A 144,179-nucleotide genomic window follows, 5' to 3' on the forward strand; every position below is an offset into this window, starting at 1 on the left:
TTTGGAGAATCAATTCCCGGAATGTGTTACGTGCTCCGCCTCGAAAACGCTAACGAGATTTTTCTCTGCAAGGAGGACGACGTAAAGTTTGCCGAGGTTACGGTGTGGCACACGAGGGACACCTATTTTACGGTTGCCGTCTGGAAGCGCAGCGAGCGTGAGGAGAGATAGAAAGCGAGGAGAGGGAAGGCCGGGAGGTCAACCAGGCGAGCGCCCGGTTTGCTCAGTTCAGAATTCACTTTGGAGATTGAGTTTAATGGGCTGCTGTCGGGTTCTCAGTGTGCGCTACGCGACTGGTGCGTCAATGTGCGACGTCAGGGCCACGGGCGCTCCTTAGACGGTCCAAGTGAAGGTTTTTGCTTTTGCAAGCGCGGTAACTTCGCGCTCGAGCATTTTCATTTTAAGTTCGCTATAGGCTGGGATCTTCTTAAAAAGGGTGGCTTTGTGATAGACGGAAATATGACGTTTGACATCCACCTAAAGTACTTGGATGCCGAGTACTCAAGCACCTAATCTTGTCAGCACCGCATGTGCTTCGTAGCGCTATATTCCTCACTTTTTTCTCTTGCTTCGCGTGTTTGGGATCCCACCTGTGCCAAGAGTTTTTGCCGACTTCCCGCTAATAAAGAAACCATGCGCAATGTTGTGCTTTATTCTTCTCATTATTGCCAAACGACAGAAAATTTGATGTCTCTAAAGCTTGTTTGACGATTATCCGCTTTGTTGCGTCGTTGTTTACCTTCAGAGGAGCTGCCGCCTGCATATTTTAACCCCGGGACCAACCACCCCCCGCACACTTACCAACGACTTAAAGGGCTCCTGAACCACTCGTAACGTTCTGAACGCACATCCAATAAAAAACGTGTGTCGTGCACGGAACATCGGGACGATTATCGTCGATGAACATCGCTACGCTGCGTGCCGCACAAGAGCCACAACCTTGAAAGGCAATCCCTCCCTCCCTCCCTCCTCCTCCTCCTCCTCCGCCTCCGGCCTGTTCCGACGCCTTCTTCGCACGCCGTGACGACAGACGCGCCATGCGGGTGACGTCGTCACGGTAAACGCTGTCGATTGGTCGAATGGTATGGCACGAGGGCGCGAACGTGACGAGAGCTTGCGGTGTGTGTTCCGGGACAGTGGGCGGACTGGCCAGTTGTGCTGCCCACATCGTTTCGTGAAGCTTGCCTTGGAGCCGGCTCAACCATCCCCCGTTGTGGATATGTGCCTTGGTAGATAAATCGTGTCATAACAATGGACACGCGCACGGGCTCGTTGACCTATCGCCCCTTTTTATGGGTGCGTGCCATAGAATGGAACTCGCAATCGTCAACAGCACGCGGCGGGCATCTCGAAAGCAGTCGGCGATGGCAAGATATGCACCACAAGCTCCTTGGCCGATTTCCCTCTTGTGTGTATGTGTGGACAGACAAAGAACGCTCGCACTCATCCGTGGAACGTCATGCACTTTATCTTTAGAAGCGGACCAATTAAATATGACTGATTTCTCAGTCAAAGGAGCGTACAGTTCAGAGTGAAACAATTGCATTTTAGAACATAGCTCTTCAGGAGCCCGTTCCTGGGTTGAGCATCGGCGTCGTTTCTTGTCTTTCTTCTAAAAAGGGGCGCGTACCCACGACGCGGGATTGGCCAAGAAGCAGTGGTTTAGAGTATGTCTAGGATTAAAACAAGAGCTACATTTACAAAGCTGATCGTGGATTAAAGAAATACAACTTAGCAATTAGAAAAATATTGTTAGGAATTTAAGATAAATTGATTTAACATCAGAATGTGAAATAATAGGAATAAGGGATAATTTTAGAAATTCAGCAAGGCACTCTTTTTTTGCCTTTCAAGTAAAATTGTAAACTGCGAGAAATGCATCCCTGTTGTTCGATCCCAGTGAAGTCGCCCCAATAGAAAGAATGGTTGTCGAGGTTAGTGAAAGTTGTCGGAATGAAACTTGTAAGTTTTATTCCACTTAAAAATCCGCGGCCCGAGAGAAAGAAAAAAGCTCAGTAGATTCATGTGCAATGCAAAAGGGACATTGAACGGACACAGCGAGACCAGACCTGTGGAAGTAAAAATTTAGAGGTGGTATACGACATCACAATTTTGTAAAGGAAACTTGAGATTTCTTTGAGGGACACTTATTATTATTCCACGGGAAACAAAGATGGTGGAATTCAGAAGACAATGTTAGAATGAATCTTGCGGACTTTTGCGACGTAGAGAAATTTATGTACCTAGTTGCGTTTACGCAATCTGATACGTCGGCAAAGCAGATCGAGGGATGCTCGTGCCAGCGAATCAGCCATTTCGTTCAAGTGCAACCCTCAATAACCCAGCAGGCAAGCAAGTATACTTGCCGCAAGTTCGGACGAACCATCGAGCAAAACACACCGAGCATCCCTCAGCGTAACCGCAGGAACGCACTCGTGCCACTATTGGCTCGTTCGTCGTCGCCTGCTTCGTGCACAGCTGGCTCCGATGCCGCTCATTATGCCAGCGTTCCCATGCTGCCCCTGCCTCCGCGTAGACGCTGACGGCACAGGCCCACTGTCAGTCGGTGCGGTGATTTCGGTATCAAATTCCTTGCCTCAGTATATCGCATACATATCCCTCTGAAACTATTTGCCTCAATGTATCACGAAATGAGAACACGAACACAGCGGCGCTGAAATTTCAGGTTAGGGAGTATCGCTATCAACGTTGACTTTTCTATTCACGCATTTTGCACTGCGAGATGACTTGAAACAAGACAAAAGCGTAAAATGCATAGGCAATTTTCATTCGAAACTGCATTTAGCACATATGAAATGAACACGGCAACCAGAATGTTCCAACAAGCACTAAATTTTCTGACGGTTTTCTGGTCTCCTGAAGAAGTAGCTATATGACAACCAGTAACTCCCCCTACAATTCGCTCAAACTGTCTTCCGACGGCTCTGACAACTGTCGGTGGTACAAGCTTTGACAGAAAGGCGTTACTTACATCTCAATCAATGACATAGTTAACGGCACATGTAATGTGATCGAAGAATCAGGTTGGCGCACGAATTCAGCATCACTGCTCTTAAAGTTCAGTAGATATGCGATCGTGCTTGTTTATCTGTTTTAGTCTTGGAAATATGTGTGCACCAACTGAATTGTGAGTAATAAGTGTAGCCAAACTCAAGCACGTAAATAGAATCATTTTATAAAGATACTTTACAGACCCATAGAGTTATTGCGTATAAGGGGAGAGTACGCTCATAGATAATATATTCAGGAATTAGGATAAATATGTGAATACATATACCAAAGAACAGGGTAACAAATGCGCTGATATACTGTAATATAGTATTACAATATCTACAAGGAATGAGCCAAAGACTTTTGAACGCGACGCCTAATTAAAAAAATATGTCACAGAGTAAAATATAAAGAATGCACTCACAGGGCGAGCAGAGCATTCTTAGGCTATTACAACAGTATTTATTGCGTATTTGCGCATTAATAACGGGAAAGGCAATGAGAAGAATGGTATGTAATACCTTAGCTCATATAAAGTTGTTTAAAATGCGTTGTTTGAAGAAGCCCAAAATTTTCTTGGTCACTCTCACCAGCTAGGTGTTTGGAAGGTTGTTCCAAAGGCGAATGGCTCTTGTAAGAGCAGCGGAGAAGCTAAATAATTAGTCTTACCGCAGATGCGCATGAAATAGAACCGATTGTACAATGGTTGTGACCTTTAATAAGGAGGTTCAAGATGCAAAGCTGATGGCGCTGTGTTATAGACGTATTTATGAAATAATGATAGCAGGCCTATATGACGACGATCATGCAAGGGCTGTAGTGAGAGGCCGAGTTTATTTTGTGCTATGCTTTGAGTAAAGTCATAATAACGTGAAATAAAACGCGCAGCCCTATTGTGAACAGGTGAGAGTTTTTCGATCAAATATTTCTGATGGGGAGACCAGACGGACGCAGCGTATTCAAGCATAGGTTGAACAAATGTTGGGTAAGCTAGTTTACGAATATCCTTACTTGAATCATTTAATTGCGGCGTAGGTACTCTAATTATCTCGAAGAATCGGCGCATAGGTATGCAATGTGCGTTGACCACGAAATAGTCGAAGTTAGGTTAACACCAAGATACGTATATTGAGTATCATGTAAAATAGTGATGTTATTTGTGCGATGTAAACTTAGTGTTAGTATGCTTGCGCCTAAAATAGACAATTTTACTTTTATAAACATTTAGCTTCATAAGCGAACTGTTACGCCAGAGAGAAAAAAATTCTAGGTCTCTTTGGAGGATTGTATGATCATAGGCACCCTTGATGGAACCATAAAGAATGCAGTCATCCGCAAAAATGCGCACGTGTGAGGAAATGTTATTCGGTAAGACATCAGTGTATATTAGAAATAGTAACAGCCCAAGAACGCTGCCTTGTTGTAAACCTGAAGTAACGTGTGAAAGAGGAGAGGGAAAATTTCATCGGCAGCACAATCACTAGGGACCGTCATGAAGGATTTACCTAGTGACACTGCTTTTATGTCATTTCCGGCTTGATTAGAAACTTAGTGCGCGCGCAACACTGTTATACTCATGCAAAACTAGTACTTGATGAGAAAATTTGTGAATGACTTGTGTTTGCCTTGCGTCATTGGAAGGTCTCAAAAGACTTTGGAGAGCCAGAAAACTTGTGATCGAACGCCACAGCTGCCCTTATGATGCCTCTATCTAAAAAAAAAATCGTGTTGGCTTTCATTGTTAACGCGATTAGCGTTCTTTGCTCACATCGGCCGTTTTGAGCATGCCGTTGTCATACCATCACCTTGAGCCGTCGTGTTCGTTTCGGCATCGTCACTGAAGCTTTGCGATTCCACTCAAAGTGCCGTCGTTGTCACGCCGTGGCCGTCACACACTCATCGTAACCCCGTTGCCTCCATACGATTGTCGTGTCATTCGCTTGAATGCGTCGTCGTCATACGATCTTCGTCATGCATTCGTTGTCGTACCTTCGTTGTCGTGCCATCGTGGTTGTCCTATCGTCATCGTTCTAGAACAGTAATGCCGTCGTCGTCGTGCCATTGTCGTCATCGTGTCGTCGTCGCGCGTTCGTTTTGCAATCGCTATCAATTTATATTCGAAATCTCATCGTCCTCATGCCAGCGTCTTCGTAGCGCCTTTGTTATTTCAGCAACAGCGTACTTTCTTCTTCATTGTATCGTAATGGGGATGTCATTCAGTCGTGAATATGGTACCCTTGTCACGCCAACGCCATCACTACATGCATGACAGCGACTGAACAGTCGATGTCATGTACACGTTGTCAAACCGTCGTCGTCATAACGTTGTAGTCGTGCCATCATCGTTCCAACTTCGGCATCCACTTATCGTCATTCCGTCATCCGCGTGCAGTTATCATCCTATTGTCCTATCCCCTCCATGTCAGCTGTCCCCGTCGTCAAACCAACACCATCATACGCCAGTCGTCACGTCATTGTGGTCATGCCAACGTCGTCACACCACATATGTCCCTCCATCGACGTCGTCCCTTCTTCCTCATTACACCCTCGTCACTGCGTCGTCGTCATGTTCATGTGCGACCCTGGCAAGCAAGTGGCACAGCAAAGTTGACCGATACCACAGATAGTATACGTCACACGTATCCGAAGCAATGGAAGTCTAATCGCACTACCGTCCGCAGTCATCCTGGGATGCGTTCTGCCGTAAATGTTTCTGACTAGGCTTCAAGATGGTTCCGTGGTGCTCCTTCCTAGTCTTCTTTTATTCTTCTCTCCGTGTTTGGTGCTCGTGCCCAGTGCAATTGACAGCTAAAAATGGATGTCAGCATTGTAACTGCAGTAACTGCGCATCTTCACTTGTGGCACGTAGTGTCATTGCCGAAACTATACTGTCCACTCTGTGGAACTGAGACGGACTTACGAAATTCTCAGATATTAGCGCAATGTCCCGAAAACTCAAAAATCGGAACATTGAGCCAGACCGTCTGCGGTAATATCGCGAATCGTCATTAAGGAGTGAGGTTACTTAAAGGGAAGTCTTCTTTGTGCGCAGTGTTAGCAGCGTCCCCTTTCCTTAACGAATTCGCAACGTGTGGCACCGGGCGCGTTGGTAATTGATGTGCACACCCTGCCAGACCATCACACTGCAAAGTGCCTGAAAGAACCGAGCTCTAGCCTCAGATGTCAAAAACTGACGCGCACCCTGCACGCGCTTTTTCACAAACACATAAATGCGAAATTCGATAATCCTTTAAGATCCAACTAAAACATTCCATCTGTAAGCGATAGGCTTCTAGGTCAGCAAAGATCGCGCGTCATCGATGTTTCTTTCAAGAAGTTGTGATTCACAGGAAGTACATATCTTTCTTGTTTGTTTAAGGCTGTTGCTCCCACCCACTATTGAGTCCAGGGTTCACCCTGGACACAATAGTGGGCAAACATTGCACAGTGTGGTATGCGCAGTAACGAAAGAAAAAAATGGATCTATTTATCTGTCCTTACGTAAAACGACGCGCACGAGACCACCGATTAGGAACGCAAGCTAGATCAGAAAGCCCGCCCGCTCACGCGCGAGCGCTGGATTCGTGCCGGAAGACATCGCCATGCCTTTTACTGGACAACGGCGGGTCCACCGTTTCCGCGACCACGCCGTCGCTGGCGTCAACTGGCGACCGACGCGGTTCGTCGACGAGGTTCCGGATTCGCGTGTGTGCGGCCTCTGCCGCATGATCCCGAAATGGGCGGTGCTGCTGCCGTGCTGGCACATTCTGTGCCAGTCCTGCCAGGAAGCCTGTTCCCAAGGGAACACTGGGCAGTGTCCCTTCGACCAAGAACCATTCCAGGAGGCGGAATGCTTTGGTACCGACTTTCCTGCCAGGAAAGCTAACAGCCTGAAGGTGAGGAAGTAAAAAAAGATCGTGTAAGACCCACGCACTGTGGGAACCGATGTTATGCGAAGTATTTTGCAGCTACTTGGCTGTCTAGCATTGTTTTGGGTTGCGCAAAGCGATGGCAGGTGTACCAACGTGTTTGTGTAAATTTAGTATTTGTGTGTGGGTTGCGGGCGAACGTTTGTGTGACTATGAAGCAGTGCGACGGCGAGCATCTTGAAGATTGTAGTATTTCAAGAGTATGGTCTCTACGTCAGCCTTTCGACGCGAGCTCACGACATGGCGCTTGTTGGATTCTACGTGGTGTAGTGCAAGAGCGCAAGTTAAACGCAGATTGTGACGTCATCCTCGACTACATGTCATACAGCCATACGTAGCTCTCATTATGTCACGTGGCGTACGTTAAACCGACGAAGGCGTTTTTGTACTTTGGTTCGGCTAACTTGGTTAACACGGTTAACTTGGGCGATCATGGAGTCGCTAGAGTGTCACACAGTTCGTACGTAGCCTAAGCTGTTAGGAAGAAAATACTGGGGCAAGTGGGCCGGTCGCGAACAACAGTCTGAAAACGATGCCTCAAAGCGTGAGCTGCCACACAGAAAGCAGACCAGAAAGTTGCTCCCGCGTCGACTGTCACAGAAGCTTAGCCGGGCCCACAGCCACTAAACCAAAGTAGGCGTTTTTGGAGCGATAGCGGTAGGCGTTCCATCGTGGAAGACAAGTGTGCGTGCGTGCGTGTCACTAGGCCACGCGCGCGCGCTGTGGCCTAGTGATGAAAGCACCCGCGGCTGCTATGTTTGACGACAGGAGTTAGATTCCACCATCGGTCCCATATTTTATTTTTAATTAAGGGAGGCTAAAAAAGAACTTCTCTAGCTGCCTACTTATTCTCCATCAAGTGTGAACAATAGGGCGGGAAATGCATAGCAAAGAAATAATAATAATCAAACGATTTGTGTTGTTGTTTTGCGAAAATCTACATTCGCATTAGTTGCAGCAGTGCATTCTACACGCATACTACTAAATATGTGGCCGTCTTTCTATGTTGCAAATCTTTGCTGTGAATTGCGGACATTTCATTTTTTATGCTATCCATCTGAAGTAGCACGCTAGACATGCCACCAAGTATACCTCAGTAGGATCCATTAAATCTCTCTTTCTCTCTGTTATTTTTCGGTTTTTGTGAGGCGCTTATTTGATAAACATGCCCCAGTAGTAATTTGCTCGGGAAATAAATGCCATAGTGGTGGCATTGCTGTACATAGTTACCAAAATCTCAGTGGAATGTGACCAGCTGTCTTAGTCGTATTCACCAATTTCTCCGGGTAGTAAAATGCGACTCACCGTGGCGTACGACCCACGGTTACAAAGTTAATAGTGGATTATGTGCGAAGCCCTTACTAGCTTTCGGTTAGCAAACGACGAGACCTTTTTTTTTTCGGACCCTAGCGTCATGCCGTTGAAGTGGTCGCGGGTTCGTATCTCACTTTCGGCGCAGCATTAGGATAAGATTCCAATTCAAAATATGATTGTTTGTAGTTGTCGTTTTTTTAATTGTGGCCCTTGTACAAAACAGGTCGCGTAGTTTACTAAGCAAAAGGTAGTGCAGTCTTGTCTCAAAGTGCTCTACAACTTTAGTAACGGTGCCGAGAGTAAGATTTAGATATACCTAAGAAATGTGATGAAAACTGGCACAGCGAATAATAGCTTACAAAAGTCCTAGTAACCATAGGGCGAAATCTAACTGGAACTGACATTTCCCAGGGACAAAAAGAAACTCCAGTAATAGAGACTATTCAGTAAGTGTGCCATTCTCATGGTCAAAAATACGTAGGATGCTTCAATGAAAACAGTCGACCAGGCGAAAAAAGAAAAACGAGATCCGCATATACACGTTGTTTAGTCATATTAATATCATGTGTCAATTAACGGGCCAGAAGAATAAGCTTTCCAATGGACTCAATTTTCTTTTTTTCTTTTTTGCTAGCCTCACCATATAAAGGGACATAAAACAAACCCAGATGAAGAATTGGGGAATCTGATTGTTATGTTTAATTTCGATGTGAAAGTAATCAGGCTAAGGAAATGGAAGTGGGTGAGGAGTTAACTTGCCCCAAATGTTAGCCGAAGCCACATCCTCCGCATTAGGCGTGTGGTAGTTTACCTGGATGGATGGATGGATGGATGGATATTATGAGCGTCCCCTTTGGAACGGGGCAGTGGGTTGCGCCACCAAGCTCTTGCTACTATACTGCCTAATATCCAACCTAGGTTAAACAATGAAAAAAAGGAAAAAAAACTCTGAACTACCACGCCAATATTTTCTGATCCCCTGTTGCGAACTGTGCTTTTGTACGTCTCCGTCTTTTGTCGTTTCCCTACTTTTCTTCCACCAATCCTCCAGTCGCCTCTTACTAATGTCTACTGCGGACATCTTTGCTTTACTACAGCTCCCTCTGAACATAAGGACTTCAAGGAGGCCAGTGGTGCCTAAACCGACCGCTGGGTAGACGCCTTCACATTCTAATAAAACATGCTCCGTAGTTTCCCTAGCTTTACCGCAGCAAGCACATGCTTCTTCTTCCTTCTTATATCTCGCTTTATAGGTGCGTGTTCTAAGGCATCCCGATCTCGCTTCGAAAAGTAATGAGCTTCCCTTTGAGTTATCATAAATGGTTTCTTTCCTGATTTCGTTTTTTGCTCTTAAGTATTACTCATGGCACGTTTCTTTTCCATTGCCGCCACCCGTGAGATTAATTCAGCCTCTCCGACTTTCCTCTTGACCTTCTTTGTTGCTGTGTTGTCCACCCTACAGGCCGCATGCTTGCTGGTAAGCTTCCTAGTTCTTTTCCTCCACTGTGAATCAATGTTTTCCTATACAGATACCTGAACACTCTGCCAGCCCATTTACTTTCTTCCATATTCCTCAGCCGTTCTTCATACTCAATTTTACTGCGAGCTTCTCTCACTTCAAAACTAGTCCAGCCCATATCATCCTGCACAGCTTCATTTGTAGTCTTCCCGTGGGCGCCCAATGCGAGGCGACCCACTGACCTTTGGTTCCCGTCGATTCCTGATTGTACCCATGATTTATAGCAAACAACCGCATTTCCAAAAGTAAGTCCTGAAACCATTACACCTTTCCACATGCCTCGGAGGACCTCGTAACTATTGCATCCACATAGCGCTCTGTGCTTCATTATGGCTGCATTTCTCTTCCCCTTTATTGTTATGGTCTTTTCCTGTGTTTCCATATATCCATTGCCTTCGTTTATCCATATACCAAGGTATTTATATTCTGTTGCCCGAGGTATTTCTTGGCCCTGTATCTTTACTGTCTGTTCACTGTTTTTATTGAATACCATAACACCTGATTTTCTAGCACTAAATTTCAAATCTAAATTGTTGCCTTCCTGTCCAGAGATATTAGCCAGACGTTGCAAATCACTTTGCTTGTTAGCTAGCAACACAATGTCGTCCGCATAAAATAAACCTGGGAGTTGCTGCTCTATTACTGTACCCGCCTGTTTGTACGAGAGATTAAACCCGATATTACTTCCCTTTAGCGCTTTCTCGATCCTCACCATGTGCATCATAAACAGCAGCGGGGATAAAGGGCACCCCTGCCTCAGTCCCTTGTTGATATGAACTTTCTCCTAGCTCCTCATCCCTTCCCATTCAACGCAAACGGTATTTTCTAGGTAAATCTCTCTCAAAAGCTGTAGCTTACCTATTAAGCCACTGCAGCGCCATCTTTCGGGCCACTTCGCTGAGTATTAGTGCGTGTGTGTACACGACTAGCCACCAGAGTGTTAGCCACCGCCTCTCAAGGCGAAGGCGGCAGACTTGGATCACCCTCTTAATCGCAGAGTACGTGAGCTTTCGAGCGCGAAGTTGGACAATAAGCCCCTGCAGTCTACCTTTCACTCCAAGACTGCCAAATTGCGAGTGACTCGCAACAATCACTCAGCACTGGCGCACTGTTTAGTCATGAAGCTCGGTGTACCACACCAAAAAAGTTCGATCCCCTAGACAACGTAACCAACATCCCAAGTGCTAACATTGCTCCTCGATCTGATCGCTTGTCAGTCATGAGGCAAGTGGTACTCGATGAAATTGACCGACGGGATGCGTCATCTCTACGATGTCACTTGCAACACGTTATATTTACTTCTGCCTACTAAGATTAAGTAGATCTACTAATTAAATTGTACGTTATTTTGTCCTTCTTTTTGATATCCAGATTTACTGCTGGAACGACGTGCACGGCTGCGAGTTCGTGGGCACCGTGGAACGGGTCCTTCGGCACTACGAGCACGAGTGCACTTTCCACACCGTCGAATGTTTGCGGTGTGGCGAGGGAGTCCTGCACAAAGATCTGCCAACGCACTACGCAGCCGGATGCAGTGCCGGTGCGTCTTCAGCAGCCCCAGAGAAGTCGTTCTCGGAGTCTACGGCGCTGGCACTTCACGGCGTGAACAGCGCACTGGAGGATCTGAAGTCGTTGTTGGCGGACCCGAGCCGGGACCAGCTTCTGTCAGCAATCCAGATCCAGATGAATGAGCTCATGGAATACGCCAGGAGTCAGGAGACCAGGTGCGCTGAGATAAGTCGCCAGCTCGGAACACCCGAGCAGAACGTAAAAGAAGACATGGTTCCAGTTGCGACCGCCAATTCCTCGACCGTGTCCCACCGGCTGCCTTCTGGGCGACATCTGGCGGAGGAGGCCAGCAAGTCGTCGTCGCTGTCGTTGCTCTCGGAGGCGGCGCTGATACTTCGGAAGTTGGAACACTTCGCCAACCTGTCATTCGAAGCTCCGAAAGATTTGCGGGAAACTTTCCAACAGGGTGGTCGCCACGGCATCATTGTTCGCTACGAGCCTTACGACGTTAGCGTTCAGAATTTAACCAGCACAGTGTTGTCAACGCGGAGCTTCAGTGAACAGTATCAGAGCGTGATTCATACCTTGACCCTCGAAAACTGTGACCCGGTTTTTCTTTGCAAAACGGGCCTGGGCACGTTCGCTCAAGTTACGGTGCTGCACATGAGGGACACGTACTTTACAGTTGCCGCCTCCGTGGAATATATTGATAGAACTCCTTATATGATTGTGAAAATTGAGTTTCACGGGCTGCTGTCTGCCTCTCGGTGTTTGCCACCTGCATGGCGTGTGGAAGTAGCAAGTGAGGACGGATGTGATGTAACTTCATTGTCTTCCTTTGACACGCCTTGTAAATGTATTATCGATAAGGACTCGTTGCTACATTTTCACCGCGGATTTAAGATATCATGTGATTACTTGAAGAAACAGCGCTTCAGCAAAGCCGGTGTAATGTTGCTTAGTATAGAGCTCTTCCATGAAGAAAGCGAGCAGTCGGGACCTTCCAGCGCCTAATATTCATCACTACTAATCCAGTATCGCACGACTATATCCTCCTCTCAGTTTACCATATCCGTGTGATGTCGGCATAGCAAAGTTTCGGTGGGTGTTCTGCAATCCTAAATTAGTGCATGCATGCGCGAAATATGTGTTATACTATAATGTATTAGCAATACGCAATTATCAATTGTCTATTGGCAATTATTAGCAATTAGGTACTATACTGCATCCAAATTAGATTATGGAAGCTGCAATAATGAATAGTGATGATTATCAGTGCGTGAGGCCAGAAATAATTTAAAAGAAATAATAAATATACTTTAAATAAATTTGCTTGAGGTCAGCTGGTGACAAGCGCTTAGTAAAGCACACGTGTTAGTGCGATGAAGTGATTACTTACGTTATCTTTTTGTCTTTTCAGTTTGTTTGTTTTTGTCTGTGCTTCTGTATCTATTCAGGACACCTGGCAATAAACGTTAATTGGAAGTTAGCGCCTGTCCAGTCCCTGTGCCTTCTTTTGTAGATTCTGCGCCAAGACAGTATTATTTATGAGTTAACTAGCCCGAACCAACGCTTTACTCTAAATTGTGCAGCGTAATTTCTTGTTCCACATTTTGGGTGTTTATTACGCCAAGCATTTATAGCGTTTCCGCATTTATGAGCATCTTACATGAAGACGTTAGCGTATGCTCAATGTATTTTTTTATTGTTTGTTCATTCAGCTCTTACACAAGACGCTCCCTGCGGTTTACAAAGTTGTTGCTTCAGCATTGACACTTTCGTATCTATTAAGGCCCGTGTGGCTGCTAAAAAGATTGATTGTAAGACGAGGTCGGTGTTCGACAGAAATCAAATTTATTGGACGCCACAAGGATGGGGAGTCGGTGCTGCTGTGTTGTGCGTTGGTATGGAACCGTAATTCCCCAGACCGAGTGCTCACGTTCGAAGTCTTGGTGGCACCGCTTATGACTTTCAACCCTATTTTAGGTAAGCGCTTTTTCTCCGCTGGCAATGAGCGGTGTATTAACATCGCGCGATGAGCAGCTCCGTGTGTTAGATAAGTAGTGTTGGAGAATGACGAAATAATTGGTTTCGTTCCTTCTGGATTGAGGTGATGCGCTTGAGTACAGTTGCTGTTAATGACGAACCTGTTTCCATGCTCCAGAGCAAATGCTCTGTTATTTTCCGGACCATGTTGGTCCGAAGCTCCAAAAAATGCCTCGAGCAACGGCTGACCTTCGTATCAGCGTTGTTGTGAGCGCGACGAAGCGATGAATGTGCGCACGGTTGTTTAGAGCATCTCTGCTTCGTAAAGCCTACAATCGAACTTGGCGTGTTTCGCCCTTGTCCTGCGTTAAATCTATGGTGTATTGTTTATTTTTATTTCATCGCTTTCAGTGATTGCGTTTACCTCTCAATAATTAAGCAGTATATTGTTCCGTTTCGTGAAAAGATTGCTGGCCTATCGCTTCACCCACGCTAATTCAAGCTTTGTAATGCTTTACATCTTTCTTCATCATCGTCCCCCATCATGCGCCTTTTTCTTGCCTCCTTCTTTCCCTCTTGCCCTACCCCCAACGTTGCTGGCCGACCTCTCGTAGCTCTCGTAGCGACCAAGTAGCTGGCCGACCTCTCACCATTCCGAATCATTAGGCCTTTCTCTCTCTCTTGTGATAACTGCAGAAGAAAATATGAGGTGTGCTGATTATTTTTGCACGCCTACTTGTTTCTAGACGTTGCACAGAAAACAATGTACACAGAGTGCATTCGCGTTTCTACGCTGTCAGAATGAAATTTTTTGTTAATGCGAAAGCAATATATGCCCCGTGAAGCGGGAAAACCGGCATCCGGCTTTAACGTACGATAGTACCAAAACCCACTTGACCAAGTGATGAGGTCACGTTTCCGGTGCTGCACATGCCGGAAACGCTTTGCGATATCCCATGGTGAACAGCCCCGGCACACTCCCAAAATTGACTCGGCCCACACCCAAAATTTGGGTGGCCCACCTCCAAAAACTGGTTTTGCCCAATTCAGAAATTGAGTTTAGGCACGTGCAAAAGCAACCTCGCCCACTCGCAAAGTTGACTTGGCCCACCCTCAAAATTTGTGTGGCCCAGCCTCAAAATTGAATTGGGCCAATTCGAGCACATGACCAAAGAAACAAAAGTTTCGCGCGTCATAGTATGTACCCAGAATCGCTCCCCCTTGACAAGTGCAGAGCGTGCTGCAGGGAGACGGCCACATTCGATCACATGCTATGGAATTGCTCCAAACATCCAAGCGGAGCTAACTCAGGACGTATACCCCCGCAGCTCGAGGAAGCAACGCGGAGCGACGACCAATAAAAACAGCTCCAGGCCGTCCAGCAGGTCATCGAGGCGCTGGCTAGGCAGGAGCCTGGCGAGCCGGCAACGGCGAGCGGGGATCCTGGCAGAGCACCCGCCACGATGACGACGTAGGCCACGTACGAAGCGCGCCTGCGCGCTTTACTGCAGGCTCAATAATCGTTTTCCCAATCCAATCCAATTCGCGCGTCAGTGTCGTACTGCTTTCGCCTTCAGTGCAAGTAAAGAGGCTCAAATACCTCTGTAATTTTTTCGACGATCAAACTCGCAGCCTTAAGCTCGTCGGACGAATAGCCGTTGGTAAGCCTGCAGAGCTACACGTTAAGTAACCACAGAAAAAGTCAAATGTAGCAGCAAGAGAAGAAGTCTTCAGAACGTCAAAGAAAACTTCAGGTATATAGGCATATATCTGGGAATTAATTGGCAGCATTGCGTGGTTGTGGCGTATGCTATGATAATCATGCTGAACAAACGACTCGCACTCAATCGAAGCCTGCACTAACCCTGACAGCTTGCCACGTTCAGGCTGTTGTCTAGTTATGCATTGAGCGGAGCAACTTCCTTCAAAATAATTTTAGAACTCCAGGCGTCATGGCCAGTGGTCACGAAATCACGTGTCAGTTTTAAACTTTCGCGCGGTGCTAATAAATCGCGGGAAACAATAATTGCGTAGGACGTAGGGTCCTGACAACAGGAATAGGATAATTTCGGACGCCACAACTTTCCCATGGGACTTGACACAGTTATTTCATGGGTTAAAGATCTTGTTGACATAAACGTCTAGCTGATGCTATTCGATGACGTTGGGATCTTGTGCACGCTGGCGTGGAGTCACGTGGTATTTTTTCATATTTCGCGGACTGCGCCTCTCTTCAGTAGAGAAAACAACACACACGATGTGTTAATTGCTGGGCACACCTCATTTCAGTGTCTCCTACGATTATCTACGCACATGCCAACAGACAGCTTGACAAGTAGAACAACTGAAACTTAGCTAATTACGTTCGAATGATAATTTTATGTCGGAGACTAAAAACAAAATTGCTGGAAGCTTCTCGGGAAGACTCTAAACAGCATGCACCTTTTCTTATCGCGTTAGATATCGCACATTCTTTAAACCCTGGTGAATGATAGCGGAGTCGCCGGGAAATGTGGAGACATCTCGGAGTATTTGATAACTTATATTGCAGTAAACAGTTTTATTTCTCCATTCTGTCCGGCGAAAGCTAACAGTTAAGAATTCTGATTAACCGGCAAATTGTTTTTCAAGGCTGATATCCCATGCTCTCTACAATGTTCTCCCAATAAATGTACTGCGATGGTGCTAAATTGTATTTTATCCCTCACTTAAGGTATTTCGAGTACTTCAGTTGATATTTGAGTTTGTATTTTGCGCAACTTGAGCACCGCTCGCATGTTAAAATAATTACTCACTGAACGATACTGATAATGCTACTAATAATTAAGATAACTGAGGGCACCTATGCACTTGTGAGTTCTGAATGCGAAAGCGTTAATGCCCAATGGAACGTCGCTGAGCAATCCTTCGCGTTATGGACACCTCGCAAGCAAGCGAGCGCATTGAGACGCTTGGCGCGTTTCGATTTGGCCTCACCGAGGCGCTTCCGCTTCCGCGCACGAGGAACGGACAGATAAAACAAGGCTTCCGAGAGGGATTGTGACGTGGCGTCGCGGCGATGCCCTCTCCACTCAAGCAACGCCTCGCGCGCTACTGCGGCAGCAGATGTTACCCTTTCGCCCGCTGAGCTCGGTAGAGGCGCGTTCGTGACGTGGCGTCACAACGAATGAGAATTTAGGGGCCGCTACACGCACGTCTGAGGCTTCGAAGCGGCGTCAAGGGTTACAGCGTCGTTTCTACTTTGAGGAGGAGCTCTGATTTGTGTAGGAACATAAGGTTTGCCGCTTCGAAGTACGTCTTCGGCGCTCAGCTAGTGGCGTGGTCGTTGGCGACGGGAGGAGTGCACGTGCCAAGTGGACCCACTCTGCGTGTGCGCCGCGCAGCCATGACCGAGAACATTGGTATATAAGCTGCAATTGAATGTTTAAGCGCATTTGCAGTAACAACATGTAATTATTAAGTAGTCTGCGGCTGTTAAAGCGCCATATAACTGCAATGAAGCTGGCTCCCCACCAAGAGGAGCCCTGCTCCAGTCGGAAGTTGCAGCGGGGCCTTTGCGGTGAAAACAGCCTGCCTGTGAGCTGACCATTCCGCTGGTAGGTCGAGAGGCTCTGTGGGCCGTAGTTTGAAGACTCATGCTCTAGCCTATACAGATTTCTTTGTTGAAAATTTACATGCCAAAACCGCGATCTCAGTAAGATGCAAGCGGTTTAATGGGGGAACTGCGAGTTAATTTTGACTTACCGACGTTCTTTCGCGTGCACCTAAATCTAAGTACCGGAGCGTTTTTACATTTAACCGACCCCGACGAAATGCTGCCACCGCTGCTAAGTTGCAATCCGCAAGCTTGGTTGGCGCAATCAAACAGCCACTAAGCTACCCCGGTGGTTCGCTGCAGCAAACAGAACTCATCGATTGCAAGTATACGACATACATAACACAAAAAACAACGAAACCGAACAAGTTACGCCGGAAAAGTACATTGCTACAGTAAAGCGTGCAAAAATGTCTTTGTTCCTCGGCTGCGCACTTAGTTGACGAACTGTGTAGGTACAATGGCTAGAAGGGGAGGTGGGAACACCGCGGCGGGCGTCGCCGAGTTTGGCAGCAATTCGTTACGACGAGAGGAGGCGCTAGCGCCGCTCTTGAGACGCCTGTTTTCGGGTGTCACCGAAGTGGCTGGCCGTTTTTTTTTTTCTGAACGTCGAACCACCTGTTTTCCATGTATCCTCCATCGTGTCAGTTTGTTTAAAAGAACTACTTCGATGCACCCTCAAGGCCGATGCGATAATGGATAAACCTTTAAAACGCTGAGCACATTGCGTTGGACCTGACCGTAAGCTCGTGTAAGCCGTTGTTCAGGTCTATTAAATCGTTGCTTAGAAAAAAAAGTAATCCTATCGTGCGGGAGCTGCCAGAGGCCTACTTTAACAGTCCTAGTGGTGATGTGCGTACCAATTTAATCTTTCTTAGAGCGCATTTAGTAGACATCATGATGCACATGCCTGCCAATCGGGATACTTTTGCTTTTCGACTTGCGTTATTCAATTAACTTGTTCGGATTATATTATTTAGTTAGTTGTTATTTACTAATGTCTTCATTAATCTATTATTCAACAGGCTATGTTTCCCGAGGAATGATCAGCAAGATCAAATGCTTCGAACGTTCTAGAGCCCTCATTTCGCCGCCTGTTTCGGAAACGCCTGCGGATGTCTGCTCAACCAAGGAAGGAGAGATGGGAGCACTGCTCTACAAACCTCGTGAACTGCGGACGTTTATCGCAACCATGGGGTGCTCGCTTACGTACAACTTCTGCTTCAGCAAGACACCAAATATAGCATATTGGTCGTGATGCCTGCGTTGACACGAAATCGAATCACTCCAATTGGTTGCGCAAGGCACTTGACCGATATCAATGACAGCCACAAGCTTAGTGAAACTAAAAAGGCTGCATTTTCTCTTAAAAGCAGACAACGAGGCAAGAGAAGGCAAGCGCCAGTAAACGCACTTTTTGAAGGTTCCTCACGTCACTTGAATATTCCTGCGCATATGTGTTCTTTTGATTCCGATTTGCGCCTGCTTGTTGCGTGCCGTTCATTATACGCTAAAATAAACATAAATTATTTTATTTCTCTGCGCAATGTTTGTGTCAATGTGCCTCTAGAGGTAGCAACTCAGTATACCTTCTCGCCAACCACCGAACCTTGATAAAATGAACGGCGCCGTGCTGAATAAAAAAAATGAGACGCATCGTTAAAAGATATATGTGCTCTAAAACAGTTTAAAGAATGTAGCAGTCTATTGTAAGAGTGAGCGCTCACTCTACAGATCAGGCAATGCCAGCTGTCTCAGATCGAAACGCCTGGCATCCCGGCGGCAGCATTCTAGTCACCTTTCTTGTAGAGTTAATTTATCACCCGCATCTGGTCGTTAAGCCTTGCTTCTTACTGTTACTTGAAAGCGTTGAACTAACACCATAAGAAGAACGGCGACATGGAATATGTGTACGGTATCAGCCATGGCGCCAAATCGCGATCTATTCTTGACGCGCTTGACCGTTGCACGCGCGACAGTAGGGCAATCTAAGTGCAGTCGAACGCATCTATAACGAAGCGCTTGCAGCCTCCGAAATCATTCGTTTTACAGATCACTCCTTTGCAAAGGTCCAGCACAGCACGCCTCGCAATAGAACCATTACATAATTGTTCGTTCGACATTCAGATTATTTCGTTGTACAGATATTCGTTGTAGAGGCGCTAGACTACAGCGACAGCAGCGCCGCCACCGCTGCTGGCATGCCGTGCTGTTACACCCTGAGGCCGCCATTGCTTCCACCTTCCTTTCTAGCCATCGCAATTGCCTATCGTTGCCATGGTAGCGGAACTATAGCAGCGCCGAAGTTCCCTCTAGTAATTCGAGTAGGAAACCATGTGGTTTAGGGAAGGCAGAAGGGTGTACGTCTGCTCTCAGGTTCCCCCAGGTCTTTGCAAACATGGTAGCACGGCTGGTCACCAGTGGCCCATTGAATTAGCATTTCGCCATGGTGAACTGATTTTATTTCCTTTATTTTATTTTCCGTGAAGTTTTCCGTTGGCTTTAGAGTAAAGCCGCAAGCAGGAGTGGGCAGTGGGGCAACATCTCTCTGTAAAGACAAGATAATCCACTTTAATATTACACGCAAAGGCCGTACATGGCAAGAACACTCCAAACGCACCATTCGGAAAATAATTGCAAACTTCAATGCTCAAACAAAATTGTTACAAACATATTTACAATCATACGTTGCAAACATATTCGAACAAACAAACATTTTTGAAGACGCACTAACCCCTATGAAAAAGGAGAGAAGCGCTAACATCGTAACAGAAAGAAAAGACCCAGTGGTAAAGAAGATGACAAAATTTTCAGTCGCGATTCAAATGAAGGCATAGTTGCTGCTGCTACCCCATCGCCCGGTAAACGAATCTACTGGCGCACGTACAGTTCGCTGGGAGAGAAAAAAAACCTTGTATGCGTAGTCCTACAAAACAATTCTTTGTTTCTTGGAACCAGTCATTCCAAAAGCACGACAACACACGTCAACAGAAAGAGAGAGAGAGAGAGTAAAACTTTATTCAATGTAAATAAAATAAGGCACGATGGTTGGAGCCCCTATTCCAGGGCCCCACTGGCACGAGCGGCTCGCTGGGCTTGGTCCAGAAGAGCCAACTGGCTCTCCCGACCCTCGTCCGCAAGCCATGCCTCCCACTGCCTATTCCTCATTAGTGGATGTTGGTGTAATATGGGACTGTCTATGTGCGGGGGCCTCCTGGGGCACTCCCATGTGATGTGTTTTAGTGTGTGTGTGTCTGTGCACCACGGGCACTCGTCAGTGAACCTCGTGGGGTGTATTCTGTGTAGGTGGTGCAGGTTGGGGTATGTATTCGTCTGAATACGACGCCAGTCCCTCTCCTGTTCGCTGTTTAAATCGGAGTGAGGATGTCCAAAACGTCTCCGCTCCTGCCTTTGCTGTAGGAGGATGTCACGAGAATTCGGTGGAAGGACGTCGCTAGGCCATGCCGTTGCTCGGACGTTCAAACCTCGAGCAATACGGTCTGCCCTAGCGTTTCCTGCCAGTCGCTCGTGTGCCGGACACCAGACGATAGTGTGGTGCCCCTCTAGTTGAGTGCCTAAAATTTTGATTACTGATTTGGGTGCCGTTCCTTGTAAAAACAGGCGGCAAGCCGCTTGTGAGTCGGATAATATGACAGCCGAATTGGTTTGGCGCTCGGCGTCCTGAATGGCCAAGGCAATGGCTGCAGCCTCTGCCACGCATGCCGAGGCGGTTTTGAAGGATGCCGTTGTTACGTTGTTGTTGCATGTAGAGACTATGGTGAAAGTGTCTGAGCTGGCTCGACTGGCATCCGTATAATACACCCCCGGTCCCATGCCGAAACGTTTGTGAAGGGTCTTTGCCCTTGCTCTGCGTCGTCCGGGATGGTACTTGGGATGCATGTTTTTGGGAATTGGGGCCACCGCGATGTGCGATCGAACATTGCGGTCTATCTGTGCCGTTTCCTCTCCGCAATACTGGGGTCTCAGGGGAAAGCCTAACCTCGCCAATACTTCCCTGCCCTGAGTTGAAGAACAAAGTCGTTCTTTCTGGGAATATAACGTCGCGACTGCGTACTCGTCAAAAGTATTGTGCAGGCCCAGTCCCTCGAATCTCTCTGTGCTAGTGCATTCGGGAAGACCAAGGGCGGCTTTGAAGGCTTTTCTTATTATTGCGTTTGCCTGTTTAATCTCTTGGTTTGTCAAGGCCTGATACGGAAGGGCGTATGTGAGTCGGCTAATTACGAATGCGTGAACCAGACTGATGGTCTCTCCCTCAGTTAGGCCGTCTCTGCTTCTTGCCACTCTCCTTATCATTCTGGCCACGTTTCCTGTGACCGCCTTTAGTTTTTGTAGGGTGTGAGATGTTCCAGCATTCTGCTGTATCCACATCCCCAATATTCTGAGTGTCTCCACTTCACGAATTGGCGCCCCGTCGAGAGTCAGAGTGAGCGGCACCCAGTCCTTCTTTCTTGCGTACTTCGCACGCACCCGAATGAATTCCGATTTTTCAGGTGCGCATGCCATGTCCGCCGCCCTCGCGTATTCCACGACTGCGTCTATGGCCTTTTGAAGGGTTTCTTGCTTGTCCCCGTAGGACCCCTGGTGAGCCCAGAACGTGATATCATCGGCATATATCGCACAACCGAGGTTCGGGTGTTTATCTAGCTCCAGGGCTAGCTTTCTCATCCCTACATTGAATAGCAGTGGAGAGAGTATAGCTCCCTGAGGGGTACCTCTGTCGGGACAGTTGAAGGTGTCGGACCTCGTGGAGCCTAATCCGATTGTGGCCGTGCGGTGGCTGAGGAACGAGCGCACGTAGTTATAAATTCGCGTTCCGCAGTTCACCGCTTCCAGTCCCTCCAGAATAGCGTGGTGGGAGATGCTGTCGAAGGCCTTTTTAAACGGAACTTTTGAAATTAAGAATACCTAATGCCTGGGAAGAATTGGTGGAGGCTTACAGGACGAGCCAAACAGAAAGACGAAAATCTACCACTGCACGCAGTGAGCATTCGCCAAAAAAAAAATTTCGTTGCCAGAGTATTCAACGTCACACGCTGCCTTGCTCCCGGACAAAAGATCCAGATACTCGTTGGCGGTTTTCAAATTCAAATTCAAATTTTATTTTGCCACCATGGTACAGATGATCCAAAATATCGCCAATATCATGCAATCTGCTCTTTTGTTTTTATTTCTTTTTGCCCACAAGAAACGAGCCTGCGTTCTATCTTTATCTTATTTTACTGTCATGCGTTTCCACACATAACGTGCGTTTCTTGTTGACGATGTTGACACGTGAAATCAGCCGCTCCATGCCGCGTAGCAAAGGCGCACAGGGGGGAAAAACAGGGAATAAGGGCACGTGGTCAAGTCCGAAGAGCCTATGCCTTCTGTCCTCTCTCCAACGCCCAACGACGCGCTTGCGATAACCCGGTAACGATAAGCTTAGTGCAAAAAAAAAAAAATGAGGTAGCTCCGTTCTTTTGCAGAACGCAGGAGTGGTGCCTGAGGACACCGCCATGCCTGGTCTGAAGCGAGAACGGGTGCATCGTTTCCGCGACCACGTCGTCGCGGGCGTCAACTGGCGACCGACGCGGTTCGTCGACGAGGTGCCGAATTCGCGTGTTTGCGGCCTCTGCCGCATGATACCGAAACGGACGGTGTTGTTGCCGTGCTCGCACGTTCTTTGCCAGTCCTGCCACGCAGCCAGCTCGGTAGCTGGCGCCGGACTGTGTCCGCTGGATCAAGAGCCGTTCGAGGAATCGGAGTGCCACGGTGCCGATTTCCCTGCCAGGAATGCTAACGCATTGCAAGTAAGTACACAATTATTTATCATTTCTGTAACCAAATAATTGTTTTATAAAGCGCCCGTAAACTACAACAACAATAATAAACATTTTCGTTCGCTTTCTTTCAGTAACTTTACTTTGCATTAGTCGCAGCGCCATATATCTCCAAGCCTAATGCTAAAGTGAATACACTGTAATTGCAGAACAATAAGATATCCAGCATGAATAACTATGATTGCGTTGGTATCCTTCTATAACTGCGCATTGATTAATTTCGCGAAGAGAAAGGCACACTAACATTTCCTAATTTGGCGCCGCGCCCAGAGCACAGGCAGTTTAAGTGTGACGTCCTAAATTTTCACTCTTATGCGCTGCCTGGGCCATTTTTGTTTTTTAAGGAGAACGTTCGCAAAATTGAACAGGTGAAATTCTTTTTCTCCCCGTGCAATTCAGCTCTTTTGTTAGTAAACTGTCAACTACGCCTAAACAGACTGCCAAGTTAATGACGTCACGCAAAGCTGTTGAGAAATTAAAGAGGGTGTCGTAACCCTACTTTTGGCCGCCCATGTTGTGGTTTTACAGGGCACCTGTGGAAGGCAGCTGCGTCGATATTCATATTTCAGAAGGGTACTTTATTTGATGCGCCTTCGGTTAATATTGCTCGTTAGTTTCTCTTTATTATTTAGATAGTAGTTGACACCGCTTGTTGATGCCAGAATCGACCCCTTGCTATGAAATCTCACCTCTACGCTGATTAAATCGGACGGAATATGGAAGTGTGATCTAAGCGCCGTTCGGAGAGGACGTATATCTTTTCGAATGTGCGCTATCGAAAGGCAAAAGACTTTTATTCTATCTTGGGTTGTATCTCCAGCATGCGTGCTGACGAAAATAATGTCTTAACATCTAGAAACTGAATATAGTTGTCATTGGCCAGTTCAAGAGGAAATTCAAATTTCGAAATTCGAAACTGATAAAGAGGAGCACACCCAACGCTTACCTTTATGGTGCTTTGCAAAAGTCACGTGTTCACCAAATTGAGCGTAGTGCGTCTAGTCAAGTAGACAGATTGAAACATTCCGGATGTCTAATGTCTGTCATTTCATCTGTCTCTGAAACATTGCTTCAAATATTAAAACGGGGACGGAAGTGCCCCACCAAAGGTGGTGAGAAAAGACATCTGCATGTAATTCCATACTTCCATAAAGTTGCACACAATTTAAAAACGTCGCAAATCGACACAATGTCAATCTAGTGTCTTGATCGTCTTGTAGATTGTCAGCAGTGTGACCTTCAAAACAAAAAGCACCAGAAACGCATACAACGTCATACTAATCACCGGACCAATTACACTGAATGTACTTCAGATGGTGCATATCAGATACCCTTAGATTGTGGACGTGCTTATATAGGACAAACTGGCCAGTGCTTCAATGACAGGGCTAGACGACACAATAATGACAGTAGAAAAGGATACGGTAGTCACTTAGCTGAACGCTGCAAGAAGTGTGCATGCAGAAGCATGTTTGGTAACACAACTTTTTTGAGGAAAGAAAACACAAAAACACAACATGAAACAGTTGAAGCATACATTATAAGGAAAGCAAGTGACAAGTACGTCAGCCATTCGTCTTTGGTTTTGCAAAAAGAAAGTGACGTTTCTTTCGAGGTATCTATGCACATGAACTGATTGACCATACAATCGTGTGTATGATTTGATTCACTTATACAATCTTTTGTGTGTATGATGATGAGTGCATGATGTACGTGGTGAGCAGTGCATAAATAGATGATCGTTTGAAATAAACGCCACTTGGAAGTATAGCGCCAGTCCTGTGGTATACGTTGCTTTCTCCTTCATCTTAGACGCGCTTTTATGAAAATTGTCAAGGCTCTTCTTGAAAGAGAGAAGTTGAAATCCTACTACGGACAATTTCCGATAATCTGCGGAGCATATCTTCCCGTGCCGTCACGTAACTTTTCGTTGTCCTACGATGCCGAGACGTCTACGAATCCGAGTCTAGCCTACGCTTTCTTTCTATCTGCCTACGAGCAAGAAATACGTTGTTTTGCCAAAATATTTCAATTTGTTTTCTTTTTTTGTCCTACCTAGGTTTGCTGCTGGAACGAAGCACACGGGTGCGAGTTCGTGGGCACCGTGGAAGGTGTACTCAGGCACTACGAGAAGGAATGCACGTTCCACGTCGTGGAGTGCTTGCGTTGCGGCGAGGGCGTCGCGCACAAGAACCTGCCATCGCACTACGTGAGCGGTTGCAGTGCCAGTGACTCTGCAGCGCTGACACTGCAAGACGCGACCAGCGCCCTGGAATATCTGCAAGCTGCTTTGAGGGACCAGGGCCAGCTGCTGGCTGCAATTCAAAGTCAGGCGAATGAGGTTGCCGAGCAGTTCAGAAGTCAGGAAGCCGGGTTCGCTGAGCTCGCGCGCGAGCTCAGAGCATCTGAGCACAACTTAAAGGAAGAGGTGGCCCAAATCCCGGCCGCAATATCTTTGGCGGTGTCGCACCAGCCACCTTCTCGGCAAAATCCTGCGCGGGAAACAAGCCCGTCGTCCCAGGAGCCGTTGTGCTTGGAGAACACGCTCATACTTCGAAAGCTGGAACGCTTGGCCAGCTTGGCAGTAAGCGCTCTGGGGCGTTTGCGTCAAGACGCCCCGCCGGATTCTCGCCAACCTGCAGTCGCTGCTCACTGTGTCCCTTTCTTCGGTCGTGAGGAAAGCCTTCGTCATTTAAACAATGCTCTGCGAACGGCCTGTATGCTCGGCGGAGAACATCCCGAGGGCAGGTACCTGCTGACCCTCGAAAACGCCGACGAAATTTTCCAGTGCCAAGAACAGGAGAGGCAATTTGCTCGCGTGACTGTGCCACACACGGGAGACGCTTATGTTAATCTAGCTGTCGGTACGGCTGTCGTTGAAGCATCTACGTGTCTCGCGGTGGAGATTCAGTTCAACTGCATGCCGGAGGGCTCTCGGCCGTCGTTACATCGATGGTACGTGTCGGCGTTGCACCCCGAAAATGTCCAGGCTCTCTACATGCATTCATCTGACAAGCATTGTACTTGTGTTCGCGATCGGGACACAACGAACCATTTTCACCGCTTGTTCCGGGTAAGCCTCTCTTCCTTGAAACGCCGTGGTTACCTTCGAGACGGAATGATGACGTTCGAGGTCCACTTATCTGGTTCGACGGACAGTGAAAGTACTCGTGCATCTGACGCTGATGAGAACTGAACGTGCTTCACAGCGCAATTTTATTGTGGCTGCTTCCTGCGTTCCTGCGATGACAGCTTAGCGATGTTTGGGTAACCGTTATTCTTAAGCTCAAAAAATAAGGTGTATGCGAAATTTCTAGTTTCGTACATTTCTTTTTGCCTTCTACTTAAATTTTTGGTGGTATCCTTGGAACTGTTAAGCCGGTGTTTCGACCTCATTGTTGGTTTATGTATGTGCTTTTTGCGCTGAAACAAGGAGCCTCACAGGTATTTTTAACTGTTTAGACATCCTTGTGAAGACTTTCCTATCTGTCAACACTGTTTATTTGCAATATCTGTCTAGACGGCGCCATCAGAATCCGATAAAATTATCGGATTCTGGCCATTTGGCCACGTGGTGCCATTGCGCCACGTGGCAATGGCCTAGAGCTAAAATTAAGATGCGCGGCTATCAGAAGTATTCAGGCCGACACTAATCACATTCTCTACTGGAAGTCAGTTTTCTAGCTGGTAACCGTGGTATGTAGCAACGCTATTATCGAACTCGGAATGAGCACACAATGTTGCCACATGAGACGTCTCTTCTGTCAGATAATTGCCGTTGAGGGGTGAAGCCCTGAACCCGAAATCACTCATTTCGAACATTCCTGTACAGGATACCCCGTAGACCCGAAGGAAGTTGTTGACGACGAACCTGCGTCCAGGCTTTCAAGCGAATGTACTTTCGTGATTGCCCTGTAATGCCTGACTACGGGGGGTATTTTTCCTGTTGCCCTTGAGTTGAAAGGGGGCTGGAATTAAATGCGTACCTGAAACACTTGTGCCGCAGTTGTGAGCGCCATGAAGCGATGGCAGCAATGAACGTGCTCATGAACGCCTCACCGTTTGGGGAAACCTTTATTTAAAATTTGGCGTCTGTCACTTTGTCCTGACTCGAACTTCAGGTGTGCTGTTCTATCACTTGAAACAGTTGAGGGTAACAATACGGTAAGAACGAGCCCCGCTCTTTCATTTTGCATGTGTTTGAAGGGTTTTGTTGCCGTAGGCGTAATAAGAGGAGTTAATAAAGAGTTACCTCTGAGATGCAGTTTGGCTACAACGCACACATGTCGTAAAGCTTTGTGTGTACAACTCGAACGCCTGGTTTCCTCAACCAGGCAGTAAAATTAGTGCGTGAGGGTTTTTTCTTTGCTCAGCTATTGAAATGCAGCTTTCGTTATTGAGAATCAAACCAAAGATGTTGAACTCATCAAACGAACGGATCTTCGTTTGCCTGTGTCACCTAGAAGGTCAATGAACGCAAGAAACGTCAGTTCCGCCTGAAGGAAGAAATATAAAAGTGACAGCGAGGTTCAACGTAGGTCTGAAGCTCTTCTGACGGTGCTCAGCAGTGCGCAAGGTGACATGGTGGCAAACAGTGACCGGAAAGGCCCCGTCTACTACGGAGCAAAAGCAGCCGTGGCTGCTGCCAGGAAGAGAGAAAGAGCGCGAAAAAAAAATTGACATTCACTTAAATAACCTTGCGTGATTTGAATGCGAAAGCATTACGGGATGTCCCGGGACCTGCCGTCATGCATGAGCGTCTCGGAATAAATTTAACTTCCAATTATCACGTGACCATGATACGTGACGTCATACATGTAACGCTTCCTTCATAGCTCTACCTCAATCCACCTCGCTTTCATTTGTACCATCCTTAATCCACCTTAGTACACCGTGCTTTAATTTGCAACAACCGTAATCCACCTTAAGCACAAATGATAGGCAGTGGCCACACCTGTCGACTCCGATACATTGCCATTTTTCGCAGAAAGCCTCTTCACCGTTAAGGCTGTCAGCGGCAAACACCCTGACAGCACATCAAAAATTGCCGTCCCTTATAGCATACTCGTGGCTCAGTTTGCATCAAAGGTCACTCTATCTCGGCAGAACTGCAACACAAGACCACTGTATTCGATCCATGTACGTCGCTTAAGGCTTTTTGCGCATTTGGTGCGCCTGCAGGGTCGATCATTCGTTAGCGACGTGTCTGAGGTCGCCGATGTCACTGCGTGCAAGTATGCGTGCCAAGTAGTGACATTACGTGTGTGCGGTACCACGCACGTATCCAGTCTTATCGTAAATATCCGTATTGATACAAGTACTGCCCTAAGTAACAATTTGCATACACAAAATCTGGCTTATACTTAGCTTTTTTTTAGTTTCTCGTTGTTTTTTTTTGCTTTGTAGCACACACATTCTCACGTTATCTTCTTTCACAGCTGCAGTGTCCACTCATGGAAACATGCTTTGTTTACGACGTATGATGCGGTCACCGGTTATAAGGACTCGGTATTCGCCGGTGGTCACCAAAATGATCAGAGCGAAAAGTATCTAATTACCCTACTGCAGTAATATAATTACTAAAATAATTAGTTCGAGGGACCGCCGAACGAAGTGTCCGTGTTCCGACACGTCGCATAGGACAAGCTGACATCAATACCGGGCCGTTCCCGCTCCTCACAGTGGCGGACAGCTCATTACGTAGTTGCGGGTTGGGGGAAATTATTTCTCGATTTGACAATTGGCGAGCATACCAACGTGAGATGGAAAGCTCGCCACACAGACTCACGATCAAACGCAAGCCACTGTAGATAACTGCCACGGTCCCTCGCATTACAAACGAGGCAAGATCCCAGCACACTTGCTGTCCTGATTGATATTCCTACGCGCAGTCGTCGCGTGTCGCAAAATTGCCGGTCCGGTCGACAGTGATTTGCTGTAATAATAATTTGCTGTGGCCACTATAGGTGATGAAAGAAAAAATTTAACGCCCTTCCACCTCTGTGAAGAGGGGTTGAAGAAGCATCGCTTCATAAATTGTTTGCGTTGACGTTATTGTGGCCGCCATCTTCGCCTACTACAGAAAAGCGGCGACAACACGAAATGTGACAGCGTGGCAGATGCGTCGTTCTGATTGATTCTGAATGGTTGCAGCGTGCTACTGTGAAGTAATCCGCTCGCACACAGACAAAGGAAGGAGGAAGACGACACTGGAAGAACCGCGGACAAGGAACCGCGCTTACATTACACAACTACTGACTACATAAGTGCTGATATCAGCACGCATCAGACTGCTCACGCTTCTCCATGTACCACTTTCGTCCTTCCTTTGTGTGCGAGCGTAATATTTCACAGTAGCCTGCTGCAGTCATTCAACAGCCAACTAGCCCCGATGGTGACACTTGTTTTGCCAACCGACAAACCAAAAAACTCCAGCCAGACGTGCGCGTTGGAACGTGTTAGCAAGCGCCGCGCTGCACGCAGTGGCGCTGCGCCCGAAGGAGGAAGAGTACACGCCACACACGTGACACGATGTGCGAGTCGCCACACGTCGGCACGCCTTTTGTCACGGCGACGCAGAGTTGCCAACTCGCCATGTTCTAGGTATAGCCCAGCAGCAACCTTAAGCAATGTTGTAGAAGACAATAAAACACAATAATTTTCAATCGAATTAAGCTTGTGTCGCCTCACGAGTGGGGTTGTAATGGTTACGCAATAACACAGTTGCTGCCAGAGCGGAGCAGGTGTGAGAAAGGGCGGTTTGACGAGTTGACAGCTGCACCGGCACCGGATCGTGACTCATTATCCCGGTTTCCGCAACCGATCGGGGCCGTTTCGATTCCGCCGGGGAGGCAAAGGGCAGGAAAGGGTTTCGCGTGTGCTGCCCCGGCTTCGTTTCTATTCAATTCATTCTTGCGAAACGGATAGGACGGCCACATATTGTGCGTTCCCCAGAGGAACTGGCAGCGTTCGACGAGCGGCGGCGAGAACTCGCCCGTGAAAGGCCTCGCCGTCAGGCCACCGATTTAGTGCCGCCCGAGCACAGGCAATCCGACGGCAACGAGAAGACCATCCCGAGCAGAGGGAGCGGGAGGCCGAAGCAATCCGGCACCGTTACCTGTGGGTTACTTCACCGTGACGAAGGTCAGGTGCACGCAAGACAAGCTTAGCTTACCCCAATTTTCCGGTATTGGAAAGGTTCCTAATTTTTATAACACGGAGTTCGTTTTCTTCTATTATTTAGATTGTATTCGGGCACTCGTAGTGGTTCAGCAAGCTTCATTCGGGAAGTCGAGCTGGCTCCCCTTGTTCACGTGGGGAGCACCATGCGGTCTGACGAGGCAGGCAGCTTCCGGCGCAGGCGCAACAACCTAGCAGTGCTATTGGTCTCGACGCAATCACGCGGCAACGCGTGACGCCGCTTCTGCGCCTCACGGCGAACGCGTCCAGACGCGCCGAGGCGCCTGCGGACGCTTTCCGACACGTGATTCTGCTTGGGCCTTAACCGAGACAGTGAAAAATGGCCTCTGTGAAAAAAAACATAATGTAGGTGTGGTGATATATATATATATATATATATATATATATATATATATATATATATATATATATATATATATATATATATATATATATATTCTCCCCTTACGTCATAGCGCCCGTAAGTGGTGAGAAGCTGCCTGCGTGACATCGCGCGAAAACTATCTATCTGCCCTTGATGTTACGCCAGCCCCGGCATATCAAACTGAAAAAAAAAAGCTTCAGGCTCGATCCCCAGCTACTCCGCTATTGTCTCGAGGTAAGGATCAGTACCGGAAGACGGCAGTATGTCGTTTCGCGAAGGAAGACGTGTTCGCCGTTTTCGCGTCCACGTCGTCGCCGTAGCCAGCTGGCGACCGTCGTCCCTGTTTGTCGACGACGTGCCGATAATACGCGTGTGCGGCCTCTGCGGCATGATTCCGAAGTGTGCCGTGGTGTGGCGTTGCTCGCACATTCTGTGCCGATTATGCCACAAAGCCAACACTCCAGATGGCAGTAGGTTGTGTCCTATCGACCAAGAGCCATTGGAATAAACTGAATGCGCAGGTGTGGAGTTTCCCCCGAGGGAAGCGAACACTAACAAGGTGAGAGAGAGAGAGAGAGAGAGAGAGAAGGGAAGACGGAAAGGCAGGGAGGTTAACTAGACTGAGTCCAGTTTGCTACCCTACACGTGGGGAGGGGAATGGGGAGTGAAAGAGGAAGAGAGAGAACTTAAGTGTAGGACGTCTATAGTCGGGCACACAAGTCTGTTGCCCTCAGGTAGCGAAAAAGCGCTCGAACGGCTTTCTGCGCCAATGAACTGTGAGGCCAGGCTCCCAAGATCTTCGCTTCCGTAAATGGCCTGTCATCCAGTCTATTTAAGGCACACTGCAGAGTCTCACGTTGATTATCGAAGCGAGAACAGTGGCACAGAAGGTGACTGATGGTCTCTTCACACTTGCACTTAGCGCACATTGGTTAATCCGCCATTCCAATACGGTAGCTGTAGGAGTTGGTGAATGCTACTCCTACCCACAGCCGACACAGCAGTGTTGCGTCACGTCGTGGAAGGTTCGCTGGTAATGTAAGTTTCAGTGATGGGTCGAGGCTGTGTAAACGACACTTTGAGTTCTGTGGTGTATGCCAGCAACCTAACGTGATTGCACGAGCGAGACTGCGAAGCTCTCTTGCAGCGTCGACTCTGGATAAAGGTATAAGGAGTGTCGGTGAGCCAGCCTGGGCACGTCGGGCAGCGTCATCGGCGAGGTGATTACCAACGATGCCACAGTGTCCCGGCAGCCACTGAAATATGAAATATGAAAGGTGAGCAAAAGCAAACAGTTTCCGTCGTCCTTTCTAAACGTCCGTCATTCGCGTTAGTAGAACCTGCGCCTATCAGCAAGCGTAAATGTGGCTGTTTCCCTGTTGCCGATGTGCGACGTACTATTGCAACCGGGTTCAGTATTCCTGCTCAGAAGGTAACGGGTTTTGCTAGGTGATTTGAAGCATCATTCCGCAGCCGTACATCTCAACTGCACGTTGGTTTACCTGGCCTTGAATACCTATTGGATCGAAACGTTCCGTTTCTATCCAATTTGAAAGTCTGTTCGGAATGTTAGGAACGCTGTTGCTTCGAGCCTGCTTACCTGTTTTCAAAATTCTGGGGTGGCTGCGCCGCACAGATTGACAGTGCTTGAACCGAGCAGTGGTGTGCGTGTGCGTGTGTGTGTGGATTTCTAATGAAGGCGCGCAGCTCTTTTGACGTAGCTGGTGTTTTGCACTGACTATGCCGGCTCTCAGCGCTGGTCGGCTGACCAGACCCGCAGCTTTCAATGTCCCGAAAGCAATTGTGTGACCGCGTATGGCGAGTCACTTGGAAAGCAGGAGCAACAAAGGTAGGTCAGAAATTCTAGCCTCCGCTTAGTCGTTCATCCAACGCCTGTCGCTCTATAGTTACAGCCTCACTTTAAAAAAAAGTTGTCGTCGCTGTGTATTTATTGCGGCCTCATAGAAAACTGTTGCTATGTAAACAATGTTTGAGGGAAGAGTGATTTTGCGAGTTTTAATTAGTGTGATGTCACAACATATGTTACAAAGCTACATCTGAATGATAGTCTCATGAGTCATCGCAAAGTAGGGCTAGAGATGCAAAGCCATCGTACGGCCGTCACTAAGTAAGTTCGTATTTCCGGCCAATTCATTGCATATGTGTCATTGATGACCGGAGTGAGTAGTTGCATTAAAGTCAAACACTCAATTAGAATCCTCCTCAAAATCCATCACGGCTTACTGACGGAGAAATGGGCACACCAACGCGAGCACCGGCTTTGAACGGCAACACTACTTAAAAAACTTGTTACAAATCGATGATGACTCATCATGCGCTTGCAATGTGAAAAAAAGAAATTAAGCAGACTCGACTCCCGCTGAGATTTGCGCAATGCGAGGCGTGCTTGGTGTGGCAGAGAATGCTTTGTTATGAATCGTCTGCAAGTGCTCCAACACTAATCGATCAATGTTTTTGCGAGCTATTGCAAACTGATGAGCAGGGGCACGGCGTGGTGGTGTTCATTCTTTTTTTTTTCCTTCTTTAATGCGCTAAATGTACGCAGCGGAGTTGTTGTTGTCGTCGCTCGCTGGCCATGGCTACCCCCTTTTCGCTTGATTGATACTGTAGGATAAAAAAATAAAGTATAAGTACACCTCTGCAGTATTCTCTGCGAGTTTTTTTGTACGTCGCGCCGGGGTGGCGTGTTCACGAAATCTGGCGTTTCGATGCTAATCACGATGTCGCCGGCTCGAGGCCCGTCATGCCGTTGTCGTCATTCTAGACCCGTAATTTCCTTCGTCACGACATTGTGGTCATGGCGTGCTCATCCTACCATGGACATCTTTCCAGCATCGGGATCACGTTGTCGTCACGACATTCAGACAGATCGAACAAGTCTACCCCACCCTCGGTGCTGTGGGGCTGGCACTATACACGACTCGACGGTCGCTCGGCCCGACCGGCTAGCATTTGCATTTCACGTAAACGCTCATATAGCGCGTACGTGAGCTCCATGGGCAGAACTAAACCCGAAAAGCGGACTCAGCCTGTCTTTCTTTTTTTTGCCGGGTTCATGTAAATTAACTGCACGCTTTATCCTTGACGTCTAATGTACTTTCGAACGTTAAAGGATCAGGCATTCCACGCCCCATCGCAAACCTTTAGAGAGCTGTAGTTGGGGTACCACGGTATACGTGATGAATGAACGATGGCTCTGGAGTGTCTGTGCTCGTTGCTAAGCCATCCGACGCGATTATCAGGTTTTGACAAAGCAGCAGGCGGCGATAAGGAAGCAATATTTGGCGCGGCGCAAAGTTTAAGGGAGGCAATTAGCGGGTTTGCGGCACGCGATAAAGGGACAATGTCCATTGTGTCTGGCTTTGCAGCAGCGTCAGCCGATGTGCCACCAGACCACCTAGAAGCAACAGTGTCGCTGGAATAATCAGTTGCGCTCTCGCACGAGCGCCTGATCGGCGCCTGAAGACACCGCCATGCCGGATCCCCAACGCAGACGGGTGCACCGTTTTCGGGACCACGTCGTCGCGGGCGTCAACTGGCGACCGACGCGCTTTGTCGACGAGGTGCCCGGCTCACGCGTGTGCAGCCTCTGTTGCATGATTCCAAAGCGGACCGTGGTGTTGCCGTGCTCGCACATTCTCTGCCAATCCTGCCACGCAGCCTCTTGCCATGGTATAGGTGGGCTGTGTCCCATAGATAAAGAGCCATTCGAGCAAGCGGAATGCCACGGTGTCGACTTTCCTCCAAGGAAAGCTGGCGGCTTGAAGGTGAGCATAAAAATAAGGGTTTCGATTTCGCCCTGGAAGGAAATGCTTCACTGGCATTAGTTGCGTGACCGCACGCCTGGTGCAGGAAGCGCCAGTTTCGCTGTGCCACAACTATAATTTACTCATTTAATTTAAATTCTTGTTCGGTGCCTTATTAAAGTCAAACTTCAGAGCAACAGGAAATCGGCATGTAGACAGGAAAACATAGCGCAACGTTTAGTGCCCTTCCACTCTGTGAAGAAGGATGACCAGTTAAGCTGTGAAGCTGTGAATGTGTGCCTCTTAATGTCAAACGGCACCCCCGCCGTTGATCGGCCCAGCATTGCACTATCTTCAGGATCGGCCCACGTATGGTGAGTGATTAACGGCTGCATCACCCCCTCCGCCAGTCGGCCCGGCATATCACTATCTTTGGGATCGGCCCACGTATGAATAATTGTTTGTCAATGACCACGGAGACGAGACCCGCCAGAACCTAGCCATAATCAGGTTCGCTGTAGAAGTATTGACTCACACCCAAGGGACGCACCATGACGAGTGGTATTCGCAAACTGTTTATCAATAGAAACACCGCCGATTGATCATCTCGTTCGAGCACAGGCATCACGCCACTTCATCATATGAAAGTGCGACGCGATATCAGCAAGTACAACCGCGCGGGTCAAATAAGCATTGAAAAACTCAAGCTCAGCCTTATGCATCGTAGCGGACGTCTCGCTTATACAGATAATGGAATGTTTGCTAATAGTAAAAAGATTCCAAAGTCAACCGAGCGGTGTTGCTTGTAGACCTGCCTAAAATCCTGGCCTCACTAATCCATGCCTTGCATACGCGCTCCGCAATATGGGCGACGAAATGGGCACTCTTGTCGTCTTCCTACGTTTTGGAGCATGAGTAAGTCGCTTACAGACATTTTAGCCTGGTCGATATAATCTTTCCCACACGTTATTGGAATAGATGAGCATTTAACGAAAGAGCATGCATTCATGCTTCTTTTGGCAACGTCGCTTGCTCTGATCGCAAATCCGAGGGCAGAGCTTGGACAGGATTCAGGCGCCAAGAGCACCACAATATAATGTCTGTCCATGACGTTCTTGAGTTTGTGTGAGATATTCTACATATAAGGCGTAACCTTCACATATATGAAGGTGTATGGCTTTGAGATTTCATAGGAAGAAGTGACGTGACGCATATGCATTCAAACAAGCTGATTAATCGGTGGCGCGCTTTACGTAATAAACAATTGACACTAGCGTTCCTCTTCACCTGTTCCCTGTGTCCAACCGGAATTTTTTTGCGCTAAGTTTTCCAGTCAACATGATAGACCAACTGACCCAACATTCAGTTCTTCTAAATCCTTTTCCTGACACCTGTGCTAGTCACGCTGGAGAATCTCGCAAGCCAACCTCTTTTTTTGCTCCTTTATTATGAAATTTTATTTGAACTAGTGACGTCAGGCCTAACATACAGCCAACAGATGAGCTGAGGCGCTTTGTAGGAGCCCAAACTAATAATAATATAAATTTATTGGAGTAATCGCAACAACTGGACAGGCCACCGTAACTCAGAAAACCGTGCACACAAGAAACGTTGTTCTGTCCATCCGCATTGTAACTGAGCATCACTTGTTTTGGATCACCCGACACACAGACGCGCACACACATTCGCATGGCCGACCCCGTAGCAGACGCCGCGGTCGTCTGCACTCTGCACGGAGCGGTGGACGAGCAGGACATCGAGGCACCCTAGCAGCCGCCGGAGTAGAATGCCCCTCCTCCGTCTCCTTAGCCCCCTGCCTCGCGCGCCACAAGAGAGGTCACGCATCCGTACCGCGTTCCTCGTGAGATTCCTCGCGCACGTGAGATTTAGCTGCGTTCCCCAACTCACACGCTTTCAATCATACGAACCTTCACGGCGATGCCAACGCCGACGGCGGAAATGCGCCTGGAGTATCCATTTAATTGCTCTCGCTATAAAAATAAGCCTTAAGTGGATAAACGATATAACAATCATTAGCAGCCGCAGAAAAAGAAATTTTATTCTTGCGCAGAATACTAAAAATACGGGCCCTCTCAATTTGTGGAGTTTCCAGCGGTTACTAATTTACCTATCCCCAGTTTTACAGTATGCCACCTTGCCGTGTAACGTGCGTGAGCCGGAATTAGCGAGCTACTTGGAGAAGGCACAACTGGGAACAATGTGGTATCCTAGCATCTTTGGCTCGGTAGCTGGCCCATTCTGTGCACCAACCTGACCCACTGGTGGCTCAGGTTGACTTCTCTCGTTTAGGAGGCATAGGTCGCTGCATAAATTCCGCAGAAGTCAGTGCATGATAAAATTACATTCATTAATGATTTCTAGCAGAGCGTCGAGAATCGCTAAGCTATATATGTCGTTCTTACTTATCAAACACTACTTTCAAATTAACAGTGCTTCTCACTTCGTTCGCCAGGATAGCAAAAAACATGCCAGGAAACAATAATTGACGTCTAATGCGGTTTTGGGCTCACATAGTCACTTATGGTAATTCCCTCCCCTTGAGAACTACAAAAAAGTAGAACGCCTTGCCATCGTTAGCTATGCGGAGCAATACGGCTGATTCGTGTCAAGAACAGCATGAATGGCATATTGCAAAATATAACTTGTAAATATGATATCAAATGAACATCTGAGTAAGGCAAACACACCTTCTATTTTAATATTCGTTTCTTATAGGCACCGTTACAGCAATTATTTCGTTGTACTGCGAATTATTAGTTGAAGGGCTTCCGATTTCGACGGGCGTTGTAGTTTCATTCCTCATTTTCCTTGTTCTTCCAGTTTTGAACTTTAAAATTCGGTTGGTGTTTTTGAAGGTTGAGGATATATACGGGGGCTTTCATTTTATTGTCTGCAGAATTTTTGAAGCATCACCCGTTATACTGCAACACAATACTATTTCGTGAGCTATGCTGCCTTCTGAGGTAGCCAATATTTGCATAAGGAATAGATGTCAATATCTGTCTATTTAACAAGTGCTAGCCAAGTAACCTTTAAAGCAATTACGTCACGCCACATATTGCAATTTGAGAAATTGTAGCTGGTGGCGTTTGAATTCGTATCCACTTCGAACCAATTCTGAAATAACATCGGGTACAAGGTATGCGTCTAGAAGTTTTTCGAAGAAATGCATTGGCGATCCAGTAACTTCGGAACTTGAGTGCATAAAAAGGCGTTCTGTTAGAAGAGTAAGTGAAACAACCATGAATATGTACGGCAAGTTTCACACGGTTATCTCAAAATAGGGCTACTTTCAATATTCGTTGAAAGTGTATTTACCTTATGAAACCTCTGGCTTCACTTGGTGTACTGCAATGTGTGCGGTAAATAATTATTTGAAAAGCTAATTAATGAATTGGTGATTACCTAATCATGTGTATTGACTTCCAATATAAGTACCGTATATCTATGGGTATTCTAGCTCGATAAGTAGATTCGTGATGAATGCCTCGGGCGATTTAAAATTTGTTTAACGTTAACATAAAACACTATGTAACTGAATGCCCTTTCGGACTTTTGTTTCTGCTTCTATGTATTGTGTTTTAATTTCGTAATATTGCACTGCGTAAATTTGGAGCGGCTCTGATTGCTCTTAGTTTCAAGCTATTCCGTATGGTTGTCAACGCACGTTGAAATGTACCTGGCGGCTAAATGTTACATTAAAAACTGTATCTGTTTTTCTTGCATGAAGGCTTACTGCTGGAACGAAGCGCACGGATGCGAGTTCACTGGCACCATGGAAGCTTTACTGCGGCACTACGAGATGGAATGCGCATTCCACACTGTGGAATGTTTAAGGTGCGGCCAGGGAGTCCTGCACCAAGACCTGTCAATGCACTACGTGGCCGCTTGCAGTGCCGACGTTTCTTGCGCGGTCGCAGAGAGCACCTCCTCGGAACATACAGTGGCACTGACACTTCAAGACTTGAGCAATGCCCAGGAAGATTTGAAGGTGCTTTTGAAAGGCCTGTTTCATGATCAACTGCTGCCTGCTATTCAAAGTCAGATGAATGAGCTCACCGAACAAGTTAAAAGCCAGGAAGCCAGATTCGCTGAGATCACTACAGAGCTAAAGGCTTCTGAGCACAACTTAAAGGGTGAGATAGTTAATATCAAGCGCTCCATGTCATCAGCGTCACACCTGCCGAATTCGGCTCCGGACGCCGGCACGTCCTCGTCCTTGCCGCTGCGCTCCGAGAAGGCGCTAATACTTCGCAAGCTGGAACACTTCGCCAACGTGGCGCTCAGCGGCCTGGAACGTGTGCGGCAAGACGCACCGCAGCGGGGTCATCGCCCTGTCATTGCGTATTGCCAGCCTGTCCTCGCTTCAGGCAAAGAGCATCTGCGTTTAACCAGTGCGCTGTCGACATCACTTTGGTTAAGCGAGGAAGTTAAGGATATGAAGTACGTCCTGACCGTGGAAAACGCTGAGGAAATTTGTAAGCGCGAAGTGAAAAAGAGAACGTTTGCCGAGTTGACATGGTTCCACACGAGAGACACGTATTTCGCGGTTGCCGTCAACAAGAGTACCTACCGCGATGCTCCTTGTCTCGCTTTGGAGATTCAGTTCAACGGGCTTCTGGTGGGCTCTCAGTGCGTGCCACTTAAATTGAACGTGAAGGTGTGGAAGGATGATCCAATGGCGGGTTGTTACATGTACTCTTTTGTCAAAAGATGTTTCTGCGTGCGCGATCAAGGTTCACTGCCACACATTCACCGCGTGTTCTGGGTGGAGCTAGATGCCCTTGTAAATGATGGCTATCTTCGAGACGGGGAGGTGACGTTCGCCATCGAGCTAGAAGAGATGAAGGAAGAGAGAGCAGGGCACGAACTACTCTTTGGCTCTTAGCATGCGCTGCAACGCCGTGTTCTTGTGCTTAACGCATTCGTATCTGCTTTAGGAAGTCTCTAATACTCTGCTCTTAGTTGAAGCGAGTTAAAACTATTTGTGTGCTTCGTATGCGGTTATTTAGGTGCTACATCATGTGTTTCAAGATGTGTTTCGTCTTCTTTTGTTATCAACTCGGTTACATTTTCATTATGCTAATACGCGTGCTTACGACCTGCAGATATTAATTGTGGAAACCTCCTTCTGCATATTTGCTCCTGTATTGCGGTGAGATTTCTGTGTATGACGGCAAGAAAATATCAGAGCATTCAGGCTGTCACTACGACGAAGACCTTATAGGTAGTAGCATCAAGCTAAGGTTCTTTTCACAAGGTGGGCTGCAATTAAGCGAAAGCTGCTGTGATTAGCAGCCGAAACTGTAGGTGGTTGTGTGTTCCATCCGATGTAGCCAAAACTGATGTATCAGGCATTAGTGCGACCCGAACTAGAATTTGCAGCCGCAATTTCTGTGCTTCGCTCTGCTAATAAACAGTTGTCATTTGCTCTGTTCTTTCTTACTCCCTTCTACCAAGGCTTTATTTCCATGTCCAGTTAAAAGAAATGAATTATATGGTTTTACGTGCCAAGCCACAATCTTATTATGAGGCACGCCGCAGTGGAGGAATCCGGAAATGTGGACCATCTGGAGTTCTTTAACGTGCTCCTCAGTCCAGATCGAAATGCGGCCGCCGTGCCTGGGATTCGATCGCGCGAATTCGTGCTTTGCAGCCCAACACTGTAGCCACTAAGAAACCATGGCGGGTTCCACACCCCGTTGTCTTGTACTTCCCGAAGAAAAAGGGGTACCAATGCCAGCCCCGTTTGGTAGGCAGAAATAACCGAGTTTGTGTTAGCCAATAGCTGCAGTCGGTGAAACGATCATCAGGTGTGACATTGTTCTTCGCTGTAGAATCGTTGGACTGGCTGGTTGTAAGGTTTTTTGACAAGCCGATCTTTGGGTCCCGAGTGGGGATCCTTGCATGCAGGGTACTGCGGCCACAATCGAAGCAAGGAATTGTTACGAGGCGTAGCATTATTTTTTTTGTGTTAGCGACCTAACTAACGATTTTGATGCCCGCAAAGTGTTCGCTAATGTGCGCCTCTTATTTTCGCTTTGTTTTTAAGCATGGAATGCTGTTAGCTCCCGTTGTCGGCGACCTTCGAGTGACCTTGAGCCAAAATCCAGAGCCATTATCCCTGCACTTATACGAGAACGACCGGGCACTCGAACGACAACATCCGCGCAAGTTGCGAGAACAAAACGAGATCATCCGGGCAACCACTCAAGACCACATTACAAACGGTCGTTACTTTCTAAATAAGATGCAAAAATATTACGAGTTCTTCCAATTGTTCATTCACGATACCATTCAAGCTGTAACTTCTTGTACGGTGAAGTTTTATTTGTCATTTCCAATAGGGGGGGGGGGGGGGAGGGCGACGTCCAAAAGGCAGATAGAGGGCACTTACACTTGCCATTTTTCGGCGCTGAGACCGAGTTAACTGTGTTATTTTCAGTGCCAGCTGCCCATGAGGTCCGTGGCGCATCAGGGCACGCAGCGAATGGCCATTTGACCGACACGATGCTTTCAATGAGACTCTGTCTGTGAACGAAAACTATTGCGCCCATATGGACCAGTGCACACTATAGCGGGGTGTGGTGTGATGTGGTGGCTAGTATTAAAATTGTGGCTGGTATTATCTCCAACCAATCTGCTTTGTCGGCAGCAGTTTCATGCTTACCTCTACTCTTGATAATGGGAGAGCCAGCCAATTTTTCTTCGTACCACACACACACGTTCTCCCATTACCTCCTTCTATCACAGTTACGAGCTACGCAAATGTAAAGCGTGCGAAAAGTATGCAATTACGCCGCTACGGTAATACAAATATTAGCACGAGTGCTCGCCGAACGAAGTGCCCTTGTTTCGACAGAGGGCGTGGCCGCTTAGGACAAGCTGTTATCGAGAATGCAGGGCTGTTCCCACTTCTCACTGTCGATGGCATCTTGCTAGGCAGTATTGCGACTCGGGATCGAAGACGAGAGACGGACTCTTGGAGCAGAGGATGAGGAGACGGAAAGCTTCATACAATATGTACACATAGCAAGTACTAGCATAAAAGCAGCGGTGCCGAAGAGTACACCAGACTGACGGGGTGGCTGGTGGCGACTCTCTCTCTCCACCAATGGGCCGGTTCTGCCTTAAATTCCTTTGGCAGGAACGAGGCAGGACTCTTGCTGACGTCACTCGCGTCGCTTTTCTCATTCGTCGCGGGAGAAGTCCAAGCTGCATACCACCGGTCTCCACGGCAAAGCGTTAGCAGATCTGCGGAATTCTGAAGGCTCTCAGTGGAGGATTCGTCGTGCTGCTCTGTGCTCCCGGACTCCTCAGTTCGACGCATAGAAAGGGTTCGCCAGTTTCCTTGAACTTTGCAGGTTGTCACAAGGACAACCACTTCAGAGTAACGAGGGGGAGGGGGGAGAGTACCCGTTTCCTCGATGATAGGCACGCATTGTGGCGCAACAGCAGTTGTGGATTGGGAGGAAGTCTGTTAGTTTTAATGGTTGCTGAACGTAAGGTGAAAGGAGAGTGATAAAAAGTCGCGATCACTTCCACACAGCTTCAGATGACTGCCGCCGTCCCTCGCGTTGCAAACATTTGCTCTCATAGTATCTCTGCACAGCAGCGCATCGTATAGCGATATTTCCGCTCCCGTTAACAGTCACTCTTCATAATGATAATTTCCTGTCTCCACTGTAGGAGATAAAAGAAAGCCATGAGTACCATCAGTATATAGCACAGAGTAAGAACATTATGAGATATGTGCGAACGGCGGCGCCTTGCCTTGCTGAGGGCGCGTCGACAACTTGCGTGTGAATCTGCCATCCTCCCAGTGACTGTGCTTTATGTTCGCGGGCTGCCAGCTCGGTCTAAACGGTGAAGCCTCATCGACACCACATCATCGTCCACGTTCGTCGTACGCAGTCGCGAGCGTTTCTATGCTTCGCGTTGGTATACGCGTGTTTCTTTTGTACGGTTTCTTGCGGTGTGACTTGTTTTGTAAACCTGATCGCCCATTTTTTTCTCACCGTGACAGTCGAAACAAACGCGAACGAGACCAAACCAACCAAACAAGCGCCAGCGGCGCGAGCAGACGTTAGTATGAAACGAGCGGTCGGGCGGGTCCGCATAACACCAGTTTCCCTCGTGCACGTCACTGAAGGGGCCGCACTCCTTGGTCACCGCATATCGTGGTTTGCGTCTTTCGCCCTCCCGCTCCGCGTTCGCTCTTTCATCTTTCGCTGTGTTCGTTCGGTTATGGCCGCCACACGATACACGCCTTCTTGCGGGGACTGCGTGAAGCGCACGCAAAACCGGTGTGCTGGAACGGGCACCGTTCACACACCTCTCATAAAATTCTTACACCGTGGTCTATAGATTGTTTGTATCGACGTCATTGTGGCCGCCATCTTGGAGTACTAGAGAAGCAGCGTCAACAAAAAATGGGACAGCACGGACAAGCGCGTCTTTCGTTGTGCTGCAAATCGATAACCGTGATAATACGAAAAAAAAATAGTGCTCGCAAAAAAAAAACGTTAACAACGTACGCATAATGATAAATATGTTCCAGTGACCTCATCATGGCCGCCAGGGGGAGAAGCTGCGTGTGTGACGTCACGCGAAGAACTAGATCCATTTGCTCTTGCTGTTGCGTGAGCCGCCGTATATCCAACTACCAAGTAGCCGCAGGGTTCGCAAGCTCGGTTAGAAGCCACTCCGCTGGAGTGCAGGTTTCCGGGTCAGCACCTGAACACAAACCTGCAACACACCTGAACACACCTGAAAAACGCTAACATAATCCTAATCCATAAGAAAGGGGACGCCAAAGACTTGAAAAATTATAGACTTCTCAGCTTACTGTACGTTGCCTACAAAGTATTTACTAAGGTAATTGCAAACAGAATCAGGAACACCTTGGACTTCCGTCAACCAAAGGACCAGGCAGGATTCCGTAAGGGCTACTCAACAATAGACCATATTCACACTATCAATCAGGTGATAGAAAAGTGTGCGGAATATAACCAACCTTTATATATAGCTTTCATTGATTACGAGAAAGAGTTTGATTCAGTCGAAACCTCAGCAGTCATGGAGGAATTGCGGAATCAGGGTGTAGACGAGTCGTATGTAAAGATACTGAAAGATATCTATAGTGGCTCCACAGCCACCGTAGTCCTCCATAAAGAAAGCAACAAAATCCCAATAAAGAAAGGAGTCAGGCAGGGAGATGCGATCTCTCCAATGCTATTCACAGCGTGTTTACAGGAGTTATTCAGAGACCTGGATTGGGAAGAATTGGGGATAAGAGTTAATGGAGAATACCTTAGTAACTTGCGATTCGCTTATGATATTGCCTTGCTTAGTAACTCAGGGGACCAACTGCAATGCATGCTCGCTGACCTGGAGAGGCAAAGCCGAAGGGTAAGTCTAAAAATTAATCTGCAGAAAACTAATGTTTCACAGTCTCGGAAGAGAACAGCAGTTTACGATAGGTAGTGAGGCACTGGAAGTGGTAAGGGAATACATCTACTTAGGCCAGGTAGTGACCACGGATCCGGATCATGAGACTGAAATAATCAGAAGAATAAGAATGGGCTGGGGTGCGTTTGGCAGGCTTTCTCAGATCATGAACAGCAGATTGCCATTATCTCTCAAGAGAAAAGTGTATAATAGGTGTGTCTTACCAGTGCTCACCTACGGGGCAGAAACCTGGAGGCTTACGAAAAGGGTTCTACTTAAATTGAGGACGACACAGCGAGCTATGGAAAGAAGAATGATAGGTGTAACGTTAAGGGATAAGAAAAGGGCAGATTGGGTGAGGGAACAATTGCGAGTTAATAATATCTTAGTTGAAATCAAGAAAAAGAAATGGGGACGCGAGCAGGACACGTAATGAGGAGGAAAGATAACCGATAGTCATTAAGAGTTACCGAATGCATTCCAAGGGAAGGGAAGCGTAGCAGGGGGCGGCAGAAAGTTAGGTGGGCGGATGAGATTAAGAAGTTTGCAGGGACAACATGGCCACAATTAGTACATGACCGGGGTAGTTGGAGAAGTATGGGAGAGGCCTTTGCCCTGCAGTGAGCGTAACCAGGCTGATGATGATGATGAGGATGATGATGACCTGAACAAACAATCACGTCACATACGGAACGAAGACGTGCGCATCGCCTTCGCGGCCACGTCGACGCCGGCATCAAATGGCGACCGACGCGGTTTGTCGCGGATGTCACCAACGCACGTATAGTTAGTTCGCGTTGACGTTATTGCAACCACCATATTGGGATAGTAACCAGTCGAGAAGCTGCGTATAGGCAAGGAACGTGACTGCACGACACCACGAAAGTCTCGTCTTGCACCCAGCGACAAATCGATAACAGCGATAATCCGGTGAAAAACGGCCCCCTTTTAAAAGCAAAACCATGTACGTGTGATAATATGGTGCATTGGCGTCATAATGGTCGCCGTGTTTAGGTAATAGCATGATGATATGCGGCGTCCGTGACGTCACGTGACAACGGATCTGTAGTGCTGTCGCCGTGCTCGCACATTCTGTACCAGTCCTGCCAAGTAGCCAGCTCTCAAGGTTGCGGTGTACTGTGTGCGATGGTTCAAGAGCCGTTCGATGTAATAGTATGCGCCGGTGTCGAGTTCACCACGACAGAGATGAACAGCTTGAAGGTAAGTCAAAGAAAACACTTTATTTGGCTTAACGCTAATGTTCATCGCTTACGTTATTTGCACTTGCGCATATCTGCACGCCTAAGGGTATAAGCGTAGTTCCTGCTGCCTATGAGTGACGCACCAACGCTGTTCGTCTTAGCATTCTTGTTTAGTGTTTATGATATTCGGGAAGTAACGGACACTGCTGGTCGATGCCAAGCATTAATTGTTTGCCGTTAAATCTCACCTATACTTATTGGTTCACGTGGTGCGAACTATATATTAAATCAAAACTTGGTGCTTTTTATTAATTATGGACATATAGGTTAAAAATGTTAGGGAGAATGTTACGCCGTACCAGCATACCTCTTTTCATATTTCTGGGGTGAGTGCAATGCCTTGATTCGCTGTGCTCGAACCACGACACCGTTGACTAATCTTTTTTTTTTCTGATAAGCATCTCCCAATAAGGCGCTTTGTTCTTCCGGCGTAACTTGTATGTTACCTTTTCTTACATTTTACGTTGATGTCGTGTAGTAATAAGTTCAGCTTACTTCACTCTGAGCAAATCACTACTTGCATTTCTCGGACTTATGCCACATGTAGACTCACAATAGTTGTTCGACAGCTTCAGCTGGTTACGAACCCTCCATCGATTTGCCTAGACAACTTCTCCGCACGTCCGGCTTTCGCAATTCTAGTGGTGGTTTTCGAAGAATCTCCAGTAGGCCATGGAGTAGCAGGTGGAAACATTGCGCTAACTGAATCGATCACCGCGGCTTAGAAACCGGAATCTGTTAAGGCTGTTTCACATGCTGCGACTGGAGCGGAAAAAAAAAAATTGGTGCAGTCGCATGCGTCGCAATGCGTTTTTTAGCGAGCCCATTTCACACGATTGCGATTTGAACAATGCGGCCAGTGCGACTGCCAGCGTTGCTTGCTGCCAGGTCTTGTGGCATACGTCGCACAAGTTTTCAGATGCAGTGAATAAAGCTGTGCTTTGTGGTAGTATTGACGTATCTTTATTCGGAGCAAATAATACGCCTCTTCTGCAATTTGGCAACACATTGAAGTTTAAATTTGTATTAAGAGTACGCGACAGCGGTTTCTGAAGTTCACTGCGAGGGGGCATGGGCGGCGTTCACATCTGGTCGTTCAGCGCTGTGTGTAGGCTCGTGTGCCCTTGTATGTCTGTGTCCTTCTGCATTCGCTATGCCACAAATTACGTGATAACCTATCAGCAACTCCATATACCTACCCTCATCGCATATATGCATCCATTCGGAATCCGGCTGCAGCGAACTCGTCGTGGCAGGGCAGCGAGACCCTCGCGCAACCCTTGCTCAGCGTCAGCTTCTGAGGAAATTATGTGTGTATATTGCTCGTAATTGCGGATAAGCGGCGCCTGCGTCAAACCCCATTCTTTCACCAAACGAACAGTGGTTGCAGCAGTTGCTGCACAGTGAAGTGCTGGCGGACCAACTCGGGGCTGTCCAGAGGGCCCGTGTGACGGCAGAGGGGATCGGCCTCTCTGTACTGACGTGGGCGCGGCCCGCATCAGTCCCATACTGATCCCTCAGGACCTAAATAAGGTTCTTCATACCATGCCATACCAAACGCGGCAGCACGCACATACCCGAAAGCTCGGTTTGCGGCGTCTGGCTTCATTTGCGATCTTGTCGGACGCCGCGTGAGCCCAGCTTTACAGCTGGGCCGGCATTCAGAAACAACTTCTTACGCTAAAAAAAAAAAAAGAATTGTTCGTGAGAGAAACTGCGGCCGATCTCGATGCCCGGCACAGTATTAGCGACAGCGGCCAGGTGATGCCGAAGAGCACTTACGAACAGTAACGTTTGTGAATTCGGGCCTGGCTCGGGCAGCCCGTTCTTGTTCCATCCGACGGGTCATGCTGGCCTGCTTTCTGATAGTGTCAAGTCGGGACCATGGCCGCGAAACTGCGGTACGCGCGCGTGTGTACAGTGCCGGTCACCACGTGCTGTGGTACAGCCTAACGTGCAACACCGCCTAGACATCTAGGTGGTGTTGGCATAGGCCAAGCGAACGGGCCAAGCTGGCGATGACACGCGGCGTGCTATAAAATGAAAGCGCTACACACGACAGGTGTTGCGATAACGACCGCAATGCACAGCTAGAAAACAGTTTGCTCATGTCTAAGCGCAACTCGTAGTACGCCCTTCTTATTTGTGCCGCGCAGTTTGCCAAGATTTGCGGCAAGCTTACAGCACGGCTCATTTCTTTCCTTAACGCAATGCGTGATTCAACATCATCGGCCTAGTTATGTCCACTGCAGGGCCAAAGGCCTCTCCCATACTTCTCCAACTACCCCTGTCGTGTACTAATTGTGGGCATGTCGTCCCTGCAAACTTTTTAATCTGATCCACCCACCTAACTTCCTGTCGCCCCCTGCTACGCTTCCCTTCCCTTGGAATCCAGTCCGTAACCCTTAATGACCATCGGTTATCTTCCCTCATTACATGTCCTGCGCATGTCCATTCCTTTTTCTTGATTTCAACTAAGATATCATTAACTGGTGTTTGTTCTCCCACCCAATTTACTCTTTTCTTATCCCTTAACGTTACACCCATCGTTCTTCTTGCGTGATCAGCGGTGTACAAGTCAGCACTGCGAACCGAACGTTGCAGTTCAACCGAAGCAGCTTCGTTTGAACTAGCATATGGTAGCCGCAAAATAGCAGGTGGGGCGCGTTTCACGATGCCATTATAAAACCGCGACAGCCGCCGAACATACTTTGAGTCAACAAACCGCGAATGGAGCACAGAATGTGTTCGGCGGGGCCGTTGAAGCGTTTCGACTAAGCTTGAGCCCGCGGGAATCAAGCTACGGCTGCGGCGACCTCATTTCGACGGGGACGAAACGCAAGGACACTCTTGTATCGTGCATTGGGTGCACGCTAAAAAAAAAGTAACAATCAGGTGGTCGAAATTAATCCAGAGTCTCCTGGTACTGCCTGCCTGAAGATCATGCCGTGGTTTCAGCACTTAATACACCAGAGTACACCGGAGCGCCGGCGCTGCCATACGAGCGCACGGGACCTATAGCGTGTGTAGAGGCAGCAGCGTTACCCACGCAGTATAGAAGACGTGGGTGCGCGCGTAGTGAAATGCTTAAGGTACCCCTTTACTTTCAGACATCTGTTAGCAACTTTTCTACGCATTTTGGAACTCAAGTAAGTGCAAGAATGGGAGCTCGCAGAATGCAGAACCAAGGTAAGGAAAAAATCATGAGCCACTGCATTCTGTTAAGGTGGATGACCAGCAAAGGTGTCTAGCACACAAGGAGGCGAGGCGAATTTCGAACAAAGGTACGAACACACTTATTGTCTTGATCGGCGGTCATGGTGACGAAAGGTGCGCACACGCATTTCTTTTTGTACATCCGCGTTCATACGTGTTACACATTCGTGTTTTCATTTTGCGATATATTGAGGCAAATAATTTGAGACCAAAATCACCGCACCGACTGGCGACTGGCTCAGTGCCGTCAGCGCCTTCGCAGAGGGAGGGGCAGTATGGGAACGCTAGCACGATGAAGACCACCGAGTCAGCTTTGGAAGACGACGACGACGGCGAACGCGCGAGCAATGGCACGAACCATTGCTGACGATGATAGCTTTTGCTCACAGATTTGTTGACGGACGCGAAAAATGCACGGAACCGTAGTCATAAACAGCTTCACTGCAAGAGGCATTTGTTTCGTCGAGCATGTCCTGTGGGGCTGCGCCTTTGCCGGTCCCCCTTTCACCTAAGAGGATATGATGAAGCTCATAAGGGCCCAGGGCCCGACCTCTCAAACTCTGGCAGTCCAGAGGGCTCGCGAGGGGTCCGTCAGGTTTCACCTGATGGTCCCCGAGTGGGCCTAGCCTGGTGACGTTGAGTTACTCGCGTCTATTGTGGCCAAAATAAAGTTGTTTCACTCACTCACTCACTCGTCGCATTCCTGCTACGTAAAAACGACAACTTTATTGCCGGCGATGCATTATTCGTTCCCTTCTTGTTCTACTCACCGTCTTTGTTCAATTAAAATTATTTTATGGATGTACACTGGCAAAGAGTATGTATCCAAAGAAAACAATGGATTGGAGGCTTTCGCAATGGTTAGCGTTTGCGGCTATACTGTTGCGCATTTCGCCGCTTCTTGTCCTTCTGAGGCCGCTGAAATATTGTGCGGTCGATGCTCGTGCGGCATTCTTCGCGCAACGATGTGGCTCTGCGGGTTGTCACAGTCCAACGGTCGCGATGGGGACACCCGGCAGCCGCAGGCGCATTGAGGGCAGCAGCACACCTGTCAAACTGAGCAGGCAGTGCACCAGCTGCTGAATTTTGCTGCCGGCGTCCAGTGTGTCCAACCGGAATTGCCCCTGCGGACGCCTCACCCGCGTCAACCAATGGGGAAGGACGCCACACCCTGCAAAGAATGCGAAAGAGCTCCTTCAGTGCTTTGTGCACTCCTCGGTACAATAGAGGTCATACAGGGGGCAGCGTTCATCGACAGATTCAGTCCCGTGGACTCAAATTTAACGGATTTAACGAGCAGGAAGGGATCCGAATGAAATTATACCACCTACGTTTATTGTGTTTCTATAGACCACTGTAAACGAACATTTTTGCATCCCACCATTGCCACAATGTCGCCACTACGGCTACGAATCCAACTTGCGACCTGGCAGGAGCAGGCTGCCTAGGCATTCAGGCTTTGTGACATTTGGGTACAGTGCAATAAAGGCGTGACTGCATGTAAAGATTGCTACATGCGGAGACTAATATATAAAGTAATATATAGTAATTATTTGAGTAAGTCCCGCACATTTTGTATGGATTCGTTATTGCCTGCGGACATTACGGGAGGCTGGCATAGAGCTACTCACTGAGGCCTTTAAATGCACTAAGACTGCTATGAGAAATAACGGAACGACCGGCGCCCGACTATGATACATTTAGTTTCGGCGATCGATATATTTTTGGGCGTGGACAAAGGTGCAAAAATGTCCAAATGATCGGGCAGTGAGAAAAAAAAAGGCAATTGCTAGAGTAAAACTTATTTTAATGTTATTAGAGCGCCAGTGTAGCGGAAAATTGGTTTAGCAACTCTCGCTCACTGTTGTGCTCCTTTAAATAAGGTTTGCTCGAAGCTTCCGTGATCGCCAAGGCCGCGAGTGCATTTAGCCCTCAACCACAGCGCAGCGCGATGTGCGTCGCAGGTCATCGTGAAGTGAACAAGCCTTCACTGCTTGAATGACGTCAATCTGGCGCTGTGCTGCGCCAAATAAATCACCACGTTTATACAATTGTGGCTTGATTCGCTTTATATGCAAGCTGGAGTTTGCACCTTTTCGTACAGTATGCGCACACAAGAGCTTTTTAGGAAACACGACGCATCAAAAAAAGTTAGTGACGCTTCACTTTGCGAACGCGCGCAAGTGTGTGGGTGCTATAGCGCGCACAACGCTATACTCCGTCGGTGCTCCGGAACGCCCACACTGTCCGCAAAGCATTCAAGACAGGGCTCGCGCGGCCGCGCCATACACAGAAGCCGCCGGAGTAGAACGGCACCTTGCAAACATTCGCTTACAAACTAAATGAACTAGAACGGCGTGAGCGCGCAGAGGCAAACATGAACACTTCACACTCGATTAGCGCGGACACTCACTGTCAACATGCTGGCGTCAGGGATCGCGGCTGCAGCAGCTAGCGAAGTGACGCTTCAACGCAAGCTGGGAGGTAAGAACACCGCGCACGCATAGCTACGAGTCGTCGGACCAACCTAGACTGTGGCCCCTAAAAAGCAGGCCACTTTCAATATAAAGGCCGTGCGACAGCGCGCGGCCGAAATACAACGCCCCGCTTCTTGCTACGCGCCCGCTTCGATCCCTTCCTGCCCCGGTGCCACGCGTGCGACGGAATACGGCGCACTTCCGCCCACACGCATGCGAGATTGAGCCGCCATCGTCGGCTCACTGTCGCACGCCTTAACTCGGCACACATAGCATACGACGCCTGAGGACGATGTTATCCCAGTGCGTCTGTATCGCAAACAATACCTGTAGCAACTGCCAGATGGGGTCGACCCGGCTTCGTCCTCCGCGACGCTTCGCCTAATTTGCCCTTCCCGCCTTCAATCAACGTTGCCCACAACTTCCTCTAGGTGGCGTAACATTACCGCACGCTCAGCGCGCTCCTTCGTACTTCGCGTCTTGAAACATACATTCGCCGATTTGACGAGCTCGCCAGTTACGCTTGCACCTAAAAAAAAAAATATCATGAGCCATTCCACTCTGTGAAAGGCGGATGACCAGCGAAGCTGCTTAGTAGGAAGGTACGTTGCTTTCGGGAGTCGGGACTAAACGCGGCCTCCCCCATTACGAGGACGGAAGGGAAATGAAATTCAAAATGGGGAACGGTAACTTGTGTTTTTGCATTTTTGTATAGATTCGCGTGGAAGACGGACACCGCCGCCCCGAGGAGCCGGAAGAAACTAGACACGCGTAACGTTTCGAGGGCAGCGCCACCCCGGGAGAGCGGCAGGAAAGAAAACTATATACGCGAGCGCTGGGAACGCCGACAAAGAGAGGGCGGCGCGAAAGTAGACGCGGCCGACTCGGGTCGCACAGCGGCAAATCTTTGAGAAACCTTTGTTACCTACCCGGGAGATTATCGATCTTGAAAATAGTGCCTATTGATAACTGATGTACTCAATATGCATATCCGAGAGACGCCGAAGAGCCAGCTGTGCAAGAAGAAGACAAACGCGCGAGCAGTGCTACGAATGCGTTTGCGAAGGACCTCAGTATTTCTTGCCGCAGAAGAAAAATGCGCGGACCACAAACAGCTTCTCTGTAAAATGTGTCAATGTTCGAGGCTGCTTTAAATAAATAAATGAACGAACAGGCTTAATGAACGCGCACAAAGTTCACACATGGAAATTTTAAGCTCCACTTTTCTTTTTATTGGAGACAATGGAAGTAATTACACCATTCGTTTCGTTTGTTTCAAACGATTTTAAAGATTGCATGTGACAGACAGTGCTGATCCGCCTGTACGGGTAGATTCTTGCAAAAACATAGATATTATCTGCATACGAAGTAACAATTACTCCGTGAGTAATTAACCCTGTCTGGTCGAAATTTCTTGAGTGAACAGATAAATTTATATTTGGTTCATCTGAATGTGAAATGACAAGCTCAGTTGGTACTTTTTGCAAACGCATCGAAAGCTTTTTTTCATGAAGTGCCAACAAATGAAGACTTCGGAGGCACCGTACGGTTCTGCAAACTATTTAATTCATAAAATCAAAATGCTGTAAATAATGGCCACAATATATTCGAAGAGCATCGTTGTACCACAAAAGCAAGTTATATGTTTAAGCAGCAAGCTTTAGGGATTACATATACAGGGTGTTTCACGCAAGTTGAACCAAGCATTTAAAAAAAACTCAGTGCCCTTGCCCACTCTGAAGAAGGATGACCAGCAAAGGTGTGTATGTAGGCCCTTAATGGCGAACTGCACCTCCGCCGCTGGTCGGCCCAGCATTGCACAATCTTCGGGATCGGCCCACGTATGGGGAGTTTTTTGCTTACGACACGACAGTTTCCTTGGACGGTAGAGGTATACAGGATCGCTGTACAAAGTAGTTAACCATATATGAATGAAATGAACGCCATATAGTTTGCCATCATGTGGCGCTGATTAGGGTCTATATTATGTTGCGCTTTATTTGGTAATTAACTAGTGTAAATTAACAAACAAATTTTAATATTTACTTTAGGGCCAAGTGCTTTTCGCCACCTTGTAGAGGACATTCGGAAACGACCGATCCGATTTTCGTGGAAACGTACATGCTGCGTGGCGATTTTTTTTCCGTCGTTTAAAGAAATCCCGCGAAATATGAAATAAAACCACGTGACTGCGCTCATGCGCTGCTAAAGTCTTTTGATAATTTGAAAGTAACGACACTCTTTGAAGTCTGCCGCCGCCGCGCGACCTCCTCGCCTCCTCCTCGCCCCTTGTGCGTTCCCCCCGCGGTAACCAGATTTGCCCCCGTTTTTCTGCACGCCGATTGGTCTCCCTGCCGTTGACCTTGGAAACGCGCGTGTCTTCGGTTTTGCTTGTGTTTTTCTTTTTCGTTCGCGCCATTTTCCTCCTGAGCACGGCTGGCTCGGCGCTTTAGCTCGGGGTAGCGAACGTTGTACGCCGTGTTTCTTGCTCTCTGTGCTAGCGCTATGCCGGGCTGTTGCGCATACAACTGCAGCAAGAAGCCTCAAGATGGTTATGCCGTTTTTAGGATACCACAAGGAAAGCGTGACGGCTTGCGCAGGAAGCAGTGGCTGCGTGACATTGGCCGAAAGAACTTTATTCCGACAAAGAACAGCGTTGTTTGCGAGCTGAGGCGTCTTTCTTATAGCTCGTAGCACAGCATCCCGTAATGCTGCATCTTTTTTTTCATTCTTCCGGCCTGCTCACCAGCGCTTTCGTTGCGGTTGCCCTCAGTATGCTTTATATTTCCCTCGCACGTCGCTAACTGTTGTTATTCAGTCGGAAGTACAGCATTATAGATTCTGCTTTGCGCCCTGAAAAAATTAGTGGCAAATATACCCGTATATTGCAGGTGATAAGCATTAGCTAGTCAACATTAAGTTTTTTTTTTGTTTTAAGCCGAAAGCCTTTAGATCTCTATATTTCAAGGTCGCGTTGTAAATTGGAGGTATCACGTATCATGATCATGTCCACCCCTGTATAAGAGAATGATTACCCAAGTTAATTAATGAATCATTAGTGATTGACATAATGTGGATTAAGGAGGATTAATGTGATTAGAGTGTATTAAGGAAGATTAAGGTGGATTAGAGTGCGTTAAGAAGGATTAAGATGCATGAATAAAGATTAAGGTGGGTGGAGGAGGATTAAGGCTGATTATGGTGGATTACGGTGAAGGGTTGATGAAAGGGTATTAGGACCGATTAGGGTGGAATAGGGTGCATAAACTAGGATTAGGGAGGATTAAGGTAAAGTAAGATTAAGGTCCAATAATGTGGATTAATGTGAATTAGGGTTGATAAAGGAGGATTAAGGCCGATTAGGATAGATTAGTGTAGATTAAGGAGGATTAGGGACCATTGAGCTGGATTAGGCTTGATAGAGGTGGATTAGGGTGTATTAAGGTAGATTGGGACTATTAGGCATGATAACGTTGGATTAAGGTGTATGAATAAGGATTAAGGTGGATGGAGGATTAAGGCGGATTATGATTGATGCGGATTGATAAAGGAGAATTTAGACCGTATATGGTAGGCTAAGGTGCATTAGGGGCGATGTACGTTGATTAGGTTGTATTAAGGTGGATTGGGAGTACTAAGCTGGATTAAGGTGGAAGAAGGAGCATTAAGGTGGATTATGGTGGCCTAAGGTGAATTAGGGTTCATTGAGTATTAAGACCGATCAGACTACCATAATCCTCCTAATGCACATTAATCCACCGAATCCATTCATCGACCTTAATCCTCCTTCATTCACTTTAATCCACCATAATCCACGAGAGTCCTCCTTAATGCACTGTAATCCACCTTCATCGGCCTTAATCTACTCTAACCCTCTTTAATGCACTTTAATCCTCCTTAATCAACCCTACTGCTCCCTCATTCACGTTAATCCGCCCTAATGCACTATAATCGTCCTTAAATCACCTTAATCCGCATTCATCTACCTTAGTCCACCCTAATCCTCCTTTTTCCACCCTTATCCTCCTTCATTCACTTTAATTCACTTTAGCCCACCATTTTCCTCCCTAAAGCCCACCATAATCCTCCCTAATGCACCTTAATCCTTCTTAATCCACCCTCATCCTCTTTCATGCACTTTAATCCACCCTAATCCACTATAATCGTCCTTAATGCACCTCAACGCACCTTCATCCACCTTCATCGACCTTAATCCAACCTTGTCCTCCTTTATGCACCTTAATCCACTTTCAACTTTAATCCACCTTAACGCTCCTTAATACACCCGAATTCATCTTAATCCAATCGCTAATCAATCATTACTTTGCTAATCATTAATCATCTCCTATGCGCGGCTGCACATGCTGTGGTTCGCTTCCCGCCTTCCTTCGGTCACGTGATATTTTCTGTAGCTCACAACGGGACCTTGAAACAGAGGTCTAAGGCTTTCCCTTAATAAACCACGTACAAAGGGATGTGTCACAAGCAATACTAGATCACACGCACGAAGTAAAGCATCTGATCATGTGGCAGAAATATTGTCTGGAGCATGAGCTACTGTATAAGGGGCGACCTGCGCATCCCGTGGTCGCCTACGGCAGCGCGCAGCCGAAGAAATACCACGTGATCATTGAGTAGGGACCAAGCGTGCCGGTAGAGGCTGCCAGTGCTCACCCGAAACGCTCCGGCCCTGCCTTTAGGAGTACGGCGATGACGGTGAAAATTCGCAGAGGAGCTGCAGTAAACTCGGCATTTCACATTATTGACAGGGTGCGGCTAGAAAAATCCGCGTCGATGCATGCGATACACGCCCCAGATATTTGGTATCTTCGCTGTGCTGTGCAATGAAATTTTAAACTACTTTGAAGGCGCGGCCGCGCGGCTGCTATGATTGAAATAGTGTAATCCCTTAGAGCTTTCATTTTCCCCCTCATTGTCTGCTAAAATGTTGGTTAGTGCTGTGGTGCCAATAAGGTCTGGTGCGCACTTTCCGCGCTAGCCGAGGTCTGAGCGCGCCCGCACTTCATTCTCCCGTAGGTTTCGCTAGTCCCGAGCCGGACGCAATGAACGCACTACGTACCGCTTTGCAGGGCCCACGCGTTCCTTTGCTGCATTCGGCACGTTCACTGAAGTGACGTGCCGCTGAGAGCGCGGCAGAACGTGAGTGGTTTTAATTGAAGTGCATGCCACAATCGTAAAAAATGTGCTGTTATTGACGTATTTATTTACGCCACTTTACTAAATGATAACGAAAGTCTAGCTTGAAAAATTCTAAGGGCGCTTTACTGTGCCATCACACAGATAGTCACTACACTTTAAGCACTTTTCTGGAGTCGGGCTTTTGAAACGAAAAGCTTCGCTACGTTAGTCGACACCACGCTTCGCGCGAGCCGGCGTATGTCGGAATTGGCTCCGTAATAAGCGTGTTCGGAGTCGGCGCAGGTGGCCACTGCCGCGCGCTATGCGTCGTCGTTTGACATTCGCCGCAAGCGCGTGTTTATCGCGGAGGCCGACTATATAACCGCTTGCCAGAGAACAGGCGTGCGCATTCAACATGGAAGGAGAAGAGAGTGACACTACCGATACAGAGAGCTGTGTTTATGGCTGTACAGAAATCGCAAGACGTGGCCAACAACGATGAATAAAGATTAATAATCCTGCATAACTTATGGTATATATCATTCATAAGCAATTTGCATCACTACACAAGGCACACGTATAGCATAACCATAAGCTTACCAAAGCATATATAAGTGAAACCATAAGCATATATAACCATAGGCTAAATCATAAAGCATAAGCTAAACCATAAGCCATATCCCTAACTTAAACCATAAGCATATCCATATGTTAAACCGTAAGCATATCCATAGGCTAGATCATAAAGCATAACCATAAGCTAAACCGTAAGAATAATCATAGGCTCATAAAGCATAACTATAAGCTAAACCATAAGCATCACTGAACCTTTTCGCTTCGAGATATCCAGGCTTAACCTTAGCTAAGCCCCAGCAATTTTTTTTGTTGTTGTTCAGGTTTAAACCATTGGTTTCTAATATCGGTCACGGGGAACTCATGAAATGAAATTCCTCTTGATGCTCGGCCGCTTGACTTTCACAACGGCATGCAGAAGTAAACCATCGTGCATGAAGAAGCCGCAATCGCGGAAGCCGGCGCCCACGGGGCTGAGAATCACAGTGTCACTGAAATAGAATCGGGTAATCAAGATCTAGCGACACCAACAGATCACCAAGCACTCAGCTAATCGATTGTTTCGCGCGCGTGCGTTTGCGTACGTCCTTCCGCGCTCTCGCTGAAAATGCTTGCTGCCCGTGCGTGCGGCCGGCCACGGGGTTGGGGTAGGTGGGGGTGAGCACTAGCGCCACTGTTCGCGGCGGCGGTTTGGAAAACTAAAAAAAGCCACACAAGCAAAAGCAAATCAGCGGCGCTGGCGCAGCGCCGCACGCGCAGGTCGCCCCTTATACAATGTAGGTCGTGGTCTGGAGCATAGAACTCGCCCCAAAGCTCCCTTTACATCGGTATACCCCGTTCATACGGCTTTAAGAAAAAACCAACCTCCTCATAAACATTGCCTTCAGCATTATCGATGCTGTTATTAGCATTTCTCAAAATTTTGAACCCTACTGGGGCGCGCAACTGGCCCAAAAGAACACGCCTCCATAGAATCCCGCGGGAGCCCAGGAGGAAAAACGTGCCGTGCGCAGCCGGCGGGTGAGGAGAATCGAGGAGGAAAGCGCCGTGAGGAGGAGAGGGTCGCTACTTTCAAATTATCAAGGGGTCTTATGCGCTACCGCATTGCAGCGCCCTCAACCGTGTTTCGAGCGAAGGAAGCGTGCACGTGGACTGTGTCAAAGTGAGCGGCAGCGGCTCTAGGCACCGACTACACAGCACCTCAGCATCTTTGACGGCGGTAGATGGAAAGGAAGCGCCGTCCTCCTTGATAAGCGAGAGGCTCGACGCACGCTTGAGAGCGCTGCGACACGATAGCATATGAGCGAAGTCCGGCGGTTTTATTTCACATCTCGCGGGATTTGTTTACACGTCGGAAAATATAACCAGGCAGCACGTAGTGTGCAAGAAAAAAAAAGTTTGGAGGACGCTTTAAGAGTAGAACGCCGACAGGATTCAAAAGTCCCTGACTGCTTCTGACGCTTCCCGGCAAATGCAGCGTATGTAACCGTAATGTTTACCGGGAAAACGCTCGCGCTAAACGAACGCTATGCACGAAGGCGGACTTTCTGTTAGGTACGCGGCCTCTTGCATGGGCCGCGATGCGGTAGAGGCGAGCGCCATCTAGAGGTGCTTCAAGGAAGCAGGCGTGCCGCTCCGTGGAATCTGAGATGTTTACCCGCCGGCGCGCGCAAATGGCAAACGCAGTCTCCACTCTGTGCATTAAAGAAACCACAGGGCGTCATTTGAGTTTTCGTGTAACAGAATTCTTTTTTTTCTGTATTCAGATTACAGTCCAAGAGCTACTGTGTCGGTAAGTTGTGCGTAAGTCGCAGTTTACAAATGTTTTACGTGTTTTAGCTCGAGAAATTCAATTTGTTCAGTCAATACCTTGCGTCACATAGAAGGCCTAGATATGTAGGGTTCGAAAATCTCTGCGTTTATGTTGGATTATCTGCGACACGGGCTCTTTGCCCTTGCTGCTTAAAAGTTTCTTGCAGTTGGCTCTTAAGCGAAAATTAAGATTAATGCGTGATATGTCTTCGTTTATTGACTATAGTTTAAGGGCGATATAGAAATTACGGTAAAGAGCAGCACCACATGGCGGCAAACCGTGTGTCGTTCGTCTCATTCGGTTGGAGTTAACGATTCTTGTTTTAACGCGATAGCGTTAAGGAGCTCGTGTCGCAGAAAAGCCGGTGGCGTCGACGGCGTTGGCCGTGAGCGATAAATCGTGGCAGGCACTTCATAAATAAAAAGCAACTTCCAAGATGGGCTGGGTGGGAATCGAACCAGGGTCTCCGGAGTGTGAGACGGAGACGTTACCACAGAGCCACGAGTTCGATGCTTCAAAGCGGTACAAAAGCGCCTCTAGTAAACGCGGTGTTGCCTTAGAAACTAGCTGTTTCTATGGCTCAGGCGTGCGTCGCTTGCTCAGGCGCACATTTCGTTGTCGCGCCGAACGCTGCGTTGCTCGACGCTCACCGCGTCCGATGCGGGGCGCGTAGTCGTGCGCCGTAGCCCATTGTCTTACACCCCTTGGCGGGTCGATGGGAACGCTGTAGCGTTCCACTCTTGAAGGCGAAGCTTAAGCGTCCTCCAATTTTTAAATCCTTGGCTCAAGTTACCTGAAACACCCTGTAGAAAGCTAACGGAGACTTCATTCGATTCATGAGCCCTTGGAAAATATCTGGCAGAAACACATATCTGTGGCAAGAAATAGATAAGACTACTACCATTCGACCAGAAAGTGTGAAAAGGGACCAGGCATTATTCTTTTTATTTCCTCCTTTTAGGGCACATTCAGCGATTCTTAAATCGAAGCCAACAAGTACAGTGCTCTCGCGCCTCCTTAGCACTAACCTTAGGGAGAACGCCGCATCTGAGTGTGCTATCGAATGCACTGCCGTTCCTGTTAAGTTTCTTAAAAGCGTACTTCTGAGCTCAGATTCGCACCGGCCAATGGCGATCGAGAACACCACTCACGGTGACCCATACCTACCGTTCCCCACACCAAAATATGCTGTTATTGCGGCGTGTGCTTGATCAAACATGGCCACGTAATATAACCATGAGCATATTCCGACGTCCTGTTCCCGCGCCGCTGATTGGCTGAGTCGTTTTGCGACTCCAGACGCGGAGCTTAAGCTTCGGTCAGTGAGCGCGACCTTTGCGAAATCCGTAGATTTTCGACCGAAAGTGCTATGCGCGACCGCCGCCATGCGACCAACCTTTGGTCGCGCGATTTCAATTACTCGCCGATCTGAATGCGCCTGAAGAGTCCGGAATGAGGTTGACTGGAATGCGAAAGGACTCATCAACAAAGTATGTGGAAGGGTAAAGTATGTGGAAGGGTAGCACAAGTCGTGCTAGATCTTATGATCTATTCTAAGGAGACATGATTTCACTAATGCTCGTCTTCGGTTTTGCATTGCGAACGTGTTCCCTGAATTGAATACATCAAAAATTTCACTAGGGAATCTCTTGAATGAGCTTCCTGGAAAGTGCTGTTTTCTTGCGCATGTGCAGGTGTGGAATCTGCCGGTGATTTAACCGAAGGGTGAGAATGCCTGTATATGTCGTACGTTACCAAATTTCTCTTTTTAGGAAAAACAAATGGCCTGTATTTGTCGTTTATTTGCTTGTTTCAAAACAGTAGTAAACATAATTTACTCGTTGTGGACATGGCTGTTCTAAGAGTAATCGAGGTTACACACATACGTGGATTGAAATATAGCGGCTTCGAGTGTATTTTCGCACAAAATTTCATGCAGAGAATGCGCCCCAGCAAATTATCAATCCTCTGTGCTTGTAAACCTGAATGCACAACTGCGACTTCAACGTTTTCATGGTGTAAGAAGGCAAAACATGTTTTTTTAGATTCTGTAACTTGGGAAATTTTTGTTTGTACAAGTTAGAGGGGGACGGGGCACAGCATGTTGTATGTATCTCAGCCCTTGGTGCCTCACTGTAGTTTCCATGTATAACAAACTAGATTTGCTTACAGGCCCTGCCAACGGGCCAGTGCGGAAGCAGCGCGTGGGGTAACGGCAAGCTAAAACTCTCTATCCTTAACGCGATGACTGAGAGTGGGCAAACGTGTTATGCAAAAGCAGGGAGAAGGGCAAATTTGTTGGCGCGCAATCTTGTCTTGTTTTTGCATAATAGGCAGCCGCGAAGATCGCGCACTGTGCTACCTCCTTGGGCGCTCTACACGCGTCTATAGCTTCAGCAGCGTCGCCTGCTTGTCGTGCGCACCGAAGACCAGGAGCCGCTGCAGCCTTCCCGAGTACACGTGCTCGTACGGGTTGTCGCACGGGCTGTCGCCGCGGTCCAGCGTCTCCTGCGTTCGAGGTTTCGAGAATGAGAGTTTTGAGATTGCGAGAATTCCTAGCTGCCGAATTTGCGTCCGGCACACGGAGCCAGCAGAAGCACGGCCTCCGAGATCGGTTGCTGCATACGCAGGCAGCTGTCGCCGCAGCGTGGCTTTAGGCACCAGCTCTCCTGGACTTCAGCAGAGTTCCTCGCTGGGCAAGTTGAATACAAACCTGTGAACAATAAACCAGCGAGGAAGGTGCCAAAGCAACAGAAGTAGCCGGCAGTGCCACGGTTTCACCCTGTCCACTTCCCTTGCGTAGACACATCTGCATCGCTGGTTTACCCTTCCACAATAGACGCTGTCAAAATTCCGCCTTCTAGTCGAATCTTGCCAGCTTTATTGCTGGCCAGTATGTTTTTCCTTACTGGCTCAAAGGGCTGCTGAGGCTTCTCTGATTCGCTCAAAACGTCAACATGGTATACTGTGATAAGGTTGAGGCATTTGACAGCTTCCTGATTGGCACTTTCCACGCAGAGCTCAGGACGACCCCTTTCATAGGCAGTGCTAATAATTACATGCAGTAGATCCACCCAAATAGCGGGCTTAGAGGATGAATAAGAGAACGATCAAGCTGCCGATCGGCCCTGCTGGCTAGAGCTTTGTTCGGGACCGTAGCCATACCTGTAATCTAAGAGTTTGGGATTATTGTTTCCTCTTAGTTTGCACATGATCGTACTGAGACCGCTGCTATCCGTGAGGTAAGCCCTATAGCATAACTCAGGCCTAACTTCACTTTATGCACTCTACAAACAATTTGACAAACAAAAAAGGAAATCGCGCATCTGGTGCACAGTAAGCTTTTATATGATAGACTTGTTACTCTCACCCTTGTTTCATTGATACTGTTACTGTTTTCTTCATGATAAAGACTGATTGAAGGACTCAAAAAGAAAGAAAAATTTGGTTGTAATTTTTTTTCCATGCTCGTCTTGGAGCTTAGACCAATCGTAACGTTAATAGAATTCACACTATGATTCCATTGTAAGGAAACAACAGGGAAGAACATAAGAAAATGCAGGCTTGAAGTGAATAATGGCTGTAGAAGAGCCACGTTTACATTGATATGATAGAATAGCATTTTATTAATTTATCGTATCGAATGCACCCATCCGCCAGCATTTACACGAATGCGCATGTTCCTGGGTAAATGGATAGATCGATGCGTGAGCGTCTCCTTTGAAATGGAGCGGTGGGTTGCATCACGAAGCTCTTACGGATAGATGGGTAAGGCTGAATCTTGAAGATAGGGTGGCGGCTCACGGCGAATTTCCTGTCAAGAAGACTAACACCACCTAGTGTCGTATTCGTAAGTTAGCACTCTCACTTTCGATAAGCCCGCTTTGGCGGCTGCGTTCCGTCAGGTTCTCTTTCATTTGTGCGCCTGCGTGTTTATATTTGAGCGACCTTTATTTTGATGAAACGTATTTATCAGAATACGAAAACTTCATAACGTCTGCGCAACTGTTGTCATGCCCAGTGGTAGCCGAACGCGGCCGCCTCGGTTTCTACCTCTTCGAAGCGAACTTAGCTACGTTATTGTCACGAATCGAGTAACCCGCCCATATTATTGTAATATATTCTTGACAAAGACAACACTCTTTGAACATGCTTAATGTACTAACCAGTGACAAATATCGTGTGGTCTGCTTCGTAAGCCACGATACTTCTTTTTTTGTCCCGCAGTGCGGCAGTAGAGAGGCAACGACCGCTTGGGTGGTCATTTGTCATCCCGTAATGAATGGTTTCCCATAATTCCTGATACAATACGCCTTCTATTACATACGCCAGTGAAATGCGCTTTCTCCATCTCGAACAAGGCCTGCAGAAGGCATTCGATAAGATACGCCACATTCTAGCGAATTAGCTCGTTTTCAAGAGATGCGATACGCTTCTAAGTTAATAGGATACGCTTCTGTCGCATTCATGTAAGCGATGCTAAGGAATGTTATGGGAGCCAACATTTCGATAAAGTAGCCTTTCCTTGTTCATCAGGGAAGCAAGTGCTAACCTTGCCATCGTTCATGCCTGCGCATGTCACTCTGCCCCATCCTCAGTGCGAGAGGAGGAGGTGAATAAGCACCAGCTTGTTCTCGATCTTGTTCGATCACGTTCCTTGTTCAGCCATTGTGCACCAATTGCAGCGTACCGCGGGTAGCAGTAAAGGTTTTACATTTTTAGTATAGTAATAGTACCACAAGAGTGGTACTCCTACGGCTGGTAGTGGAGGTAGTGTTCGTAGTTCTGGTTCCAGTACATGTCACACTACATCTGACAGTTCCAGCGATACATGCAACAGTATTGAGGCTGACAGCCTGCTTACTATGCAATGGTGTCGTTGAACGTAATAATCCGTGGCATTGAAATGTTCGCGGGTTATTCTCAATGCACAAGGGAAAGATACCATTGACTCCACGATAAAGGTATGAAAGCTGTCCTGGGCAGTTAAATGGTAACCAATACTACACTCGCCTTGAGTAGCGTTGCAGCCAGGTGACTTGAGGCAGTATTGCACAGTTGTGTCGAAGAGGCATCGAGCGCTCGGCCGCGCTGGCGCACTCTCGTAGCCGCTGCGGCCACCTGCCACCTGAGGTAGTGTTGCACAGTTGCGCGACGGAGCCATCGAGCGCTCGGCCGCGCTGGCGCACCCTCGTAGCCGCTGCGGAAACCTGCCACCTGAGGTAGTGTTGCACAGTTGCGCGACAGAGCCATCGAGCGCTCGGCCGCGCTGGCGCACCCTCGTAGCCGCTGCGGAAACCTGCCACCTGAGGTAGTGTTGCACAGTTGCGCGACGGAGCCATCGAGCGCTCGGCCGCGCTGGCGCACCCTCGTAGCCGCTGCGGAAACCTGCCACCTGAGGTAGTGTTGCACAGTTGCGCGACGGAGCCATCGAGCGCTCGGCCGCGCTGGCGCACCCTCGTAGCCGCTGCGGAAACCTGACACCTGAGGTAGTGTTGCACAGTTGCGCGACGGAGCCATCGAGCGCTCGGCCGCGCTGGCGCACCCTCGTAGCCGCTGCGAAAACCTGCCACCTGAGGTAGTGTTGCACAGTTGCGCGACGGAGCCATCGAGCGCTCGGCCGCGCTGGCGCACCCTCGTAGCCGCTGCGGAAACCTGCCACCTGAGGTAGTGTTGCACAGTTGCGCGACGGAGCCATCGAGCGCTCGGCCGCGCTGGCGCACCCTCGTAGCCGCTGCGGAAACCTGCCACCTGAGGTAGTGTTGCACAGTTGCGCGACAGAGCCATCGAGCGCTCGGCCGCGCTGGCGCACCCTCGTAGCCGCTGCGGAAACCTGCCACCTGAGGTAGTGTTGCACAGTTGCGCGACGGAGCCATCGAGCGCTCGGCCGCGCTGGCGCACCCTCGTAGCCGCTGCGGAAACCTGCCACCTGAGGTAGTGTTGCACAGTTGCGCGACGGAGCCATCGAGCGCTCGGCCGCGCTGGCGCACCCTTGTAGCCGCTGCGGAAAGCTGCCACCTGAGGTAGTGTTGCCCAGTTGTGCTGCAGCGCCAACCTACGACTTGAGGTAGTGTTGCACAGTTGCGCGACCGAGGCGTTGAGCGCTCGGTCGCGCTGGCGCCCCTTCGTGACAAACCGTGGTGGCGGCGGAGACTGAGCATGAGCAGCATGATTGTCATCATCTCCACCAGGGCCATCACGCGGAGCCCGGTACGTGTGAACACAGTCGGCTGCTCGGGACTTTGGTGCGGGTGCAGCTCCGCGAGCGGGAACTTGATCGGAAGCGTCCTGCGATATAAGCGTCCTGCGCAGCATATAAATCGGAGCCAAAAGAACAGGGGTCGGTGCTTTGCTACTACGCAAATGTAAAACGCAGTACAGTGATAGGGGCCGATAAGGCAAGCTTTGCCCTGGTACATTGTCCTCGTCGTGACTTTCTATGTCCTGTGTTTTGCATTTGCGTTGCACCGAAGCAACATAGCTTATGCCTTATGTTTATGAACAAACGATTTTGTTAATGCTGAAAGGATACTTATTTGGAGTGACTCTACGTAGAGTCGAACCCCGGTTATGAAGTAATTCTAAACCTAACGAACGAAGCGTCCAGATAAACCTGTCTGTGTGCATATAAAGCAATCTTTCTCGCTCTACGCAACGTCTTCGAAGTGATCACCTCATCGCGAATCTCCTAGGGTAGTAACACTCTGTCCTGCCTCAAGTGGACTGTTATAGCGTGGTCTTATTATAACGTGGACTGTTATAGCGTGGTCTGAAGGCTTACTTGTACAGTATGCGTCATAGAGAAGGCTAAAGAAAAGCTTTATGGCAGCACCAAACACAAGTGCTAGGTGCAGACTTACCTTGTCTGCGCCGTGGAAAGCTTCCAAATGAGCACGTCGCGGTGAAACAGCCCGGTGTTCTGCCCGTGCATTGCTTGTCGGCGGCCAGCCGCGAACGGTAGACAACCGCATAGGATGGCAGACAGCTGATCTCGTGAGGCTACGCCAAGAGCGAAATTGATGTTGTAGGCTGCCCAGTCTCATCGTTACCTCTAATGTTTAGTGTACAGACTAAAAATATGTACGCCAAAATATCCATCACGTAAGACTTGTTAGAACCCAGATGTGTTTGGACGAGATGTGCCTAACCGCAAAGCACGCCATTTAGTTTGCAAAAAAAAAAGAAACAGAAAACCTTTTCTCACGCGGCCCCGAAAACGGTTAGCCGTTAAAAGCTGATTAATGACGTTTCTGTGGCTAGAGGATTGTGGACTTCGACATGTTCGCCTGCATGCTCAGTGGAATAGGCTAACTATATCTACTTTAGCAAAGCCCGTTGCAAAACAGCAGGCAACGAATCGTTCTATCCTTGTAATTCATCCAGCCGACGGCATGTTTTCACATTGAGGTCTGACGCTATGTCAAAATGATAATTTGTGTCATTGCGAAGTTTGTTCGGTATTCTTTTCTCTGTCAAGCCAACAATCGGAATTGAATTACGTTAGGTTTGGTTATGTTTCGATATGTTTGATTTGGTTAGGTTCAGTGCAACGCTTGCACGAAGCTTGATAACTCGCTTCGCCTGCTGGGGTTGCTCAGCCGGCACCCCTTGACTTTTCACATCGTGCGTACAGCGGCTTTGCTCACATTACGCGATATTGTGTAAGCCTTGGTAAATTGCTCATTATAATCTTCGCTTGCATGGTCGCTCCAGTGCTCTCGCCTCGAGACTGCCAGAACCGGAGCCGCTTTACGTCAGAGCCATAGGCAGAGCGCCACAGCCAAACACGCCTAGGACGAAAGAACTGGATTCATCGGCAACTTCCGCAATTACGTGAATGCATTACAGACCCGAGCAAAAAATGACGAGTTTTGGTATCACCGTTCAGCAAACGGAAGTAGCAGGTGTCACGTGACTGGAGCTCGGCGAGTCCTCGGAGACATTGCGACGAGAGGGTCGAAATGGCTCCGAGTGATCTAGATCGGATCCGATGGCACAGATATAACCCACTAAACACGCTTCCAGCGATCCGTTTCAACCAGTCAAAAACGAAGTCGCGTGGTACAGCGGTCTATAGAGCTCGAACGATAACGGGTCGCCCAAGATACCGTAAGAGTGAACACGTTTACAAAGCCTGAATTAAGAAATGCCTGAAGCTGCTAATGATCAACTGCTTTTTTCTCTAAACTGCTGATACACGCGAAGGGCACTGGAATGGATTGAAGGAGGGCGTTGACGCGGCTTAGATGGTAAATATATGAATGAAAACAGTTCAAAGAACAAGACAAAGGACATTGCTTTGTCATCCGTAATCTTGCGCTGTATCGCGTTTTTCGCGTAGTTTCGATTATCACGAACAGCTTATACGTAGCTACATCGTTATACACGTGCCAATTGTGTCAGCAGCCAGCGAAGTAGCGCTGAAGAAACGCTGCATGCTGCTTTGACTTGTTGGCTTGCATCTAACACGTGGCCACACTGCTCGCATATTACAAAATCGGTAGCGCGCCGAAAGCCATCAACTTAACCTAACCTAACCTAGCACGGCCAACATGTGGTCACTGCCACTGTTCAAGGTCGTTACGGACGCCCAGTGTCACAATTGGAGCAATGGTACGCGTCACGCAACGACAACAAGCCAATAGTTTTTCTGAAGCTGACAGTTTGTCGAATCGTCCTCTCTCTCTCTCTCCGTTTGCGTTCACCTTGAGAACTCACCCTGTCGCTTCTTCTAGGACAGCTGGCTTACAACGGGAACAACAAGCCGAAGAGGCGGCGCGTGGAAATAATAAGCAGTGTCGTATTTCTTGCTCACTTTTTTCAGGTTCTTGCTCTTCTTCTGTCTTCCGCGATGGCGTCGTGTCCTTCTTGCTCACGAGCAAGTTAGAACGCGCACCTCGTGACTTTGTCCCTCTTCGTTTTCTTCGTCTCTACGATGGCGCGTTTACCGCACCGGCCTGCGGTTGTGGTTTCATTACCATGATGAGCAGCAGCAATTATTAACAGCGCGTTTTTGGAACCCTCAGCAGATTGAGTATACATCTACAAGAGTGCGCCGTGGAATACAATCTGCTTCGTCCAGCGAATTCACCCTATGTCTGAAAGTTGTCTATAACGCCATCATCCTTGTCAACCTCGGCCATCCTCGTCGGTTCTATGGTGCGTTAGCGTCGTTAGTCGTTTAGACCCATGTACATCTGGCCGTGTGTCATAGCCGAAATTTCCCCTGGATAAACCTCATGAAAGGTAAATCGCGATGCAATTTAGAGCGTTTCAAACGGCGCGGTTTAAGAAATTCCAGATAAAGAAATGTCATCGTGCAAAATTAAGCGCTTCAAATCCGAGCGGATGCGTCGCAGATAACTTGCAACAATTCAATTTTTATATCGAAATTGCAGGACTGTCCGGAAACTATCGACGATGACTGTCAATGAAAGCAAGTAGTCAAACACTTCAAGAAAGCTATTCGTTTTAATTTAGCAATGGTGTGCATCTGTCAGTACATACATTTTTTAACAGTGAGTATCTGTAGCTAGCGTTTGTTACATCATTGTGTGATTCCCTATACAAGAGAGATGGTAACCAGCAAATATTTACCCGTAGTATGTAATAAAACAACACGTATGCCTCAAAGAGTTGTGGCAGTTGGCATTGGGTGACGAGCGTTGTTGGCGCCTCAAAACGAACCAGCTCTACAACGCAATCGCACGTGCCATTTGCAGCGGCGCATATTTTTCTAACTTCGCACCACGAAAACGGCTGAAACAGCCAAAGAAAGATATTCTCATAAAAGAAGGAAGGAAGAAGCAAACGCACCATCAGCGCTTAGCTGAAGGTAGACAAAGCTGTGGTTCGCTAAGAGGTGACGTCTTCATTCGTATGGCCCTAGAGAGATGGGCTGGAGCCGGCTGTGCGCTGAAAATATCGTAGGCCATGGTCTGGTATTTGCGTCGTATGAAGAGTTTTAAGACATCTATTTTTGTGCGTTCCGTTTTCACGTCTCTCACGCTCGGAAGCACCGGACTTCTTACTTTCCATAGGGGCATCTTTATTAGTTTGCAGCTTGTTTATGGGTTTCTGCTCCCGGTTGTTGCGTCGAGAAACTGCGACGGGGCAACGCCAGCGCGGCATGGTCCGCAGCAGTGCCTCTACTGACAGGCGCACGTTGCTTCTGAAAAGGGTCACCTCGCCCACAAATAGCCATGCGGTTTAGAAGCGTCGTCAGAGTCGTGCGCGGATCGTTGGCGGTCGCCTATCTCACCACGATTCGCGAAGTCGAAAGCCAGGAACAAGTGTACGAAGGCACAATGCGCGCGGTCCACCTTCGTGGACGCTATCTCGTGATCTTCGATAAACTTGCGCGGTTAGTAGGCTGCGTGGAAACTGAGAAAGGGCTGCGAGTACTCGAGAAGAGCTTGTTATTACACAATATTTTTTTTTTACCCTAGATCCAGATAGGCATTTTGTAATTCACGTCTGCGGACACTCCAAACAAGTTTAACGGGCAATATAACAACCCGGCAGTGATCACAACATTTCACTTAGCTGCTTTTAAGTAATACTATGTTCAACTGAAAGTAAAGTTTTCACCGAGAGTAGCTTATTATCTCCTAATATGTGCTGCCCGCTAAATTATCGAGTGTTGCATTTTTTCCGGATAAAAGAATAATTTTTTTTGTGGTACTCTGAGAACTTATGAGCGCGCTATTATTATCTGTATGTGCCGTCCACTTAGGTGGTACTTGGGGATTGAAAAAAAAGATAAGTTACCGACCCTGAAGATTTACAAACGTTGTTTCAGTTAGTCCAGTTGATTTATAATAAAATTAGCCCAAGGTGAAACTTCTTTGAAGTTGGCCGTGAAGGCGTGTCCTGTACTAAACTTCTAATATGATCTGTAGTCCACTTTAAGCGATACTTGAAAAGTGGTGCTGAACTTGATATTTCTGCCAAGCTGACATGATTTTCACGAGAAGTCACTCAATTTCTCAATTTCGACATGCTTTCTACAGTCTGTAATTAAAATGTTACTCAGCCAATATGGATTGCTAGTCATTTGGAGCTTTCACGTTATTAGTTATCACATCATTTTCTGCGCATTTCGGAAGAATAGGTCCTGCCAGTAAGTGACAGAGCGCTATATGTCAAATGCTATTTCTGAAGAGAGAAAAAGTCGATGTGAATACAGAAAATGGTTGGGCACTCAGCTCTAAGGAACGGTGTCTTGTAGAGTGCAGGGGAGAATCAATTAAGCCCAGTTTACAGCGGTTCTCACCGCATGAAAACGGTACGTTTATTCGAGGAAGGATGACACGATCCTGCCTACATTATCAGGACTCTCGAAACAGCTGGGACTCGGGATTCGCTCCGTCGCTGCGGGGCTGTATCCTATACTACAGGTATAAGCCTGTCGAGTGCCTCGTGACCGTATCAGACCTAGTTAGTTTGGAGCTCGGAGAAGCTTACAATTCTGTGTTTCGTCTTATAACGGCCCGCTGACGACACTCTGCGACGGATTACCGAGTACATTACCTGAGTGAGCAAAGCAGGGCCTGAGCACTGTCGGGCCTAGCTGTCTGGAAGTTAGTTGTGAGCCGCTGCGAAGGTGAGCTTAGGTTTTCGCGCCCGCATAGACAAGGCTCGGATAGATGTGGGCACAACGCTGGCTGCTCTACTGAAATGCTTCTTTTTCTTTTTTATGTTGTTGGATAATCGGAGGTGATCATGGCTTAACCAGGGACCTAACGAATCGAGTGATCAGTGCACGGCAGCCTGCCGCCACCCGGAAGTCTCAGTAATACCTCACGAGTAACATAACGCAAAAAAAAAAAAGGTAAGGCGTGCTGACGCCGACACAAGAAAGGAGAAGTGGACAACACGAACGCCGACTATCAACTGAAACAAGCACTGAGGCGAAAAAAAGAAATAAGACATAAAACTCATCTGCGCATGCTCCGGAATTTTTCGCATTATGAATCCTTACCAACTATAGCTCAGCTTTCTGTCGTTCTTAGCTCACGAGTAACAGCGGCTGAGTGAGTCAAACACGTTATTAGTCGACTGAAGGCAACTTTTTTTTGACGATGTCGAATTTGAATGCGAGCCTGAAAAGAAATGAAGAGTGCTTTTTCAGTAGCTTTCCCGTTTGCTGTTTTTCGCGTAAACTTTGTCTCCGTGGCCACCCACACCACCTTCGAATTCCGAGCATTCGAAATCATTCACCACATTATCGGCCCACGTCTTCAGTCGGTGAGTTCATCGTTCCACTGACGCACCGCGCTGGCTCGGGTTCTCGGTCGAGACCGCCTCGTCTCGATCAGGGCGGCATACACAAACGCCTGCGTGCCGAGCTCAGAGTACACGCACAATGACGACAGACACCCGTTCAGAATTATTCTCCATTGCGGCGTCTGTCATGAAGTTAATTAAATCACCGAATGAATGAAGTAATTAGCTGAACAATGAATCAGTAAATGATTGAATCAATCAACTGGGCTGGAAAGTTTCATTATGGTCCTGCAGGACGCGCTGAGAGCGTAGCAAGTCATGAACCAATTAAGAAATCAACTAATGAACTAATGAATCAACGATTCAAGTCATGAATCAGTCAGTCAGTCCGTGAATCAATCCATGAATCAATCAGTCAATGAATAATTTAATAAATAAATAAGTAAATAAAAAATAAATAAATGAAATTTCTGCTGTAGTCGGTCATCATTGCCTTTCAGCGGATATTTTTCTCGTCTCCACTCATTATGGTGAGAACCTGTCTGTCGCCGCTCTTGATTAAACTCCTCAAATGGCTTGTGGGAACGGATTCCACTACCGCCCCTGTACACAATGCTTCAAACCCGCCGTGGTTGCTCAGCGGCTGTAGTGTTGGGCGGCTGAGCACGAGGGCGCGGGATCGAATCCCGGCTACGGCGGCCGCATTCCGATGAACGCAGTATACAGCTCTAATGCATAATCTAAGCTATAATGTACATACCTGTGCACCCCGATACTAACAAGTCTAAATTACAGCTCTAAACTACAATAAATTACTTGTTTGAGCATTCGGATAGCTTTTTTTTATTCACCGGTATTTCTCTTTCAGCAAACCGATCGACTCGCTGCGGGCTTGTGCCTTTCATTCATTTATTCATTCCACCGGGTGGCCACTCACCTCGTCGCCATTTGCGACGCTGCCCCATTCAAGGTCCGACTTCTATGTCGACCCAACCAGCTTAGATGCCGGTTCGCCTTTCACCAATCATCTCGGCGATTAGTACTCATCGGGGACGGGAGAGCTGGGGTTAGTCGGGCGCCCGCTGATAATGCTGCTTTGGGCTTTCGTCGTCCATTCGGGGAGCTCGTCGTTTCACCGGTGCTGACGATTCTGACGAGAGGATTCTACTGAGGCTAGCTGTTGTAAGGCTCGGCTGGCGCTGTGAAGTCGTGCGCCGGACGCCTCGTCGCATTTCTTGTGGGCATGCGTGCGAGCGGCTCGTGCGTTACCTTCCTCCCAGACCGTGCGCGTGCCACGTGCTACGAGATCGCGCAGCACTCCTAATACAGAGCTTTAGCTTATCCGCAAACATCTTACTGTCTATGGATTGCCGTGTTATTGGAGCCGTAATCGCAGTAGCGTGATGCGTTACAGCAGCGTTACGGTCTCCGTAGATAATTTGTTTTTTAAATGTTGCGCGATTATTTCATCATACACGCCATCTCCTTCATCTTCACACTCTTCCTCCATTGGCCGTGCGTGAATGGCTGTGTGTGGTCACGTGGAATCCTCCATGTGGCCGTACTAACCACTAGCGCCCTCGAAATGATCCAATGTGTTTCAGGAAGCATGGTTTACGCCAACATACGCCCGGACAAGGATTTACGGCGCGGAATGCAGTTTCAAAACGAGTATCGATAAATAATGTAGTGCGACACAAATGAGAAGCTTCTAGTTTTTGCACGCGCGTTGAGGGGGGCTTGGAACATTGTGGTGGGCAGTTGAGGTGCTCCATGCAGGAGAATGATTAGAAAAGAATCGGAGGGGGCAAATGCGAACGGCGCTACCTGGACACTTATATAGGGACTTCGCAGTAGTGGAGCTTATGACGACACCTCGTGGCCTTGCTGTGGCGGCGTCTTCTGGATTTTGTTTAATAGCGTGTATTTCCAGCCTACCAAGGCTCCTCTCACTTACTTGCTTCTTTGGCATTGCGTTGGCTTCATTTGCTGATTTATATTAGCGTAGTGTTCCCCTTAGAGGTTCTTTCAAACGGTCTTCGAATCGTTCGCTAAGAAATGGCTTAGGCTATTCAAAAGGAGTGGACAAACTAGATCGAAGGAATGACTGCAGTTACTATTAGTGACTGCGACATTCTATTACACCGAGGTAGTCACGGATGCAGGCAGCCAGCGGCAATGATCTGTGCATTCTCGACTTCCCTAGAGAGCACCTTCGAGGAATCAAAGCTTTCTTGCGCAAGAGATAAGGCAGCCGATAATTAGGTCCTCTGGGACCCGCTCTGGTGGATTCTCCGACCGCGTTGTTTTAGTCACTGTGCTCCTTAGAGACCCGAGACTAAAACATTTCAACCTCAGGACTACCTTCTGTAATAAACGTTGCGTAATCGACCGCACAAAAGCGGTGTCTTATCGTTACGTCCATATTTCGTTTAAAAGTGAACTCTCTATTACGTATTCGAACATTTAACCCTGTGATCTCTATACGGTTTCGATTCTATTAGTTCTGCGAATTAGAGAAGATTTAGGTGGAACAACATGCTCCATTGAATTCCTTTCAGTTCATTTCTTCCAAATTAAAGGGGAATAGGCATTATATACGAGGTTGAAAGAGATGCTTCGCAGAAAAAGGAAGAAGAGGAAAGGCTGGATGGTAGAGCCACTCGTCACAGGCGAAAGCGGAGGAAAAAGGGAATGGGAGTGGGCATGTGACAATGCAATAGAGCGTAGAACTATATAGATAATTTCCATGTGACGTCCCGGGCGCAACTTGTCACCCGGCTAGTACCCAAACATGGTGGCAACGATGAAGTCAAAGCACCATATTTTCGCCTGTATATCGTTGTGATTTTTAGATAGCGATACTTCTTTCACCGGATTATCGCTGTTATCTTTCTTGCGCTCGGTGCTAGCTGCCCGCGCCCGTCATGCCGCCAGATAACTTGTTTAAGTAGCTTCCTGACGTGCTGGTGCCCCAAGATGGCGGCCATGATGACGTCATCGCGAACTATCTATTGCACCCACGATGAATGAGATGCAGTACTACGCGTCGTGGTTGTACTTTCCTGCCGATGAGTGCTTTATCGAAGTGCCGCTGTCATCGGCTGGTTGCTTTCGCGTGTGAAGATTTTTCTGGATCCGAAGCTATACGTCAACGTTATCACGAATTAGTTAGTCAGAATGCTCGTTTAATCCCATCGCACGTGTGATGTGAATTGTGTTGTACATTTTCACATTTATTTGTGAGTACTTGAGGTTGCTTTGACATGGAGCGTGACGCGTTTGTAATGTCAGGACCAACTTGGGCGGAGAGATTAGACTGACGAATGAGTGCGCCGCCATGATTAGCGTACTGATTATCTTCATGAAGACAGAGTCGTCCAAGGAAGATCCATATTCTTAACTTGCACTTCCGGCGGTGTTTCTGTTTTTTTTTTGCTTAATATTTCTGCAACGTAGCAACAGAATTTTATTGCTGAAGCACTCTACGTCCCACGAGGAAGAAAATCTGGCGCGATGAAGCGATAGTACCAAAATGGCCGACGGTGCAGATAGTGAAAACACGTCAAGAAATACTCGTATGGACGTTACATTTCTAAGGTAGGTTCCTGTAAACAAAGTGAATTAGCGCCTTTGAAAAGAAAATTTGATAAATTTTGTTCTCTGTGGGAATCGAGCCCGAGACCCCGGGGTGCGAGACGAGCACGCATCCTCGACACAAGGGCGGCTCGGCGGTTCTGGTTGACCTAAGGTGTACCTAGTGCGTGCTTCATTGCACACATCACGTCGCAGCTAACTGACTGACTAAACGTGTTACCTAGTGCCTGCGTCGTTGGGCACGTGACGGCGCCGCCAGTGGGGAGGAGGTGACGTCACCAGCGTCTTGTAAGACCTCGGCAGTTACACAGAAGATGGGAAACGGTATAACAATATTAATTAGTAATAATTATGGTTAATTACGGTGAATTAAAGTTAATTAAGGAGAATTACAAAGAAGTAAAGTCAATTAAAGTTGGAATACGTTAGAGTAAGATGACTTATGGCTGAGTAAAGTAAATCAAGGTGGAGTGAAGTGAATGATGGTCTATTAAAGTGGATTAAGGTGAATTAAGGAGGAGTTGTGAAGTTATAGTAAGGTTGGGGGGGGGGGACCTTAGGTGAAGTAAAGGGAATTGAGGTGAGGTAGAATAAATGAAGGTGAAATAAAGTGGATTAAGGTAGATTTACATAAGGACACCTAAGAAGCTGCCAATATTTTTCCCGCGATGAGTTAAACGTTGACGTTATTACATCGGGCAGGTTTTTTATTTTGATTCTAATATTTTATATGCTGTATGAAAATGTACGATGCTTCTCCTTTCCGATGTGAGTCAGATGTTGCTTTACGTGTTACTGCAGAAGTAGAAAGCACAGCAGCTTCTTCAGAAGCTCAGTCATGGTTAAATCTCGGTGGAAAATTTTAAAGCGAGCATATACATGTGAAAAATAACAAGTTCCGTTGGCAACAGGGAAGCTGTGAAATACATGAAGCGAGATATACGCGACTAATGCAGCCACTCAAGCGAACACATGTCATGGGTAAAGCATCTAATTTCGTAAATCAAGTAACTTTAGTTGGTTTTCCCATCTGAATGAATCTTGTCGTAGATGATCGTAATTTGCTGGTGAGTTTTATTATTCTTTTTTTCTTCTCATGGACAACATGCTCCCGTGCCTGTATCACACGGTTCGGATCAGTCAGGTCGCTATCGTTGACCGTCCATGTCTAGGAAACGCGGCTTCATTATCTCTGCACAAGTTGATGCAGCAAATATCTTCCTTACATAACTTACCAGGCAACGTTGCCGGTCGAAAAGCGTCAGCACCAGGTTAAGCTTTATCGATCGTGCAATGCAGCGCCTTCGGGACCAGTGTGCGCCTTCGTCATAGCCTGCACAAGAAACTTATCTTGCCGCGTAGTCAAGTCTCGTTCGCATGCGCCCAAGTACGCGATTGCACGGGCGTCATATTGCTGTAATTTCCTGCTTTTAGCGTGGGAAAATGCCCCAAAGGAAGCACAAGGAAAATCAAAGCGTTATAATACGAAAGTCAGCACTAATGAACAACGAGGGACATCGTTCGAGATCAGTCAAAAATAAAACGAACCTCATAAATCGCGGGATGAAAATCTTCGCGTGGGGGAGCGGTGTCACGTGATCCCACTGTCGACGTACGAACGACCGCAGCGCCGGCGCTTCCAGCGGCGACCGTCCTGACCAACAGGTAAGCAGTGGGGAAATTTCAAGCGGCAGCAGCAGCAGCAGCAGCAGTGCCGTATTACTCCGCCTGGCGAGTGGTGGAAACAGTCTTTAGTAGGTCACTCTTTCATTTCGCGCCAGCAAGTTCGCCGCTGATGTTGAGGCACATCTGCCTAGCTTGAGTTGATATGAGTGCACATATGAGTGCAGGCTAGAACGTCTGAGCGCAGCGCCTCTTGAGAAGTCAAATTGCTACGGGAAAAAAAAAAGAACTTGGACAGATGCAAATGTTGATATAGGCGCGCGCCTATCAATGCTCACGAAATCATACCATTTCCTTCGTGTCCCTATAGGAAGGCCTCAGCATAATTCAGCAGGACAATCAAATCGACGTAACGCCTCCTGGCGAGCGCTCGTTTCCTATGGCTGTGCGTGCACTTTGTATTACACTTGGTTCATGCCATGTTCGTGTTAGGAACTGGGATCAAATTGATTCTTCATAATATTCCTGTTATTGCATGCAATTATATGCAGAAAGTGTGACTGGCAGAACTGGGTCCAGTTGTAGGCATCTGACGTGCAATGAAAGTAAATTAAAATTAAAAGTAGCGGTGACAGAGCAATGACGCAAAGCATTGCTTTTGGCGTTCGGTTTGAGTTTGTCCAGGGCGCTTCATAGCGTGAGGTCGGCAGTGGCCACAGCGCTAACTCAACTCAACTTATTATTTCTGCAGATGACGGCACCCGTGTTCGCTGGCCGAGCGTAACACGCTACCGTCCTGTTCCGCACTATCGTGTACAATGCTGCTGCTCCTCTCGAAAGGTTGTGTATGCTACGCGTGGGTGGAAGCTTCGAGGCCTATAAATACCGCTATACCGGTATCCAGACGGCTGCTGGAACCTTCCTGGTGATTGGATCATGGAGGTTACATTGTCTCCCATTATCTTCGTTTATGCGTTGACCTTCGATGCGGTAACGCAATTTTTCTCAACGTTCCAGCTCAAAAGAGCTTGGATGTTCAAGAATAGGAGGCTTGCTGCCTTTCTCTCTCGCGCTAGAAAAAGAAGCGTCAATCTAAATGTGTATTCACCGAAAAAGTTGTTGAGATTGTTCAGATCAGAGACGCCCGACAATCGTCCTGTGGTACATATTATTACAGATGGCAATCACAAACAGCACATAAAAACAAGGCGCCTTGTGAATTCTTCCGCTGCTTTCTTTTAAAAACACCTCCTCAACCCACCGCCCTACTCCACACACATCTTTTAGACAGTGGCCCAGTGAATCATCGGACTTCGACTGCTAATTTTATTATCAAAATGATACCTTAAGTAACTATTTCAATGCTTAGAGGATATTTAGATATGGGATCGACCAGTACGTTAACCAGAAAAGAAAGAAAAGCCGAAGCGCTTACGTAATGTGTGTCACTGCCCGAACGTTACAAAGCGGATCGTCATTATTAATCCTTTTGCAGGAAGGATTAATAATGCCTGCAAAAATTTAATGCTTGCAATAAGCTTTTTCTTTAGAGTGCGCTGCTCGTGAGACAAGGAGTCATTCGCTAGAATGTGTTCTCGCATTTAATTTTCCGTTCATGCGCCTCAATAGATGTTGCTCGTGTGTTTGGTTCATACAGTGAATGAATTCTGGGATTTTACGGCCCTAAAACCACGATTTGATTGCGAGGCACGCCGTATTGGGATATCGACTCCGGATTAATTTTGACTACCTGGTTTTCTTTAACGTGCCCCCAAATGCACGGGGCACGGTCTTTTTTTTTTTGCATTTCGCCCTCAATGAGATGCGGCCACCACGGCCGGGATTCGATCCCGCGACTCCATGCTCAGCAGCGCAACATCCTACCCACTAAGCCACCACGGCGGCTTCGAGTTCTTACGAACAAGCACTCTATATTCCCTTTTAGATGATATTGAAGTAGCGTGTTCCCTTTTTTTTCCTTTTCTGTTCTCTGGTGTCCCCATCTGCCTTGCTGACCGAATCCCTCGCTCTGCTTAGGCAACGATGAAGGAGGGATGATGTCGTATTTGCGACCGCAGAACGCTCGGCTGCTCCGTGTATTGCTCCAACGCAGGTGCACACAGGTGCCCGGGGTGGATGTTGGCCTTCGCTTCGCACGATATTGCGTTGGGTCGGCCAGCCGGTGCTGTCTGCGTCGCGAGAGGAAGAGTGGAGAGGAGCTATACCAACGGGTGCCCCGTTCCGAGAAAGTTTGGCGCCCGCCCGCCTCCTCGATATGGCGGCAGAACTCCGGTCACTTGCTTGAATGAGGTTTCAGTGCAGGTGCGCTTCGGAGACGCTTGCGAAAACAGCGTCGGCGTGTTCTTCAATCGAACAGGTATAGCTGGCTTACAGGTCCGCAGCGATGATAGTAAAATTTCTTTACTTAAAGGATGATGGCGATTAGAGTGAGAGAGGCAGTTTACCGATAGAAGGATGTGTTCGTATATATCGATGATTATATATTAACAATTGAAGTTTCGCGTTATGGCCACCAAGATATGCAAGAAAGACATAAGTTAGTTTCCAACGATTGGTTTTGGTGAAGTATGGTATTTTGGGCGAATAAACCTCCCAAGCTGGTATACACTACTAAGAATGAATGTTGGGAACACTCAAGCCATAAGAATACAAAGAAAGCACACAAAAAATCTAGAATTATCAGTTTTTTTTCTTTTATTTCTCTCCTCTTCCTTTTTCTTTCTTAAGGCGACGTCCAAGAACATTGCCGGCAAACTAGCTATAATATTGATATTGCTACAACGGTCTAGTAACAGTTTCAAGTGGCCCCGCAAAAAAGAAAAGCATCTTACTGTTCACTTTAGGCACTCAGTGAGCGTTTTTCATTGTCATTCTTCACCAGCCAATACCAAACATGGCTCACATTTATTACCTTTAAAATTTATTATTGTAATTTTTAGTTTTTATTGATAACTGTGAGTCGCTAGTCAATGTGGTCTAGATAAATCATTTAATCTCAGCTGTGTTAACCGGACGGTTACATCATCAAACACACTACGCAGTCCGCACCTATTACTGCCTGCTAACTTGCGAGTTTCTCAATACCTCAACAAATGGCGAATCGCGGCAGGCCAAACCGCTTTCACATTAATGTTCAAGGGAAATAGTACAACATGTCATCTTGCAGCGCTCGCGTTTGTTGATGTGCCGTGAGCACCATTAAACCTCTTTGGCGACGGCGTTCACATGGCCAGAACAGTACTCCACGATTGAATACAAAGAAAGCAATTTGGATGGAAGATAATTTCGTATTTACTTGTTCTTTTTTCTGCACTTCCATTGTTTATGGCGCATTGTTATAAAGAAATCCGTGCTTGTTCGAAGACTAAGTGGACTTACCGATTCGACCATCGCAAAAAAAGTTTCCGCAGCATCACACCCTTGGTCTGTTGAAGGCGATCCACTATCGGTTCGATGGCTTGTGTGATGTCTGCCTTAGGCTGGTAGAAGATTAGCTCTTTTCACGGGCTTTCCAATCATTCGATAAGTGTTCAGCACAAAGCGTATCACGATGCAAGGAATGTTTTCAAAGAAATGCGCGGATTTATCAGTGTGCAGGCCAATCGTTGGCATTTCTTCGATACTGCGCGGATTATTGAGAGAGAGAGAGAGAGAGTAAAACTTTATTCAATGTAAATAAAATAAGGCACGATGGTTGGAGCCCCTATTCCAGGGCCCCACTGGCACGAGCGGCTCGCTGGGCTTGGTCCAGAAGAGCCAACTGGCTCCCCCGACCCTCGTCCGCAAGCCATGCCTCCCACTGCCTATTCCTCATTAGTGGATGTTGGTGTAATATGGGACTGTCCATGTGCGGAGGCCTCCTGGGGCACTCCCATGTGATGTGTTTTAGTGTGGGTGTGTCTGTGCACCACGGGCACTCGTCAGAGAACCTCGTGGGGTGTATTCTGTGTAGGTGGTGCAGGTTGGGGTATGTATTCGTCTGAGTACGACGCCAGTTCCTCTCCTGTTCGCTGTTTAAATCGGAGTGAGGATGTCCAAAACGTCTCCGCTCCTGCCTTTGCTGTAGGAGGATGTCACGAGAATTCGGTGGAAGGACGTCGCTAGGCCATGCCGTTGCTCGGACGTTCAAACCTCGAGCAATACGGTCTGCCGTGGCGTTTCCTGCCAGTCGCTCGTGTGCCGGACACCAGACGATAGTGTGGTGCCCCTCTAGTTGAGTGCCTAAAATTTTGATTATTGATTTGGGTGCCGTTCCTTGTAAAAACAGGCGGCAAGCCGCTTGTGAGTCGGATAATATGACAGCCGAATTGGTTTGGCGCTCGGCGTCCTGAATGGCCAAGGCAATGGCTGCAGCCTCTGCCACGCATGCCGAGGCGGTTTTGAAGGATGCCGTTGTTACGTTGTTGTTGCATGTAGAGACTACGGTGAAAGTGTCTGAGCTGGCTCGACTGGCATCCGTATAATACACCCCCGGTCCCATGCCGAAACGTTTGTGAAGGGTCTTTGCCCTTGCTCTGCGTCGTCCGGGATGGTACTTGGGGTGCATGTTTTTGGGAATTGGGGCCACCGCGATGTGCGATCGAACATTGCGGTCTATCTGTGCCGTTTCCTCTCCGCAATACTGGGGTCTCAGGGGAAAGCCTAACCTCGCCAATACTTCCCTGCCCTGAGTTGAAGAACAAAGTCGTTCTTTCTGGGAATATAACGTCGCGACTGCGTACTCGCCAAAAGTATTGTGCAGGCCCAGTCCCTCGAATCTCTCTGTGCTAGTGTATTCGGGAAGACCAAGGGCGGCTTTGAAGGCTTTTCTTATTATTGCGTTTGCCTGTTTAATCTCTTGGTTTGTCAAGGCCTGATACGGAAGGGCGTATGTGAGTCGGCTAATTACGAATGCGTGAACCAGGCTGATGGTCTCTCCCTCAGTTAGGCCGTCTCTGCTTCTTGCCACTCTCCTTATCATTCTGGCCACGTTTCCTGTGACCGCCTTTAGTTTTTGTAGGGTGTGAGATGTTCCAGCATTCTGCTGTATCCACATCCCCAATATTCTGAGTGTCTCCACTTCCCGAATTGGCACCCCGTCGAGAGTCAGAGTGAGCGGCACCCAGTCCTTCTTTCTTGCGTACTTCGCACGCACCCGAATGAATTCCGATTTTTCGGGTGCGCATGCCATGTCCGCCGCCCTCGCGTATTCCACGACTGCGTCTATGGCCTTTTGAAGGGTTTCTTGCTTGTCCCCATAGGACCCCTGGTGAGCCCAGAACGTGATATCATCGGCATATATCGCACAACGGAGATTCGGGTGTTTATCTAGCTCCAAGGCTAGCTTTCTCATCCCTACATTGAATAGCAGTGGAGAGAGTATAGCTCCCTGAGGGGTACCTCTTTCGGGACAGTTGAAGGTGTCGGACCTTGTGGAGCCTAATCCGATTGTGGCCGTGCGGTGGCTGAGGAATGAGCGCACGTAGTTATAAATTCGCGTTCCGCAGTTCACCGCTTCCAGTCCCTCCAGAATAGCGTGGTGGGAGATGCTGTCGAAGGCCTGTTTGATGTCCAATGCCAGTACAAATTTATCTTCCGACCCTCTGTTGGGGTGCAGGACCTCGTGCTTTAGTAGTAGAAAAACGTCCTGCGCTGACACGTGGGGTCGGAAACCGAACATGTTTGAGGGGAACATGTTGTTTAGCTCTATGTGGTTCGAGAGCCGGACCTGCACAACCTTTTCAAAGAGTTTCCCCGCGCACGACGTTAGGGAGATGGGTCGAAGGTTGCTGATGTTACGAGGCTTACCTGGTTTTGGAATAAGAATAATTTTTGCTTCCTTCCATTCTTTTGGAAGGACGCCGTCCTCTGTCCAGACCGTGTCGTTAAAGAAATTGGTCAAGCTCTTTAGCGTGTCGTCACTTAGATTGCGAATCATTGCGTTCGTGACCTGATCTACCCCTGGGGTCGTGTTTTTCTTGAAGGAGTGTGCCGCTGCGTAAACCTCTTCAAAGGTTATAGGGGCGTCCAGTTCCGGTTGATCCTGACCTTCGTAAACGGGTTTGGTGGATTGCCCGGTCGGTACAGTTCCTACGTATATCTCTTTCATTTTGTCTATCATGTCAGCTTCCCGACCTTCAAACTCGTTTTCAAGCAGCTTAAGTGTGCGATTCGCGACTGTTTTTGTTCCTCCCGGGTCAATCATACTTCGAAGAATGCGCCATGTTTTCTTTGTAGTCAACGTGCCCCGAAGCGAGTCGCTGAACTGACGCCAATCGCTGTCGCTTAACTTTTGTGCGTATTCGTAAGCTTCCTGCGCTAGCTGAGCTATCCGTATCCTGAGTTTACGATTAAGCTTCTGCCTTTTCCACCTTTTTGTGAGGCCTCTCCGGGCTTCCCAGAGATGCAACAGGTGACGATCCACGGCTGTGGCCTCCGTTGTCGTATAATTACGCAATAAGAATTTCGAGGACACTTAAGCTCCGCCTTTAAGAGTCGAACACAATAGCAATCAAAGGTCTGCCGTGACTGCTTCTCATGCTTGCGGGCAACTGCAGCGTGTGTAACCGTAATGTTTGCCGGCAAACGCTGGCGGCGAACGCTATGCACGAAGGCGAGCTTTCTGGTAGAAACGCGGCGGAGGCGAGCGCCATCTGGAGGTGTTGCAAGAAACCAGGCGGGCCGCTTTATGGCCTTCGAGGTTTTTGCGCGCCGGCACGCGCAGTGCTCGGAGGTCATGGCCGCTCTATGAATGGTGAAAACGCTGGAATAGGGGTTCGTGTTTCTTTTTCTTTAGTTCCGTCTAACAGACTTGTGTTTTATCGTATATTCAAACTAAATTGTTACGCTATAATGTCTGTAGGTCGTGTGTGAGTCGTACTTTACGATTCTTTTGACATATTTCACCTTGAGAAATTCAATTCGTTCAGCAATTTCCTTGCGCTACAAGGACGGCGTCCCCGAGATGACGTCCGATGCTGGACACCGACGCTGGATTTTCTGCTACACGACGCCCTTAACGCTATCACGTTATAATAGCAGTCAACGTTCTCGTTGAATCTTTGTAGTGTACGGTACAGGATCCACCCTCGCTACACAAATAATCCCCGGGTGGATGTCTTCAGTGGCGTCGGGAAGCGTTGAAACGCTACTGGCTGTCTATTGACGTTGATTTGGCATAAGCGCCTCACGGATTCTTTGACTGAGCTGGCCCCCCAACATAACCTCGACGACAACGATGACGTCAAAAAGCTGTGCTTTGAGCCTTGTCTCATTATGGGTCTGTGACAGTATGGGTATGACAGTAAAAAAAAAACGGTGGGTTTTTTTCTGGACCCGTGGTACCACCCTTTTCCAATACATTCATGCACAGGCAACGTTGACTAAATCTCACTCATACGAGTCAGGTGTTTAATGAACTTCTGGGAGTAAAATGTCCCGGTGGTCCCGCGAGGAGCGAGCTTCTAAACATTCAGTGGCAATGTAGTGGTGAATGCGAGATAAAGGCCTTGGCATTACGTCGCACCTCTGAGGTCCCGGATACACGATTTAAAACGAGTTCACCACACAATGCTCTTCGAGGGGCGAAGTGGAACTGACGGTGGTCCGGAGCTGTCAGTACGTATGTATGTATGTATGTATGTATGTATGTATGTATGTATGTATGTCATCATCATCATCATCATCATCATCATCAGCCTGGTTACGCCCACTGCAGGGCAAAGGCCTCTCCCATACTATATATATATATATATATATATATATATATATATATATATATATATATATATATATATATATATATATATATAATCGTTGATGTATACAAGCTCTTCTGAACTCTATCCCCTCTCTACCACGTGACCGGCTTGCCACACTTCACACCGAATTTTTCCACTTTCACAGCTCTAATGCTAAGGCATTGAAACTGTCAGCTTATGCGAAAAAAAGGTGGCAGTGGTTTTAGGCGTGTTCTGCAAGCTCCTTAAAATATCGAAAGAAGAAATGTGAAAAGATAGCCCACCACACCTCACAGTGTTTCTCGAGCCAAGGACTACAACCAAGCACAGCACAAATGGGATATTTGTTTTATCTCGTCATTGCGGAAGACAACAAATAGATGAGGTTTGTAGTTTCGCTTCAAGTGCTCTCACAACGGTACTACTATACAAATACGAAAGTCATTCAAAGTTTACAACAAATACGCAGTTCCGATGTCTTGTTAATTCATGATCGATGCGCGGAACAGTGGCTGTTTGAAAAAAATCAAAAGCGGCTCAGTGTAGCAAGGCACTTTGGTGCATTTAGGTGTTACGACGCTCAAATGAAGCAATGAATTAGCGTTAAACGTTGTACAGCGTGGCACGTGTACTAAAAGTACAGTTCCATCTTCGTCTCTGCATTCAGGCAATGAAATGAAGCTTTTACTATAGCACACGTTAATAGATGGCCACTGCTTCCACAGACATGTAGCTGTAGCTTTTAAAATCTAACCGGGGTGTCTAAATAAAAAAAAGACGTTTTTGACCTTCTAAACACACCAATAGTCAGTCAAGCCCAGCTTCAAGAGCGATTGTCTCCCGTAGCTTTATCTTGGCATCAGGGGCATATACAATCTGGCATACACAATTGAACACATACAGAATGAATACATTCTGTAGATTCAATGCCCTTTAAGTAAGCCAGGGAAATTGTTTCGCGTTGCTCTTGCTCGAGCAAACAAAAAACAAATGGCCAGGAACCCGTCTCACGATGGCTGTCAATGGTAATGACATTAGCATTCAAGCAATGTAGAGACAACGTATTGCTGAAGACACGCTTGTGATGCGTGGAATGCGTGCATTAGATAATAACGGCTAGAGCGTCTTTGTGCTCATAGTTTTCCTATAGGCGACTTTGGGAAGGTGGCTCTATGTTCGTACACTCGGAATGGGCTCACTCCTGCAGAACGAATTACGCCGGAAGCACGGAAACAGTACAACCTACTAAAACCCCCAGCAATGTTCTTGTGCCTCTTCCTTCTGCTCTCAGTTCTCGTCGTCAGATGAATTCGCCGTGCCACGAACCACCTGATAGCACAGAGACGACCAGTCCTTCCTGCACTTGCAACACTTGCATCCCTCTGAGCCGGCCACCAGTCGTGTGTCGCGAGCGAACCGCGGACCAAGCTGCCGACGAATTAAAATAGCTATCAAAATTGGGGGAATGCCATAGAGAAAAAAAAAAGAAAGTCGTAGGGAAGACGACTAGCGTTAATAATCAGAAAATGTGATACGAAACAACAAAAAAATAACGAATCGGTAATTCATATATTCGTATAAACTTTCTAAAAGTCTCCAACCGCCTGGCCGAATTCCGTGGGCACGGCATCCGGCTGGTCATCCACATCGAGGTCTCGGACCCTGTTGAGAGGGAACGTGACATTCTCCTCCTCCTCGCTGTAGGGCTGAGTGCGGCGCTCGGTGACAATGCCGGTCCCGTAGCGCCTCTTGTCGCTCTGACGCCACACGTGGAACAGGTAGGCGATGCAGGCCGTCATGAATATGAGAAGCATGCACTTGCCGATGTCTCGGATGCAGTCGCGGCTGCATGGAACCAAGAAATCCGTGAACCAAGACTAGTTGTAACAGCCGGAATACCGACCGGTTTTTTTTTTTTAACTTGCGTCTAACTACTCGTAAGAACAACAGCATTGCTTGTTGCGCCCGCTTTATGTTGCACTTAAGTGCAGCTTCCCCAAATTTAACCTGCTGTATCCAATGGTCGCTATTTGGCCGCACACTGCTTTTCAGCTCGTGTATAGCAACGACACGTTTAACATTCAAAGGTCAACTGCAACAAAATTTCTGTCCGCATAAGAAGGCTATGTGTTCAGAAAATGTGCGCGCGGCGAAACAATAACATGGAATTTGAGAGCGCGTGCCAAACTTCGTTCAGGCGCCCTTTAACGAAGCATGCGGCTTCTGTATAAACGGCACTGCGCATGTGCGTCATTTAATGCTCGCTTGCAACTTCTTGCCTACGGCCATATCTTACAGCACTCCGTCGGAATCTCGAAGATGACAGAGAATTACGCCACAAGAGCGGTGTCCCTTTCGGCCGTTGTTACTTACGACAATTCACTGCACCCCACGCCGGTCGAAAGGGGCAGCGCTGTCCTAGCGTCATCGTCATCCAGATCAGCCTTTCTTTTCAATGTCCGCTGGCAGTGGCGAAGGCCTTTTCCAGGGATCTTAACTTAGTTACCCCTGTCTCGCGCTAGTTGATTCTAACTTGCGCCTACAAATTATCTAACTTCATCACCCTACCTAATTTCCTGCCGTCCTCGACTGCACTTCCCTGTTCTTGGCACAAATTCTGTAGCTCTAATGGTCCACCGGTTGTCTACGCCACGCATTACACGGCCTGCCCAGCTCCATTTTTTTTCTCCTAATGTCTACTAGAATACCGGCTATGCTTCTTTGCTCTCTGATGCACACCGCTCTATTCCCGTCTGCTAACGTTACGCGGATCGTTTTTCCTTCCATCGATCTTGTCCGTAACTTGTTTTGGAGTTGTATTAATAGCCCCCAAGTTGCCGCTCCATGCGTTGGCACTGGTAGAACGCAATGATTGTACACTTTTCAATTAGTGTAATCCTAACGTAATTTTTTCTGCAGTCATCGCGATTCCTAAAGCACGCTGGCAACAAGTGGGCGTATGAACGTAAGGGGGCACGCATGCGCACTGTGTCGACAGAAGGCGCATGCCTCGTTAAATGGCGCAAGAATGCGCTTTGGCACGCTGCTCACACATCCAGTATTATTTTTGTCTACGCCTGCACATAGAGATCAAGCTCCCTGTAAAATCTCAATCCTTAAATACTAGTACGGGCATCAATAAATGCTCACCTAAATAGACTTGTCTGTTACGGTAATATATATATATATATATATATATATATATATATATATATATATATGGTACTATTATACTATTACTAGATATACTATTAGCGCTTGTCTGAACTGACGCAAAACCCCGAATGCTTAAATCAGCGCGGTTTCTCGGGATGACCTTCGAGATTAGGGACTGCACCCACCACGACTACCCACGGGGCACAGAAACATCTAGAAAGGCGACGTGCTGTTGTTTACGTTATATTCGCTAAACTCCAGACGTACCCGTCGTTTGCTTAGTTGCTATTTAAAGGCTCATACAAGGAATGATAAATCATTACGAGCCCTGCAGCTGTTCAATAACGGGGCTGTTTGGAAACGTTGGCAAGACATGACGAAACACTCCAGCCGTTCAACCAGACGAGGATGGTGAAAGCGCTCGTGTGCCTGTATTCTTGCACCGTCATCGTGTCGTTGTGCGCTCGAGGTTTTTCTTATTTTTTGGCCTGCAGCTGTGCTTTCAACAGCCTATTCCACTAATTCATAGCAAATTTCGCAAACGTAAAAATTTACTTGCAGGCGGCGTTTAAGGGAAACGAAGTGGCAATCTGACTTCATATTGTGGTATACAAGAATAACGTGTAGGTGCGTCATTATGTCTAACTCAAAAACAAAAATAGAACTTGCAATACCGTCCAAAACGTACAATACCATTTTTTTTTGGCTTACAAGCTGCAATAAGGGGCGAACCGGTTCGCCTTCCGTGTTGAACGACGTGCAACAGTGAAGACATCTGTGTATATCAGGATTTTACTACGCGCCGCTGCGCATTTTCGAAAACCAGCCTTCGAACTTCTGAATAGGGCACGTAAGTGGCGTATAAATAACTTTGGGTGTTCGAATGTAGCATTAAAGTGCTCTCGAGATGTGTATCTCTCTACAATAAATAAATAAATAAATAAATAAATAAATAAATAAATAAATAAATAAATAAATGAACATTGAAGTTACATTTCCAACACCGTTCTTAAGAGTTTAGACTTATTACCTAACCTGTGCTTGTTGCGTTCAGTGCAGAAAAGCAAGTGCTATCTAAATTAAGGCGTTGACAGTATTGTTAACCATACCCTGACAGTTATGGTTATGGTTATGGTGGCAGTTATGGTTGGTGTATTACAATCATGGCCCGGTGGCGTATAAGAGCCTATGGCTCGTATCAGTGACGTGGATGAACTGCTTATCTTATGCGGAAGTGCTTTTGCAAGACTTCCTGCAATTCCGCAAACGTGAAGGTGTAACACAACGTCTGTACACCGTACAGAGCAACGCGGGGGATCCTCCTCATAAGTGTAGTGGTTTGCGAACAAGCAGTTACCGCGTCAAATGGCGCAGAAAGAAGCAAATAGTGCTCCGCCACAGTTAAGACTAAAAAACAACCGTCTAAGTATGCTTGCAGCGTGAGGCCAAACGTAGACGTGAGGCCAAACGAAGAAACACGGGAGAAAGGGGCAGCGATCTTACTTCCAATTGATTTTGTTCGCAGAAAGAACACCTGTATAAGGACTTTGCAATGAAAGCACCAAACGACGACGACGACTACTACTACTACTACTACTACTACTACTACTACTATTACTATTACTACTATTACTATTACTACTACTATTACTATTACTACTACTACTATTACTACTACTACTACTACTACTACTACTACTACTACTACTACTACTACTACTACTACTACTACTACTAATAATAATAATAATAATAATAGTAATAATAAAGAAATGCAAATGCACAGTAGCTAGATCGTCACCTCATAACACCGCACTGATAACGTACGTCATATCATGTGGTGCGATTCGGTGACGAACGCTGCTTCTGTACTTTTACTTTTCAGTTTGGTGCTTCCACTTGACGCGTCATATGAGACCATTCCTTCTGCAGATGTAACCAGTTGGAAGTAACTGCGCGGTCTGGTCGCTCTGTTGCCTCCGTCTGCGTTTAGTATTACTTAGCGCGTTTATGATGACCGACGAAACTGACCCAAACGTTTAAATTGCAAACGACAGCCTGTTGGGCGCTCACCGAGCTATGTAGGCCTCAAACTCTGTGGTGCTCATGTAGACACCCTCTTCTTCTTCTTCCTCTTCCTCCTCTCCTTCTCCTTCCTTACCCTCGCCGTCTTCCCCCTTGCCGTCATCATCCCCCTTTTTCTTCTTCGGCTTCTCTTGCTCGCTGCTGTCCTCGTCTTCATCGTTAGACTTTTTCGTCTTCTTCGGCTGCTTCTTCTTGGGTTCCTCACTGCCAGACTCATGAGAGCCTGAGTCCGAGCCCGGCGCCTTTTTCGAAGCGGCCTTGGAAGCCGGCTTGGGAGCTGACTTCGCAGCCGCCTTCGAATCTGGCTTGGCCTTCGAGGCGGCCTTGGCGCCTGCCTTGGAGGCTTTCCCTTTGGCTACCTCGTCGGAACCGCCTTTCTTCACTTTTCCTGTCGAGTGAGAGGCGCAATACATCCACCACTGGCAACATTTGATTAACTCGTCGTTTGATTGGTTGGACCGATCATACCACCGATTTAGCATTAGGACCTAAGCTACTATTGGAAAAAAAAATGGTCATGTTTTTTTTAATAGATAGCTCTCCAGCCTGTAATTTCGATGTGTGGTTTAATTTTTTCATGTGTAAGAAATAATAACATTACCCTTTGATGCAACTCGTTAAGATAATGATTTAGCTTCAGAGCTCCTATCTAATTTTTCGGTAATAGAGAAATCGTGTCTCGGCTAGCAGTGTTTCGATTTTGATGAGATTTCTTGCATATACTAGAAAAACGGGGAACGTAGTCACTATAGAAATCACATTTGTGCTTTCGCTGTCACCTTTTAAAAAACGTTTTGTTGAATACGGCAGAACTGAAAAATAGGAAAAAAAATAAACAAAAATATCAAGTTTAGACCTATAACTATAGGCTATAGAAGTGATCTCACAATTCTGGAAATTGCACTTATTTGTAAATCTAAAGCGCACAAGATTCAGGTAAAATACACCGCTGTGAAATGTAAAACTAAACCGCGAGGAAGACGTTCCGAAACCATCGTTAAATCGAACAGTTTTATTTGAACCTGGAAATTCCTGAACCAAATTTGTTCGCTTTAGATTGTCTGGCAGATGCGTTTTAAAGAACTGCGATAGCTTCTTTTTAGTGCAGAGTTAAGCATTTGTCACCTTCGCGCTTTAGTATTTTTCAAAATAATTTTGCCAATTTTGTCAATTTCTGTAAAAAAAGAAAAGGCCAGGGCGCATATTAAATGCTTCTAAGAGTCCCCGCAAAGCAATGTTCTCTGTCAAATTGAACAAATATTATTCAGATCACTTGAGCGGTTGTCTCGTAAGAGCATTTCTATGTATTAACGTGTATTCGAATAGGCGGCATTGGATAGATAGATGGATGGATGGATAGATGGATGGATAGATGGATGGATAGATGGATGGATAGATGGATAGATAGATGGATAGATAGATGGATGGATAGATAGATGGATGGATAGATAGATGTATAGATAGATAGATGTATAGATAGATAGATGGATAGACAGATAGATGGATAGATAGATAGATGGATAGATAGATGGATGGATAGATAGATGGATGGATAGATGGATGGATGGATAGATGGATGGATAGATGGATGGATAGATGGATGGATAGATGGATGGATAGATGGATGGATAGATGGATGGATAGATGGATGGATAGATAGATAGATAGATAGATAGATAGATAGATAGATAGATAGATAGATAGATAGATAGATAGATAGATAGATAGATAGATAGATAGATAGATAGATAGATAGATAGAACTCCAACCTAAAACTTCCTCTTAAAAACTCGCACCGTGTGCAGGGCGGCTTCGGACGTCACGTTTGACAACCGCTCACGTCATCGAAACCTGTTGTTCCGTTCTCGTCGTATCAGAAACCGCTGACGCGTACACGCTATGCATACTCTGACCATGCTCCCTCAAGGCCGAGTCCCTTCAGGGCGTCCACGTAGCGTTGAAGGGACAGCGGTTTGTTCTCTGCTTAGAAGAGAGACGCACATGCGAAAGTGCCACGTTGGCCGCTTTCGGCAACGGTGTCGTTTTACGGCCTTCCGCTAGCGCCACCGGCCTTGTCTTCTTTCTAGTGATGCAGAACTACCGACGGTTGAAGCATTAACTAACTATTCATTGTAGAAAAAAAAAGAACTATTGCTAGTACTTCACCCTTAGGGAAAAATTACACCCTTTTGCCACAAAAGAATAATCGCCATCTGTCTTTGTCGCATTTCCTTTCTTAAACTCGGCGAGCCCGGTACTTCCCAGTAAAGAACGGCATGCCTGTTATCAGCATGACATAGGATTCCCGACAGGGAAGTAGCGGGCGCGGCGCTTTCAAGAAAGCAAACGCAAGCAAAGCAGATGACAATTACCGTTTTGTGGCAGATATACACACCAAAGGGTGTACCTTTGCCTACACTCTAAAAAAAGTTTACGCCCTTTCGGGGTATGTATTTCTCATAAAACAATAACCTTCATCTGTCTTGCCCGCATTTCCTTTCTTGAAAACGCTGCTCGCGATACTTTCCTGTCGAGAATGCTCTGTCATGCTGATAGCCGCATGCCGTTCGTTACTTGGAAGTACCGGGCTCGCAGCGTTAAAGAAAGGAAACGCTGGCAAGACGGATGACGGTTATCCTCGCGTGGCAACTATACACCCCATACGGTGCAGCTGTCTTTAGAGTGTAACAGTGTATAGCTCACTGTAGATAGTGATAGTACTGTAGAGCGCGCTATCAGTATTGCTGTCGATAATGCACCGTCGACAAGCTAAGATCACAAGACTTGCCACACTAGAAAGCTGCATTTTAACGACGCTGCGGTTTCCCGACCTGTTTCTAGCTGTGTTATGGGCACATGGTGGATCGTAGTGCTGTGATTTCAGGCAGTTATCGATAGCAATACTATTGATAATACTATGAATGCTACTTTTGACAATTTTTTTTAGCACACGCCGATAGTTTCATAGTGAATTGCTATCGTAATACCATGGACAGCTCTATCAATATTAGTATTGTTAATAGCCTTTTTATTACACTACTTATGGTCTTGAGAAACTAGAGCTACTATCGACGGTCCATTTACAGACAATTTTCGTCACTGGTTCTTTCGCGCCGAAAAGCCAAAATTAATCTGATCGTTGGCGTCCGAATTGAAATCACGTGAAACCTATGCTTTCCCTACGAGCGCTTGCGTAAATCGGAAGGGATTTTTGGAGCGCACTTCGTTGCTTCGAGGTTTTTTGAAGCGACAGGCGCTTCGACTGTGTGGGGGCGAATATAAAGGAGTTCATTAACGTCGAAGATTACTTGAAGCCGGATTTCCTTAAATGCAGGATTCACTGCAAATCCTTACCAAGTATAAACACCGTAACGCTTTAATAAAAAAAAATCTATCTACAATAAATTCCTGTTTCTTCCTCAGTGACATGTTATATCAAAGGCGATTATCGCGTGACCGGAAGTATACCTTCGCTTTCAAAGTACAAACCTGTTGACTTGGAACTGGACGACTTGGCGTACGACGACTTGCCGGCGAAGAACTGCTTGAGCGTTTGCTTGGCTCCCCTCTCGTGACTGCCTGCTCTAGAGGGCGCCAACGAGCCCCCTCTTGAGCTCGCTCTTGAGCTCGCTCTTGAGGCCATCTTGGAAGGGGCCCTGGAGAGCCTGCCCGGTGACTTGCGGGTCATGTCTCCTTTCATTAGGCTCCTGGAAGGTAAGAAGAAGTACGTGGCACCCGCCACGATTAGTGCATCCGAACAGCTCCATATTTGGGCTCCAGGGTATGGGATGACACTGTAATATGCACAGAAAAACTTGCATGGCTGACGAAGGCATTACACTCACTCACTCACTCACTCACTCACTCACTCACTCACTCACTCACTCACTCACTCACTCACTCACTCACTCACTCACTCACTCACTCACTCACTTTATTTGCCTCAGTCAAACGATCACAAAATCGATCAAATAATCACGCAATCATAATCAATGAATCCAATACTCAAATAATCAAATAATTAGTAAGTCAAATAATTAATCAATCAAATAATCAGTCAGTCATTTTCTCTCTACGAAGAAATACAGAGGGGTCTCTGAATATAAGGTGGCTGGACAACGTGTCAAGTTCACAGCCCTTTAAATACTTCGGCATCGTGGATAAAAAAAAAATATTTGAAAAATATATTATACACTTAGCATACACGAATACAGATGATATATGCTAACCGCGTTATCTCTGTGGTGGAGGGGAGGAACTGACAATTTAAGACATTCTGACTCACTGCATGTTTGAAAGACGGAAGCAGTAATCGGTGAGGTCTGTGAGTTGCTTGCGCAATGCTAATATTGTGCTTCCGCTTTTGGCTATGCTTCTGCTTAACGCTCGCTTTTTTTTTTTCACATTATTCACAAATAATACATCGGTAGCTGACGCCTTAGGAAAGGAATAACAAGGATTCAAATAGTTTACGAAATTGCGTGCACAATATAACTGCACAAACTGTGCAAACTATAGTCGCCTCAGCCTAACTGGGCATGCCGGAAGTCTGTACTTTATTTTTGGCATATTTCTTTACATAATTGCGTCTGCTGGGCTGCATACGGCAACACAATTTTCGACCGTGCAAAAGATTATTTCTCGTTAATGTAGATATACAGCAACCTCAAGGGAAGACTTCACGTTTGAAGCACGCACAGATGGGACACAATAAGAGAAAGATAGACGCTTGTTATATTAAGATTTAAAGAACAGTGGTGATTTAGTTGCAAATACGATAGAAATGCCCAAGCATGACTTCCACATATAAAGCGTGCTTTCGCTAACTTTGGCTAGAGTTTAAAAATGTGCCGATTGACTCTAAGACGAGGCGTGCGAATACATGTTGCTCGCACGTGTATGTAGCCTGTCACGCCATATTTCGTATTTTGCTTAGTTAGATAATTAGTCAACATTAATTAACCAAATTCTGAAGCAACGAAGCTACAGAAAAAATTCCGATTAGAAACTTGCAGAGCGGTTTGCAAAACGTCCGATTAAACAGTTTCTTTCTGTCTATTAGGCATTATTGTTTTCCAGCTTACTGCAGATGCCCACGAAAAAAAAAAAAAACACCACATGACATGCCCGCTTGCGCATCATATTTGAATTGCTCCCAAACGGCACGCGCACAAACATAGCATTTAGCCGGGCAATACTATACTTATACGGGTACACAAATACTTACTAGATAGAAAGTTAGAAACTCTCTAATCGGATGTTTTGCAAAGCGCTCTACAACTTTCTAATGAGAATTCTTTTGCCGAGCTTTGTTGCTTCAGAAGGTCGTCAATCATTCTTGACTAATTGAGAATTTAAGAAAAATACAAAAGGTAGTTCGACGTACTACACACAAAAGTGAGCAACCCACGTCTTAGAGTGCATCGGCATATTTTTAAACTCTGGCTAATGTTAACTGAAACACCCTGTCCCTGCGCGTGTGCGTGTGTGTGTGTCTGTGTCCGTGCGCCCTCCTAAGCTCTCCCATTCCCTCCCTACCTCTACTATGTGACCGACTTCCCAGACCTAACGCACACATTTTTTTTTCACTTTGACACTCCTCATGCAACCGCATTAAATATGCACGCCACGCTAGCACATAGCGGAATTGACGCATGGCCTAGGATAACGAGAAATAGTGGGGTACAGCGCGTGACCTCCGAGATGTTGGCGTCGGCTGCAGTGCGCTGAAAATCTCCGAGGCGATGTGATCCGTGGTATTTCCGTTTGACCCGCGGCCCACCACGCGCAAGCATTGTCTGCTGAGGGGCTAATTAATGCGAAAATTAAACAACGGACACTCCTTCATATTTGCAAGGTTGCTCCCACGTATAAAATGCTCGCCTACAGTAACTTTCACCAGAGGGAATTTTGTGAAAGTTTGTCTTTAAGCGCTTACAGCCTTGAGTGAAAAGTGGAGTGCCAGTCACGTTTAATAACGCCGCGATAAAATGAGTAAATTGAAAGTGAAAAAAAAGCAGATCAGACGGCTGATCGGCCTCCGCCAAACAAGCACAAGAGTGTTAGCTGTTTCGCCTCTGTGTTTCGCGTTTGTCTATAATTTGATTCTCCATTCACCTGCTTCAATTGATTGTCATTCACGCGGGTCTCCAAAGGCCGGCTTTACTGCGTAACTAACCAACAGCGTGGCGACACTCAAGGCGATGGTGACGGTCAATGCGCGCCATTTTGTCACCGAAAGTGGAGAAAATTAACCTGTCCGTAATCATATTAGCCTTCACGGAATAGCCTTTAATAGGAGAGGTTCGCATTATTAGCCGCGTTAGTGGCGCGATCCTGTGGCGCATTCTTTAAAGAGAAACGATTGAAACCTATTGTTGCAGTGACGCTTAACGCTGTTGCAAAGTTCCGGTGGTACACAGTCGTTGGAACTGCATACATTTTCTAAATTTTATTTAACATTTCAATTACCTTCTAACTTCGACGAAGCGTTGAAAAATGCCGCTACCTGCGTTACTACGACCATCTACGTTTATGGAGAAGCTATGTCTCGGAAATTTTATTGCGTATGGCAGCTACTAAGCGTTTACGAGTTGCCAGGTTACGGAAGCCTTGGACGGAAGTAGCAAAACAGGTAGTGAACCGCTGCGATGCTTTTCCCAACTACAATGAGTTCGAAATATTTTTCTTTTGCGTCCTTGTTTTCGTTGATAAGTCATAAAAGGATTCAATAATAAAGATCACGTCGCTGACAACCTATTGCAACCAGTGGTTATGTAGAAAATTGTAGGTCACTGCAGCATTAGCTTTGTGTGGTGTCTGGTTAAACGCGTGTCACAAGATATCAGTACCGCGTTGCTGCTGCCGTGAACCACTCCGACAGCGAGTATTTAGCAAAGGGTAGTACGTTTAAAGACAAACCAAAACAACTTAATTTCTAATGCTAAAAAAAAGAAGAAAAGAGCGAGAACGCACCTTTGCTTCAACTTGTGGTGCACCTTGCTTTGAGCCTTGCTGGGTGCCCTGCTGGGCGTCTTGCTGCCCGCCTTGCTAGCCGATTTGCTAGGAGTCCTGCTCGGAGCCTTGCTCGGAGTCTTAGGGGAGGCCTTGCTCGGAGCCTTGCTCGGAGTCTTAGAGGAGGCCTTGCTGGGCGATTTATTGGCAGCCTTGCCGGATACCTTGCTGGGCGCCTTGCTGGGCGCCTTGCTGGACGGCTTGCTGGGCGCCTTGCTGGACGCCTTGTCGGCAACCTTGCTGGATGCCTTGCTGGGCGCTTTACTGGTAGCTTTGCCAGATACCCTGCTGGTCGCCTTGCTGGGCGCCTTACTGGAAGCCTTGCTAGTTGCCTTGCTGGTAGTCTTGCTCTCTGGCGAGTTGGAGGCCATGCTCTCGGCTTTGCTGGCGCCCTTGTTGGAAGCCTTGCTGGTAGCCTTACTCTCTGTCGCGCTCGAATGCGCGCTCTCCTCATTTCTGGACTTCTTGCCCTGGGACTTGTCCTTGCCCTTCGCCATGATTCAGGAGGCTGCTTGCACAGCGTATCGAACCGCCAGCCTCTACTGCCGTCTTCTTCTGTCTCGAGGACAAGAGCTGGCTCGTGCCCACGAGCTGGTGATGATGGCTATAGAAGAACAGCCCGAACGGAGCAACAAGGAGCCTGCCGGCGTCTTTAGAGAAAGAGAAAGCTGAGGCTGGGATCGCGGCAATAGGGTGCGCAAGCATGTGGGGCTTGGGCTCTTTATTCGCCTCCATGTTGGCGATTAATGGACGTCTCAATTTCATTTCGGGAGCACCAGTATTTTTCGTTACTTTTGTTGGCGCCGCAAAGGCTGGGGCCGCCCCTCCAGAGAGCTCCCTTCACATGGGGGGTATGGCGAACTCGGACCAGCTGCGGAAGAGTGGCTCAGTCGGAGGTGTTGTCACGTGAACCCCACTGCTATTGACGGACCTGCTGCAATAACCGGATCTCAACGCTCCCCTGGTCACTTCGACTACCTCACGGCGAAAGGAGCTGAACTGTCCAGTTTGCACGGTATCATTCTTGTGGCCACGGATGGAAAGACCCTCGACCAGAAAGTAAAATTACGGGGCTTTACGTGCCGTAGCCGCGATCTGATTATAAGGCACGTCGTAGTGAGGGACTCCAAAATAACTTGTACCACGTGGGGTTCTCAACGTGCGCCTAAATCAAAGTGAACATGTGTTTTCGCATTTCGCCCCATCGAAGTGCGGTCGCCGTGGTAGGGATTTGATCACGCGACCTTGTGCATAGCAGCCTAACGCCCTAGCCACTAAGCAACCATGGCGGGTTCGACCAAGAAGTTGTAACGGTGCATGACTAAAACGAAAAGATCCTGTACGCCTTAGCGCAAGCCCTGTTCGGGATGGAAGAACATCGACAGGCCGCCATCACGCATGCTCAAGTAGCTGGAAGCACGCCGAGTAACGTCATCCTTCAAGGTTCCGCAGACTCTCCGAGTCAGGAGGAGGAACCGAATCATAGCTCTGTATACCAATATTCGACGGTAATCTGAGTTGATGGCAGTCCTTCTGGGATACACAAGAACACCGCGCAGTCATGCATTGAAAACTTGCTTACGTACTTGACCTGTAGCGCTAAAACGACTATCGAGGGTATCCGGCAGGCAGAGCAAAACTACTACATCGCAATCAAGACGCGCACTGATCACTTCGTCCGCCGTGGTCTTTTTGTTAATGGCACCATGGATTATGTGTTAGCGCTGACACGCGTGAAGAGCTCATAAGATATTCCGAACGTTGGCTTACTTCACGACAGCGTAATTTCGTGTCAGTGCTTTGGAAGTTTCAGGAGCGTTCCCGAAACGGAACACCATGCTACTTAACCACGGTTCGATGTGATGCTCACCCGAAGACTTGGCCATTACGTGCCAACATAAGGCTGAGGAAGCTGAGTGCGCATTCAGCAGCGCAGAAATTGCCGACGAGAAAATGCTGCTGGCGAAGGAGCTGTTTAAGTTCCTTCGCAGTGCATATGGTAATCCGGGAGAAGTGGCGGCTCACAGAGCCGTCGGTGATCGTCGGACGTTGAAACATGAGCCTTGATGCCAGAAAACGACGTGTGTGGCGCACGACACACCTCTTCGGCTTAAGTACTAACATGATATACCTTACCGGTTGAGCCCAGTTTGCCCTCTGTAAAACAGCGAGAGGCGCAACATTGGAGTCTACAATGACAACCTGTCGCAGACGACAATAGGGCAAGGCTGCAGAAGGCTAACTGCTGTTTCCGCTGTGGAACGCGTTACTACATCGCCAGATTGTGAAGTCCCGCAGTCTCACGCGTGGCAAATGCCAGCGCCGTTAATTACCTGTCTACTCTGTGTGATATCGCCAGGCTAGCCAGTGGCGCATGCATGCTCAATCCTTCTTTTGCATTGGTTCAGTGGTGGATCGCCCCGTGCAAAAACTGCACGTCCTCAGAGAGTCGGATTCCCCTTGACCCAACGTTGAAGTATGTAAAAACCAGCAGAAACAGACCGATCACACCGGCACCGAGGTTAGATCGGACCCTAAGGATACGGACGCGTGCAGTGCTTAGCCTCTTCCCCTCCGTATTGGCAATAAACGAACGTCCCTATTTCAAGTCTAGTGCACCAGTCCTTTTGCTAGAATGAGTGTTTCCCAGGCTATGGCCCGTACTCGCAACGGGGTATCCGGCCAAGAAGCGGGAGCGGTGGGTATAGAATAGAATAGAAATGTATAAATTACAGGCAATAGAAAACATAAAGAAGGGAAGCGCAAGAAGAATCGTGCATAACTTGCGGAAGATGAAAGAAACAAAACTCGGAAGTTGCTTGAGAACTTCTGGGAAATTAAAATCTGGAAGAATCCACCTGCCAATGAATGTGGACGTCAGTGCGATTAGCATTGAAGCCACGTAGCGAGGCACAGTGAATTTATTGCTATTACGCCGAAGCGTGATGTGCATGAGGCGCTTATGCAGGCGGGCTCCTCCTCTCTCGCGCTACCGGGTGGACGCGCTGCGCCCTCTAGCGGTGTCGTCACCAAGTCAGCGCGTGGCACGTGGGTTGATACAAATTTTTCTTTGTTGATAGTGTCTGTCCATCTCGGGACCAATATAACAGTGGGAAGGTACATACAATAATATACAAACGGCTCACGATCGAGATGACAACAAAGCAAGTCGCAACAAACACGCATACGATAAGCCATCATTAGGTTGCTACGAGTATGGTATGCTATGAAAAACTTTATTCGTGTCCTTCAGGTCGCGCTGGATTCCTAGCGTGAAGCGGGCCGCTCCGAAGTGCAATAAATCATACTTAGTCAGACAAGCACAACGAATATGCAGAACATACGCACAAAATATAAGTACAATTCCTCACAATAGACATGGCAACAAATCAATAGCTAACGAGTATGTATAAGGTGCCTGCTTTCCTAGGTACTACGAAATACGATGCCTACAATATGGCTTCAATACGCGTGTGGCAAGTTCGGTTTCGCCCATCACCGGGGGAAACTTAAGTGGTTCCCCGGTTCATGGACGAACATACCGTACCCGGTGACACATGGACAGTGTGCCCAAGTTGGCGTGAAGAAAGTTTTCTTGTAACATCTAGCCTGTGCCTAAATTAGGATTCTCGCGTAGTCTTTGTGTTTCCCTATTTGTGGTCTACTACTTACGCATGTGTTAAGTCTAACATCGGCATTTTGTGAATGCCAGGTGGGCGGACCGCCGATCTTGGGTGTCGATGAGTGTGTGGTGGCGCAGGGCACGCGCCTACGTGTTCGCACTTATGTGCGCGTCCATTGCAACGACAATATTTACCGAGCACTCCGTAACGAACGGCACCCACGCGTTGCCACCAAGCCAACATCACCGAAATGTCTTCAGGAGTCGTCGATGACAATTTTCGAGGGGTCAATGAACTTCTATCGCCTTCCATGAAAGTACCGCATGGTACTAGTTGATGCCGTGGTCCTGTTGGTCTCACAGGCAATATGACATGCGATAAACACGTAAACTAGGCTGGTCGTTATGTTAGGGCACGTTTGATCCACCAGCAATCCACTGGTTAGAGATCTGCAGCCGATAGGCATGCATCTTCATTGGATATCTTCACACATTATACCGAAGAAAACAGCTGTTTGATTTCTACTTTCGAAAGTTTGGGCTTAAGTGACAACCTTTGAAAGGCCTCCATATTCTTGTCTGGAAAGCACGTGCTAGTAATGAAGAGTGCAAGAGTCACCATAAAATCTCAATTGCGAGTTAACCACCATTGCTCTTAAAGAATTCTCTCTTCAAAAAATTCCGAATAATAACTATTATTTACCCCCACTACAGTAACTTCCATCCCATGCTTACGAAATGCAGGACAAGTCTATTGATTGAAATAAGAGGTCCAACAAAGGTATGGTTGCAACAGAAACTACGAATTGCGAACAAAGAATAAGCCTAGACAAGAAATTCACGCTTGAGTGCACGTAGGATGACGCCGAAAAAGGGGAGGAAATTCTGGAAAAAGTTATGGATTTGGAAGCTTAGAGCAAACTAGACTCGCCGCGCTGTCGCAATCTTTGTTGAACTCGGCATCTCCAAACTACCGCGAACGTTTATCTTGACACAAGGCAGTTTCTCGGAATGCAAAGTAAAATAAACAAGGCAAAATAAAAAGATCAAGTACACCCGACGAGCGTTGCCTGGAAAGATGACGCGTGGGTAACTAATGTGGCGCCCCCTATAGAGATTTTTCTGAAACACAGTTCCGAAGGCGAAATGCGGCGTGCACGCTAGTTGGAGACGTCAGCTCCGTTTTCAGGCTACATTGGTACGCGGATTAGGGTCTAGGCACGAAACCTAACTTGGTCCACATTAACTTAGGTTCGGAGTCGATCTGCACTTTCATTCCTCAACTGCAGGCGTTCTGCTTTTTTTAATGGTTTGTCGCTGTTCTATCAACGTTTATTTATTTTTTAATGTTTAAAGACAGGTGCAGCGATACGCTTCTACTTCACGTAAAAGATTACCCAAATTCCGTTTCACAGCATATCAGATAGTAGGCGATCATGGATATTCATAGCGTGCTTTACTACTGTTGCTGTCAGGAATTCCCTCGCAAACTAGAGGAAACAACTCAGCTATCGTTGACGAATCAAGCAAAAGCCGTGAGGAAAACGGAAGGAGATGAAAAAAATACGTATCAATAAAAAATTATGTGCGGCTCTGCTGTCTCAAACACCAGAGACCAGTGGAACTGGGGAAGGCCAATAAAGTTGTGCCAATCCCCACGCAAGACAGATGAGCGCCGGCAACGCGTCTCTACGGTGTCCGCCAAAGGCGTCTGCTACGGCGTCCGCGATTCACGTGGCCAACGCCGTAGTAGACGCCGTGGTTGTCTCCACTCTGTACGGAACGGCAAGCGGGGAGGCCGTCGAGGCACCCTAGCAGCCGCCGGAGAAGAACGCCCCTCCTCCCTTGCCTGACCCCTCTTGCCTCGCGCGCCGCAGGAGAGGGTCCGCATCCGGGCCGCGTTCCTCGCTTGCGTGCGCGCCACTCCTTATCCCCCGCTGGGCTCCACCCACCCTCGCCACGTCGCTATGCTGCGCGATGCTTTTCTATACTATGCCTTCACTCTCCCTCCGCTCTCTCTCCCCCAGCTCGGCGAAGCTGTGGACGCAGTGAGAAACCCAGCGAGGTTCAAACATCTCCACTGTAAAAGAACAACAATATATCGCGCGCACTGAGTCCGTACATCATTCTGGGAACAAAATTTGCTGTAAACTCGATGGCTTCGACGCGCGCCAGTCCTTATGGGCGGAAAAAGGTTTGTAGAATGCCTGGTGCGCATGCCTCGGGAGAAGTACGATGTCCAACAGAGACGCCTGTGGCCTGTCGTATGCTACAGTGAAACCCCGAAATATCTAGTATGTGGACTACCTGGTTAGCCGGTTGTGACACTGCATGGAAGAATAAGGCACGGCTTTAATGAAGCAGAAGAGAATACGGGCTCCACCCGTTTGATTTTGACGCCGCCGTGCTCAGTAGACAGTTTGTACACCTGTAAAGCGCGTTTCACTGCATAAAGAAATTTTGTGCGGCAGAGCGACATTTACGAGTTCCGGCAATTGTTTTACTCCGCTAGACTCGGCAATCTTCCTAGAAGATATCATTCTTCTCCGCCCCTCAAAGAAAGACAATTTTGCTTAGGGCGTATTAACAGTTGAGAAAATCTGTTCAATGGAAAACACAGCGTTGCCTTATTATAATTATTTGTTTTCAACACATGTATACAATTACCAGGAAAGGGAAAGTGCGGAGTAGGCTGGGAACTGCCACCGCAAGGGGCACAACGCCTGCCTACTCTTCAGAAGGGAGGGTACAGCAACACAGAAATTGAAGATTGCAAGGAACGGACGAAAGAGGAAAGGAAGAGCGACAAAGCAAATCTAAAGAATAAAGTAGAACACAGTTCAGGTCACACACAGTAGGGCCGGTCACTGGAGGTCACACTACTACAGAATGTTTTAATAGAACAGTTTCGATGCTACAAACGGGAACCTAAGTAAGCTACTTCTAGAAAGTGTGACTAGAGTGCGATGATCCTGATCACGCTTAGACTCACAACGACTGGGGTACAAACGTTCGTCGAGTGTCGTACACCACAGGCCAAGGAGATGATAGTCTCTCACTAGCGACGTGCGGGGCGCCTTAAAAAGAAGTGTGGAAACAGGCAAGGGACGCTTCCTACAAGACAAACAAACGCTGTTAAACTTCCTGCAGTAGGTACATCTGTCGCGGACCCTGCAGTGATATAATCAATCCTATGGCACGCTGTCGCAAGGATAAGCCTCGCTATGTCGGCCTCAAACGCACATTACTTTCTTTCTCACGCATAAGCACTTTCAGTAAGGTAATTTTTCTGTCCTTATATACTTACTACAACGGGAGAAAGACACCGAATGTAATCGTTTGCACCACTGCAAGTGCAGTTGACTTCGAAAGTATAAGGACTGCCCGGTCTGACAAGCTGAATAATTGCGAAGCCTGGCCACGGTGCTACTAATTCCCCGCCGGTGCTACCATACGCTAACGACATAATATTGTACTGTTTCGCAGGTTCAAACTTGGCAGAAGTGGTCTCAAATTCCCTGTTGTACTTACTCCCCAATTGCGAATAGCGAATATATCACACAGTAACGTAAGGTCTGGGGCTACCCTTTATATATATATATATATATATATATATATATATATATATATATATAGCAGGAACGAGTTCGTGGCATCCAGATGCGAGACTGGCTACTTCTTGTCTCAGACAAGGCGGTGTCGTGCATATGTTCTCCTAAACCGTAGAACCTCGGTAAACGGACAAACAGCCTTTAAATTGGGTGTTTCTTTATTTGGCCAATGCAATTACTTTTTTTCAACTCAGCCAAGGGAACCGAGAGGCAAGCTCAGAAGTATTACTTGTCGGAATTTTTTTTAGGAAGAAGTATATTTTTTTATTTGCCACATTTGTCTTCTACGCCAAAAGCCATCCTTAAGTTGTGGTGGCGAAGACCCAATCACGCAAAAATTGTTAAATATTTATTACATAGCGTATGTGCGTACGGCCAACTTCTCGACACTTTCATTCGCCCCCCAAAAAGAATGACTAAAATTCCTGACGCCTTAGCATGCGCTGTTCGCTAAGGCGGGCTACACCAGCATGTCCTCGTGCTAATTCAGCCACCGAGTCAAAGAACAAAAGCAATTTTTCGGCTTTCATAAGTCGCCGGTGTCTCCTCATAACCAAAACTAGCGATACCTAGGCAATCCATAAGTATCCGACCATGCTCGAACCATGGGACTAACTGGATGATACGTACGCGTCCTCATGATTAACATTCCTAACACTGCCAAGACGGTGTATTGTATTCGGTGCTGCACATGACTATTTATTTCGCACTAAACGGAACTCTTGGACATCGGCACATAAGCATCCGGTCTCTTGAGGTTCCGTTGAACCGAATTTTACCTACCTACATTTTTATACGGACCATTTATACTCATATGAATGTAACATATAAATAATGACATTACCTACGTATTCTACTTGTTGCATACCTTTACAGCAGTGATCTTAACAGATGACGAAGTAAAGAAAGAGAACGAGCTCTAATTGAAGGTATGAGCTTAGGCTGCTATGCGAAATGTAGTGTTGTTTTATGGTGATTTGATTTCGCCATAGAAAATATAATCATCCAGAGAAGGAACCGATCCAGGGACTCAATTTTCGTCAGTCAATATCACGTCAAGGCCGCGGAAAGGTCAAGACACCTTACACTTATACTACAGATATTCGCATATGCATGTAACCCGTACGTACGTATGGCACGTGCTTTGTTACATAGGTAACTATGTAAACAACGCAAACGATGCAAAGAAACTATCGAATCATAGGTGGAAACAAAGAAAAACAGAGATATCACTTATCGTACAAGGTCGTGTTAAACAATCATCCATTTTTTCCATAGAACAACTGTGCTTGCAATGCTGATTCGTGACAAACAAAACACAAGTACACTTTCTGTTCGAACTGTGCCTGCACAAGGAAGCCCCATACCGTGAACGTCAATGCAAAACGCAAGAAAACTAACGGAGTAGTGGAGGCGCACCAGCCATGAAAGAATGATAATTTCCCGAGAATTACGGCTATTTGGGTAAATACCTAAATAAGGCTGGGGGCTATGAAAAAGCATGGGTATGGAAATAAAGAGCCAATAAATTGTCTGTTGAGTCGATGGACTACATCTATGCGGTGAAGCCCTTTTTAAAATTTCCGAAACACCGTAGCGGCTCGTAAAAGACCACTCGCGCAAATTGCATATCGATTTTCTTCGCAAGAAGACCACAAGAAGAAAGATAAAAAACAACACAGCCGCGACTCCCACCCCTACTGGTGTTTGCTCACAGAAACCATCTTCATGTAGCAGCGTTATTTCTTAGTTGTGAATAAAATGAACGTTATAATAGAAGAGTGCGTATGCAACGATGACGGTAAAGAGTTTAGTTTGAGACCGCTTCATTTAGGCAAAACTGAAATTTTAAAAATAATCTTATAAAGAACAGAAACGCGAGCTTGGCACTTCAAGATCAAACAGTTGTAAGAGGTAAACGTACTTGGAAAGTACTTTAGCACAAGCAGACAGGATCGATAGGGACAACATTGACCCCACGGTGCTCTGAAATCGACATTCTAATATCTGATTGCACACACTTATATCAGCCTGCGCTACGACAATTTCCAGTGGCAAGAGCAATTGCTTTCTCGGCAGTCTTAAGTCGTTAGTGTTCTCGGAAAAAAGACCTCGTCAAGATTGCAGCGACGACGACGACGACAACAGTCCTAAAGAGAAAGCGTTTCGGATTTCATCGAGTAGCGGGCACTTGGATTCTACTGCAGCAACATTTCGCGATAGCAAAGTACCTTTCATTCACTAATCAAAGTAGTAGGCGCTCGGCCTCGGCTCATATAATATTCAGAGTGCAGATTGTTGGGCACACGCTCCGGTTGTGCTAGCGACAGCGGTGGTGAAGAGGAGACAATCGACAATTTCTTGTTGTCTTGCAGGCGTTTTTCTATTGTAAGAAAACGACTACTCGAAATCCCGCTTCGCTCTATTGGTCTAAATTTATCAGTGCCTGTGATGCTATCTTTCGGAGCCTCCATTATGGGGTTCAGTCACAGAAATGTTTGCTTGGCAATCCAAAACTACCTCATGGAAACCAATCGATTTCCATGTTAGACTGATCGTTCTCCCTCCCCACCATAGCTTTTTTTATTTCTCATTTCTTATTAATTTCTTATTATTTGTCTTCTCTTTTTGCACCCAGTTTCTTTTCATAACTTTTTTCATACATAAAACATTTACTTTTAAACTTCAGTGTTCAAATTGTTAGCTCCCTTGTTATTATTATTTCATGCACCTAATTTAACCACCCGATTCATGGCCAATCCCCCACTGTGGGTATGTGCCACGGCCACTCAGACAACAACAACAACGACGACGACGACGAAGAGAAGAACAACAACGACGACGACGACAAGAAGGAGAACAACGACGACGACGACGACGAGAAGGAGAACAACAACAACGACGAGAAGAACAACAACAACAACAACAACAAAATTTGTTGTTCGTTACATACATCTCCGCACATATTCCGCACATTTCTCAATCCCCTGAATGATAGTGTGAAAATGGTCTATTGTTGAGTAGCGTTTACGAAATCCAACCAAAGGACCAGGCAGTATTTCGTAAAGGCTACTCAACAATAGGCCATATTCACATTATAAATAGCTTTCATTGATAGCGAGAAAGCATTTCATTCAGTCGAATCCTCAGCAGTCATGCAGGCCTTGCGGAATCAGGGTGTAGACAAGCCGTATGTAAAAATACTGAAATATATCTATAGCGGCTCCACAGCCAACGTAGTCTTCCATAAAGAAAGCAACAAAATCCCAATAAATAAAGGCGTCAGGCAGCGAGATATCTTTCCAAAGCTATTCACGGCGTGTTTACAGGAGGTGTTCAGAGACGTGGATTGGGAAGAATTGGGGATAAAAGTTAATGGAGAATACCTTAGTGACTTGCTATTCGCTGATGATATTGCCTTGCTTAGTAACTCAGGGGACCAGTTGTAATGCATGCTTACTGACCTGTACAGGCAAAGCAAAAGTGTGGGTCTAACATTTAATATGCAGAGAACTGATGTTTAACAGTCTCGGAAGAGAGCAGCAGGTTACGATAGGTAGCGAGGCACTGGAAGTGGTAAGGGAATAGATCTACTTAGGGCAGGTAGTGACGGCGGATCCGGATCGCGAGACTGAAATAATGAGAAGAATGGGCTGGGGTGCGTTTGGCAGGCACTCTCAGATCATGAACAGCAGATTGCCATTATCCCTCAAGAGAAAAGCGTATATCAGCCGTGTCTTCCAGTACTCACCTACGGGGCAGAAGCTCGGAGGCTTACGAAAAGGGCTCTACTTAAATTGAGGACGACGCAAAGAGGTATGGAAAGAAGAATGATGGGTGTAAGGTTAAGGGGGGGGGGCATAAGAACAGAGCAGATTGGGTGAGGGAATAAACGTGAGTAAATGACATATTAGTTGAAATCAAAAAAGAGAAATGGGGGGCGGGGGCACGGGCAGGGCATGTAATGAGGAGGAAGATAACCGATGATCATTAGGGGTTACGGACTGGATTCGAAGAGACGGGAAGCGTAGCATGGGGCGGCAGAAAGTTAGGTGGGCGGATGAGATTAAGAAGTTTTCAGGGACAACATGGCCACAATTAGCACAAGACCGGGGAAGTTGGAGAAGTATGGGAGAGGCCTTTGTCCTGCAGTGGGCGTAGCCAGGCGGATGATGATGATGATGATGATGATGATGATGATATACATCCATTCTATTTTTGATGTTTATTATTCGCCCGATTCTTACCTTAATCATATTGTATTTCGCGATCAATTACGATGATGCCCATCGGGTGTCCTTTGGCCGTCATACGACGTACGAGAAGCTCATTGTATTCTTCGGAATTCTCGGCACACCATGCAACGGTGTTGGGCGAGTCTCTTCCGATAGGGCCTCCAAGACAACGTAAATGGGCCAATAAGGCACTACTCGACGTCGAGCGGCTCTTTGCGGGCGAGATAAGAATCACGCATTGGGCGAGACGGGTCTGGCGAGCTTCGACCGCGTCCTTCGCGTGGCTGGCGCAGTCGGCCCACTTGTAACCCTTGTCGGTACTCTCACTGGTGCGCCGAACGCGTGTAGCCACGGAGCACTTGCATTTTCTTTCTTCAACGTCAGCAGATGGTCTTTTCACGTGGTGGCACGTTGCCGTTACGGATCCCCCAGAAGCAACTTGCATGACGAGGGTAGCGATATGGGCTTGTTGGTCGGTCATCATTGAAATGTTGATGATAGCTAGCGCTTGTCTTCGTCTTCGTTTCTTTTTGTGTCCTTGTCTTGTTGCGCTACACAGATAACTTGCAACTTGCATGGCTGCATTAGAATACCCCCCCCCCCCTTTCCTAAGATAGGGGGTGCCCTAACGATTAGCGTCTCTGAACAGCGCACGCACCGAACCGAAACTGTATCTTTGGGTTTGCGTTTTCGCATGCCCCTAACTCTTAATTTCAGAAAAAAAAAATAGCGCGGAGGTTTCCAAATGCCACAAACCTGATTGGCCCCGTCTCGACGTCGCCACTCACATCTCGCCAAGTGCGTCAACGCCTCTTCATTGAAAATAATAAACTCTCAAATATATTTTTCAACCTTAACATATTATGACGGGTTCCATTATTTCCTGTTTCTTTTTATTTTCTCTAACATTATGTATTCATTCTCTTTACGCGTGCAAGAAGGGCGCTACAATCACGTGGTACTAACGCAAGCCAGGGACACTATTCTGAAGTACCTTCTCCGCGGGGCAGACTGCGAACGCAAAGTAGTCGCTTGTTGCGGGGAATCCGAGGCTCTAGACCCTTATTTTAAACCTCCGTATAGCCTGGCGTTCTCAGCATACCAGGCAGTGGCCGGCGAAGTCGGATGCATCAAGCGGGCGACGCCAGAATTGCCGAAGGATTTGTCCCTGGGTATCCCGCGGAGCGATGAACGCGGCCCGCAGTGTTGCAGCGATCACTTGTTGCTGTAGCGCATGCGCAGAAATGGGCGGCGATCGAGCGCGTTGTTAGAGCACTCCAGACTACTCCAGATAAGAACTCGGAAAATGCCTGGTTCCGTAAATCTGAGCCTGTCACTACCGGCGGCTGCCACGTGGGCGCCCATATCTTCAAAGCGATCGGTACAAAGTGCGCCGACTGCTGAGGTAGCTTCGCATGCGCCGTGCTTCGTGAAGCCTGCGTCTCAGCGCGCGCGTCTGCTGTTCCGGTGGAGAAGCGGTATACACTCCGTCCCTGCGTCTGTTAAGTTGACACGCGTCTGTTAGGTTATCACGCGTCTATCAAGTCTTCCTTCGACTTTAGTTGTGAGGCGCCACCCAGATGGTACTCTCCCCCGCGACTGTAAAGCAGGTGCGAACACTAGTCGACGGGGGAGAGCAGGAAAGAACGGCAGGAGAGAGTGATGAACGGTTCAGATGGGCCACATGTGGCTTGCATTGAAAAAAAAGAACAAAAAACAGGAGGCGATGCCTCAGTAAGGAGTAGCAGGCTAGAGAAACACTATCTAAGCTGACCTCCCGTCCTTTCTCTTCGTTAAAATATCCTCCTCCTCCCTGATTTCATTATTTCAAAAGTTAATTTCGGATCGGCTAAGCAAAGTATTTTGGTTGGTAGGGAAGTAAGACGCACGAAAAATTGTATTAGTTTCTAATATTATTATGTATTAGTTTCAAATTGTAATAGTCTTTGCACCAGCTTTCGTGAAAGACGACTTTAATTTCGTCTTAGCCATCGTCACAATGGGGAGCAACACCCCGCTCGAGATTTAAATTACAACACACGAAAATTGAGCTTGAGAAATCTGTATTCAGACAAATAAAGGCGGCGTTTACCGTGAAGCACTAGTAGGGATGATATTGCTTGTCCATATACGCAGCTTTCATTATCGCCGTGGTGTGTTAAACAAGCAAATGAGGTTTTTCACGTTCGCATAGTATAACAGTCAGTAATACGAATCAACATGAAAATCCATTACGTCCCTGACCTGTCGCCGGGTCTGAGGTGGTTGGATGTAATATCGTTTCGCGAAAAACGTGTGCTGCAGCGTTTGTAGAGTATGCCAACCTGATATAAAGGTTAGCCGTCTCGACGCAAGCCATATCGGACCAAATGCCGGAAGCCTCCACCAAGCGCTCGCGCGAAAGCAGTATCACATGCATCAGAGCACCAATACGACAAAGTGAGTCACAAACATTCCTTTACACCACAACTCGAGGTCCAGGCAGCAAGGAAGATACAATGTCACTCGCTCGGCAAGATAGCTCGCTGCTGTTTCAGCGATGCGCTTAGTATGCAGCCAATGTTTGCCTGTACGTGTCTGACATAAAGGAACAATGTGTGGTGATATGGATAGAAGGAGATCTTGTTTCAAATAAACAGGCATTTCTGGTAGGAAGACCCTTATTTCTGAGTGGCTGCCGTACGTGATAGATACGGCTGTAGGGAGAACACTCCTGCGTGCCTCTGGCATATTGGAAAACCGAATACTCGATGTTTATTTCAGATTTGTTTCAGAGGCCCCCTGTTCAAGTACATATCCTTTGACAGATATGTTCCTTTGAAACCTTTGAATCGAACTCCATGGAGATGGTGTATTTTTGAAGGGGAGGCTGCAACTATGGTGGACGATTGATTTTAAGCAAAATGTGTTCAAGAAAAGATGAAGTGCTGGGTTGACAAGGAGTAGAAGAGAGAAAGATATCAGTCCTTTTTGCCCCTCTGCCCTTCCTCCTTGTTGTTCTTGTTTCTATTCAGTTGCACCTTCCGTTCAGCATATTCTGGTTTAAAGAAACGCTTAGTTCTGGAGCTCCTACTCTGAATACATGAAAGCGGACGATTTTCTTTTTCAGCACAGCACACTGCAGCTATTTCAATGAAACTTGATGCATTTAAAAGAAGTTGTCGCCTAGTAACCCAAACAAGCGATTTTAAATTTACGCCGAATATTTCTTTAAGAAAATTCTTCAACAATGAAGTATCAAGAAACAAGTATCAAGTTTAGAACTTCGTAGCTAGCCAATAAAAAAAGGACACTAGAATTTTGGCAACTTCCCTTATTAAGACATCAAAAGCGAATATATATTAGTGATCAATTGTACGCTGCTCTTAAATATACTGTTAAAAGTAGGACTTCCCCAAGCCTTCGTAACCATTGCAACAATTTGACTTAGGCTATTAGTTAATAAATCACAAGTTTTAGATTGAGATGGTCCGAGAGACGCAGTTTTCAAAACTTCGATATCTCTTTACTGCGAGGAGTTCTACATATGTAAAATTATGATATTTTTTGAAGCTTGCCGATATCAGGCAATTTCTATGTAAACGTCGAAATCTTAAATAAGAATTTTATTCTGGTGAAGTAGCCATAAACGAACCCCGAAAAGTCCAACGCATAACTTTTGAAATGCTGAATTTGATGGCTAAACACTCTGATTTAGGCGCTGCAAACGAAATGACGAGCCCATTCTAGCATTCTTGATACTCAGGAGGGAGGTTTCAATCGTGTATAGTTCAGCAACGCAACTACAAATTACCCGCCGTGGTTGCTTAGTCGCTACGGTGTTAGGTTCCTAAGCACGAGGTCGCGGGTTTGAATCCCGGCCACGGCTGCCGCATTTCGATAGAGGCGAAATGCGAACACACCTATGTACGTACGTTTAGGTGCACGTTAAAGAACCCCGTGTGGTCGAAATTTCCGGAGTCCCCCCACTACGACGTGCCACACAGATTCAGCAAAATGTACCCACAAACATATCGCGGCATCCGCCCCTGGTGCAGCGACGCAGGCCCCACACTCTTTCACATCTCGTGGGGGTGCGGGGGCAAACCTGAACACTTAAAGACGCGTAGCACGTCATTTGAGCGGTGGGAGGTACAGCTGACCGCCGATACGCTGACCTGCGATACAAGAAGCTATCGTCCAGCAAGTACGTAGAGCTGCCATGGCCAGTGGAGTCCTGGAATGAGGACACACTACCCACTCGACTTCAAGAGCAATACACTTTCCGTTGCCAGAAATCAATATCAGCGTCTTTTAGGTTTCTTTGATGTTAAATTGCATTCGGGCTGTGTGGCAGTAAACTTATTTCTCACATTCAACATATTTCATTCAAATCAGTGTTGCGGTTGTCTCATAAAAGTATTTCTCCGTTTTGTATTTATTTGAATAGGTAAATTGGAGTCAGCCCAGAGCTAAGGCAGCCTACTAATGTCAAGCGTACACAATCGCTTACGGGATGACTAAGCTAGCCCAAAAAAAGAAAGGTTTTACTCAACATAAGTGTTTCTACATTCATTCACCGCCCGGTAATACGAGTGAACTTCAATTGTTTGCAGCAGCACTTTGTTAATATACCTTACTTTTTTTTTAATTTGTTGGTCACGTTATCGAGCACGTCGGTTTGCATAACGTCTGTTGAAACGTCTGTGCTTCTGGCACACGTTTGGTTGCGTTGTTATTATTTCGCCCAATTTTCTCCGCCCATTCGGAAGATTCTGCATTATATCGTATAAATGGCTTTTAAAGGTTAAAGAAGCAAAGTATGCCAACCCTTCCCATACGCCAGTCAAGGCCTTGCGCGTCTTTCGCTATGTAGGTAAGTAAACGAAATAAAAGGTACACGAACAAATAAGTAACCGAACAAAGATATAAATATATAGAAAGAAAGATTCACAGGCAAACTCCTGACTTTGGTGCTTCAATCACTTACAAGTATTTTGATTTTCTACGGAAGGCGCCCTAACGACTGCTTCCTTTCAATGTGAGGAAGTTTGTAACGCAGACCCAGCGTACCTACTATACGTGTAAACTTTATAACAAAACAAAAGACAAGCACTTGAAGCCTTGAAAAGCTAAAGCTCCTCATGTGTAAGGAAGCTAGAAGTATGAGCTGCTTGTTCTCGCGAACATTTCACCGGGGTATTCCGGCAGGTTTCGCTTATTCATAAGAAAATGAAACAAGGCATCATATCCGAAAATAAGAACAATTTATTATACCCACCACGCGAACGTAGCGTGACAGGACCGCTTGATGAAGAAAAAAAAAAGCAGTTCATACATGAGCCTGAAACTTTTTCGAGCGAATCGCCTGCGCACCTGAGCTGCGCTTTCTCGGCGTGGATGGAGTAGGTTCACCGTTTGACGCTCTCATCTGAAAAAAAAAAGAAGAGCTAAGAAAAAAAAAGGGAAAAAGAAGAAAAGGAATCGAAGGCGTATTCAGAAGTGCGAAGTGGGGATTGTGCGGTCAAAGGTAAAAAGGCTTTATCCACGATGATGAATGCGAAGGAGGCGTCAGCTCTGACGAAAAAGGCGTTCAATCTCGTTAGGGGCTGCCTCCTCAAAGAAAAAGAACAAAAGCCGAATTCATAATACCTCTTTCGCAAGGGCTCTTTGTCACTGGGTGGCTGTCTTCGCTAATAATACGTCCAGCATCAGTATTGGCTGAAGCTTTCTATTACGAAAAATTCTAGCATAAGAAGAGTTTTGAGGATCTGGGCCGAGGAGCTGAGTAACATCACGAGACAAAAAAAAATTGACAGATTGGTTTTTAACTGAGTTAGCTGGCTCAGAGCCGTATGAATTTCATTCATTCATTCATTCATTCATTCATTCATTCATTCATTCATTCAATCACACATCAAGAGTACCGGCGGAATGTTACATGAGGATGATGAACATATTAGATTATGACTCCTGATGGCCGTTTTAACTTGGTACCATCCGTAAATACGGTACCAACATGGGAGGGAAGGTATTTACAGTCTTGCGCCATATGTGGAGAATAAGTACTTCAGGAAGGTCTTGGTATGAGTTCTTTCAGGGTGTAATGCGTTAGGATGGCCATGGCGAGACGTCAGAGGTAGGTACGGAAAAAAAAAAGTCAAAAGGAAGAAATACTTTATCCTCTTCTGAGCGTCATCCGTGCTCTGTGTTTCATTTTTATTTAGTTTTGTGGTTGTACGCACGAAACCATGAAGGGCCTTCCGTAGTGGTGTGGTGGGTTCAGGAATAATTTTGACAACTGTGGAACGAAAAGGATGACAGGCGAAGCGTTAGGAGACTGGATGACAGCGGCGTGAATAAAAGAGCACATGAGCGGCCGACACACCAGTCGCGATCGGCCCTGCAGTCCCTAGTGTATCCTGTACCTACGATCCTTCGATACTTCGAACTGTATACATTTACTACGGCAAACATTGCCACGTTGCCTACAGTAGCGTTTTCGATACTCTGGAATAAATTTTCAGTAGTGAATAGCTTGGCAAAGAAGTTACTAAATAATAACTTAGAGTCCTAATTACCTTACAAGTCAAACAGGACTTGTTTTCTTGGTTTATTTTTTCTGTGCAAATGTACTTTCCATGGCCAGAAATAAAGGTGATGCTGGATACACGATGGCTTAAGTAGGCTTTCATTTGTCTTCATTTCTGTGACCGCGCCACCTAAGTGTTGTTTCCCGGACGGGATTAGGTCACAGAAATGAAATCTGTGTCATGTATTCTATACTCCTTCGCGATAATAGTGTCGGGTCGGTTTCTTTTTGTTATCGCAGAAAATATTTGTGCTCCAGATATCTTTTTTTCTTATGGAGCTTCTTCAACTATGAATCTGCGTCTTATTCAGTTTTCTTCAGTTTCTATATACCCTGCATATTGATTTCACGACATTTATTCTTTTGTTTCGTTGACTACTTACTTGCCTATTGCTAGTCTCTTGCTATGGTCGGTTTAGTTCTATAACTCGATTTATATTTTCTGCTCCCCGTTACAGCTGGGTTCTGAGCATCTGCCCAGCACTTTGCTTTGGACCAGATTGTCCAGCACAAACTCCCTCCCATTTTTACTTGGCGTAAACCATGCATCCTTATACCGTGTTAGTAACGGGAGTGGGTTAAGCCCAGAGTCACACTTTTCTTCTTTCCGGCAACGTGGCTGCATGATAAATCCAGCGCCGAGACGGGCTGTCTTTCACTGCTTCGCTGGCACGTAGCAGCTGAGGTGCGTCTCATCTTCTAAAGCAAGCACAAAAGCGAGCAGCCCAGGTGTATGGCCATTCCTCTTTGATAGCGGCCAGACTTGGCAGGGGCCCTTATGAGATGGCCAAAGAAATAGCTCGCGCAATGAGAAAGAAAAAAAACGAAGTGCGGAGATACACGATGCGTGGCACGGGATATTCTTGGTCTTCTTTCGAGAATAATGGGCGGCGTGGGACGTGATCGCAAGGGCTCTCCAAGCGTGTTGCCTTTCACCTTGCTCGAAGCCTCGTCGTTTGAATAACGACGTCCTTCTGGTTTCAAATGAAACGCGCTCTTCAAAAAGTACATGCGTTGCTTTGTAAGCTCGTCGCTGTGTAATCAGCGTACAGAGCCCCGGAGCTGTATTCGTGATCAGCGCAATAAAAGACGATGCAGTTATCACTGAAGCAGGGGCTGAGACATAGAAAGAAACTGCTTAAAGCTATACTCAAGACAATAGTTTCCACCCGCTAAAGCACTAACACATCCTACGAGAACAGAGAGCGTCATATCGGCGACCAGTACTGATAAACCGGATCGATATCGGCAAATTGAGAAACCGAAAACGGGGTGTTGAATTCCGAAATGTTCCAATCTAGGGAAGCCCGATGCCATGCTCCTGCCCCATGCCTTGTACTTCCATGACTTCCCCATGCCTCGAAGCAAGAGTTGTCCTTTTGTAGCTTGACCTCATGAACTTTCGTTTAGAATTCCCTCATGATATCCTATCTCGTGGGGAGACTAGCGAACGTTATGAAGCTCATATATTTTCTTACTCCCTTCGGCCCCCGAGCGGATACGTACAGTCCTTGTGACGTCTTCCCGGGCCAAGTATCACGTGAACGAATATATACTACTATCATAAAGCTTTCATAAAGTTCCGTTACGCTTTGCTCGTTTACTTTTGAATGAAATTACAATAAAAAAAACAATATGTTGATGTTGATCACACAATTTATTTCAGCATCCGAACAGAGAAGTTTCAGGGTGCGCTATCTTTTATCCGAAACATGACCTGAAAAAAAATGTGTTCACCCGTGAATTAGGGAACGTACCCATTCGTAATACTCGCCAGGGTTCAAGGCAATGTGTGCCTCTCTTGCAGTGACTGCACTAACGAACGCCCTTCCGGCGACTCGATTTTGTACTTAAGCAAAGGTCAACTGGTACTGGAGCCAAATCAAGTGACTATTATTTCCTTCTTTGCGTGGCGTTCTTTGTTGCAGGCTTCCAGCAATAAGTGGAAGCCCATATGTGGCACGTAACAGGATTCTTCGTTACTACCAATTTAAGTAAGCTTGCGACAAACAGGTGAGGCACATGTTTGTTGTTCGAACACCCCGGCAACGCTCGTTAGAGAAGACTTCGCTGCAGGGTAAGCCTGCTCCGAATCACTGATCTATAAAACGCCTAGTGTCAAGTACGCGAACGATCGATGGGCTGGAAATACGCCGCCCGGGTTGCTAAGAGAGTTAATTGCTGGGCGCGCTCACGCTGAGACACGGCCGCAATCCATAATGCTAGCACAATGATGATCTCACGGGGAATCTCGTGTGTTGGAGGAAATGCTCACTGCATCGACACCGCTTGAAACTTGCGGCAGGGACAGATTCATTCTCTCTGCTGGCCGTGAGCGTATAGTGCCAAGAGTTTTAAAGTGAACGCACTCTAGAGGTAGCGATGCTGTACCTTCGCGCAAGTCCGTAAAGACGGCAAACAAGAGACATAGCCGGGAAATGAAGGCACTATAGAAGGAAGATTGACCATTCCAACGTCCCGAGCCACCTTGACGGTTATGAAATCGAAATTCCTGCGATGACGAATGCAATGGCCCGGAGGATCATCACATGTTGTCAATATCTGTGCTGCGCCGCGTTATGGAGAAAAAAAAAACGAAGAAACAAGTGTGGCTCACTTAAACCGACCATTAGACCCACGCTCATCTTATCAGCGGTATTACTCTCCCTTTGTGAAAAATGCGCGACCGGGACTACATTAACATGCCAAATTTCGAAACCTAGCCTCCTGTCTTCGATTTCGCGGCCTTATATTGAAGATAGCCATTCGACCGGAAGAAATTCTTCGCCATGTATAAATGTGCTTTTACGAACTGCTTAAAGCAGAGTCTATTCCCTGTCTAAAACGCCCCAAGTATTGCAATCTACGCAGTAAATTTTTCGCACATCTCTGATTGCTGCGCAAGATTTATTTTAATGTCTCGTATTTGCCTTTCCCTTCAAACTTTAGGAAAATATTGGGACAGGATTCTGCCCCGAAAACCAGTGCGGATCACCTGGTATGCGAGGCCAGGCGTGTAGAAATTGCCCGGGCTTGAAAATTATCACTGTATAGAAATGCCTAAATATGCTAATGTACTACACACGATGCGAGAACAGATTGGGGCATGTGTTACCATCTCGTTTCAATGGTTGGGATCATATAATCATCATTGTCATCATAACCTTCGCCGTCCTCGTCATTATCATGATTGTCATCAAGCTTCTTGTTATGTTTGCACGAGAATGCGCAGACATGAAGAACTGGGACTATACAAGACATCGAGCGGCAATCCGATCAGAAACTGTACCTGCGGACTGGCTCTTAAGATGTTCTTAACCCTACCAACATTTTTCATTGCGATAGCAATTATATGAACACTCCAGACGCATTTCTGCCGATGGCGTTGGCGTCGCTGTCGGCGTCGCCGTGAGTTTCCGTATAAAGTCCAAGGGCAATAAATATCGTCGTCGCGCGCCGTATGCCGTATGTGCGAGTGAAGGCGTGCGAGGGTGAGCCGGCGAACGTGGCTCAATGTCGCGTACGCGAGAGGGGAACGTGGGCCGGAAGCGCGCCCTCTCCTGTCGCACGCGGGACAGGGGCATCAGGGGATGGAGGAGGGCCGTTTCTGCTTCTTTTTACGCTTCTTGGCGCCGGTGCTCTACGCAGTCTCGCAAGAATTTTCCCTCACAAAACTTCAGAACACAAATTTCCTGCTGAGCTTACGTAGCGTTAAATAAGGTTCCTTTATATTACTTCCCGAAATGTCAATCTGAGCTTTTCTAAGGATTTACCGAGGGTGTCCGCTGTCTTCGCCCCAACCGTCGAGCCCTCCTTCTCCTCGCACCACCAACCAAGGAAACGCACAACACACCTTCGAGACGACTGTCTGCGAGCGAGTGCCTCGGCACATGATTCGCCATCTGGCTCTCGCGGAAACCACGTGATTTGCCCACTTTCCCAGGCCTGCCCATGGCGAACTCGAGCATCTGCCTCGGCAACCGTCTTTCGCGCGCCTCTTTACACCGGAACAAGAGTAAAGACGAGGCTCTTCGTGCCTGCAGCCATTGCCACGTTCAGCCGGGGGAAACGACCTTCTCTCTACGCTTGATTTGCGCGCACGTTGAGAGAACGATACATCGAACGGGCTTCGCGCGTGGTCTGGGAATGTTCTTGCGCCTGCGGAACGTAGCCGCCGGCTGAGAACTGGCAGGTTGATTGCGCAAAGGCTGCAATCCAAGTTGCGTGGTTTGTGTGTGTGTGTGTAGCTGTAGCTGTATTGGTATATGCATTTGCCTGAGTGGAAAGGGCATGCGTCTCCCCGATTTCTACGGGAAGCGAGGTATAATGACGTTTCCTGATTTCTTTTATTGTTTTGTTTTCGATGCCGCAGTTTCGGCTGCTTTTGTTTGGTTTCAGTTCCGTAGAAGGCTCTTACTTCCAGCACGTATTTCATCACTATACTTCTTTTGTTGTTCCAACGTCGCCCGCTTGTGATTGCTGCCATCATGATTTTCGAGAACTTGCTTATACACCATGCGCAACGAGCTCATTTTCTCGATACCATTGCATTTCAAAGCCGCTGCGTCTTTGAGGCGCTATTCCACAGAACACAAGTAACGGCTTCAAGGAAACTGAAAACTTTTTGTGAGTATTGATTCGGGTTAAACGATTCAATAAGCGCACTTTATCAGAATTCTATATCTGCCATTGGAGCGCATGTATGCCATCAGAAACGTCGTGGTGAACATCTTTTTCTTACTCTTTCACATCGAATCTGGTAAGGGGAGTTGTACATTGCTTTTTCACCGCGTGGACGTCACCAAATCTAAATGTGACGCATCTTGTGTCATAACGACGAATTTGCTGTGTAACTAAATGACCAAAGACTGTAAGAGAAACAATTTTCTTGCGCACGTCTCACTCAAATACGATGGACGTTCCGAAAGTAAGTTTCGTCATTTATTTTCACCCCGAAACTTTATTGCCAAAAAAAAAAAATACACCAGGGCATCAGGAACTATCCACATTGCACTACTTTTTCACATAGTCTCCACCGACATTGAGGCATTTTTCGTAGTAGCAATCAGGTTGAAGAAATCACGCTGATAAAACTCGGTTGCGCCCCTGCCATGGAAGGCGTCGTCGCGCAGCCTGCTCCACCTCAGCATTGTTTTGGAAGTGACGTCCCGAAAGTGCGCCTTTAAATGCCGGGAACAGGTGCCCATTCATGCCGGATAACAACACGCACTTCCATTGGAGACCACGTGGTCGGCACACGTCTGTCTGCCATCGTGGTTTGTACTCGGATAACCTCGAGCACCGCCGATCTGGTGCTACTCTCTGTTCTTCGGCGCTCTGCGGGTGCGTCCTTCCTCCTCCGCTGACGCTCCTTCCGTCGTCGAACCAGCAACGGGCGTGGATTCTTATGACGATTGTTTGTTTTACCTGGTGTGCCATCTTCTTTTCAAAAAAAAAAAAGAAAGAACGACATGACAAAACTTACTGTCGGAACGCCCCTCGTAGAAAACAACATACATGCCCGTCTATATCATTTATAATTTTTCATTTTTTTTAGAAATTCGTAATTTTTTGTTTTCTCACGTAGCGTTCTACCGGCTCCGTGTTCGAGGTCAGCTGGAGGTGTGTACGCCCTCGGCGTAGAGATCTGACGTCATGGTGATGCATCTCCGTGGGAACCGTCACCGGTTACGACCGTGCTCGAACACCGCTGCAGTTGCTGGGCGCTGCGTTCGAGCAAGGCTGTGAACCGACGAACAGATCCCTGGTATCGTATTTTCCAGATTATAAGTCACACTTTTGTATAAGTTTCGCAGCACCCTCCGTCGATCACCCTCACATACACACCCAGTTTTCGCATGTCTCCAAAAAAAAAAAGAATGTGTATAAGTCGCACTGGTGTATCAGACGTACCTATTTTAACTATTTGTGGCTAGGGAAAAAAAAAGTCTGTCTCTAAAAAGTAGCAATATTTTAATTAAACTTCGAGTTATTAGGTGTCAGAACCGTGATCGGAGTGTGAGGCCTGCAGCGACAGGGGAATGCGGATTAATTATGGCCACCTGGTGCTCTTTACGTTTCACCCCATAAATGGTACGCTATTTTTTTTCTTTTAAGTCCGCCTTCTTCGGAATGCGGACCCCACGTCCAGCATCAAACCCGCCACATCGACAGAGCGGCGACGGTGGATGTTTCACTGTACTTTATTACTTTGTTTTTTAAGCGAGAGGCATCTTAAAGTTCTGTTTCGCTAAGTTACTTGAAGGAACACTTGTCATAAAGTCGTCATAAAATATTTCACCCCCTCATGCATCTTTTCGTGCACTGCGCCCGAGTGTCCACTTTGTCGTTCCTGAAGCGCTAAATCAATATGAGAAAAGTCCAAAAAATTTACTGATACAGTTGCGGGAAAGCGCAACGTAGGTTGCTTAAGCATTTCTTTGAGTAATTTCCCAATTGTGTTCTTCTAAGCGCTTTCTTTTTCCTTTCTGTGTACGACATATGTGTGCATGAATATGAAAATAAGCAAGCGCGTAGGCTAAGTGACCAGCTCCCATACTAGCGTCGTCGCGTGCGAATCGATGATGAATTCAGCAAGTGGGATATAACGCTTAATATGGTGCCCACATAGACGAACTGCCGAAGAACAACAAGAAATTGAACCGCGAAATTAGACGAAAAAATTCGGTTCTGGGCAAGCGTTGATACATCCGGCGCAATGGTGATCGAAATGGGTAAAGAAGTAGAAGCGACTTACACTGAAAAAAAAAACGGGAAAAAAAGAACTATATATATATATATATATATATATATATATATATATATATATATATATATATATATATATATATATATATATATATATATAATTAATAGGTAAGTGAAAATGAGAACGTAAATTTGCAACGCCATTAAAAAAGAAGGACCATTAGGCTATTATAAATTAGCATATTGAACTGTACATTAAGCAACGAACAAGAAGCTTTCTGCGCTTCATTTGCCTTTCCGAAATATATAACGGCATGGATTTTTGAATTCCTAAGAAACAGAAAATTTCATTGTTTTCAAAACGGCTTATCTTCTAGAACGTTCTATCAGACAATAGGGGTGCCCCAGCGGGCTGTTCTGTCTCCTGTACTATTTAACCTGTTGACGAGCTCAGTACCACTGCACCAGGATGTGAATCTGTATGTCTATGCAGATGACATTGCATTTTTCGCGACAACTAGAGACATCAATTCCCTTCACCTGTCTTTGCAAACGCACCTCTGTACTCTACAGACGTGGCTTCACGGCATGCACCTGTCACTAAATGTAAACAAAAGTGCAGTCCTTGTTTTTCCGCTTTCCGGGCCGTTACAGTTATCATTAGTATACGAACAGAGAACCATTCCTCAGGTAGAGTCGCTTAAATACTTGGATATCACATATGACGGAAAACTGAACTGGCGTTCTCACATAGAAAACATTGGAACGAAGGTGACACGAGCCGTAGGTTTACTACGTAGAATCAGTAACCGACGCACTGGTATGCGAAGTGACACATTAATTATGATTTATCGTATGTATGTACGACCGATTCTAGAATTTGGTTGTGTTTTGTTCTTCGGAAGTGCAGAATATAAATTAAGGCCCCTTGTTCTATTAGAAAGAGAAGCCCTTCGACTATGTTTAGGTCTTCCTAAATTCGTTGCTAGTAATGTATTATACCAGGAAGCGCGCCTACCTACTCTTCACACACGATTCCGCATGCTTACGGTTCAAACCTACTTAAGAGCTTATGATCCTTCGCTACGACGTGGACAATATGCATTTATTAGTGAACCATGTCCATTTTTTGAGACCACGTGGTCACGGTTCCATACTCCGCAAGTTGTATTTGTGCAAGCACAATTAGCACCTTTAAATGTTCGCCTTAGAGAAATGATTCCGCTCCATAGGTCTCCGGGGTCGCTGAAAATTGAATTTGCAGACATTTTTCCACACAATGCGAAATTTCTGCCCACAACATATTTGAATGACCGTTTACAAGATTATTTGGCCCGTTTCAAAATCAACGTAATAGCGACCGATGCTTCTTCGTGTGAAGAGAAGGCAGGTGTGGGTATTTAGTCACCATCCCTCAATTGGTCTTTTTCACTTCGCCTACCAGATTACACATCAGTTTTTCATGTCGAACTTCTGGCAATAGTTCTTGCCTTGAAATTACCCATTCATATTACAAGAGTTATTATCGTCACAGATCCTCTATCTGTATGCAGCGCACTTACTGAGTCTACAAAGTCGACAACCAGAAACACGCTTTATTCATTAGCTCCCCCTCACTTAAGTTTAGTGCATATAGTATGGGTCCCTGGCCACCGAGACATTCATATTAATGAAATAGCCGATTCATCAGCACGAGCTTCTTTAGCAGGTCCTGTGCTATTTGTGCTGCCGGCAACTGCGCACATTACTGCAGCCGGATATCGGCAATTTTCTTTGAGTGAGGACAAAAAAGCTCTGTCATTAGCAAAGTCTTCAGATTTCTTACGCTTAAATTTTTCTTGGAACCGGCAATAGTGTCCTAACCAGAAATTTGAAGTTTCATTCACTAGGCTGCGTTGCCGTATTCCAACACTTAATTTTTACTTGCACAGATGTGGTCTGGCGGTATCCCCTCTATGCTACCTCTGCAATGAACCAGAAACTATAGATCATTCTTTATTATCATGCCGGCGGTTTTCTAATCATCGAAAACTATGTCTAGAAATTACACTTCAAAATTTAGGATTACCTTTAAGCAGCGCTGTTATACTCTCCCTTGGAGCAACAGCTTTGGGATATAGCCACAGGAACGTTTGCCTAGCCATTTATAATTTCCTATGTGGCACAAGAAGAATGCCTTGTTAATAGTTTTTAGTTTCAAGAATTGATTTATTTCTACTGCAGTTTAGAAAATTCAAAAAGTAAAAGCACAAGTTCACAGTTCAAATCTTACTATTATTATTCATAATTTACCTTACTCAAGTTTAAGTATATCCTTTTTTTAAATATTCCTATCAACGCAAGGCTTACTATAGTATTGATCAATACTTTATTTCATGCATTGATAGCTTATTTTGTATCTTAGATTATTTGTTTTCCTTTCTTTTTTCGTGTTATTTATTTATTAACCAATGGATATTATTTTATTTATTGAATCATATTACCACCCGATTCGTGGCCTATCCCCCTCAGTGGGTTTGTGCCATTAACTGAGGCTTCATCATCATCATCATCATCATCATCATCATCATCATCATCATCGTCATCATCATCATCATCATCATCATCATCATCATCATCATCATCATCATCATCATCATCATCATCATCATCATCATCATCATCATCATCATCATCACCACCATCATCATCATCATCATCATCATCATCATCATCACCACCATCATCATCATCATCATCATAATCATTTCCCTTTGTGCATTATTACGATGTTCTTAATGTTTGTACCCCAGCGGTTATGCGTCTCCACGCAATCCGGCTCCTCGCGCTCTCCCTTATTTTTCTAGGAGTAACTAACTTAGGTTCACGTTTGTAGCATATTCTAGTTTTTCGAGTGACGACCTCGGACACTATTTCGTCTGTTTTAACATTCCTTAGCAGCGCGGCCTGCAGTGGCCGGCCCTACACTGTGTGTTTCCTGTACAGTGAGTGTTGCGCTTTTTCTTTAGGATTTGTCATCTTGTTCTTTCTTTCCTCTTTCCTCCCCTTCTTCCTATCTTATATTTCCACGTTTACGTTTCCTCCTTAGCCTGCTCCTCACTTTCCCTTTCTTGTCAAGCCTCAATATGTCTTCGAATCAATAATAATAATAATAATAATAATAATAATAATAATAATAATAATAATAATAATAATAATAATAATAATAATAATAATAATAATAGACATGGGAAAGAAGAAAGACTATTCTAATTTCTTCTACAAGCACTTGCACTACGAGCTTGTTTTAATAGCACCCCAAGAAGTTGAAACATTCATGACAGTGCCCGCTTACGAATCATTCCACAGCCATTACGTGGCCGAAGCATATCTTTCTCAACCGTTGTGGCGCAAGGAAACCACGATGTCTTAGGTGGGAGCTCGCGCTGCCGTGCTATAACTTCCTCTCAAACTCTTCATGGAGCCCCTGCGGGGTATCCTGTGGGCTAAGTTTCAAAGCTGCGGGAGCGTGACAGCCGGGCATCCATTATGCTGCAACATTCACGGCGTAGCGGGACGCAGCCAAGCAATGGAGGAGAGATGCCGCGACGGCTTTGAAATTTCCATGCGAAACTCGTTATCCGTGCTCTGAAGGAGAACTCGTCGCAGCAGTTTCACTATTGTTATTTGCGCGTTACGCTAAGCGAAACTCCTTCATTGACTGAGCAGCTCCGCGTAGTTTGTCTGCATGCTTTCGATCTGTTCTCTGAGCCTCACCTGTCGTAATTGCTTGAGTGCGTCGGCGGCGAATGCTCAAACAAAGAACGCTCAGGTCATCTTAATAACGTCCTCGTGTCGTACGGTTTAGTTGACTCTTCATGCTTTCTACACATGACGCCCACAAATAATTACTCTCTGAGAAGAAGCGTTATCACATTCAGAAATAATCAGTACTCTGCGAGGGGAACTGTTTTCCTACCATGAAAAGAAGCTGTTTTTTGGAAAACACGATTGTACTTCAAACTCGACCTGTGCACCACGTTCTGCGAATACACGAACGACTAACTACTAGAGTGCGTTGCCTCTGAGTACGAAGCGCGTCGGGTTAGGTTGTTTAATTAGAATGCTTAATTAAAGGCTGCTAACCAAGCAAACGTGACTCGTCCCTCCTAAGCCTCGAAAAGTGTGTCTCGAAGCGTGCGACACTGGGAACCGGAGAAAAATGTTGCCCCCGGTAGCAGTGTCTAGGAACTTCGGCTTTACCTCTGAATAATTACGCCCGATCCCCTCTGGGAAAGTTGCTCCCAAGGGGTTTAGAGTGCGAGGTTCCTTAAAGCTTGTTCGTCACCCTCGCAAAAGTTAGCTAGAAGCGTACATTGTGCAGTTTGTTAACAGGTGTTTCAGCGTTCGCCTTTCTTAAGCCGATGAACGAGCAAGGGTGGAGAGCACAATTATGCTTTTGTGGCTATGGCGCATGCGCGATTCAAGTGTACAAACACTGCGCAGTGGCTGCGATTGTTACTATCTCTTTGTTTACAGGTTACTTTTAGTACGTCAGTGGCTTAACATTTTTAGAGCGAAGCTTTCTATTCGAACACAGCGGTGGTGTTTGCGTAGCGCACGAAATTAGGAAAGGAAGGACAGAGACGAGTAAAGAGCGCCAACTTCCAACTGGTCGTTATTGCCTACTTTCATGCGCTACGCAAACGCCGTCGTTATGAACCGCTACCAACTCTCCCAAGCCTCTACCCTAATTCCTATTGGAACCCTGCCGGATATTGTTGATCATGGATGCATCTGCGGTCTTGACAAATATAACACCCTTATAAGAGAACGGCCTATATGTATACAACCATCTGCGCTAACCCTACATATGTGCAGGTGTCCGGCTCTCTCCTTTACGAAACTACGCGCTAAAATGCCTAACTGTCTCTATATAGTGCGACAAATACGAGCATGCGTGCTCATAATTCCGTAATTGAAGGAAAGCTTGTTATGATCGCGTCCTCAAAGTTTGGCGAGTATGCTGGGTCGGGTTCTTGCCGAAGAAAGGTGGGCCGGTCCAGGAGATAGTGCGATAACGGACGGGGCTCACCGCGGAGATATCTCGTGACGAAAAGTGGACCTAGCACCGGAGACCACATAATCCGCGCTCGCGTGGATCACGTAGATTGTAGACGTAGATCACGATCGTAGGTCACGAGCGTAGATCACGTGACCCACGTGCACGTCTTGTTGATCTTCTGAACAGGCACGCAATAGCTAAGCTGCAAGACGCGTTTGTGATGACGTTAACACTTTCATAGCATTTAATTATCCGCTTCACAAATGCATCGTTCCAAATAGGTTCCAAAATGGATGTTGGAACTGCGTATTTCTTTTTGTCTGGCACCTGCTTGTGATTGTCAGTGTCTAGCAGTGGATCGTCCCGAATTTAGTCGTCTTGGCAATAATAATTTCTTCTTTCATATCTTTTGCCATACCACGTTGTCACACTTATGCATATCAAGTGTAACGTAATTCACGTATCTAATAGTCTGCATAATATTATCAGATTATAAACGAATGCGCGTCAATACGACATTGTTAGGTATATTGTTATATAGAACCACAAATGAAACTCTATACCGTTTTTTCCGCGTGTAAATGTATGAACAGCTACCTTTAGCCAAAGCAGAGCTAGATTGGGAATAAACACCCGCGAAAAAGACCGTTTTTGCCAAAGTACGCTTATCTAAATGTAAACAAAATGTCTACAAGGAGCAATACCTAGAAGTAAGTCGCGAAAAAATTCACCTCTGCTTCTAGGGCAGCATCACGAATGACATTGTCACTGTGGTTGCTAGGACAAATACGAGACAAAAAAAGTTTGCTGGCCACATCAGAACTACCTGTCTACGTACGGCTGACATTTTAACGTCTAACACATTAAAGGCGGGATAATTGGTTAAGAAACGGACTGCTTAGGGTGTAACACACAGATAAAAAAATTTAAAGAAAGAGGAGGTAATTACAATATTAACATGATATCAGTGAGAAAGGCACGGGGTCTCAAAGCGTTTCTGTTTTATCTTTTTTGAAGCAAGTCAGCTGCGACGTAAGCCAATAAGGTGCACAACGTCGGAAAAGCTGCTCAAGAGTCTCAGCGTCAGCAACGCAAGTTCCTCCCGACAAGGGGACGTATAGCAAACTCTCTATAAAAAAAATCTTCGTTAAGGTTAACCTAGCAATATTTTCAGTGCAAGAGCGCTGGAAGAATTTCCTATCTTTAAGAAATGATGGTGAGAATGACTCACCTTATTAAGTTTTCCAGAATGGAACACCGACATGGACTGGAGAAAAGAGGACACCCTCAGGCTATTACGGAATATCTTAGTTTACAACTTTACATTGCTTGCTATTAGCTCCAGGCATTGTTAAATTTGCTAAAAGCTATTCGCTTGAGCTTCGCGCATATGACGCTTCATGTTTGAACCGCTTCATCTGGAGTGCTATGCTTAACTGGCTAGGGGCTGGGAAGCTTTTCTTCTTATTACTGGTCACCCCCTCCCCGCCCCTTTTTTTTTTTTTGATGCGCTGGAAAGCCAATAACAACATATTAATGAAATAAAGGTTATCTTCGCAGCGCTACTACAAAGTGGCACTGTGCTCTCTGGGGTTGACGTCAACTCCGGCTATCTCTTCTTTTTTTTTGTACATTTCAAACTTTGCTTCGACCTTTGCACTCATATAACCTGAAAAGGAAGGCGGATTTATAAAACACTCCATACACCGTTTCTCAAAGTATGGAAGACACAATTTGACTGTAGTACGTAAGCCCCACCACTCATCAGTCATTGCATTTCCAGTTCTTGGAGTAGATATTGAGATCAGTCTGGAACAAGAGGATGCAGTCGTACTGGCACGGCTTGCCCCCCCGATTCACCCGCATTTATTTTTGTAAGTCGATTGATGGATTCATTGATTCTTGATGTTCGCAGTCCTGAAGACAACCGACATAACATGCACCGTACTAAATGGCTTCGGATATATTTTGACCACTTAGATTTTTTCAACGGTTCATTAGTGCTTCTTCCCGACGAGTTATATCGGCAGGGTGCTCAGACTAAGCTTGGTGCCTGCGGCGAAGAGCTGACCCGGTCGCACTAGCACGTGCTTAACCCATGGCGAGACTGAGCGCGACGAAGTGCCGGCAAAGCAGCTGTTAAACCCTGGCCTAGTCACGTGGTACACAGCGGCGAGGCTCGAGCGAGATTCTCCTCAGCGGATCACGTGACGGGACGTCACACTTGCGCGCCGGCGGCTGTAGGTCAAACGCGCCCGGTGATTGACCTTGTGAGTTCTACCTCGAGGAGTAGAGCTTTCGTTCTAAAAGCGACGAAGCCAAGTGGGCACACCGTCGCGGTCCGCGGAAGCGGCTCTGTCGGAGCATCGCCAGGCACGCAGCGTTCTGGCTTGCGCTGCTCGCACGAGCGCCGTGCGTGCATGTCATTAGAGAGTTTTAGGTTGGGGTAGGCAAGCGGCTTGCGTTCCCTAATCTAAAGCTCTCTAATGACATGCACGCGCCTAAGGGCGACAGTACTGCGCATGCGCCCACCCTGACGTAGTCGTCTGCGCATGCGCAGTACCGTGGCCTCTAGTTCTTGTGTACGCAAGCCGCTTGCGTTCCTTAACCTAAAGCTCTCTATTCGCGTCCCTGATGAGGAGCAGCTGTGCCCATATCCCGCCGTGGCGCATACTCTGGTGCGAGTGGAAGGGACTGTAGAAGACAAGATGAATCCATCGCATCACTTCTTCGGCCACTGAACAGAGTCGACGGCTTTTCCTTCGGTCTCTTCCCATGCGTCAATGAGGTGCGACGCCAGCGACGCCTGCTGACTGTGCTCCTTATTATGCGTATCGTTGTGAGACGCCTTCAGCTCAACGCTAAACTTTGTTGTTGCTTTCAAATACTTCGCGTTTGGGAGAAACTGCGTGTGTTTTTGTTGTTGTTGTTGTTAGATTTACATTTGCTATTTCACGACTGACGATTCGGCCACACAAAGTACGTGTATTAAGCGGGATAGCAAAAGATACAAAAATATTGTTTCATTTATTTTTTCTTGTTTTTTACAAGGATAAAATTATAATTGGAGCTTTGCGCAGCTGCGAACATACGGTGAAGTATATTCTTTAAACAAAAAATATATTACTGCGAACTTGAGCAACCAAGTCAGGTCAAAAATTCTTGCCACACGTTCTCCCAAATTCGTGTGTGTTTTTCTCGCCGAAAAACTTGCACAGTGTGACTCCATCGGTGCTAAGGTAACTGCGGGATACCGGCGATCTGAAAATAAGCATTTAGGGCTAGCTTCCTATGTACAGTAGCGGCAGCTCACGCAGACGCAGCTCTTAGTGGAAGAGGATATAAAATGAAAATACACAGTCGTATAGTAATCTGAAATACCGGCATATGCACCCATCCTCAGGAGTAAAAAACCAATTCGACACACCTTGAATATTCCGCCGCTTTCCGTGCATTGGCGGCACGTTAAATATTATCTGCTGGTCAAAATTAATCCAGAGTCCACCCGTACTGCGTGCCTCATAATCAAACCGTGGACTTGGCAAGTAAAACTGCAGAATTCATTCAATGAATATTTATACAGCCTTACGAAAAAAAGAGGCGACACGTATGAGGCGACACGTAATTAAGAAGTTAATTTACACGCCAACATCTCGAATTTATTAATATGTTAGTGTTTGAATAGCCACGTAGTGATTGCCTCAAGTGTGCGATACTGTAGTGGGCCAAAATAACATTTTTTCGTAACTTCAAACAGACAGTTCGCGTCAGCCGACAGAGCAGCTTCCCGCCTCTGTTGGTGTAAACTTAAAATTGCTAGCAAATGGCGAACAAGTGACACCTCCGCGGTGAACCAATGTTTCAATACACAAGTCCACACGCAGGAGCGTTAACACCGTGCTGTGGGTCTTCGTGCTCTCCGACTGATGGTATTGGAATGCACTGAAGACAAGAAAAACAATAGAATTTACGCGTTTATTTACCTGAAAGCCGTCTTCAAGAAGAAAGGTGAACCGACGTCTTTGCCAGTTGAGGCATGAAAGTGGCTGTCAAAACATCACGTCGGCGGTGGTTATTTCCGGGCGCTATGGTACCTACTAAAGGTATCACTGGTTCTAGAACGTTGGGTATCCGTGGTACATGCTGTGGTACACCTTATACCTCGCGTGAGCCACATGTTTCTTCAAGGAACGCGCCAGCGAGTACCTTGCGTGCGGGTGTACGTACTTAAGTAGGTACAAGCGCCGCAGAGCCTTAGCGGCTATATGGTGTTGCACTGCTAAGCATGAGGTCGCGGGATAGAATCTCGGCTGGGTCGGCTACATTTCGATGGGAGTGACATGCATAAACGCGTGTACATAGGGGCGACGTTAAAGATCCCCTGGTAGTCAAAAGTGATGCGGAATCCCGCGCTACGGCGTGCTTCATAATAAAACCGTGGTTTTGGCACGTAAAACCGCCATTTAACCATCCATCCATCCATCCATCCATCCATCCATCCATCCATCCATTTATACATACATACATACATACATACATACATACATACATACATACATACATACATACATACATACATACATGCATACATGCATACATGCATACATACATACATACACACACACACGCATACATACATACATACATACATACATACATACATACATACATACATACATACATACATACATACATACATACATACATACATACATACATACATACATACATACATACATACATACATACATACATACATACATACACACACACATACACACACACACATACACACATACACACACACATACATACATACCACCCGCCGTGGTTGCTCAGTGGCTATGGTGTTCGGCTGCTGAGCACGAGGTCGCGGGATCGAATCCCGGCCACGGCGGCTGCATTTCGATGGGGGCGAAATGCGAAAACACCCATGTGCTTAGGTTTAGGTGCACGTTAAAGAACCCCAGGTGGTCCAAATTTCCGGAGTCCTCCACTACGGCGTGCCTCATAATCAGAAAGTGGTTTTGGCACGTAAAACCCCATATATTATTATTATTATTATTACATACATACATACATAAATACATACATACATACATACATACTACAGTATAATTTGGGCCCCAAAATGGCGTGGAAATAAACTTAATTCATAGCTCCTCCTTCAGCGAGGATAGGTGGGCTGCGCTCTTGGGCAGCCCCGAACTCAACGACCAAACCCTGGCCGTCCAGAGTGCCCGCGATCGGGCCGTCAAGCTCGGCTTGGCGGTCCCTACTTGGGACTAGCCGGGTGGCGCGGGATCTCCCCTGCGTCTTCTCTGGACCAAAATAAAGTTACTTCATTCATTCATTCATTCATAGCCTATAGTAGCGTTTCCGATACGCCAGAGCAAATTTTCGTTAGTGGACAGTTCAGCAAACGAAATACCATAATTGCAATACTAATTAGGCAAGTTTACTCAAAGAAGATTCTATTCTATTTTTTTTTGTAAAAAATTACACTCTCCATGGCGAGATATAAAAGTGAGCAAGTTGTTTTTATTTTTCTTTGTGTGCAAGTGAAAGAAAAAAATGTCTTTTTTTTTACAGACCCCCGTATTCTGAATTGTGCCTGAAGTTGAAGCCTATGCTTGACTTCCTGTAAATGAAGCCTGACGTGAGCGTGCGGAAGCAAACACAATGGAAGTCTCGGGCACATTCACTCCAGGCTTCATTGAGATGAAGTCAAGCGTAGCATTCAAGTTAAGGCGCATTCTTCGCTATGAGGGTAAGCCGAAGCACGGTGGCAGCGTTCACGTATAGTAGTATGAAGTCGTCTCTGCAAAGAAAAAAAGAAAACGCTTAAACGTCTTCGGTGGATCTCGGTGTAATACATCATGTCATTAGGAGTTCTTAAGTTTGGAGGGGGGCAATTCTTTCTGGATGGCTTCTTCCTCTACCGGAGCTCTCGTTAGTGAACGAATAGCTCCACGAAGTGCGCATTTCCTCCACACACGTGTAATAAAAAATTTAAACGAGTGCGCATAAGAGAGATGAGGACTAGACAATGCTTGGGTATAGAACTGAACACAAATCTCGTGTTTTTTATTCTAATTTCAATTGTGCTTCGAGTTTATCTGTTTCCCAGTCAAGCAGCGGCATGCCTATCCTGCGAGATAAACAGAAAAATCTAGGATAAGGAAATAAAGGAACGCTTACGAGACGATACCTCCCACAGGGGAGCACGTGCTCACGAAAAGGATAGAAGAAATGACGAAAAAGTAAAATGAGATGTAGAAGAAAAAGGAAAGAAGGAGCTATCCACACTATTGTCGTGTCCGTCTATCGTGGTGACAAAGCATGTCAAAGCGTCGCATACTCCCGAAGAGTATCGGTTTCGCACACAGATATACAGCGTCCCACTGTGCCCTATGTCACGCAGTCGTATTCTGTAGCAGAATCTGGTTTCCTTTAACCAACGCAGCAGTCCCTGAGATACGCGTACTTAAATCTACTTAGTTAAAGATAGCTCATCTGAAAAAAAAAGTTGTTTTGGTACTAGCAACCTTCACGTAGTACGGACCATGGAACCTCGGTCGCCGTTGTCGCAATACACTAGAGTGATTTAGATTGTACGTAAAACGCCTTACCCTTCTAGGTATACGGGAGACAAAAACTTGAACAACCGCATTTTTTGCGCCATGTTGTGGCTTAGAATTTAACCATAGAGGACACAGAGGCACTACTGCTCTGACCAGTCATACTACACATAGCTGCTGGTATGAAGATTTGGTAGCGACCTGGTCATCAACACACTGTTTCTTTTTTTTTCTTCGACGAGAACACCCACGCAGCTAAAAAACTTCTCACAGGTTAAGGTTTGACAACGCATCACAATGTGTCGCTACCAGCGTTGCCAGTGCCGTCTAAGTTTCCGGTAACATTGCATTCCGTAAACGTTCATAGGTTTACGGGAGAGCCAAAACTCTCTAATGTCAGTTGGCGTCCGCGAAGATCCCTTCCTTATCTACTTCGCGCATCAACAAATGACATTCCGCATCAGGAAATCTTCGTAGCTCTTCCCTGGAGTATCTATAGCTGCTGATCTGAGTTCAGTACATTTTATAAAGCACGTGAGCTCTGAGCTGTCAGCAGCTTTCCGTCGTGGCGAGGTAGGCCTTCTGGTCTCCAATGTCCACAGAGTCAACGTCCTCACGCCCATCCAAACAGGTGTCGCTCTTGAAATTCTTGTCCGGTGGCTTCCTTCTCTTCCTCCTCTGCCTCCTGCGGGCATGCGTGCAGTAGATGCCGATCACTGCCATCAGAGTGACAGCCAGGCTGCACGCCAACACGATGACGCTCAGGGTAAGTGTCCAGCGTCCGTCATGAGTGTTCCTCTTGATATCTGCGGGAGGGTTAAATTAAGCATTCAAAATTCGGTATAAAGGTTAATATATGTAGTTGCTCAGATATCGCTGAGAGATCCCTGAGAAATCCGAGATATGACAGTGTAAAGTCAGGTTAATGTCAGGATAATGGCTCTGAGGGAGTCGTTCAGAAGATTTAGTGTTCACTATGATTCAGCGTCATATCTTAAGATTGTATAGGAGCTTGGGTTAATGAGCCTGTGCCACCTTGGATTGACCACCAACCTGCATTGAGATAGCTGTGGTGCGTTAAAAACCACGAGGAAAGCTTGTGGGAGTGTCCAGATTTAAAAAAAAAAAAAACAGACAACTTGGTATTTCAGCACAATGAGTTATGCTTCCTAAGAACCACTACTTTTTACCGAATGCTAGGTCGTGTGCTTTTAAAGCAACCTTAAAATTCCTTTTGACATTCTTTCAAGACATTAGCCTCATTCGCAAGCCATAGCTCGTTTACATCAACGCCATCACCTTTGTCTTATCTTTACATAACCTGATAATCTATTTTTTTTGTATTGAAGGCAAGGTCTCAGCTGACTCGCATGGGTTGGCATCTCTGGGTTCTGGGTATATTGTAACGTTTTCGCGCCTCTAAAACGTCGTCGCGTGTCGCAAGAGGTACAAAAACGAAGTTCAGGTCTTAACGAGACACAAAGTGACAATTACTCGCAGAGGATGTAAACATAACAGTAAAGGCGCAATTAGCACCAATATGTAAAAAATTAACCACACTGCGTGTTATCCCTGTAAAGAGTGCACCGCCGTAGTTGGAGACTTGATGAGGCAAAGCCTCCATATGACATACTTTTGGGTGAATGGAGCGAGCTCGATTAGACTAAGCAGTGCTTGCACAGGGCAATAATTACTAAAGGTGGCTTCAGAGGTTCTCACAAGAAGCAAGAATTAGTCATAGTGTAGGTAAAGTTAACGGTACGGCTGCAATTAGCGTCAATATTGCCGTGAATTTACCAGGTTGCACTATATCCCTGGTAAGGGTGCCCCGCTGTAGTTCGACGCTTGTTGAGGCAAAGCCACCATACGGCACATTTGTTTGTATTTTCTTTTCTTTTTGACACTGCTAGACCTATAGGGACGGCGCATGCTGTCGCCACTCGATCTCGCCAGTGGTGGACGCAAAAAAGTGTGTCGACTTCCATCTAACAGATGGCCCCACATGATTGTGCTGCTTAGATTGACGCTAACTGCTGTGACGCCATCTGTTGACGGAAACCGAGACACTCTAGCTTTCGCTTTCGAACGCTTTCGAGAGAGAAACGACATAGATTTGGTGGCGTAGTCGCAGGTCGGAGTTTTACGTTTTATGCGAAAGACAATCAAAATTCTTTACAAACCATCTTGAGACAAGTTCGCCCATGAAAAAGAATACAAGCGATCAGTCACACAGTCGTGTCAGGTTCGAACCGGAGGCGACGATGTACTTCAGTGTATTCTTTTACACGTTGTACGAAGCCTGCAGGACCAAAAAAAAAGAGCGTAAATTGAAGCATCACGTGTTAGTACAGTCTCACCTTCTTGACTAATCAGGGTCTGAGCTGGGCCCAGAGTGCGCACCCAGGTCCGGTAGCTCGCATCCGGTGGCATTCGAACCACGACCAAGTATTCGGTGGAAGAGCGGAGTCGGTCGACGAGTATCGGACCCAGGTCCGTGCTCCAGAAGCTCCGTTCAGACCGGTTGCCCCTCCTAGTGTCAAGCACCTGTACTCGGAGTCGCCGTTGCTGTCTCAGTCTCGTTGACGTCGTCGTAGTCGTGCCGTTGACAAGAGGTGTGAAACAGGTGAGCGAGAACGAACTGTCCGTGTAATTGCCGACTGTGCAAGTCAGGTTGGGTGAGTCCTCTCCTGCGCATACGAGAGCGCAACGCTGTTTCTAGGTATCACTACAAATTACATTGCTTAGCAATGACACAAGTCTGATTAGTGATATCAATGGTCAAAGACTTCGTGAAACAGCCACAACTCTAAAGTTTACTGAAGTGGAGTTAGCGAGTTCGTTTTGGGCATGTGGACGCACACCCTAAGGAGCAGGTCTCGTTATCCGGGAACTCTACAGGATAAAAGTTTTGTTCACTAATTTCTAAATCTTTTTATCGTCCGCCATCCACGACGGGCCAGTCCTGTTGATAACGCCGCTGGAGTGCCGCTCAGACCACTGACGAAAGGGGAAAAGGAAGTGATTCAGAATAAAACCGCGCAATTATTGTGGCTAGTGACGATAACTTTGCTGTAGAAAGGGGATTCGTCAGCGCAATTCGTCATATTTGTTTTATCGTCCAAATTTTTGAAAACACTTGGAATGACTCAAGGGCTAGATCTCACTACCAAAAAAAAAGAGAAAGCGATTTCAATCTGCTGCAGCTCGAAGAAGAAAGAACGCTGGTAAAAAACAGTTGCGAGTTAGCGATAAATGCGAGAAAAATGCATTAGCAATACGTCACACGTCTTTGACATTCTGGGCCCCCAGAAGTGCAAGTGACTGTGGTGTCCGGAGCTGACCACGGACAGTTTATATATATATATATATATATATATATATATATATATATATATATATATATATATATATATATATATATATATATATATATATATATATATATATATATATATATATATATATATATATATATATATATATATATACAGGGTGTTTAGGCTAACTTTAGCCAGAGCTTTAAGATATGCCGACGCACTCTAAAATGGCATGACCACATGCATGTTGCTCACTTTTGCATGTAGTGTGTCCCGCTATTTTTTGTATTTTGCTTAATTAGATAGTTCAAGATTAATTGCCAACTTCTGAAGCGACGAAGCTAGACAAACAATTCGAATTAGAAAGTTGTAGAGCGCTTTGCAGAATGTCCGATTTCACAGTTTCTAACTTTCTATCTATTAAGTATTAGTCTTTTTAAGCTTACTGCTGGTGCCCGCGAAATACAAAAAAAAATCACTTGACATACCCGCTTACGCGCCGTGATTGCAGCGCTCGCAAACTATCCGCGTACAAACGAACATAGCATCTAGCAGGGCGTGCTGCCGCCTAAAAGACGCCAGGGGAGTGACGAAGGCGTTGGCTGTGCAATTTACGCCAAAGATGTGCTTCTCTTTCGGTGGTTCATGATAGCGATAAGCAGGCGCAGCGGCAGCAGACCCGGCTAAATGCTATGTTTGTGCGCGGAATGCTTGGGAGCAGTGCAATCACGATGCGCAAGCGGGCATGTGACGTGGTGTGCTTATTTTTTAGTATTTTGCGTGTATCTGCAATAAGCAGGCAAACACTAATGCCTAATAGACCGAAAGTTAGAAACAGTTTTTCGGACGTTTTGCAAACCGCTCTGCAACTTTATAATGTGAGTTTCTTTCCTAGCTTCGTTGCTTCGGAAGTTGGTTAATCAATCTTCACTAACTATCGAATTAAGCAAAATGCAAGAGATAACGTGACACACTACATACAAAAGTGAGCAACATGCATTTGGCCGCCTCGTCTAAGAGTGCACCGCCATATTTTAAACTCTGGCTAAAGTTAACTGAAACAAACTGTATACGCTCTTCTAAGCTCACCTATCCCTTCTCTACTTTTACCACGTGACTGGCTTCCCACACTCCACTCACATGCACTTCTTTCCCCTTTAACACTCCTAATTTTACCTCACTGAAGTAATTTATATCTCGCGCAGAAGGCAGCGAAGGCACTTTTGTGCTTTCTCAGAACGTCTGGTTTGCCCAAGCGGCTTTAACTCAAGTGCTGTCCGTACACGTCTCTACGCCTTCTCTCTTCCATCTCTCTCTTTCCCTTCTCCCTTCCCCCAGCGTAAGGTAGCCAACTAGACTCTTGAGTGGCTAACATCCCTACCTTCCTATGTTCCTCTCTCGGGAAAAGGGTCTCGAACGACTAATTACGTACGTACCCTTGTATACGAACTTGAATCGGCAGGGCTTCCTCTGAGTTCCCACAGCATTCTCCGCCCAGCACGCGAGAGCCGCATTGAAGAGCGAAGCATTGGCGATGATCTCCAGGTGCTCCGATGCCGTCACCAGGGGTGTTTCCGCTTGCTTGGGCCGGGTGGGCTGGCTTCTCCTCGTGGTTTCCGTAACTTCCGCGGCGTTATCCGTGAGCCAGAAATAGCGTAGGCCTGCGCTAGGATCGGCTCGCACGTTGCAGGTCACGTTGACGGCAGCGTCTTTCTCAACGCGCAGGATGCGATCTTCCTCAGAATCGCACCTGGGAGGGTCTGGATGAAAAGTGAAAGCGCCAGGTGGCCAGACCAGAACAGCGTAATATTCTGTCTATATGGCTTTTTTTACATAAGTTACGAGCGGTTCGAATATGTAAAACCCCGTCAATCGTATCAAATGAAATAACCGAATACAGGTGTAAATTTGACGTGTAATATAGCAGATTTACCTAAGTGGTTAAAGCTGTTAACTCAACTTTGTTTAGTTAGCAGTTTTTGACATTAGGTGCACCTTGAAAAAGAGTAACCGTGTCAATCATATCGGTATATGACGAACTAGCCTCCTACGCGTATACAGCGTTTCTAGGCAAACAGGAACATCATCAGCAAGCCGTGAGCATTGCATAAATATATACAAAGAAAACCCGTACATGCGCACATGACAGAAAGAATTATTCGAAGTTCAATAAAAGTTCATCCAAAGCTAATGGATTGAACCTGGGACCAGTGTTCTTTCGGAGCGATTTTTACGCTATCTGACCTAAGCAGGAGGGTAACTCATGGAGTGGCACGTCTAATTAATCTACAACTTGAAGTGCATAAAAACTGGACAAGAAAGTCAATTTCGCGGATATAAAAGCAAGGTGGTGTTAGAGAACCTGAAGAGGATCCGCATGCGGGTCCATCGGTATCGGCCATGTTCCATAAAGCAGTTATGGTTGGACCGATAGGTTATTAAAACGGAGAACGTCCGTGAAAGGCGATGCGCATTCGTGTATTAAGCAGAGTTGTTTTAGTCGCGCTTCTATGGTTTCGTCTAATGGAAAGCGGTCCAGCAAAACCTTTTAGGCTAACATATAGGCTCACAAGTAAAGCAGTAAAGTTTAGCTAAACAAAACGATGTAATGAAGAGCGGAAATAAAGCTAGTGCATTGCTGCAACAATACATGACGTCAATATCACTCTCCGAATTAACCCAGTAATGTGATTAGACTGGATCCCTAATTGTTCTATTTTTACTTCTGCTGCTTAAATGCACACGTGTAAAATCAATGGCGTTACAAGAACGATGTTCTCCCCTAGAAAACTGCTGTCCGCCTATTCAGCTCCAACAGCTTTCCTACGCGCAAAAGGAGTATGTTTACTCAGTTTATTCCATACGTGAATGGACTTTTTCCGTTTAAGGAGTTTTATAGCGCTCCAAAATGTAGTTAGGTATAGGACAAAGAACTAGGCCCGCTAATATTGTCTCAATGACTCCATTTCAACCTAGAGTCTAATCAACGTGCCGTCTTCATCCCTTCTGTCCTGTCTACTTTGCCCAGCACTTGGCCCCTAAAGACGTCCACAAACGTGCTACTTGATTGAATAAATCATTGAACCATTAGATAGATAGATAGATAGATAGATAGATAGATAGATAGATAGATAGATAGATAGATAGATAGATAGATAGATAGATAGATAGATAGATAGATAGATAGATAGATAGATAGATAGATAGATAGATAGATAGATAGATAGATAGATAGATAGATAGATAGATAGATAGATAGATAGATAGATAGATTACGTTTAGCGATCCAGAGTAATACTGGGTCCTTGAAACACGTCCCGGTGGAGGGTTCCGGGTTAAGTTGAGAAGTCTGGCGTTCCTTAACAAGAACACAAACCTAAGCGCATCAGCATTTCTGCCCTTCGCCTCCGTAAGAATGCGGCCACCGCGGCTGGAACTCGAACCCGCGACCTCGCGTTTGGCGGCCGAAGGACGTAGTCACGGAAGCACCACAGTGGCTAAAACCAGCTGCTTACATCTGACGCGGATGAGAAGCGGCGTGCTTTCGACGGTGTCCCCGCGGCTGCTGGTGACTCGGCACGTGTAGCTTCCAGTGTGGCCGGGAGTCACCCGTCGGATCACCAAGTATCGAGAAGTCATCACGACGCCCTCGGTCAGGTACTCGTCGAGCTCTTGGCCGTCACGACTCCATTTAACGTCGGCGATTTTCGAAGTGACGAGAACGGAGCACTCCATGTACACGTCCGCTCCCTCCTTGATGCGGCTGGCGTTGAGACCGGTGCCCAGTTTGATGCTCACTTCCGGCTTGTCTGCGCGAAGGAAAGTAAGAAATATACGAGCAACAGTTCATATTAAAATATTTAGCGCGCACAATTGACAGGGACACAGAGAAGGTGGACACACGAGCGCTTACTCGCAACGTTATTTTCGGAAAGATACAGAACATGCATGCCCCAGCTATCAGCGCTGAGCAAGTGCAACAGGAGTCGCCAGTAAAACAAACAGATTGAAAACAGATTAAGAAGGTTCAACCACTATTTAAAAAAAGCAAATTCATTTTCAGTGATTGCAACCGATGGTTGCCTTACGCATTTTTCAGCGCACTTTTTGATATGAAACGCTTCTGTTAGTTCACGTGTTTGTTTTCATCTGAAAACAAAATGTCAGTGTCAGAAAATACCGGATCACAATGAGATATATTACACTGGTTCGATGAGTGCGAATAGATTTCTTTACCACTTTAAGCACTTGTCGAACCACTGTAATATATCTCATTGTGATCTGGTATTTATTGACACTGATATTTTGTTTTCATATAAAAACAAACTAATACGTGAAATCACAGAAGCGTTTCATATCAAAAAGTGCGCTGAAAAATGCGTCAGGCAACCATCGGCTGCAATCACTGAAAATAAATTTGATTATTTAAATACTGGTGGAATCTTCTTAATCTGTTTTTAATCCGTTTCTGTTTTACTGACGACTCTTGTTGCATATGCTCAGCGCTGATAGCTGGGGTATACATGTTCTGTATCTTTCTGAAAATAAAATAGTTGTGAGTAAGCGCTCGTATGTCTCCCTTCACTGTGTGCTTGGCAATTGTGCGCGCTAAATATTTTAATATGAATTCGTACCAACTCGCCTAACTATCAGTTCTGAGACACAGTTGATCCAAACAAAGGAACTCTGTTAGTTTTATCCGAAGTCAAGATAAGGGCCGACCGATGCAAAACATAGTGAGATAAAAATGAGATCAACCGTGGCAAGCCGCCTGTTATAAACTGGGGAACATTCCGATAGGTGGACATAGGTACCTCTGACAGGCTAACCAACGTTTCGATGGTTTGACGTAGATATTTTCACCTATCGAACCATTGCCTAGCCTGTTTCAGTCACGTTACCTTTGCTTATCCGCCTTATACTAGTTTCGTGTGGCACACTTAGGCTTAATTAACGCAGCCGTTATAGACCCCTCCCCGTTACCATCGCTGCACCGCCTTGTGCCAAGGATGAGCGTTTCCTTGTCACTTTCCCCTAAAAATTGGTACGCCGGCGACCAGAAAGCATTTTTGTAGAGAAAGCAACGAAAAAAATAAAAAATAAAACGCTCTCTCATAGCGCAAACAGGTGTCGTGACAGTGGCGGGTTGAGGTTGATAACGGCCGCTTGAATCAGGAATAAAGGTCCTACCCCACTCTTTCCTTGCTTCTTTTATCCGACATTACAAAGCCATGTGCTAAAGCTCGCTACGGCCGCTGCAAGTTTCAGCACTGTACGGTGTTTGAAAGAAACGTGTTACATTGAAATTTAATGGTATTATTTTATGTTCGACTAAATTTATAGATAACGGTTCAATGAAAATGTTAAGTAACTCACTGACGATTGTAAAATGGTGAGCGAGTTACCTACAGGTCACCCCATACGCATAACCGATTGTGGATACTGACTGGTGCGCCTCTGTTTAATGAATTGTGATTTGCCTTCAAAGGCATTTACTGCTCCCCGTTAAGGTCTCTAGCTCCAAACATATAAACACTCACAATATACCTATAAGCACAGTCCGCCCCTCTCGCCTTCCTCCTTCCCTTCGCCCATCTCCCCTTCTCAGAAAAAAAAAAGAAGAAAGACAGTTCTTTAGCAGGTTTTAATAGCGCTTTGCCCAGGACGCATGATCGTGCAATTTTACAAACGTGCCGTGAATGACAAATGTACGCTGTCACCCTTAAAATACTGCCATATCTCCTTTCACTTACTTGACCCATTGACAGCCAAATAGCGACTGATCACTCCTCGATGGTCCCGCAAGTTGTCGTTGCTGGCCCGGCACTCAAGGAGCTTTCCCGCGTGAACTCGAGCTGGCAGGAGAAGCACGCTTGCCGTTACGTTGCCTCCGGTACGAGTGTGACTCAAGCGCACGTCCAATGGCATTCCGTCAAGGAACCATGAGATGTTTGCTGGCGGACGACTTCCGGTTGCCTCGCACTCGAAGCTGCGCGGAGCGTAGAAATCGGCAGCCGAATCCGGATCTGCATTTGGTGGCCGAGATGCTCCTTGGAAGAGGTGCGAGCTACCTGACTTAGGCTCAACAACGGATGTTGAAGCACTGGCCGAAGATGTAGTTCCATTTGCCGAGGGGGCGACCATGACCCATCCGGAGGCATCGACATCGTCCTGATGCCAGCTCCAGAGGTAAACTTCGGCAGGCGGCACTAAGAAAAGTGGGTATGGAAGTAATGCATTAATGCATAAAGCATCATTTGCGTGTTAGACCAGTTTTCGCTCCGGCTATCTAGCTATGCCATCAAAATTATGGGCCCACCTCGGAGATTCTGCAATCTAGAAAATGTGAGCCGACCCCACATGTAGTGCATGATATGGGTCAGCGCAAGCAACGAGGTCAAAAAAAGCGAGACGACAAACGCCACACCGACTTAGCAACTGGAAGTTTATTCAGGAAACGGGAAATATATTTATACACTGAGCTCATCATGTTAATCAGAATGAAAAGCCAACGCCAAGAAGTGACAGAAAAGGGCAAAGCCCACACCAAAGAGGAAGACAGGTTAAGCAGGTACTATCTTCATTAACTTGAGCTTGAACACGCGAGCCCGTGGCATTCGCTACTATCAGCGCAGTTTAATAGTGGTGCCGAAAAGCTCTCCGCGTGCTCAGTTGGTGCAGCGTAACGGAATTATTACTTCGTGCATATGACGTCACGCTATCGCGCTCGTTGTCTGCTACATACAATTTTACGGCTAAGAAACAAAGCATTAGCCTGTGGAAGACTTATATCGGGGTGCATGAAAGAAGACGTGGTAGAACGTGAATTTGTTGTAACACTCCGGTGAGCATTTGTTTGAGAAGAACTAGGGAAATCTGAGAGCAGACATAAGCTTAGTGCCAACTGTCCACGATCTACTCCTGCGTAGAAACGCAGAACTTGTTACGGCCGAAGACTGCTTCGCCAGCTGTCCCGTTGGAAGCAGTGGTTAACCTCAGCCCGCAGCTATTAAGTTTGTAATTGTGCCTAAACTATTTGCGAACGTGAACTGAATGAAGACCTTGGTATATAGGAGGGGGGGGGGGCTTCGTTCAGACACCCTGCTTCTCTCGCTTCATAAAATTCCCGTAAGAGTAAATTTGCGCGCAGAAATGACAGCGACAAAAAAAAAATACTCCGCGGTGTGTAGCTTCGACCGCCAGGTTGAGGAACGCACCGTTTTATCTTACAAGAGCGTGGTGTGGTATGTCGTACGAGTTAGCTGCGACCCACATTGAATGAAAGAAGAGCGCCTAGCAGACGACATGCGAGCGCTCGGATGACGTAATACGCGTAAAAGAAGGCTACTGTCCTTAAGCAGGCGCAAAACGATGTTGCGGTTTCGCTAAACTACACTCGTAGTAATGAAAGCCACGCGCTCCTGTGTTTACGCTCAAAGTGATCAAGATGGTAAAGTCGCGATTGTGGCTGCAATCCTGTTTTTGAACGCAGCATGTATATTGCTGAATGTTTAAACGTCGATATAAAGTGCCGAGGGAAAACATGGAGGCCTTATATGTAAGAACGAAAAGTTTCACCTGTGTCAGCTAGCTATCACTATCTTTGCTTGAGTGTAAAATATGTTTGCCAGATTTAGGAAGATGTCATGCGTGTGTTTAGTTTGTACCAATCATTGCTGTACCTTCTTAACCTGACATCGTCTTAGATATCAGCTTTGTTTTTTTTTTGCCGCTTGTTGCCACTGGTTTTTGATTGTGAATCACGTGATGGGCTCAGTGCATCTGAATTTGATGTTCTTTTGCAAACATAACTTTTACTTGCTAGTTCCGCGTCGTAACTGTGGTCTCGGTTCCTTCGTCCTCGTCCCCTGTGCTGTCTCTAACCGCGAAACACTCACAATTATCTGCTCTTCTAAAAGGTAGTCCTGCTCAAAAATAGGGGCCGTTCGCCTGGGTGTGCATTTATACATGTGTCCCTGCGTATGTGCCTCTCCTCGAACCTCTTTGATGCCAATTCGTGTATGTGTGCCACTGGACATGTGCCTATGGGTAAGTGCCGCTTTTCAGCGAAACTATCTGACGACACCTTCAATCACTGTGTATGCATGTATTTAATGTATTTAAGGGCGGCTTCGCCAGATGGCGCAGCGTGTCAAGAGGGAGCCCGAGAGAAGAGCCCGATTGTAAGCATTCGCCTGATACATGAACCGTTTCGTCAATTCGCATATTTGGATAGTCATGGTAAATGAGTGCCGCACGGATTTTTAAATTCTTTATATTATAAGGACAAGCACTTACGGGGGAATATTTGTGCGTACCGAAACAAATATTCAGTTTGTCATAATAGATTTTACGAACTAAATAAATAAATCAATGCGACAAAATTTATCACAGTGAGTGTGACTAAATGTGCTTAGGTCAAGCTTTTAAGTAACTGTTCAGTCAATTGAATGAATAAGTGAACTAAACTGAACGAAGGAAGGAAGGAAGCAAAGCGCGAGCCTGAGTAATTGGCCAATCATTATTTGACGCATTAAAACATAGGAGCAACGTGAGAAATTTAACTATAGTTGACGGGTTTTCGAGCACTGTATTTTTGGGCAGCTGAATCAGACAAACATTAGGGAACGTCCCACGTACAAGTAGTATCCCAACGCATACGTAAGGCAATATCACAACAAACTTGATACGGAAAAATGTGGCAGGCCTTACTAATATTGTGGTTACCTTCTAGATTAAAACAGAAAAGAGCAACTCAAACCGAATGTTGCGGAGAAGGAGCACAGCTTCAGAATATGTAAATACGCGCATCAGAATTTAAAAGCACCCACGCCAACCAGTAAAGCATAACAATGAATAAAATTGACTAAATTTGATCTTGCTCAGGTTGCCACAAAGAAACGCCTACTTTATAAACTACAAAGTGATTGGGAGCCGAAGCATCTGGAAGCCGTATTTGGCGCATCTAGAACGCGTAGCTTGTTCGCGATGCCGCAATGCAAAACTCTGACCAACTAAAAAAAAGAAAAAAGCTTTCGATTCTCAGCGCAGGTGCCGAGTGC

At 46.7% G+C, this 144,179-nt stretch overlaps 6 protein-coding genes across 6 annotated transcripts in view; 4 read left to right on the forward strand and 2 right to left on the reverse strand.

Annotated features, from left to right (window-relative positions):
- LOC142557391 (uncharacterized) overlaps positions 1-989 on the forward strand; it is a 3,641-nt gene extending 2,652 nt beyond the window's left edge. Inside the window, exon 2 of the mRNA XM_075669192.1 lies at positions 1-989. This exon is cut by the window's left edge and continues 693 nt beyond it. Coding sequence (XP_075525307.1) covers positions 1-171 — 171 coding nt within the window. The 3' untranslated portion in view covers positions 172-989.
- Positions 990-6,550: 5,561 nt separating this feature from the next.
- Positions 6,551-12,772, forward strand: LOC142558162 (uncharacterized). The gene is made up of 2 exons (XM_075670323.1): positions 6,551-6,908; positions 11,146-12,772. The coding sequence occupies exons 1-2, from the start codon at positions 6,615-6,617 to the stop codon at positions 12,295-12,297; spliced, it is 1,446 nt and encodes a 481-aa protein (XP_075526438.1). The 5' UTR covers positions 6,551-6,614; the 3' UTR covers positions 12,298-12,772.
- A 9,571-nt stretch (positions 12,773-22,343) lies between these two features.
- On the forward strand, positions 22,344-26,079 carry LOC142558163 (uncharacterized). The gene is made up of 2 exons (XM_075670324.1): positions 22,344-22,674; positions 24,764-26,079. Exons 1-2 carry the CDS (start codon positions 22,381-22,383, stop codon positions 25,898-25,900), a joined length of 1,431 nt encoding a protein of 476 aa, XP_075526439.1. The 5' UTR covers positions 22,344-22,380; the 3' UTR covers positions 25,901-26,079.
- A 7,592-nt stretch (positions 26,080-33,671) lies between these two features.
- On the forward strand, positions 33,672-39,472 carry LOC142558164 (uncharacterized). The gene is made up of 2 exons (XM_075670326.1): positions 33,672-34,056; positions 37,787-39,472. The coding sequence occupies exons 1-2, from the start codon at positions 33,763-33,765 to the stop codon at positions 38,942-38,944; spliced, it is 1,452 nt and encodes a 483-aa protein (XP_075526441.1). The 5' UTR covers positions 33,672-33,762; the 3' UTR covers positions 38,945-39,472.
- Positions 39,473-62,762: 23,290 nt separating this feature from the next.
- On the reverse strand, positions 62,763-66,856 carry LOC142558165 (uncharacterized). The gene is made up of 3 exons (XM_075670327.1): positions 66,802-66,856; positions 64,847-64,985; positions 62,763-64,290 (listed from the first exon to the last, which is right to left on the reverse strand). The coding sequence occupies exons 2-3, from the start codon at positions 64,915-64,917 to the stop codon at positions 62,973-62,975; spliced, it is 1,389 nt and encodes a 462-aa protein (XP_075526442.1). The 5' UTR covers positions 64,918-64,985; positions 66,802-66,856; the 3' UTR covers positions 62,763-62,972.
- Positions 66,857-84,741: 17,885 nt separating this feature from the next.
- On the reverse strand, positions 84,742-95,954 carry LOC142558528 (uncharacterized). The gene is made up of 4 exons (XM_075670662.1): positions 95,390-95,954; positions 91,904-92,121; positions 88,403-88,802; positions 84,742-85,018 (listed from the first exon to the last, which is right to left on the reverse strand). Exons 1-4 carry the CDS (start codon positions 95,923-95,925, stop codon positions 84,760-84,762), a joined length of 1,413 nt encoding a protein of 470 aa, XP_075526777.1. The 5' UTR covers positions 95,926-95,954; the 3' UTR covers positions 84,742-84,759.
- Between the last annotated feature and the right edge of the window lie 48,225 nt (positions 95,955-144,179).

The sequence above is a fragment of the Dermacentor variabilis genome, chromosome 9 (genome assembly GCF_050947875.1).
Source record: "Dermacentor variabilis isolate Ectoservices chromosome 9, ASM5094787v1, whole genome shotgun sequence".
Taxonomy (NCBI): domain Eukaryota; kingdom Metazoa; phylum Arthropoda; class Arachnida; order Ixodida; family Ixodidae; genus Dermacentor; species Dermacentor variabilis.

Excerpts from the sequence above, each read along its gene's own strand:
- LOC142558162 (XM_075670323.1), top strand. The coding sequence starts at position 6,615 with ATGCCTTTTACTGGACAACGGCGGGTCCACCGTTTCCGCGACCACGCC. Across the intron at positions 6,909-11,145 it reads GGAAAGCTAACAGCCTGAAG|ATTTACTGCTGGAACGACGT; the intron begins GTGAGGAAGTAA and ends TTTGATATCCAG.
- LOC142558163 (XM_075670324.1), top strand. The coding sequence starts at position 22,381 with ATGCCTGGTCTGAAGCGAGAACGGGTGCATCGTTTCCGCGACCACGTC. Across the intron at positions 22,675-24,763 it reads GGAATGCTAACGCATTGCAA|GTTTGCTGCTGGAACGAAGC; the intron begins GTAAGTACACAA and ends TGTCCTACCTAG.
- LOC142558164 (XM_075670326.1), top strand. The coding sequence starts at position 33,763 with ATGCCGGATCCCCAACGCAGACGGGTGCACCGTTTTCGGGACCACGTC. Across the intron at positions 34,057-37,786 it reads GGAAAGCTGGCGGCTTGAAG|GCTTACTGCTGGAACGAAGC; the intron begins GTGAGCATAAAA and ends TCTTGCATGAAG.
- LOC142558165 (XM_075670327.1), bottom strand. The coding sequence starts at position 64,917 with ATGCACGGGCAGAACACCGGGCTGTTTCACCGCGACGTGCTCATTTGG. Across the intron at positions 64,291-64,846 it reads CTTTCCACGGCGCAGACAAG|GACGCTTATATCGCAGGACG; the intron begins GTAAGTCTGCAC and ends TATGCTGCGCAG.
- LOC142558528 (XM_075670662.1), bottom strand. The coding sequence starts at position 95,925 with ATGGCGAAGGGCAAGGACAAGTCCCAGGGCAAGAAGTCCAGAAATGAG. Across the intron at positions 88,803-91,903 it reads GTCCAGTTCCAAGTCAACAG|GAAAAGTGAAGAAAGGCGGT; the intron begins GTTTGTACTTTG and ends CTCACTCGACAG. Across the intron at positions 85,019-88,402 it reads TTTGAGGCCTACATAGCTCG|CCGCGACTGCATCCGAGACA; the intron begins GTGAGCGCCCAA and ends GGTTCCATGCAG.